Here is a 105,612-nt window from a genome sequence, read left to right as displayed (position 1 = left end):
TACATTCATATATTTTTGTATAGTATGCTTTAACTTTGTGTTATTGCATATTTTACTTTTTTGTGGATATTTTATGGAACTGTGAATATGGTTGAAGTCGGTGGCAGAGCTAGGAATTTTAATGACAAGGGGAGAAAATAAAAAACACTATATTATAAATAAAATTATTTGAAATACAATATAGACCTAATATAAAAAATTTGAAAGAAATTTATTATAGAAATTAAGACCACTTCAATTAACTCTTTCTCTACGTTTTTTCATATTGTTAAACTTATCTATAATTGAATCTGTGCTAAAACTCAAAATAATTTATTTTTCAATGTATGTAATTAAAAAATATCAAGAAATTAGTCTTCCATTCTATTTCGAAGCTTGATCTTGATTATCTTCATAGTTGGAAAAGATTTTTCTATAATTGTTGTAGAAAATGGAAGAATGAGTACAAATTTAATCACTCTATCAATAAGAGGGTAAATCATGGACTTTCCAATTCTTGCTAGCCTTTGACATAATTCAGATGTAGTTGATAAATTAATCAAATCTGGATGTTTAGGAATGTCAAGCTCAAAATGTTGTAGCTCCATCTTCAAATGCAATTTTTCCTGTTCTATGAAATCACTATAATAAAATTTATCAACAAGTTTGCAAATATCATCACTTTTAAATAACTTGTGCTTGTTTCTTGGATCTAAAGTCATGCTCAAAGCAAGTAATTCAATAGTATTATCATTGAACCTGCCATTTAATTCTTGCAATTGATAATCAATTGTAGCACAAAAGATATTACCCTATAAAAATTTTCAAAAAAAAATCACCTTGTACATTTCAAGCACGACCTGTCCTTCTAATATGTTTTGCCCTCGTATTTCGAATGTCAATTTCATGTTTTGTGCAAAATTCTTGAACATGAACAGAGAAAGCATTCCAACGTGTCTCTCTTAATTTATGAAGTAACTCTTTTGAGTTGAAACCAGATGTAAAGCATTTGAAATATCTTGAGACTCTCATGGCAAAGCTTGAAAAAGAACTTTAGTAATACCCATAATTTCCTTCTTAAGTGCAATATGATAACAAAATCAAAAGATGTCAATGATGAGTGTGTATTATCTGCATCTCCACGATATGATGTTGTCTTTCCTTCATTAGAAATATTGTCAAGAACTTCACATATGACTTTAAACATTTTAAACAAACTACATATTGAATTGTAAACAAATTGTCTTTCCTTCAAGTAAATCATGAAGATTTTCCTTTTCAATTTGAGGGGAACTATATCATGCATTTTGAGGAGCTTTTTCTAAAACAACTGCTGCAACTTCTTGATTTTTGTAAGCTAATAACTTTATCAGCTCAAGAAATTTACCCCGATTAAGTGAATTTAAGCTCTCATTATCATGACCTCTAAAAGAACATCCTTGAAGAGCTAGTCATCTTGTCACATCCACAGAAACTTGTAGTCTCAAATAATTAGTTGCAATCTCATGAGAAGTAAGTTTTTCAACCAATATCTCAATATGTTGAGATTTGTTCATAAGTTCACAATATTTTTATGCATTGAGATAACATTTTTCCCAACATGGTGTAAGAAAAGCACAATTTTCTCCATCATTAAACTTTTTACAATTTCTAAATCCCTTAACAATAACTGTATAAAGTCCAAAACGACCACTGCCACCTGGTTTACTAAATAAATAACAAGGTCAACATAATGCAGCATCTTTATTTTGAGAATACTCTAACTAAGATGGAAACAAATCAAACTAAAAATGACGTTGATTCTTCTTTGGCCCAGAAAAAGAATAATTTTGAAGCTTACACTAAAATGGACCAAGTTTAAGATAAGCACGATGAACTCCATCTTGTTGATTTATAGGATATTTCCATATTGGAAGGCGTAGTGCGAGATCTCTTTCCAACGAAGCAAGATCAACTTCTTTAACTACCTCTTTATTTTAAATTCTAGGTGACTTTGAAAAAGGAGTCTCAGTCTTTGATAATTCAATATTAGAAGTAGACGTGGGCAAAAACTCACCATTCTTACTCTTAAAATAAGAATCAATGGTAGCACTAGAAGATTAAGAATAATGCTACCATTGATGAAATAATTTATGTTCTTTGTAGGTGATTATTCTTAAAATAAGAATCAATGGTAGCACTCTTACCCATAATAATCACCTACAAAGAGCATAAATTATTTCATCAATGATAGCACTACTCTCAATGGTAGCACTTTTTTTCATAATAATCGCGTACAAAGAGCATAAATTATTTCATCAATGCTAGCATTATTCTTAATCTCCTTTCTATTTGAATTTTTTTTAATTATGTAAAATGCGATGGCGGATACAAGTTCTACACGTGTTTTTGGGCGATTACACTTTTGGTTTGGGGCTTTTGATTACATTAGCAAATTCCGGGTTTCAGAAGATTTACGGGAATGGATAAGAGCTAAAAAATGTTAGGACACCCATGTTAGAATTTGGGTTCATACTATGATAATCACTTCAGCTCCACATAGGATATCTGTATGTTCCATGCTGGAATAAACAGGGACACAAGTATTTAATGGGCCACATAAACACACAGAAAAACTAACTTGATATCATTTCTATGTTTTAGAAAACTAAATTGATGTTACCCATTGCTTAGATTTTATCTTTGAATGATCAAAATATTTGTATTTTTTTTTCTTTCCAAATACTAAATTGACATCCTTTTAAAAATTATAAGAGATAAAAAAAAAGAAAAATCTTTGAAAAAAAAACTTTCAAAAAACAAATAAAGGAAAATATATTGCTATATTAATTAGAACAATTCTCCCGTCTCACTTATTTGGGAATATCTGCAAAATAATTTGTTCTGTATCTAATATCTTGCTGTTTACACACGTCCATCCGATTAAAAATTGGGAATCAGTCAGCATAATTCAAGTTGGACAATTTTTTTTTTTTTTTTAAAAAAAAAAAACTTATCATATCTGTCTCCCACTTCTGCTTACAGAATTCCACTTCAAAAAAAAAAATTTATTTTTTCCGGCAATTACTGCAGATAAGTTATCTGCAGTAAGACTTTGTTTTGGACAGAAATCATGGTATTTTTATAATTTTTATTTATTTCAGAGTTATTATAGTCTTTATAATTATAATTTTTCAATTCCAAAATGATGTTATTTTGAAAGTAAATGCAAATAACTTATCTGCATAACTGCAAAAATATTATTCTGAAAAAAAATAAAAATCATAGTGGCAGCTATTACATACAAAACAAAGGATTAAAGGAAGATAAAAGGGTAAAACTCTCCTGAATCTCTTCTTATTCTTTATTTACAAAAATCTCTTCTTATTTTGATATACATGATATTATCTGTCTGTTTTCACTTTCATTATGCACCCAACGGTAGACACCAGACCCCATCCAAAAAGACTAAAAAGAATACAACAATAAAATAAAAAAAATACAACAAAAAAGTATAGTACTGCACCTCCTCCAATTGGAAGGTGCAGATTCCCCAATCAAAGGAAAAAGGAAAAAAAGAAAAAGCCAACTTTGAGAAAATCTTACTAAAAGTGACCGTTCCCACGGTCCCACCTGTCATCTAACCGTTGCAAAACTTGAGAGTGGGACCGGACCCAGTTGGCCCGGTTCAAGAAACGGGTTTGTGGACCGAGTCAACTCGGTGGCCTTGGTTGTCACCACCGTGAGCCACTTGCCGGCTATCTCCTCCTTCTTCATCACCCCCTTCGTCTTGATCTCTTTAACCAAATCCCAAAACCCATTGTTCTTTCTTCTGTTCACAAACAAAAGCACCAACTTTTCTTGACTCTCTTCCAATCTCTTCAAATAATCCACCAACTCGCTCAACTCTCCCACATCCATATCCTCCATTCTGTTCCCAAGTTCCTCTAACCGCAACAAAATCTCACCCTGAACGCTTCTATAATCCTCACCCACCATTCTCACCACTTCATACACCAACTCGTTCCTCTGAAGGTGCAACGACTCAGGCACACGGCTTATTTGCTCAACAAAAACCACAAGACCTTCTAGTTTATACAACAAATCAGCGTTCGAAAGCCCCAAAACCAAACACTTTCTTTCTTGCGCGTCTTTCTTGGATCTTTCGTTTAAAGAAGAGCTCATATAATAACCCAAAACTCTCGAAACCGTTAAACTCTGTTCTAGAACACTCGCGTACCATCGAACCCACGAACTCAGTTCCAACGATTCAACCTCCGAGTCATCGCGGAAGGTTGAAAGGTTAAGGAAATTGTGGCCACCATAGGAAGGGTAATGACATAGCTGGTCCTTGAGCGTGAAGGGTCCCTTGATCACAACATTGTGAAGCGTGAAAAGGCATTTTAGGGCTACGGTGGCACTTCGCGTCTGGTGAAGACGGTCCATGAGAGCGTCGATGCAGGCACGCGGTAGAACGTGTGAGCCGTGGCCGATGGCGAGCACGGCGGCGATTTTTGACTCCGACGGAGGAGCGGCGAGGCTGTGCGTTGTGGCGCGGAGGACGTTGACGCGAACGGAGGACACGTGGCGCTTCATTGATAGGGATGCTGCGATCACTGAGGCTGTGTCTTTGAGGATGTGAGCGAGATTTCTGAGCCTCTTTTGCTGGGCCATCGCAACAAGAATGTAACAATGGAAATAACGATGGAGTGTTAGGAGAATATAAAGGGTATAAATTTGGGTTCAAGAATTAGTGCTCTGTTCTGAATAATTGGCACATGAACAGAGTCAAAAGACCCTATCTCACTCGCATTTGGACACGCATACGCTTTCTATTTTATTTATTTGTGAAAATTAAAACTAGGTCCTTTTTTTCGGTAATGCCCCTAAAAGTCTCTATTATAGTTAATTTGATTGAACGAGAAAATTGAATTCAGACAGGCATTTTCGATCTTTGTGAACGCGGCCAAGGAAACTAGATTTTTTCTTTCGCGTGGATCGAAGACTATTTATTATGATGTACAAAAATAACCACTATTATTAAAATCGGATTGACCTGGTCGGGACGCTTCAGGAATTGGTAAATCGATCATATAACCGGTCTGATTTAAACAATGGATTGGTCATGCATTAGAACCAACCGGTGCGACCTAATCTGACCCAGCTGATTTTCATAAAAAACCGGTGACCCGGTCGGTGACCGGTGACTCAACCCGGTCCAAAAAAAAAAAAAATTCCAAAACTTTTTTTTTTCAAAAAAAATCACAATGGACATATTTGAATATTTTTTTTGCTTATTGACTTACATAAGTTATGTACCTACAAAACTAATATTATCTCAATTATGTACGAAAATTTGAATTAATTTATAGTTAGAGATGTCGTTTTCTGAACCTAAAGCCCCGTATCACGATCATTATATTTTTGTCTGATCTTTTGTTGGACAATAATATGTGATTTATTATTTTTTATATTAAAATATTTGAAATTTTTATCACTTTTTTTTAGATATTTGAGTATGTTTATAATTTTTAATATAAATTATAAAATTACAAATAATTACCGGGTCATGCGGTTAAACCAGTGAGCCAGTATCTCGACCGGGTCAATGACCAGACTAGTTTTGATAACATTGTAAATAACAATCTTTTTATTTAATTTGACCATTTCCATAAATAACAGCCTTATTTTTTATTTGTTTTTTGGTTTGCTTTTCTCACCTTTATTAAATCAATCATTGTTTTATTCATTTTACCGATATTTATGTAGGTTTAATTCAAAGACACATGAGTCAGTGCTATATAACCTTCGGCAATCTTGATCCTAAGGAAGGTTCGATTGATTTGCTCCTTCTTCTCAAACTAGCTGCAATCATTCATTAGAGTTAGGATGATAGATTAAGTGTACGGTGTATGATGTAAGGCTGAGTATGAGATTCAAAGGTATAAAGGCTGGAAGTGTATGATCGTAACAAGGCTCAGAGAATGTGGTTGGATACTTGGATATTATCTGAATGAATTGTCCCCATTTGATATTGCAGATGTATTTATATCAACCTTGGGATGCAATTATTGCGGTGATCGTGGATATAATCCCATGATTCGAATTTCAGATATGCCTTGTCGGGTAAAAGGGTATTCAGTCCCTCGTCAGGTGGGTTCAGTCCATTAGACCTAAATTCGGTGGGCCTCATCGGATAAATACCCGAAACAAGAATAGTAGCCAATGGGATAATATGAAAAAATCATTCAAATTATAGAGATTCAAGCATTAACGGAGTAAACAGAAATAATAATCGATAATTATAAAGGACAAAGCATTAATATTTATTATTTATATTAAATAGAGGACTATAAAATAAGCTAACAAATCATAAAATATTAGTGAATAAGAAAAATAATCTGAAATGATCTTCTAGTATTTTTGAAATTATTTCAAGATATGATCATCTTAATATTATAAAATATTTTTAAATATTTTATCAATTTCCCCCCATTTTAGCCTAATCAAAATATTCAACTATATATAGCATTCTATAATTACATCCTAATTTGTAATTGAATCCTGCAAAATTAATGTACGGTAAATAACGGTGTTATTTATATCCACTTTTTAGTATATTCTGATATGAATCTTTGGAGAGCCCAAGGTAGAATTGTAACATTCCTCGCGTTGCTCAATTGCAATCAAGAGATATAATAGAAATTATTTCTGATATCAATTGATATGAACCTTAAAAGAATCTCACCCAAAAATTAGTTATGAGATAGGAAAGCGAAAAGTTCATATAACCTCACACCAAAACCCATAATTCTGATATGGTATTCCAAGCCCCATACTTTGAAGTGGGATTGTAACGTGTTCTTTCTCTTTTATTTTTCAAGTGATAAAACAAGACAAATATCTTCCAACTCATTTTTTTACAAGGTGTAGTATAAAGAAAAGTGTGCAAAAATTGTGTACAACCATCGTTTTCTTTCTTTCTATTTTTTTTTGTTCGGGACCATATGTATGCTACTGATCTGCATTTACAAATTGATCATAAAATGGCAGTAGATAGTGAAACAACTCAAGCAAGGCATAGCAGAGGTGGCCTTCACGACCATTTGTCTTCTGATAGTCAAGAATTTGAAGGCCTGTTCATTTGATCACAAACTTGGCCTGATTTCCAATTGCATAACTGTAGATTCGGTACCAATAAATAAGAAAGAATTTATGATTAGAACTGAAATAGTACATCTCACTGAACTTTACTAGATTTTTTTTTAGATTTAAGTGTTTTAATCAAATGTACATATTAAAATTGTCAATATATATATATATATATATATATATATATATATATGTATATATATATGGCTTATCATTTCTACAACTGTCCGAGATAATTTTATCTCCGGCTACTAAATTATAACCATACAGTGATAGATCAATGGTGATAAAGGAAGAGAGAGAAAAATAGAATCATAATTATTCAAATTCAAAGGTGAATCAATTAATATAAGAAAATAAATAAACAAAACGACGTCGTTTTGGGTGGTTGGAGATAAACTTATCTCAAGTTGACAGAGAAATATTTTTCTCATATATATATATATATGGGTTTTATAAGAGGGGCTTATAATTTCTCAAGCTGCCAGAGATAACTTTATCTCCGGCTACTATATCATAACCGTACAAAGATGGATCAATGGTGATAAAGAAAGAGAGAGAAAAAGGGAATCATGATCATTCAAAGGTGAATCAATAAATATAAGAAAATAAATAATCAAAACGACGTAGTTTTGGGGGGCCGGAGATAAACTTATCTCAAGCAGCTTGAGAAATATTTTTCCCTTATAAGAGTTATGTTGTAGGAAAAGTGATTGTGTAATGTTATAGAGATTCGTTTTGCGTACCAAATTTTTTATTTTTTTTGCTTTAAAAAGTGAGGGCCCCACAAAATGTTGTGTGTAGAAAAAAATTTCTGATCATGTTAAAGGACAAACTAAAACCCCTATATATATAAAGAAAATCCCTATCACTCAATCTACATTTCATTTTTCTTTCACTTAAATAAAATGGATAGAAAGAATAGAGAGAGAAAAAGTCGGATCAGTTGAGCACTTTATTTTAGTTACTTGTATAATCAACTATCAATACAATTACTTAAGAACTAACCGGAAAAAAGTGCTTGGCTGGTTCTATTTTTACTTTTTTGGGTACACTGGCTGCCTACCTATTTTGTTGAAGTGAGAAAGAAACAAAATATGAATTGAGCTCAGAGAAAAAAAAATGTAAAAATATTTTTGACTATTTAATATATACATTTTTTCGAAATCATAGATGAAAATTATCACAAGGTGATTATTAATAAAATGTTTACAATATGTAAGATATAATTTATGGGTAATATTACTATCATGTAACATGAGAGTAATTCTCTCATGTTACAGATAGAATTCAAGTAGGACCTGCTATTTAAAAGCAAAAAAGAAAAAGAAAAAAAAGGGCACGATTTTCGAAATGAGAGAAAAGGAGATAACTACCTCATGTAAAATGAGAGTAGTATTTCCTATAATTTATCCTCACAATCTTTTAACACATTTTCTTACTCATATATTTGTTTCATAAAAAATGATAAATATATTAAATAGAGTATTTCTCATTTTAATATTTATTATTTAAAAAATGAGGGAGATTATATTTACACAATTTTCTCTTACAATATCTTACAATCAGATATTAATAATTAATTTATGCAATTTAATGATTATAATTTATTGGATTGTACTTATTAATTAATCATTGATTTCAATTTTTTATAAACACTTTTTTTTTTGTAGACACTTTTTCTAAAAACGTAGAGTGTGGTATATCTACGTACACGCAACTTAATTTCCACTTATATATATAGGCTTAACATTTCTCAAGCTGTCGGAGATAACTTTATCTCTAGCTACTAAATTATAACTGTATAAAGATGGATCAATGGTGATAAAGGAAGAGAGAGAAATGAAATCATAACCATTCAAAGGTGAATCAATAAATATAAAGAAATAAATAATCAAAACGACGTAGTTTTGGGGTGGCTGGAGATAAACATTTCTTAAGCAGCTTGAGAAATATTTTTCACATATATATATATATATATATATATATATATATATATATATATATATATATATATATATATATATATTGGGTACAATACATATTGAAGATATTATTAATGCAAAAAAAAAGTAACTTGATTGGAAGAAAACAAAAAGAACGTAAAAATTTTGATCGAATAAATGGATCGAAAGCTCAAGCAGAAGCACCGATTAGACCATGAAATTTAAATAACCATTTTTTTAAAAGGAATACCAAATAACATAATAATATATATAAGTATATAACTAGGAGGCAATAGAATATCAGAAAAATATTTCTTAATGCAAATAATTTATATGAATTTACTTTCAAAACGACGTTATTTTGGGATCGAAATATTAAAAAATTATAATTATAAAGACTATAATAATCCTGAAATAAATTAAAATTAAAAAAAACATCATAATTTTCGTCCAAAACGACGTCGTATTGGACTTACTGCAGATAACTTATCTGCAGTAAGTGTAGAAAAAACGAACCCATAGAATATTTATTTTATGACTTTGATGTTTATACAATGATTGTAGATAAGTTATCTATATTCTCTACAAAAACGACGTTGTTTTGGGTTAAAAAATTAAAAAATTATAATAAAAAAGACTATTATATTCCTGTATTAAATTATAATTACAAAAATACTTTGATTTCCGCATCAAAACGACGTCATTTTGAGCTCAATATAAAAAATTTATCTACATTGACTATAGAAAAAGAGCGAACCCTTATTTTATTAATTGCAACTTTATATTATTTTATATTAAGATTTAAATATAATGGGCAGACAATAAACATTATTAATCCAAATTGATATCAATTCAAAAAAAAAAAAAAGAGAGTAGAAATTTCATTAAAAAATAAACTTCACATAATAGAAGAGAAAAACACATCAATTGTAATATAATTCATTGTTATTTTTTTTATCCATTTAAATTTAATTGTGAACTATTCTTAATTAAGACAAGAAATTACCTTATATATTCATCTCTAGAGTTTCATAGAGTTTGGACTGAGCCGTTCAATTGACAAGCCGGTTCCTTGGTCCATCGTAGCCTCTGTTGAGATCTGATTTAGAGTTTCATATTTACAAAATCTCTTCTCTTCTGTTCCACCCAGAATGAACACTATAAAAATTTCAAATCCTAAAACCATGCAAATAAATATGTTTATATATATATTATAAAAAAAGTAATTAAGTGAAGACGAAACCTCAGTTGGTAAAAGTATAACCGGGTGTGAAACTATTCATCTTTAATCTTCATCCACCTAATCTAACCCCAAACAATCATCTAATCCTCGCGACCTGGAAATAGCCGATCCGTAGATCGTTCTTCCACGTCATCCATTGGCACCGAACCCTTCACTGATCTGGTCGAACCGGCCTTACTCATAAACGGTGGCGTCCAAGTGAACTCCCACCGGTCCGGCCGGCCGAACCGTTCGTCGGTCCTTCCAGCAACGCTGCTGCCCACGCTTCTTGTCCTGTAATCCCTCCTCCCACTGTTCTCTCGCGTAAACGTCACGCCACAACTCTTGGTCCGGCTCAGCGTCGAGTTCACCAGCTGGTTCCGCACCTCCTCCGGCAACCTCAGGGTGAACCGCTCGCAATTCTCGCCCGGTTGAATCAGCGAGTGACCGGTCGAGTGAGACCGCGGAAACCAGTTACCGATCCTAAACCCCGTTGACCTTGTCCGAGGTGAACGGTTCTGATTAACTGAATTAGTATTCACCTTTGGAGAATCAGCTACCACTCCAGTTTCGTTGCGATTGTTGTTGTCGTCCTCGACCCGTGTATCCTGTCGGGGCTGGTCATCCGAATCGGATCTGGATCCATTACCTTCATGATCCGAGATCTGAAGCGCAACGAATGACGTGTCACCGGGCCTTGGAACGAGGTTGGCCCGACAAACCGGACAGGTGGAGTGAGTGGCCAACCAAGCGTCTATGCATTCAGGATGGAACACGTGGCTGCACTTTGGGATCAAACGCAGCGTTTCGTTGTCTTCGAACTCGTTGAGGCACACGGCGCATTCTAGCGTGGCCCTCCCAATCTTGAGAGCCTTCACGGTGGAGTAGACGAAGGTGGGGAAGGTGTCGATGATCTCCTGGTCCAAACCGCGCGGTCTCCGGTGGCTTCCGGCGATCGGAAAAGCAAGGTCTAGCCTCCCTCTGATACTTTGCTCCGCACACTGGCGAGTGTAGATGGAAAGAAAGCCTAATATGAAGAACACAACGACCAGGATCACCAGGACGATCGCCATGGATTTATCGAACTTAAGCTTGTTACTAAATATGTCCGGCGGTGGAGGTGTTAAAGTATTTGGTAGTTGTGCGGTTGCCGGCGGCAGAACCTGTATGATAAAAAGAAGAAGAAGAAGAAGAAGCCATGGAAGGGGATGGTGGGAATAACAGCGTAGTTGGAGAGTGAGAGTGGTCATGAGGGTTCAGGTGGATTTCATTTGCTGCAACATTAAGCAAAGGATTTGATGGTAATAATCGCAATTAATACCCAACCCTTACTTACACACGCCCGCTAATTGCTCATTTGTTCCCTTTTCTCTCAGAATATTAATGATAATTGGTTGTTACTATAGCAGATGTGCGCTTTTGATTGGGGTGTCGAATCATAAAAGACGATGCAAACATACAAGAAGAATGAGTGTTTGATTAGTTCTGTTCTGATAGAGGGACAGAGTGTCGGGGAATCGTTTATTCAACTTATTTTGTTTTGGGTCTACAATTTTAATGTAATTTGACTATTTGTAATTTGGAGGAGCCACCTGATTCACCATGGGCTTTTGATCTCAGTGACTGCTCGAATAACTTTAGATGGAAGAGTTTCAGAAGAGGACAAATTTTTTAATGTAATAAAAGGAGAAAGTTATATTTATCATCAATTAAATTTATTATTTATTATTAAATTTTAATCATTAAGTTTTGTTAATACGATGGTTATAATTTATTTAATGATATTTATTAATAAATTATTAATTTTTAATAAATTATAATTATCAAATTAACGAAAATTAACTGTTAAGATTTGGTAATATAAAATAATAAATTTAATTGATGGTAACTATAACCTTCACTGTAAGTAAATGTTATCTTATTTTAAATTTTTTTAAATAGTAAGATATTTCTAACTTTTTAATCATTCCCTATTTAGTTTAATAAATAGTTATAACTTTTTTTAAAAATAAAAAATTATCACTCTATTCTTTTCTAGTCAAACACTTCCCACCAAACATAAGCCGATTAGTCTGCCACAGTGTCTATGTTTACAGCTACAAAGGATATATGCTACTTAAAGTCATTATTATTTATTCACGAGTTAAGGTGTTTGCCTTCAGCGCCTTGAAAATGGGGGACATTTTCAGTGTTTGGTAAACAGAATGAATTTTTCATTGTAATATGCTAAGTATGTTTAATATTTGTCTATGTCTTTGTCTCCTCTGCATCTTATATCATTTTGCTTGCTTGTTCTCGATCCCATTGCATAATGCATATCCCCTTGTGGCTTCCAGAAATCAATATTTGCATTTTCTTGTCTCACTCCTAAAAATATGACTTCTAGCTCTACACAAGAAAAATAGAAAGGCCCATACATAATCATTAAAACTAATTAATGATTTTATATTATATTTTTTTAATAAAAATAAAAATTAGCAACTAACCAACTTCTGTACTATCACCAGATTACTAGTGATTTTTCTCTTTAACAAATTTTCAAACAAAATTATCTTAGGATAGGAAACGGTGGAGGGGGAGTGGGGATTACTACTTATTATGTGTTTAAGAGTAAAGTAATTTTTGGTTACTTAATAAAAATTATGAAACCTATTTTAATCCCTTAAAAAAAATTGAATTGTAGTTCCCATGAAATTTAAAATAGACTCGATTAGTGAAAATTGTGATCCTTTTGAAATTCAAAGAAAACTCATGTTAATTCCTCAAAATAATTAATATTGATTTATTTTGAATTTTTAAAGGACTATGGGTCGATTTTTTTCTTCTTAAAGAATTAAATTGAAACATGTGATATTTGTTGAGAATCCAAAAAATATTTTAATCTAAAGTTAATATATATTTAGTGTGACGCTATCGTTGAATGATTCATCCGAAAGTAGAAAAATCGGAGAAGCATATAAATGGCTCCATTGCGCATAACGAAAGGATAATACTTCTAAGTTCTTGGGTAACTGTGTTAGTATGTAGGTCAAATTGACGCCAGCAAGTTATCGAATAAAACTAATCCAAGATTATAATTGATTAGTGAAGCTCAAGCTGCTTATTATATAATTCGCATGTCTTTTTCAGTCCCCGTCTCCTTTAAGTAATTCAGCACTTTGAATTTCGTAACAAAAACGGTGTCTTTAGCGTTGCTTCCCTTGAAAACACCATTCAAATTTGTATATAGATACAGAAAGGAACTTCCCCTACGCAAATTCCAATTAAATTAATTGGTAGAAATACGTAATGAAAGTTCATATTATCTATTGTCTTGTACGCAGCACAACTTCGATGCGTCATCCAAGCTATTTCCAACTATGAACTAACCCGACTCCATTTGGCATTAAATATAATTTGCAAGTTTCCGTTTCTCATAATCGTCCCACCAAATAAAAGTAAATATTATAGCTATATAATTAATAAATTCATTAAAATTCAAACACCTAAGTTTTATATGGTTAAACAGTAACAATGTCCTTTTTTACTTACACCCCTGTATTCAGAAGTAAATTTTTTCTCAATATTTATTTTTTCTATTTAAAAGACTTTATATTTTTTTCTCAATATTTTCCCCAATACTGGGCCACGAATATAAATCTCTGATGGAGTGCAAATCACAGAGGGAGTTTCTCTGTCTATAATTTTTTGACAGTATCGTTGTTTGTTTTTGATATAAATACAAACGGGAAAAAACTTCTGTCATTGCAGAAAATATTTCTCATATTATTCATATATCTGCGTACTTTATTTTTTATTTAATTTTTTAATAATAGGACCCACTTAAAATATATGCGTGTAAGAAAACGAAAGGAGAAAAACAAAGTCCATATACAAATGGAAGGCATTAAACAAAGACAGACAAAACGAAAAAGTTAAACAGAGAGGTCCTGAAAGTATCGTTTGTTTTTTTGTGTTAATACAATTTATCTTCGAAAAGAGGGGAATCTTTCATATAAAAAATATGGGGAATATTATGTTTATAATTTTTTTATTTATATATTTTTTTAAATTACACTATATTTTAACAATAAAATACTCTTAAATGAAGTTTTTCTGAGAAAATATAATATAATTTGTAAAAAAAAAAAATTCGTTAATATAATCATAAGTGCCAAACTGTCGGCATGGTATAGTTGACTCTCATGACATGCCAAAGATATCTATCTATCCACGGCCGCATGATTAATTCGGTCATCATACGCCATTGCTTATCCCAATTTGTAATTTTATAAAGCGACTACTTTGATTCTATCTGGACGATGGTTTTGATGGAGAATTTGAAAGCAATTTCTCATCGTTTTGAATTAGCCAAATACTTTTGTTATCATGTTATGCGCCCCTAGACGCATATCCGGGTGGTATGAACACTTTTGCACCTAACTTGGGTCTTACTGCGGGTGATGTGCGCGCCTGTCTCTTACTGCGGGTATGACTAGTTTTTAATGGTTTGTAGTATTTTTTAAGGGTTTTATAAGAGTTATGTTGTAGGAAAAGTGATTATGTAATATTATAGAGATTCGTTTTGCGTGCCTTAATTTTTTATTTATTTTTTTGTTTTAAAAAGTGTGGGTCCCACAAAATGTTGTGAGTGTAGGAAAGTTTGTTGTGTTATGTTAAAGGATAAAACGAAAACCCATTTTTTAATATGTTTTTTATGAAAAAAGTTTTTGGGTTTGAAACATAGATATTACATAAGTCTAATTTTTTGTTTATCTTGTACTTGTTTAATTCCGTTAGATAGTGAAATATGTTGAAAATCGACAATCACACAAAATCGAGAAAACATAAAAGAGAAAAGAATAGAGAGATTGACACGATGATTTATTCTGATTCACCCTAATATAGACTACATTCAGCTTGTGTACACACAAGCTGTACTATATTTACCTTACTGCTACTCGTTACAATCACTCGATTTATAAAGAAAATATAAATAAGATTAGAAAATCATAACAGCAGCTATTCATGGTGCTGTCCCCCGGATCTCCTAGGGTGACTCCTCTGGACCCCCGCCCGCTCATATAGGAGCGAGATCCCAGTTACCTTTCTGCTGACCCCGACAACAAGGACCCTCGTCAGTATGCGAAACATGAGTCATACCCAACAAGATAGTGAGGATTACGTTGAATGAAAATCTTTTTAATTATTTATATTATTCTCTTATATATGTATATGTTTATCTCTATCATTTGACCAAATATTTTTCTTTATCTGATGTTTAGGCCTGTTTTTTTGTTGAATAGTCAGGGGTCTCTGGTAAATATTATATATAAAGCAAAGTCTCTCGCAATATCAATAACAAAAGAGGTAGATTATATTTATAATTTTTTATTTACAAATTATATTATATGTTTCCGCAAATATATTTATAGCTGAGTCTATTACTAAAAATACATAATGTAATTTATAAATAAAAAATTTGTAAATATAACATTCTTATAATAAAATAAAAGAAAATAATAATAATAAAAAAACACTATCAATATATTTTTTCCTCTCTCGTGCAAGTATCTCCGGAATATAAATTTTGGTGGAAAAAAATCACTTTTACATAAAATTAATTGAATTTCACATTTTTTTAACAAAAAAACTAAAAGCACATTGAATATGAGATTTCAATCGTGTCCGGCTGTATTTCGGGAGAGAAATTATTATTATTTATTTCTGTGCTTATATAGAAGTTTTTAAGCAGAAAAAATATATTTACTAACACACATTATATGATATATGTGTTTAATAAATAGTGAGAGTTTTATTTGTTTCGATTTCAAATCTCATAATACATTTTACAATATATGTATTTTTTTTTTGGTAGCTGATGGATAAAGACCAATAGCACAAACAATGAATGTATTTAATATATAATATGTTCGAAAACAAATAAAAAAAAAAAACAATTTTTTTCATTGTTTTTTCTGAACTATAAATTTTTAACCATTTCTATTAGCACATTATTATTGTCATGTACACCCTTAAACCTCATTGGGGAGGAGGCTTTCAATTGTGCTAGGCTATATTCATACACATAGGAGATGAAAAATTTGCATTTTATTTTACTTCGCAAAATTATCTGATTGTTTTTTGATAGTACTCACGCCTGTCGATGATCTTATTTGGTCTTAAGAACATAAAATATTCTGCTTCTTACCGCTGTGTATCTTATTAACATTGTGTCTGATGTTACGTTTTTAGAAATGGAGACACGATTAAATATGGATCATGGCCCATGTACTGCTTCCTTTTCCATATCTTTTTGTTTTGTACATAAAGGGCCGGAAGCTCAATATAGACAAATCATTTTTATTTTTTTAAATATTTCAATCGATTTATCGTTTCGTAATTAATTTGTTTTGAGGCAGTTTATAACCGGCCAAATTATTATGTATTGCATGATTGCAACCAAATTTTCTATTTTAAGAATTGGACTTCAAGACTTACAAGCCCTTTCTTTGCAAGACATGTAGTTAAGATCCGTTGGTTCTTTCTTCATTCTCTATTAGTAGTCGAGCTTGCGCTGTGGTTAAAACCAGTCAAATAAGTAAGACTTTACTTACGGGGCTTATCTATATTATAGTGTCTGTTTTGGATTTTCTTTTTCTTTTTTTAAGCTATAAGTTACTTATAAGTATAAGTTAGGTCAAATAAATTTTAAGAAAAACTCTTATAATAAAAAGTTTTTTTTTTATAACGAAGAAAAAAGCTAAAATTTAAAAGTTCATATAGGATGAGCTTTTTATAAAGTTCTTATCTGCTTTTCTTGAATTTTGTATTTTTTTTAAAAAATAAATAGCTATAGAGATAGAGAGAGATATAATTTTCTTGAAATATGTACTTTTAAGTAATTTTTAAGTTAAATTTTTTATGTAATTACTAAATAGCTTTTAGCTTTTTTATGCTCATTTTTTAACTTTAATTTATAAATAGCTTCTAGTTTAAAACAAAAAGACACAAACAAACTGTTAATATAAAGAGTGAGCTTGGCTTATTTATCTAATATAGGGGTTTGTTGTTTTAAAGTCTGGCGTGACTTTTTAAAGGAGTGAATAGATTAATGGGCCTAATTATTATGTAAGCTAATGGGCCTAAATCGTTAAATAGGTAAACAAATATATAATTTAATCAAAATTCAATACAACAAGAAAACTATTATTATTATTATTATTATTATGGGATAAGATATTGTAATAAATAACAATCAATTAATGTTACTACGAATATTACTATCAATCAATTTCACCATAGATCGATTATGTTGATCCAACGGTTATATTTATTTCCATCTTTGTATAGTTATGATTCTCCATATTTAATGTTTAAGCATTAAATATGGAAAATCATAATCATACAAAGGTGAAAATAAAATATAAAGTATTAAATATGGAAAATCATAACCATACAAAGATGAAAATAAATATCACCGTTGGATCAATATAATCGATCTAACGGTAAAATTAATTGATAATAACATTAATTAGTTATTACAATATCCTTCACCTATTAGTATTTTTATTATTTAAATAGGTCGGTCATCCGGTCCAAAAGATTTTTTTTGAATGACTTAAAACTTATCTTCTCTGGCTAAAAAGACATTTAAAAAAACATTACCTAACTTATTTAAGCCCAAGCCAAATTAAACTTAATACAGAATACACCATAAATCTTCTATGATTCGCTTGACCTATTGGCACCCTCAATCGCTACTAAATTTAGTGGTGAGACCAAAACAAAATGATGGACCTGATTCTCAGAAATGCACCATCGATTATACACGTACCCCTGATATTTGAATCAGTTAGCAGATTGTTTCTCTCTCTTTCTCTGTACGATCTTTCTCAAATGACCGAGTGAGGCATTTTCTCGTTCTAACATCAAAGCCAGATCATTATTTTCGAAGCTGACTCATTGACTAATGGTTAACTTGACTTGATCAGGTCTGATTTTGATAATATTAATTTAATTAACAAATCATTAGTCAAATCATATAGTATAAAATTAATAAATATTAATATAAATAAAAACTATATAAAATAATAGAAATACATATCTATTCATATACTTAATCATATCCTTAAAATAAAAAAAAAGTGCGCGCTCACACAATAGAGAGTCCAATCGAAATCCAACCAATGGCCTGCATCTTCTTTTGATAATTGATGACCCAAGCCCAAACCCATTTTTTCTTCATGACTAGTGCTCCCAATATGGACTAACCCGCTCGGCTAAGTCAGCCCTTGCAAGTTAGGACTAAAAAGCTTCCCAACATAGAAGTTTGTCTAGGCGAAAAGTCTATCAAGTCTTATGTGCTAGAGTCGAATATGTAGGTTTTTCAAAAATTTAATATATATTTTAATTTTAAAAAGAGAAAAAATACAAGAGAAAATAATCAATTTTAACCCAACAAATCACCAATTGGTGGGCGAGGGGTGTATGACTCCCCTACTTTTCAACTTTGCAACAATATCTCCCCCTTCTCTCCAAATAATCAATTTTTTTTTATTGCAATGTGATTCCCCCATGTAAAGCACACCCACTTGCCGGCAAAATTGTAAGTGTCACTACCTTATTCCTTCTGACATATTTCAGAACTACTATATATGTCACAATATTGCCCTAAGACAAGAATCTATGGCCATTTGCATACTCTCCTATGCATTGCACTCTATAAGCACTTTATAAGTGACACACCATGCATCATTCTCTCCCCACCGTATACTTAGCAGAAACCACCACAACGCAGTGTTGCACCTCTTAGAATTCTGGTTCATCCTATACTAACTACTTTCTCCTTTGATTCATATAACAAATACATATGTTATGTAACATAATACAAAATTAATTTTCTACCCAAACAAACTTTGGTGGGACCCATCATGAAAAAAAAATAAAAAACAAAAGAAATGTTGACACAATATTCGATGTGAGAGTAGGAATGCTTTTCTATATCATGTTACATGATAGAAACATTGCCCAACAATCAATCATTCCTCTAATTTAGGATAGACACTTTTGAACCCTTATAATACATAAACTTTGATATTTCACTATTTTTAGTCGTTTCATTAGAAAACTATTATTTCACCTAAAAAAATAATTTAAAATCTATTGAAAATCTAAAAAATCAGATAAAAATCAATCTTATATATATATATATATATATATTGGTAATTAAATTAATCTTATATTTTACTAAGAAATATCCCTATTTTATGTGTCATCTTAATATATATATATATATATATATATATATATATATATATATATATAAAAGAAATATCCCTATTTTGTGTGTCATCTTAATATATATATATAATTATATATATTTATAATTATATATATATATATAATTCTTCCTAAATTTATTAGTATAAATAGATTGGAATATATAATCGATGAAACACACAAAATTCAAATTAAATAAATATTATTTTAATTAGAACTTACAATTTAAGATTGAAATGAAATAAAATTGATATATAAGTAAACTAATAGTATTTAAAGGATATTTTATTAATGTGTATTTTTGGTATTTAAGATTAGTGTATGTAATAAAATATGTTATTTTTTTATAATTTATTAAATATCAATGCACTTTGATTGTTAATTTTTTAGAAAAATAACTATAAAATATTTTAAAAATAAATGGTTAAAAATATGAATATTGTAATATATATATATATAGGGGAATGATCCGTTTATAAAAAAATTTACAAATTTTTACAAATTACACTATGTATTCCCGGAAGTACATAGTGTAGTTTGTAAACAAAAAGTTTGTAAATATAACCCTCCCCATAGATATCTCTCTCTTGTGTGTGTGTGTGTAAGAAAAGAATGAAGAATCAAAAAAAAAAAAAATAAGATAAAAAATTTATAAATAAAATAATTTAAATAATGAAAATTTAAGCAAATACCATATGATAATTTTTTGGGAATAAATTTTATAATATTTATAGATAGATTATACATTCTTAGGGTGCAATTGGTACATGTTGATGTATAGCACAAAAATAATAATTCAAAATAAGTATTTGAGTCACATGATACTGTTGTGTATTATTAATGATTTAATTACTAATGTACAAAACTACAGATTTTGTAATGTCCGCGGTTTAATATGCATAAGTACTTAATAAAATGACAATATTTATTGCAATAAACTTTGTGTTGTGCAATGTTTAATGTATTGTAGAGTTTTAAAAATAAAGATTTTTTTAATTTTTTGCAAATAAATTTTTGTAATTTAATTTAACAAATAACAAAAATGAATATTCAAGATTGTGTGCAGACTCTTAAACTATTTTTTTATCTAATATTTATATTATTTGAAAAGTTAAATAAAATATAATTTTTTTAATAATATATACTATTTCTTAAATTTTTAACAAATCATAGAAGTGCCATTATAAAGGTCGTTGTCATTATAAAGTTATTTGAATTTGTGTTGATAAAAACTGCTGCCGATGCAATTCATGATCCAAATGGCAGAAGCTAATAAATCATATTTAACATATTATTTTATAACAGAAAAATGAATTTCAGGAGCTGAGGTCATGCGCAATTTATTTTTCCTATTCAAACAGATCCTTGTAATTGTAAGCGTAGCCAGTGCATGTGATGTGTTGGGCATTTTCTATTTGTTTACGGTTCCAGAATATTTGAAGTATTTAAACCCAAGTTGGAATGATTAAGTTGCTTTCAATCTCAATCACATATGTAACTCCAAAAAGGTTCTACAAATTGATGGAACCGCGCGTTCAACCAAGTTGGAACGACCCACAGTTCGTATCATGATATATATATGCTCGGTACCTAGACTTTTCCATTTAAAGGATGCAAGTTAATATATAATTGTTTTTAACCCCTATTTAAGTTTCTTTCAATCTCAATCACAGATGAAAGTCCAAAAAGGTTCTACAAATTGATGAAACCGTTCAACCAAGTTGGAACGACCCACAGTTCATATTATAATGTATATGCTCCCCACAAACAATTTCCATTTAAAGGTTGCAGTTATTATAATTGTTTCGCCCCTATTTCTAAATGTGTCGCCTTATGGTTTCTGAACCAAATTAATTGGACTTTTATTTTAATTAATTCATAAGATTTAAAAGTTCATTGTATTTGCTCAGTGAATGTCTTGGTATATCGTAATCGCCGCGACATGAGTGACAAATGACGTTCCATTATAACATTTATACTTTATATCCTTAGACTTTCTTACAGCCATGATGCATAAAGGTTAAAGACAATTATTCTTCGCTTGCATGTCCACATATCCTACCCATCCAATGGCTGAAATTTTAAATATGACCTTTATCTGTGTGTTTCATTCGATTATTTATGTTAATCCATTGAATTAGCGGCAACAATATCGTCGGTCATATAAATGCATGACTGAATGGCGTTAACTACTATCTCTTAAATTTGTTTGGACAGTAAGAAATTGAAGGCCAAAATGGGTGGAGATTTTGGAGTTTGCTTTATATCGCTAAGAGAGTTTCTCAGCCGATTATTGTATGTTCAAAGTGATATGTGCTTGATACATTAAATTATATGCATTATATTTATATTTTAACAATTGAGCTTCAATATGATTATAGAATTTATTGCTTATTTATATGTTTATCATACTTCAGCCTTATTTAAAAAACGTAAATATGTAATTGAATAGTAAATACTATAAGAATGACTTTTTAACATCGGGGACTTGCTATTAGAAACTTATTTATAATCTTTATTTTAATTTTTACCTTACAATTAAAATTTAATCATATATGATATAATTTAAAATTCTAATGTTATCGTAAATTATTTCAACTTATAGTTAATCGTTTAAGTAGAACTACTTTTGAAAGTCGAAAATTCGGTATCCATATTTATATATTTAATATTTAAGCTAATAATTATCAAATCAATATTGCTTGTCAACTGGAAAGTGACCCTAGCTTGAAATAATTCAGCACTGCATAAAAGACTTTAAAATGTAATTAAGAATAACGAATACAACCTTAGCAGTCAGTGAATTACAAACGGGAGAAACAGCATTTTTGGCACACTTACAGTGATTGTAATTGAGCATATATATATATATATATATATTATAGTCATTTTACATGAATATTGGTCACATTTTTTTGGAGAACAATAAAGTTTAAGTGGAGTTAGTCACCCATAATATTCCCACTTTGACAATTTTTAAAAGGATTTATATATCATCTGTCAACAAAGTTTTTATATGGGCTAGGAGAGTAAAACATATAGATCAATGACTAAAAATAAATGTAAGAATAAGAATAATCTGCCGTGGTCATTATAAAATTAAAAGAATTATGCTTTGACCAATCAGTCTTCAAGCGAAGCCAAGGAAGCCAATGTGTAAATTTTGTCAGCGTCCGTGCTAATATCTGACTAATCATTTTGATCCCGAACATCCAATTGGACATAGGAGCAAAGTTTCCAGCTAATTAACTTACAGCCACATGAATAGGCTCTAATCTAAACTCTAATATAAAGCTTCTAGCGGTCTAGCTTAATACCAGTGCCTTAACGACATCAACTACTAAAAACATAAACCAAACAATAACATAATTATATGTAGGTCTAGTTATTACAAAGATTGAAATTAGGCGTAGCCTATAGCCCTATATATACTGATTATTAGCAGAGAAACTGAGAGGAAATTGTTCTCTTCTGAAGCTTTCTTTTTCTTTCCCTTGTTGCTAATATTCTCATTTGAAGCTATGGCATGTCAGGGCTCACTTGACAGCGCTATCGAACGACATGCATATATATATGAAGCATCGCGAATCTGTTTTAACTTTACAGTGCTCCAACTGATATAGTTTCAATGAATTGGGAGCGTTGATATGATTTTTGCCACACGAGTCGGGCGTTTGACAGAGGAGAAATTTTTTTTTATTCGGGAGTCTCGATTTTTAAAAATATGATAAAAATATTCAGTTTACGATAATATCTATAAATAAAAAATTTAAAAAAATTCAGTTTCTCAAAAATTCTAAAAAAAATCGCGTCCCAAACGGCCCCTTAAGTGTTTTGTTTGAATAAAGCGTGGATCATACGATTTAATTAAATATAAAAAATTCATGTGAGCATGAATTAATATTAATATTATAAAGTAAGTAACGTTAAAGATGTTTTAAGTGAATCAAAAGATTTACAATAAAATTTGATAAATAATATACCAAGCTTAAATAAGGCTTAACCCTATATTTTCCTGACCTTATGTGGCCTTCTAGCATAATGTCAATTATTGTTTCATCTAGATGTATGCTGAAAGTATCGGAATTTAAATACATTTGTGATAAATATATGGGAAAATTATTTGTTCTTTGACAAAAGTATTGTATTATTTTATTATAAAACAATTATGTTTTATGGTGATAAAGATTTTCCACACAATGAAAAAATAAAAGATTATTGTAGGTAAGTCAGAGAGGTTATTAATAAAAAATATAGAAAAATTTATTTATCCTTTTAAATGATATAATTTGTGTCATTTTACTTTCATAAAGAAGTGAGACCCATAACATTATTTTTTTTGTCTACTCTCTCTCCCTCTTGATTTATCTCTTTTTTTTACTTAAAATGACACAATTTTACAACTTTTAAAATGATACAATTTTACAGCTTTTAAAATGAGACACATTTTTCATAATACTGAAATGAAAAAAGAGCAAAATGTCATGTAACCAAATTGATCTTGTATGGACTTTTCGCAAAGGACAGAAAAAAAAAATAGAAAACAACTTGAAGCGGCAAACTTGTGGGCTTGTGGCAGTAAAACTAAAATTGGCCCAGGAGATATGTGCAGAAACACCTGCGAAGAGAAATATTAGTAATATATTATTTATATTTAAATATTATTATATATAACTTGTGCTCATTTCACTGATAAAAATACATTTAAGTTATTTAACGAGGTTTATTTAAAATTTTACATAATAATAAAAAATTATTTTAAAATTGTCAATAAATAGATTTTCGACCATCCTATGTAGAACATTACGCGGTTCCCAGAATTTGAGTTGCTTAAACGAGTCAACAAGCCTATGAGCGAACAGGGCTTTTAGCTGAATTAATAAAACCAAACCTCTGACAAAGTTCAGTTTGCTTAACACATTATTATTATACAAATTGGTATAAATTATAGGTTATCTTGTGCCCGGATGATGCGGTCGGAGTTGCTGGTAGCGTGTTTTGTGGTTAAACCACATGCAATTAAGCAACCGAGACGTGTTGAGTACTTAATTGGATACAAATCTGGATTATCTTGTTTTCATTAGCCGTGTCATCCAGAAAAGGACAAAATCGCTATATGTCTTAGAATAGCAGGAACTATCTCTCTAATTGCCAGGCGTTAATAAGTTGTGATATAATTTAACTTATATATAACTCAAATGTGGCTCATTATAGATTGAATTTCAAATGAGTTAACATGACTTAACTCACTTCAATAATGAACTAAGAAAAATAAACTGTGTTCACTCTACTTTAATAATTTAAAATGACTGTGCACGCACTTAAAAATTTTCTAATTAAAAGAAAAAAATACATTAAAAGAAGAAGAATAAAGGATGTGATAGTTTTGCAGCACCTGAGGCTAACGACATCGTGGAGGAGGATAAATCGTAAAAAACGTAGTTATAAATTGAGATTTAAATTATCATAGTCAATGCCGTCAAACTTGAATAATCAGAGAGTTAAGCAAATTAACTCGCTAATTATAACTTAATTTGGCAGATAACTCGCTCTAGTCACGCCTGATTTGAGTTAAAATACATAAATATTACTTGTCAGTGAGTGTCTGATTTAAATTTTATGCACGGAATGTTTAAAAGTCTATAATATTATTTAAAGAAAACAATGTATCATATTATTTTACTATTTGAAGTATTTTACTTTTAACAATTTTTTTATAAAAGTTTACAATATAAATCATTAATATAAACTATAAATTATAAATTGGATCAATGATTAATAATAAATGTAAGACATATTTTTTAGTACATAAATGTAAGACTTTTAAAATCTACATACAATGCCCAACTAACGCTTATCATTTGTTAAAAATGTTTGATTTCAATATTTTATTATTATTAATTAATTCCAACGGATCCTAATTCATATTTTGTTCACTTTTAATATGTTTTTTTTTTTCTATTCCTTTAATTTGAATATAAAGTATAAATTGGTACTAAACAGTAATCATTGTTAATTTGAATCTCCTCCCCCTAATTTTTTTTACAAAAAAAAAAAACACGGTAATGTTTTTTATACGCACACATGAGATCCAAGTACTGAACGAATCATTGCATGTGACTAATAACTTGATACTATACATATATTTTCACGACGATAAAATTCGTCTAATCTTTGAATAGGATTTGCAAAATATAACATTTTTTTATGGGAAATGATTTGTCATTTTAAAGAAGGTAATTTATCTCCTTTTAACAATTTATAACTATATATTAAGGGTAATATATAATTATAACATTAAAGTTATATTTTTTTTTCTCTTCAAACACTGTTTGCTATCGTGAAAAGTGAAAAAAGTATAATTAATATTATAACCATATATTACCCTTAATACATAATTATAAATTGTTAAAAGGATATAAGTTATAGGGGTTTGCATTTGTTATTTAACATGACACAATAATTTTTTTTACACACACAACATTTTGTGGGGCCCATACTTTTTGAAGAAAAAAGAAAGAAAAAATTATGGCATGCAAAACGAATCTCTATAATCACTTTTCCTACAACATAACTTTTATAAAACTCTAAGTTACATCTTTTAAAAGGATAGACTTTTAACCATTTTTTTTATCAAACGTCATATATATATATATATATATATATATATATATATATATATATATGGAAAATATTTCCTCCTTTTAAAGGAAATTTTTTTCTCCTACTAGTAACTCATAACATAAGTGGGTCCCACTTTGAATTTTTTTTCTCCATCCCACAAGAGTTCAACCCAATGCTTTATTTCTGTCCTAGTTGATTCCGATTCGACATTAGAAGCAGTGGCGGACCTGTGTATGTTTTTGTGTGTGCAAGTGCACACACAAATTTTTTGAAGAAAAAAAAGAATCAAATATATTTTGGGTCATTAACAAAAATTACAGGACCCAATTTAATCTCTTAAAAAAAAAGTCGACTCGTGATTCCTTTAAATTCCAAATTAGACCCATGTTAACCTTTGAGGAATTAATGTGGGTCATTTTGAATTTCAAAGGACCATGATTTTGATTATCTGGGTCTATTTTTGAATTCTGAGGGATCACGAGTAGACTTTTTTTTCTAAGAGATTAAATTGAGGCCCGTAATTTTTGTTGAGGACCCAAAATTTTCTATTGTAACAGTTTAGTTGACTCTTAATTACTTTTTTTATATTAAGTTAAAAATTTTTTATATATATATTCTTTTGTATTTTAATATATTTAAAAAAAAAATTAAATTTTTTTCCTTTATTCTTTTATTCTAAGTGTGCAAACATTAAAAAAAACTTCTAGGTCCGCTATTGATTCGAAGTATATTGATTTTTCACCAATAACCTAATATCTTTATCTGTGAATACTGGATATTTTATACCATTCATAAATATACAATGGATACAAAATACACACACCTTAGCGCCAGGCACAACGGCCCCTGGTGCAACAACAAGCACCAGTTTGACTTGGGGGTGGTGATTTAGTGGCAGTAGGCGGCAAAGTTGCTTTGTTATGCTATGAGTCACTAATAGGAGAAAACTTTTCTCCTTTAAAAAGAGAAATGTTTTCTCATATATATATGTGGAAATTATTCTCTTATATTGTAGGAGAAAGAATTCTCATACTACTTATCCTTCGATTTTCGTGTCATTTTTTTTTTAACAAGTCTAGGTCTCACCACACCTTGAGTTTATAAAATGTGATATCTTATCTCCAACAGTATAAGAAAATGAAAACTCGTATATATATAGGGGAAGAATATTGTAACAACCAATTAGTGTTACTACTAATGTTAATGTCAATCAATTTCACCGTTAAATCGATTATGTTGATCCAATGATTATATATTTCCATCTTTGTATGGTTGTGATTCTCCATATTTAATATTTTATATTTATTTTCATCTTTGTATGATTATGATTTCTAATATTTAATGCTTTGGAAATCATAACTCTACAAAGATGGAAATAAATATAACCGTTGGATCCACATAATCGATCTAACGGTAATGACACTAATTTGTTGTTACAATATCCTACCCCATATATATATATATATATATATATATATATATATTTATATATATATATCTGAGGTAGGATCCTTTGACACCGGTGTCAAATTTGAAATTTGACACCTCATCTGAGAGTCGTTAGATAAAAAAAGATCAACGACTCTGCTTTGCAAGCATGTAACACCATTGATCTTTTTTGATCTAACGACTATCAGATAAGGTGTCCAATTTCAAATTTGACACTATATATATATATATATATATATATATATATATATATATATATATATATATATATATATATATATATATATGGACTTATCGTTTCTCAAGCTGCTTGAGATAATCTTATCTCTGGCTACTAAATCATAACCGTACAAATATGGCTCATTGGTGATAAAGGAAGAGAGAAAAAAGAAATCATAACCATTCAAAGGTGAATCAATTAATATAAGGAAACAAATAAATAAAACGACGTAGTTTTGGAGTTGCCGAAGATAAACTTATCTCAAGCTGCTTGAGAAATGTTTTTCCCCATATATTTATAGGGGTTTGATTTTCTCATGTTGAATGAGAATTCAATTCTCATGTTGTAGAGATAAAAAGCATGTGGGACCCATGTGTTAGAAAAAATTATATGTAGGACCCATGTCAGCATAGAAATCGAAGGGTGTGTAGGAAAATTATAATTCTCATGTTGAATGAGAATTATAAAACCCATATTTATTTATATATATATATATATATATAGGGTTCGCTTTTTCTGCATTTACTGCAGATAAGTTATCTGCAGTAAGCCCAATACGACGTCGTTTTGGGACATAAATCATAGTATTTTTTTAATTATATATAATTATATAATTATATATATATATATATATATATATATATATATATATACACACACAGAGAAGACACAGTTTTCTTTTGAACTATTCTGTTGGCGTGGGACAGAGTGAACCAAAAAAATTATGAACTTATTATATTCGCAAACCTAATGAGTTTGATGAAAGTTATTATACCGCAGTTATCTAGCAAATAATTAAGATGCATATTCTTGCATAAATTAAGTATAAATATACGTACGATCAATATCATTGAAGTAAGGGGAGGTACGATTCATATTTAGAAGAGCAAGGAAATGATACGCTGGCTTTCATAAAAAGATACTCAGCACAGTTTAAGACTTAATCAGTCATCGAACCCCATAATCTACATTTTTTTCTGATACATTCAAAGGGATGCCAGTTGGGTTTGGATTTTTCTTTATTATAATAATCATTCTGTACTCGTATACCAAAGATTATAGCAGTGGAAATATAATAAACACTGATGGAATAACTCAAAATCTGATTAGAATGGTAATAAACAAGTATTATGGTGTTAGCGATATTCCGCAGAAGGGAGACCCAAGAAAAAAGGGAAGAAGACCTAGAGAATGTCTCATCGAGATGTCGTCAAATGGTTAATTAATAATGTGATTCTTTGCGTAAAACAAAAATGTCATTGGTACAAGTAAAATAAAATGGTCCGGTATCACACATTTGTATAAAAAAATGTAAAAACTGTATTATACATTTTCATTTAATTTCAATATAATATAAGAATGTTATCTTTACAAATTTTATATTTATAAACTCTTATAAATTATCAGTATTTTTTTGATAAAATACTTTTGCGTGAAATTTTGTCAAAAAATATATAGTGTTGTTTATAAAAAAAAAATTGTGGATATAATCATATGTTATAAAATATAAATAATATCATATAAAAAAATTATTTATATTTTATAACATATTATCATTGTTGTTTATAATACATTATCCTATCTTAAATTTAAATAGTATATCCAAATTAAACTCCACATTTAAACTTACATGAAACATTAAAATGTATATTATTTAATTAGTTGAAAACAATAATAGAAAAAAAAAAGATTGCAGGGTCCTCGGGAAGGGAAAAGAGACAGAGGTGCATCGTGTTTGAGGTAGATGATTACAGAGTGGCCATTTGTGTGGTCACATGGATTCCTCAAAATTCTGGAGCTTGTACGTACGACACTTGAACTGTTTCGTTGGGATAAATCTTTAGTACATGTTATTAAAAAAAACCTAATTAGATACATTTAAGGATTTTATATTTCTCGTTCAACATGAGAATTGAATTCTCATGTTGTAGAGATAAAAAGTATGTGGGACCCGTATGTTAGAAAAAATTATGTGTAAGATCTACATTAGCACAAAAATCGAAGTGTGTGTAGGAAAATTTAAAATCTCATGTTAAATGAGAATTATAAAACCCTACATTTAATGCATCAAAAATTTGTCGTTTGGTTGCTGTTTTTTTATTTTTATTTTATGTCCTCTGCATTTTTCTCTTCATTTGTTCCATGAGATGATACAATATGTATTAGGCACAATTAATTAAAAAATAATAATAAAATATGATAATACTTTTGTTGAAAATATTTTGAGTTTTTTTTTTTCATGCTAATGTAACCATTATTCTTGTTGAATTTATGGATCTTCTCAGAATGCTGAGTTATCCCAATCTTTTGGTCTCTTTCTCTTTTTCATGTCCGATTATCCGACCACATTATTGCCAAATGAAAGCATAGACCCATTAAAATTGATAAATTAATGTAATAATTGATTATAGGGTAATGTATCGAACTGCTGATTAAAGCAAGCACTCGTCCACAGTTAAAGGACCACTTTGTCCTTCAGCTTGACAAAGTGTATACATGTCGAAAGAGTGTCCTTAGTGGAACGATGCACTGTTCACGTATTAGGTATTATTCGGATGTAGTAATATATAGTATACATCGGTTTTTTTCCTATGCTTTTGGCTTGTTGCCAACCAACCATTTCTTGTTGTTTGACAATTAAAATTAGATTATTGGATTATATATGTTATTTTCAGCTATAGTTTATTTATTTTTTTTTTAATTTATTTTTGTTTTCATGTATAATTGAGTATGATCGAATCGAGGATAAGATTGCGTTATTCACGAAAGAGATTGAAGTTTGATTTTTTTATTTCATATACTAACAAATATCCATCTTATAAGTTTATTAAATCCATCATTTAAATTAGCTTCTTCTTTTTTTTAAAAAAAAAAACCATGTATCTAAATGGGGATTTTTTGGTTGGAAAACAAAAAACAAAGTGTGAACTTTTTGAGAATAATAACAAAGCTAAACACAAATTTAACTGCACTGCAACCATTTTTATGATTTCTTTTTGGGTTAATTTTTATGATGTAGTTATGTAGTACATAATAAGATGGAGTTTTAAAAACGTTATTGTTTAAAAGGATTGCAAAAAGAAAACTAATTCATCGCCAGTACTATTACAAATTAAGGAATTAACAAAGTGCCAAGAGAATCTCTCTGTATCTGTGAGTGTCTCTGTGTGTTTCCCCGTGGTTGAGTTTGTGAGTAGTAGTCTACGATGAAACCTCACGTGCAGTGAGTTGTAGCATTTTGTTTCTTTGAAACTTTGAATAATCATCTTTAAAGGCAGAGAGCTTTCTTCATAAAGCGAGAATAAAAGGGCCAGTTTGTTTGGTCTTATGGGAATGTAGTGGTTGTGCTTTTGGGTCTTAAGTTTCTTTCTTTCTTTCTCTTTGCCAAAACTGTTCCTTTCCCTCTAATAATTAACCCTTCAATTCATCCCTCTCTCTCTCTCTCTCTCTCTCTCTCTCTCTCTCTCTCTCTCTCTCTCCCTTCATTTCCTTTAACAAAAAGTAGTGTCTGTGTCTCCTTTGTAAAAACAACAGGGAGAGCTAGCTCCCTAGTAGAGTGGGGACTCTTATAATTCACAAATAATGGCACTAGATGCTGTGGTTTTCCCACAAGATCCATTTACATATGGTTACAAGGATTGTTTATACTCCTTGGAATTTCAAGCAGCAGCAGCAGCAGAAGAAGAGAAATTTCTCCTTGGAATTATCAACAATAACATTGAACAGAGTCTCAATGCAAATTGGGATTCTTCTTCTACTTCGGTGTTCAAGGACCCATGGGATTCACACTCTTCCCCTGAGCCCTGCACCGTTGATCAATCTCTCACTTTACCTTTCCCTCCTCCTCCTCCTCCTCCTCTTCCTCTTCCTCCTTCCTCCGTGGAAGCCACCACATGTCGCCGTAAACGACGTCGCAGCACCAAGAGCGCCAAGAACAAGGAGGAAATCGAGAACCAGAGGATGACACACATTGCGGTTGAACGCAATCGCCGAAAACAGATGAATGAGTACCTTGCTGTTCTCCGATCCCTGATGCCTTCTTCTTATGTTCAAAGGGTGAGTTCTTAACTAATCAAAAATATATTTTAATTAATTATTTTAATTAATTAAATATTATTAACTTAAAATTGTTTTTCCGCAGGGTGACCAAGCGTCTATAGTTGGAGGAGCCATTAACTTTGTGAAGGAGCTAGAGCAGCTTTTGCAGTCTATGGAGGGGCAAAAGAAAACAAAACAAGCACAAGAGAATAATAATAATGGCTTAAATAATGGCTCGCTCTTCGGTGAGTTCTTCACGTTTCCTCAGTACACGATGCGTGAAACTCAGAACAACACAGCCACGTCGACCATGGCTCAGAACCAGGATCAGAAACATTTGGCCGTTGCAGACATTGAAGTGACCATGGTTGATAGCCATGCCAACTTAAAGATACTCTCAAAGAAACGACCCGGCCAGCTTATGCAAATGGTTGTCGGGCTTCAAAGTCTTAGGCTCAGCATTCTCCATCTTAACGTTACCACTGTGGATGATATGGTCCTTTACTCAGTCAGTGTAAAGGTTAGTTACCTTTTTCGCAGTTTTTTTTTTTTTTTTTAATATTTCAAGTTGATCGTTTCGCAATTAGTTCAATTCGAAATGAATTCTGAAATTAAAACTTTAAACTCATTCCAAAATGATATTGATAAGGATCGAATATATACTCTCACCCACCTGTTCAGAAAATGAGCTACCATAGTTTGATTTCCCAATTTCTTGTGTCATCCTTTTTTGTTGTTTTCTTTTAATTTGAAGATTTAAAAATTAACTATTTTTCTTAATTTCTGGGTCTTTGTTTGAAATATTGATTGGAACAGATAGAGGACGGGTGTCAGCTGAATGCGGTGGATGAAATTGCTGCTGCTGTGAATCAACTATTACGTACTGTGCAATAAGAAGTGGCTTTCAATTGAGTTAAACTTTATATTAATTTTCTTTATTTAACAAAAAAAATAAAAAAAAGTGCTGTCCTTCTCTTTGTTGAGTAATTTGGGATATCTGTGATTGTGTCCATTGCGATATTAGAGGGGGTTTATATATGTCGTTCTTTATTTTGTCCTAATCCACCCTCTAATATCAGCATTTATGCTATAAAGGACTTTAATATCCTTGTTGAAATGCGTAGGGTTGTGTGTACATTCAACTGCCTAACAAGTCTCAATGAAATACAGAAGTCCATTTCAATATATAAGCTGGGAAAATGCATGCTTAGTGAGATTTAATCTCTTTCATTATTATTCTCTTGTGTTGTGATTTTCTTATCCTCTTCCTTCACAAAATCGAATATATATATATATATATATATATATATATATATATATATATATATATATTTAGATAAGTCTCATCTAAAGCTGACTTCTCCCGCTGTCTATATCGCTCTATGATTTAGACTAGAAAAAAATATGCACGCGTGATATGTTCAGATCGTACTTTGATCATAATACAACTTTTATTTTTTTTGGTGGTTGATAGGGCATAGCCCCAACCAGATCATGATATAACTTAAATCTAAATGAAAAGACCGTTAATGATAAGGTAAATCATTGCATATATAAATACCTATGTTTTGATTATGGGTTTAACATTTGTCGCACATAATTTGTATCTTTTTAATAACTTTATATTATGACTTACCAAAAGATATAATTATAATATTAAAAGTTAAAGAAAAAGTAATTTTTTAGATTATAACTATATCTCACTGATAAAATATAATATAAAGCTACTAAAAACACATAAATTATGTCCTTTAAAATATATACTTTTCTTTTGCAAAAAAAAAACACACACACACACACACACTTTTTTCCATTAGATTATGAGTTTAATGTTAGTCATTTTAAATGACATAAGTTATGTTATTTTAAAAGAGAGACACAAAAAATCAAAATTATGGGAGAAAGAAAGTGAGTAATTTTTTTAATTTAAATTTTAAATAAAAATATTATTTTATGTCTCTCTCTTAAAATGACATAATTTTATATCATTTAAAATCACAAATATTTTTTTCATAGATTGTTTTTGGGTTAATTGCACTTGGTTGACTTATATCAGTAACATTAGTCTTTTCGATCCCAAACATGTATTAGTACTCATGTGGGTAATTTCGATCCACTATCCATGCATTTCTCGAAATAACAAATTGACGACACGCAAGAATTCATGGTTCGATGCCTTTAATTTGTTTAGATTTAATGTTGTTGTATTGCCAAAAAAAAATTATTTTTTAATAAAAAAAACAGCTTTTAGGATAAAGCATCTATATGTCGGATGGGAAATTATATATATATATATATATATATATATATATATATATATATATATATATTTATTTCGTATGTAAATATTAATTCTTTGCATATAGTTCCATATACGGTGGGTTCTTTCCACAAAGATCGAATCATCAATCATTTGCACAAAAATTCAAAAGGCAAAAGTTCATCTGCAGTCCACGGAGTAAGGTCTCATACGACATACAGATATTAACTGGTGTTCGCGATCTGGATTGAATTGGTTTTGAAAGCAAAAATTATCTGATTCAATCCTTTCAGTTTGATCATATAATTATCCATTCGGTTTGGATTATTTTTCAAATCCGATCCGATCCAATCCAATTTTTTCGATTTGGATTGGATCGATTTTTGATTTTTTTAAAATGTTAATTTTTTTTTTGGTAATCTAAGGGGGTTAACAACAACATCCCAAAAAATCAATTCAATAAAATCGTTCTGAAATTACAAGATAAAGACAAATCAGCCCAATACAAAAGTCAAATATCAGATGGAGGATTTTTTTTGCAAATAACATCTTTTGTATATATTGCCTTTGTAATTTTTATTTCTTTTAAATACAAAAGCATTAGTAAACTATAACATAAATCTTATTTTTTGGGCAATGAGATATGAAGTTCTACAAAGATAAAATTTTGTTGATGAAATGTGATTAGATTTTTTCTTGGGTTTAGTTGATGGGTTAATGAGTCTTGGGTTTAGAAATTTTTAGACTATGATTAGAGAAAGACCAAGTAGGTAGAGAGAAATTAATATATTGGATCGGTTTGGATTGGATCGGTTTTCATCAACCCATCCAAAAATCGATCCAATCCAGAAAACCGATCCAATCCAATTAAAATTTACGGTTTTTTTTCGGTTTTCGATTTTTCAGTTTTCGATTTATTTGGTTATCGATTTTTCGGTTCGGTTATCGCGGTTTGAATCGGTTTGGAACGGTTGATGAACACACCTACACATCTCGACTTTAGACCATTATCTCTATTCTCCAAAGAAAAAAACACACTATCTCTTGAAAAATAGTGGATTATTTTTTGGCATATAAAAAATAGAGTAATTTTTAATCATAAAAATGATGTAAGAATGACAATATTCAATATATATTTTTTTATTCTAAGAACTCGAGCTTGCTTTCTTTATAAAACAAATTTTGCACATAGTAGCTTTAAATTGTTAATTAGGATTAAAGTTTTGTTGCTTGGCTTCTCTTTCCACTTTCCATTGCAACTAAAAGAAAGCAAGCTCATGGGCTCGTGCCCTCCATGTATACAAAAATAAATAAAATAAAAGAAAGCAAGCTCATTTTTTCAAAAAAAAAAAATTGAAAGAAAAGAAAGTAAGCTGAGCTCTTTATCGATTCTCCGGATATCTACACAAGTTTAAACTGTATTTCTCTAAAGATATATTTGGTAAGAATCGATTTATGATTCTCTTCCCACCTAATCAACATGTTTTGCCAACTAAGTTATATTTTTTGAATATAATTGTCTTCACTTATTTATAATATTACTAGAACCCTTTTATATATATATATATATATATATATATATATATATATATATATATATACTTACTAGGTAGGACTAATTAACTTCATATACACCCACCTAACATTTTGTATGGAGTGAATTTCTAATAAAATAAGCTTCGTGTGAATTTCATTATTATTAGGACTATTGATTCCTTTATAAGGTGGTTGCAAATATTAAAATGTTCACCTTTAATGTTATATTTTTAACTTGATAGATGTGACATAAATAAAAAGTATACATTTTTATTTAATATCTTATTTAAACTTTTAAGATACTAAACATTTTTGTTTCATAATCCAAGTAAAACAGTTTTTTTTTTTTTTTTTCAAAAAGAGAGTATCATTAAAACAGTGCCAGAGGAAACTACACTGGAGTATGAACAGGAATATGCAAACCGGAAGGAGAAAAATTCTGGCAGAGTTTCAGTGCAGAAAAATCGATTAAATTTCTGAAGGTGTCAGTATCTATAAATAGACACTGACTGGTCACGATTAACCGTCGCTGGCGGCGGAGAACGGTGACTGTTCCGACGAACAGGTACAACCGGTGACCGGTTCGCGAAAGAGAAGAACCGGTTTGATTCAAAATTGCTCAAAAAATCGACAGGTAGAAACGTTTGGTTTTGAATTTTGGACAAAAAATTATTTTTGTTACACACCTATGATCCGATCCGGACAGACGGCGGCGACACGTGGTGAACCAAAGCCCACCTAGCTCCTCCCCCTCCACAAAATGTATAGTGTGAGGTGAGAGCTTATAAACTCTCCTACTTTGAACTAGTTGTCCAATGTGGGACTTGTTAAAATCCATACATCCCTTCAAATTTCCTTTTCTCTTTTTTTTATTAACCCACTTCTTATTCATAACCAATAGATCATTGGTCATTAATTCCAACGACAAGAAAATTGGAAACAAAATAAGATCCAATAATACCACCAAGCAAATGCATCAACTAGCATGAAATTATTTCAGCTTAAGAAGTGATTTTGTATGCAGTTGTTTTAAAAATTTGATGAAAAAAAGCTTGTCTTCATAGTCGTACCAACTGGCTTAAACCAGATTAGTTGAGTAATTAATGAATTATTTGAGAAATCTAAAAAAGAAATCTAAATAATCAAGTACCCTGCAGAATCATTACAAATAGTTGAAACAAACTCTTAGCGATTCATTGAATGAAGTGGTAATTATATATTCACCTTCCATTTTGTCTTTCACGTGTGTGAATATTCTTTATAACACTTTTTTCCTTTTGTCCGCTTCGCAATTGAGCAATGTATCTAATGATGCCTCGGTTTGGAATTGTGAAAAACAGAATGGGAGGGTTCTGTATGCTTGGAATAATGGTACAAAATAATGATCTTTTTTCTTGATCGATCGCCCTTCATGACCAGTGAAAGTAATGGGACATACCCATCAAAGAAACAGATCTCTGCCTAAGATTCAACGGGTTATATGATCATTGTCTAGCGTTTCGTACCATCGATGTTATAACTTTCAACGGGTACTAGATGGCATGGCATATATATAATATAAACACACGATAAAAGCTGAATATAATACATAGTTCATCGCACCATACTCGCTATTTCATATGTCATTATGATTTATGAAAAACTCTATTTAAGTGTAGAAGTACTTTTGGTTGCAATTAACTTGTAATTAAGGACCAATCCAAGTCTCATTAGGTACAAGGATGTCAGATGCTATATAGCTGAGTTCATAGATTATATTTATAATATTATACACTTCATGCCAAATTTGATAGGAAATTAAATCGGCATATGAAAAATATGCCGTCAATATTCAATAGAAAGAACAAAATATTTTCCTAATTAATAGTTGAGGAATGACGACTGCTTCTGAAAGGTGCCATTGGCGGATTTGGTATTTGCATGTTTTGATAGAACATATCGGTATACGTCCATTTCAACAAATTAAGATTTTGGATCGTTTTCTTTCATTTTCAGTGTGATGAAATACGATGTGCTACTCTATGCCCATGGATATAAAAATAAAGCCATAATACAGTACATATGTAATGCTAATATGACAAGAAGAGAATGTCCTCGATTGCAGCTGCGGACAATTTGGGTATGTGTGGACAAATCACGGTCATTAAGGTTGAAGAGGATCATATACAAATTTATATTTATATTTGATAATTGTGGTAAGCCTTGCTATATATATTGTCCTTACGTTTTTTGTGTATGCTTCATCCATAAAAAACCACACAAGTGTCAAGCATGACGTTTATAGCCAAATCAATAAACTTTAACATCCAAGTCATGAAAGATCCACTATATTTTGTTGTCACTTTAGGGGAAAAGTTAAGAGCTATATAGGCGCACCTAGCTTGCCGTAAGAAGCTTTCCAAGGGGTGACTCATATCTCAGTAATTATCCATTCGAATTCAATAATATACGAAAAGAAGCTATATGAGCTAGCTTAACAAGAGTGTACTGTTTGTTAATACATTTTTTAAATGCTCTTTTTGAGGGTCCCCGAATTGATGCTTTTGATTTATTTTTTTCTTGGTATACTTGAATTCTTTGTTGAAATGAGTGACAAGATTAACCTTTGGATTGGAGGGAATAATTGCAAGACATTAGTGATTGTTGAAATAAAAGTATGGAGATTCGAGTGGAAATGGCTAAAATGTGTATAAGTCATACATATTGTTGCCTTGTGTGAAACGCTATGGTAGCTAGGACTGGGAGATTCTTCACTTTAACGATGTTGTTAGTACATCTTTGTGACTAGCATCGAAGAAGTTTCGCAAACGAAATGATGGAAAATTCAAATCATTAAGATTTTGAAAAGCAGAACAGCCTCCAGGTGACTAGTACAATATTCCTCCACTTTCATTTTGTTCCTAGCCAACTAGTGAAATGACCCAAAGTAAAACTTTTTTCGAAACAGAATGTTCTACAAAAGATTTTCGTAATAATATGCCTAGTTGCTGACATAGTTTAATTTTCCATTCTTTCAATCAAAAGTTTCTCGAAGAAATAAATATATAAAAGTTAAAAACCGAAGAAATGTTCCTACCGCTATCAAACGAAAAAAATATATAGTGATTCCTTTCTTTCTCCTCTCTCCTCTCTCCTCCTTTCCCTCTCTATCAGGCGCATTTGATCCGAGATCACAAAAGAAATGCTCCTCTCAAGCGGGTGATGCATGGAGCAACTTTTTTATTATTATTTTTTATATGAAAATTAGCAATTGTTTCATGATAAAGTTGATTTTGGAACTAACCAACTGAGAAACTTCCAAATTGCACGTCTCAACCTTTTCCTTTTTTGGTCCGATAAATGTCTCAAAGCTCGAAGCCAGTAACAGGCCCACTGATTTCATGGGCCTTGGTTCTTCAGTATCTGTTCCCATACTGAAGATTGGATTTAGTCACATCACAATATATTGGGCCTTCTTGAGAATAGCCCAGTGATTGAAGATTGGATTAAGAAACCAAATTCGAACCTAATAAAAAAACACTGTCCCAACGGTTAGCCCATTGAATTTGAATCGAGGAGACGCAGATAAATAATAATTTGATTTTTCCGACCAAAACCAGAGCCAAACCTCACAATCACAACACCACTTTGTTGTTTCCAATTTCTTGATAATTGCCAAAGAGTTCCATAGCAATTCAGCGTTTCTTTCACTTTCACTTCAACACCCTAGAATTTGGGCCTTTTCTTTTCTTTTTAATCGAAATTCGTGCTTTGAGTTTAAACAACTACAACGATGGATCTTCCTCGATACATCGACGATTACATCAAACAATCCATTGATGATTCGTTGGGGATTCCTGTGTCTTCGCAAACCCTAGAGACCAAGCTTCGCGCCTCCCAAGAGTCACAATGGCGCCTCCGCGAACAGTACCTTTCCCTACTCCCCAAATTGAAGCAGAAAGACCAACTCATCGAACGCCTCAAGGTGATTCTTCTTTTCAATCTTTCTCTAATAATTGTTCTTTTTTTGAAAAAAAATAAAATTGTAATCGAAATTTCTCTTCTTTTTTTCGAGCAGTCTGAATCGACTATGAATGCTCAAGCTTTGAAGAAGTTTGTTGAGGAAAATCAGAGACTGGCGTTGGAGTGTGAGAATCTGTTGGTCCAATGCCAGAAATGGGAAAAGGAATGCGCGCTGTATGATCTTGACAGGGAAGCGTTGATGGAATTCGGAAACGACGCTGAAGAACGGGCACGGGAGGCTCAATCACGCGTTCTCATGTTGGAACGGGATTTGCTTTTGTTGGAGAATGAGTTGAAGAAATACAAGCATTACCACGAATTGGTAATAATATTTTTCGTTTTTATTTTTGTTAGAATCTTTTTTTCCCACCCTTTTTAACAATCAAAATGCATGCCTTCCCTTCTAACGATCTGAGTTAGTTAATGGTTTATAATATGGATAATATTGTAATGCTAGTTAAGGGTGCATCAATGGGTAGTGTAAAGACTTCATTTTTATTTAGTTTTAGCAATGGTGAGAATACTCGTGGACATTGATGTGGTTCTTTCTATCATGCATTTTATTCGGGTGGACCGTGTGTGGTGGTCGTATTGATTACTAAACGGTTTCGTGGATTAGTTGGAATTTCATTTTTAGTTGTTAATGTAAACTTGAAAATGCAAGAGGGGCGCCTCCCTTTTGATTCTTTTGGAGTAAATTAATTATTGATAATGTACTCGAAAGTGCTACTAGGAAGGACCTTGGAACTTAATTCACTCGCCGTATGTTGGAGTTCCTGATGTGTTTTTGCTTCAAATAAATATAAGCATTGACATTAAGGTGAAATGTGTTTCATCCCATTGATTTATAATCAACTTTTGGTTTCCATTGGTAACATAAGTCATTGAGATTATTCGTATGCTCACTGCTTTTGGCGATAATGCATTGTGATAACCATAAGATTGACTTCTGTCAGCTGTTAAATTGACAATTTTAATGTGCTTTATTTTAATGAAGTTATACTGCTAATACGTAATGTTCTTTTTTACCCATCTGCATTACTGAACTTCTGCTACTAGCAAGTAATGTTCTTTTTCAGATTTTCATATGTTTCTTTCCTTTTCCTTTACTCATGAAATGGTAATAGCTTTTGCAAGTTCTAGTCAGGGGTTTTCAATGTTGACCCCAGAAATTTGCTTTGTTTGTGAAGGTCGATTCTTCCTCTGCATGCACACATGGGGAAAAGAATTTACTTGACTCTCTTTTGGCAACTCTTACTAGCAAAGATGATGATTCTACATATGCATTTTTGGAAGTAAATAGTGAAAATGAGTCCTGTAAGAAGTTGCTTAGTATGTGGAATTGGTGAGCCTCCAACTTCTCTTCATTCTCTTGTCCACTTTCCTTCCTTTTCCCGTTATTCTTTAGGCGTTGTACTCATTTGGCCAATTTCTGAATTATGGATTTGGTAGCTTAAAGCCATCAACTCAGAGAGTTCTGTCAGTAGTTGCCAAAGTTACGTCACTTGAAAAAGATAAGGAGCATCTAAGAACTAACCTTCACAAAGCTGAGGAGGAGGTAAAGATTGACTGATCCCCTTATTTTTGGACCATTTCATTTATTTTCGATGATTTGATTGTTGATTAATATCTAACTTAGCATGGTATGCCTAGGTCAAATTACTGTTTGATGAAAATAACATACTGGATGAGGAGAACAAAAGGTTGTTGAGGCAATACAAGGAAAATAACCATCCTGGTTCTGCGGGGAAACATACAAGCAGTGGATCTGCCAAGGCAAGAAAGATTTAAGGTTTAAAAGAAAATCATGTGATGTTTTCTTGCAGCATATGCGCGTGCCAGTGTTGCATTGCATGTTCAAATTCATTTCATTTCTCTTCCCATGCTGATGATATATAACCATCTAAGTTGCCTAGTAGTTATCATATGCATCTTCTGCAGCCATCTCTCCTTGAATGTATGCATATTTATATTCATAATTTATATTTATTTGGCTTTTGCAGTCAAACAAGAGAAAGTCTAGTCCCAGAACAAGTAGCCCAATGGAGAGGAATATTGATTTTGACGATCTAGATTCAGCAAGACAACCATTATCACCCTTGCGAAATAACTCCCTAGATTGTAGAATGCATAAAAAGTAATACGACAGACTAATGTACTAATAGACGATGAGTTTGATCACTTCTTCGGTACAAAGTTCTGACAGTGTTTCCGATTTACTGATGTGTTGATTAATCACAGTTTGCATATCTGTTGCTTCCAAGAATCAGTATTGGTCATGCTTTTATGGAATGCGAGCAACTCTTTCCTACAAATAACATGTCTATTTTAACTCAATTTGTGGTTTTGTATTGACCAAGAAACTCAGCAGTACTTTTTTCAGCCCTATAATGGCATTTGGCATTACCTTTGCTATTGCATAAACTAATTACTTGGAATAAAAAGACGGAGAAGTGGGAAAAAATTCTTGTTAAGCTTATACTGGTCTTAAAACCTGACTAGACTGGCCAATTCAACCAGGTGCAAATGAGTTTATAGAAGCTTGTGTCAAACCTGTGTGTTCTATGTCATTCATCCTACCATGCATGAGAATCATTAAAAATTGGAAGTAACTTGATTTGATTTATAAATTAATTTTTATTTAAACGAGTTATTACAAATAAAACTTGAACTGAACTATAAATTTAATTTTATTCCCAACACATTAACATGAATTATTTTTTTTAGTAATAATTTACTTTAGGGGTTTATATATCTTATGTCACTGCACCAAAAAAGTTTCTGCAGCATAGACAATAAAGTTGTGGGATTCACAATTTTTTTTCTTCTCTTTTCTCATCTCACTTTCTCTCTCTCTCTCTCTTTTATTGTGTCTGCTACAAAAATTTTCATTGTGTAATGACATAAGATATATAAATCCCTTTATCTTTTAGTTAGAACAAGGTGAATGGCTTAACTAAAATGGATAAATATGTTAATTTAAAAAACCATTTAAACTAAAATACAATGAAGTACAATTATCTTTAAGTAGATTTTTTTTCTATACAATTAAATATTAAATAATCTCCATATCAAACCAATTTAAAATTTTTAATTTTTTAAATAAATATTTCATCTATAAATAAAATTATTTTTTAAAATATTTCACATAAAGCAGGTTTTTGTTACATTTTTTTTTTTTGGATTTTCATTTATATATATATATATAAGAAAAGTGTTTGTCATTTTAAATAACATAAAATTATGTCATTTTAAAAGAGAGATAGACACAAGAAAATATGTTTTTATTTAAAATTTAAATTAAAAAAAACCACCCACTTTCTCTCTCATGATTTTAATTTCTTGTGTCTCTCTCTCTTAAAATGACATAACTTATGTCATTTAAAATGACAAACACCAAACTCATATATATATATGGAAAAAGTGTTTGTCATTTTAAATGACATAAATATATGTCATTTTAAGAGTGAGATAGACACAAAATAAATTTTTATTTAAATTTTAAATTAAAAAAAATACCCATTTTCTCTCTTCCATGATTTTCGTTTTTTGTGTCTATCTCTCTCCTAAAATGACATAACTTATGTCATTTAAAATAACAAACATCAAGTCATATATATATATATATATTGAGATTGGAATCGAAATAACAGTGGGATTGAGAAAATTGCCTCAACCTAAAATATTTAGTCAAGTATTTTGTGACTATCATATGTAGGGAAAAGTGTTTGGCATTTTAAATGACTTTTTGACCCTTTTGCCCCTCATTAATTAATTAATAACCAATTTGCCCCTGATCAAGAACTATCCACCAACCTGCCCCCTTTTAGTCGACTACCTTGCTGTTTTAGTCGAGCAAATGGTCAATCTTCAAAAAGTGGACTACCGCAAATTTAGTCGACTAAAAAATTATCTTAATCGACTACATTTTTGGGATATTTAGTCGACTAAGTAACGATATTTAGTCGACTAAGTAACGATATTTAGTCGACTAAATGTCGACGGATTTGTTTTTTAAAAAACCCCCCATTCGGCAGAGGGGGAGTATGATGACCTAATCGACTAAGGAGGCGACCCAAACCCCAAATCCGCAGAAGCAGCTGAAGAACGCCCCAAACCCTTCCCTTAGGCGTGTGGATTGCCCCCAAATTTGGTCCAAATCGTGAAATCTGAAGGATAGGTAAGGTTTCTTAACTTGCATTGTGTTTTAGGTTTAGGAATTTTTTTTATTTGTTTGCTGTCCGAATTTGTGAACTCTAATCAAAGCGTTTGTTGTAGGTTTTGTAACCCTAATCTACTAAGGTTTATTTTTTTGCATTGTGTGAATTTTTTTGTTTGAAAAGTTTGTATGTGGCAAAAGTTTGCTTTTGGTTTACAGCCCTTATGTTGCAAGTTTTCATTACCATCATGACATGTTTCATATAGTTAAATGCTGACATGTTTCATTGTAGGTACCCTAAACAAATGACGAGCCGCAGAAGACCAAGCGATGAGGGCAATGAGTCACTTGAGAGACGCACCAAGCATAGGCAAGAGCGGCCTTCTTCGTCAAGGCGACAAGACGAAGAGCCTGATACTGTTGACCTCCCGTATGGGTATCTGTTTGAGGACGACCCTGCCGTCCACGCTTCATTCGTACGTGACCATTTGAACCGGCCGTTATGTGCTCCAAAATCTTTGGATACATCCTTTTTTGATAAGGAGGGATTTGAAATTGTGGGGGTGTTGGAGGCGGCACATCTGAGGGTGTTGGCCGAGACCCTATGTCCGTATTCAGAGCTTATGGTGCAGGCCTTCTACCATAACCTCAGCTACGTACAGGGCGAGCTGAGGTCGAGGGTCTGAGGAATAGAGATCATCATGACGGCACCTGCATGGTTGGAGATACTCGGCTATGGTTTTGACTCTTCTCAGACTGTGGTGTATGACGCTGATAGTGGTGTAGTACTTCCAGGATATGTACGAGAGGATGCCGTGCAGGAGCAGAGAAGAGTCCGTGGGGAACACTTGCACTATACAGTGGGGTTGCTTTCTGTGGAGTCCCGTATACTACACTATGTCCTCACCCACGTTCTGTTTCCGCGATCTTTTAATCATTCCAGGGTGTTGGAACATGACATTCCCATTATGTGGGCTATCCGACATGCTCAGATGGTGAACTGGAGGCACTATATCTGTTGGTTTATGTTTAAGGCCAAACATAAGGGTCATCTTCCATACGCCTGTCTGGTACAGAGGATATTGGTTCACTTTGGTGTTCCCATGGAGACTGAGCTGTTGAAGAAGACCACGGGCTATAATTGCAAGTTCGGAAAGCGTCTATTGGAGCAATGCAAGATTACTAAGAACACGAGATCGGGTGTGTGGGAGTTTAGTGGTATGCCCCAGGTTGAGGTTCCTTATGTTGCCCCAGATGACCATATTGTTGAGCCAGAGGTGGAGGAGGAGGAGGAGGATGTGGCTGAGGTTGAGGAGATAGCTGAACCTGAAGGTGGATTTTCACTGCGTGATGTCATGAAGGGCATAAATGCAATGACAAAGAAGATAGGAAAGATGGCGCTGGCACATAAAAAATGGAGAAAGAAAGGGAATGAAAGGTTTAGACACATACAGGGAAGGTTTAAGGGTGTGGAAGACAGGCTTGCTCGTCTGGAGCTTGCAAGAGGTGGTCAGGTAGCTGAGGCAGCAGGGGATGGAGGTCATGTGTCAGATGAGGACGACTCGGAGACGGACACAGACGGGGATGACAAGTAGATTTAGGGTGTACATCATGTTATTATGTTTTGTTCATGTATTTCCTTTAAGTCGTTGATGTAATGTAACTTTTTTTAATGAATGCAGAATTGTTATGTTTTTTGGATCTATGTTATGTTGTGTAATGAATTTAATTCCATTTCAATATTGTATAACTTATGAATGGAACCTTTTTAGCAATTTGATCATCACGGCACAAAACAATATTGAACAGGTCACATTCGTCCATAACACATCACAACAAATCAGTACATGTGTTTAAAAAGGCTACATCTTGTATTGTTAACCGTAAACAAACGTTATCTCAAAGATGAGCCTTCATACAATATAATTTGACTGCATGTTGCATTTCAGATTTGCTACGAAACTCCTGATACAAATATAAATGATCCCCTAATTGCCAGCCACCGTGATCATCATCGTCACCATACAATATCTATGTCTCATCATTAGGGTGGGCCCAATTAATGAAGGTATAATGTGAGCTTTCATTCCAAAATGGCTCGACCTCAGAACCTACGGATGCATTATAATGCCACCGTCAATACCATTCATAACAAAAAAAATAATTGCTAAATTAAATCTTTAAAAAACAAATCTTACCACTGCTAACAGGGTCAACACGAAGTGGTCTCGTAACCTGCGAACCCGGGGATGGTGAGCTTGTGTCAGCGTTGAAATCACCCTCTACGTTAGTATCTGACGTGTCACCTAGCGGAATAACACTCTCAGGTTCACCGTCCTCATCGCTGTCCATATCGGCATCCTGTTCATCCTCATCTATTTCCCGCAGTGTTATCTGACTTATGACATGTGCAGGTGCAGATAAATCGACTACTCTTTCTTCATGACCAAAATACGGTTCACTTCTTGTATGCATGGGTGCAGATGAAGATTGACCACAATCTAATTCAACATATATCTCAATAAAATTTTGAAATTTTCGGTCAACAATTGCATCTATGACACATTCGACATCTTCATCATCACATATATCGTTACCAATGTAGTAAATAGCATCCTTACCAACTGTTGTCTCTACCCTGGCAATCATCCGTTGAACGCATTGGCTGCCTTGCAGACCCAATTTTTGCTGAATTCTCTCCTTTAACTTATTGTATGTAGTGCCCCGTTTGATTTTCAACATTTTCGTTTTTCCTTCAAATTGAACACCATTGGGGCCTTCATAATGCTTTCCATCATAGTAGATCATTGTCACATACATGTTTGGACTTGTGCTCATCTTCCTCACGAAATTGGGACTTGGGTTCTGAAATTGGGGGTTTGGGTTCGGATTTTGGGGTTTGGAATTGGGCAATGACAATGATTTCACAATATTAGGTCTGTAGAGATGGTGGGATGAAATACAATCGGATTGAGAGGATTACACATGAACAAAGGGAGCTATTTAGGTTTACACAACAACAACAATCGAAATGAGACCGAAAACATGGAAAATATAGGGTTTCAGTCGACATTTAGTCGACTAAATATCGTTACTTAGTCGACTAAATATCCCAAAAATGTAGTCGATTAAGATGATTTTTTAGTCGACTAAATTTGCGGTAGTCCACTTTCTGAAGATTGACCATTTGCTCGACTAAAACAGCAGGGTAGTCGACTAAAAGGGGGCAGGTTGGTGGATAGTTCTTGATCAGGGGCAAATTGGTTATTAATTAATTAATGAGGGGCAAAAGGGTCAAAAAGCCCATTTTAAATGACACAAAATTATGTCATTTTAAGAAAGAGATAGACACAAAATAATATTTTTTATTTAAAATTTAAATTAAAAAAAATCATTCACTTTCTCTCTCATAATTTTCATTTTTTGTATCTATCTCTTTCCTAAAACGACGTAACGTATGTCATTTAAAATGACAAACATCAAACCCATCATACATAAAATATGCTTCAACTCTTTAAATTTAATTTAAATTGATTTATCATTTTATTTTTTTGTGGGGGGTTAATTCTAGAATAGGACAACGATGTCGTTTTACCACCTATATGCCCTTATGTTATGGCCTTATCCATTTCAGTTGGCACTTGGCAGTGGCACTTCCCTTTCCCTCGGCAACCCAAAAACCTGTGCGTAATGGCGCTACAACGTCTTCTCTGCTTAACTTCAACAACTCAGTTATCCACTCAACACAATCTAAACTCTTTCTCTTCATCTTCCCAATCCATCAACTCAGTCACCAAAATCTCTTTTTGTCAACCACCCTCTTCGTTTCACCTTCTGCGTCTATCCCTCGCCCAAACCCCAAACCTTATTAGAACCAAACTCGCCTCTACTTCCTCAGAACAAACCCAAGAAACCGAGGAAGACAGTGAAGAATTTTCTCGGACCAGATTGCTCGCTCTGAACGTGCCTTGGACGAGTACCCCTGAAGATATTCGTTCTTTGTTCGAGAGACATGGGAAAGTCCTCCAAGTTGAGGTTTCTTTTCTTTTCTTTTCTTTTTCGGTTAATTTAAGGTTTTTTCGTTTTTTTTTTTTTTTTGGTCTGACAAGGGTTTATGTTTGTTTTTGGGCTTAAGCTTTCTATGTATAACAAATCCAGAAACAGGGGTTTGGCGTTTGTCGAAATGGGTTCCCCTGAAGAGGCTCTTGCGGCTCTCAATAGTCTTGAATCGTATGTAAGGTCTTATCTTTTTGTTTGCTATTGTCTTTCATCTTCTGTGGACTTGTTAACACTCACACACTGTTTGGTATCCCTAAAATTGGGATGAGATGAAAAAATTCACAGCTTCCATTTTCATTTTCATTTTTCTGTGTGATTAAGCATTGGTCTTTGTATGTATCTATAGTTATGGATTACACTTTGGCAACCTCATTTACTGATTTTACTCACAAGTATATTTCGTAAGGGACCTTGATGTTATTTTGATTTTCATTTCTTTGAATGCTGCGTAGGAGTTTGAGGGTCGCATTATAAAACTCAATTATGCTCATATAAAAAAGAAGAAAACTCCACCCCCTGTGCAACGAAAGCCAGTAACATTTAACTTGTTTGTAGCAAACTTTTCCTATGAAGTGCGGTCTAACGATCTCAAGGAGTTTTTTGACTCGGGAAGTGGTAGAGTTGTTTCTGCAGAGGTTATATTTCATGAAAACCCTAGAAGATCATCTGGTTATGGATTTGTGTCCTTCAAGTCCAAGAAAGAAGCTGATGCAGCTCTTTCTGAGTTTGAAGGAAAGGTAACTTGGGGTTTCTTTCATCAGTTTCTTTATTTTAAATCCGATTATGAGTATGGGTAATGTCATTCTTGCAATTCTTCTCTGTACATTCTTAGCATTTGTAACACCATTTTTAGTCGGAGTGACACATGGGAAAAATCGTTCTGCTGCAGATTTTTATGGGGAGGCCAATCAGGGTGGCACGTAGTACGCGATTCGTTCAACAACCAGTAGAGGAGAGTGCAAGGTCTGAAGATAAATCTTCTGAGTTGAGTGTGAATGGGGAAGAAGCTGACAAAGCTGATTGATATCATTACTTCCTTGCTGCATATCAATATTATCGATGTTGTATGTTCTTGCTTCAGACGTTTTGGTTGTTTTTCATTCTTACTGATGATGTAAAGCCTTCGATTGACTTAAATATACGTGTTTTGCAGGTGGTTTGCACCTTTATAAACCAGAGGTTCAAGAGATACAAGAAATGAATGTGTAAGCAAGAGCATTTCTGTGATTCCAGAAATGAAAATGAATAGCCATTGTAAATGAATGAGCACATCTCAATGGAATCGAGATATTTTCTTTGCATAATGTAACATTTGTTGCCATGCTAGTTTATCTTAAGAAAGCGAGAAATATATCTATATTAGTGATGTTGTTTGCAGCTTTACTGGTTACTTCGAAATGACATGTTGATGTGGTCTATCTAATACTTTTTTATTTAATATATGGGGGACATTAAGATTATTTGTTCGAAATCTACCAGAAGGAAACAAAACAAAACAAAACCATTCAAAGAGGGGGAGAGACAAGCTTGAACATAAAACGTGTGTGATGTTACAAACCATTTCTATTAATACTTGAGGCTTGTTTTGTGGATTTGTCTTTCAATGTAGCTCTAAGACTTTTTTCTTTCTTTCTTTGGCTGTGAAAGATAGTAATTGCTGTAAAGACAAAAGACCTGTCTTACGGCATTAACTCTAGTTCTATATCTTAATCTATGATTGTGGCTTGAAGGGTTGGCCTGAATGCACTCCCTTCTAACATTAAGACTTACGTATGATTGCTTGTTCATAGCCCCATGTCAGATTCTTGCATAATGAGTTCCCTATACATGTTATATTTTGTCAACAAATGGGGAAGTCTGCCAATGCATGTAAATCTCTACTGTAGTAACTCATAAATAGTAATGTTTCTTCTGAATGGATTTTTAGTGTTATAATAGACACGGTAGCATTATAGTATGACATTTATTTGAGCCTTGGAGGAAATATATGCTGCTGAGCGCTGACAGTTTTAATAAACAGTCACGGAAGCAGCTGCTTATTTTCGTGTCTAATCTGTTCTGCATTATTTCCGCTCTAAAGTAGTTACATAAGCGCTTATTATTGTGCTTGTTGCTTTGACTTTTGAGCTCCTTCAAACGTTTTATGGTTGCAAGTGTGGTAACTTTTATTACGATTGCTCCTATACTATTCATCATTAGGTTTTGCATTGAGATATCCACAACAATTTTTAACAAGATCAACTTTACAAAAGTAAATCAAGGTTTTGCATTGATGAATAGTTGTGGGAAAGGGTTATTGAGCATCGCTTGAGGAGAGATACCAAAGTTTCTGTAAATCAATTTGGATTTATGCCAGGAAGATGTACCATGGAAGCTATTTTCTTGATGCGACAACTAATGAAAAAATATCGAGAAAAGAAAAAGGACTTACATATGGTGTTCATAAACCTTGAGAAAGCATATGATAGGGTTCCAAGGAAATTTTTATGGTGGGTTCTGGAGAAGAAAAAGGTATTGTCAAAGTATGTAAAGGCAATCAAGGATATGTATGATGGGGCTACTACATGTGTGAAAGCTTGTAACGGAACAACAAGTTATTTTCCTATCATGGTAGGTGTACACCAAGGGTCGGCTCTAAGTCCTTATCTCTTCGCCTTAGTTATGGATGAACTAACAAAAGATATTCAAGAGGAAGTGCCATGGTGTATGCTTTTTGCAGACGATATTGTGCTTATTGATGAGAGCAAGGATGATGTTAATAGAAAACTTGAATTGTGGAGAAGCACATTGGAATCTAAAGGATTCACATTAAGTCGAAGCAAGACTGAGTATCTGAAGTGTGAGTTTTCTCTAGTAAGAGATGTAGACCAAGATCCCGTGCATCTAAGTGGTCAAGAGGTACCCAAGAAAGACGCTTTTAAATACCTGGGCTCCATTTTGCAAAAAGGTGAAGAGATTGATGAGGATGTAAATCATAGAATCAGAGTAGGGTGGATGAAATGACGCAGTGCATCGGGGTTTTTGTGTGACCACAAAATCTCCCTTAAGTTAAAAAGAAAATTCTATAAAACAGCAGTAAGACCTGCAATGCTATATGGAGCTGAATGTTAGCCAGCACATAGGCAACATGAGCATAAAATGGGAGTAGCAGAGATGAGGATGTTAAGGTGGATGTGTGGTTATGCGAGGATAAATAAGATAAGAAATGAAGATATTCGACGAAAGGTAGTAGTACTACCGGTGGTTGAGAAGATGAGAGAACATAGATTGAGGTGTTTTGGGCACGTAATGAGAAGGCCCCTGGATGCTCCCGTAAGAACATAAGTTTGTTACCAAGAGCTCAACACAAAAAGAGGTAGAGGTAGAGGTAGACCGAAACTTACTTGGGGGAATGTAGTAAAACAAGATTTAATGGAGTGAGATATAGATTGGCAGATGGTATGCCTTAGAACGGAATGGAGAAAAGCTATAAGCATGGTGGATGGTTAGACTCGTTGTTATTCCTATGTTCCAGATGGTCCCTTTTTAGTCCTTTTTCCCTTCATTTCTCCCTCTTCTTCTTTTCCCTTTCTTTTTTACTTTTATATATATATATATTATTACTATTCTATTTATTTATTTTTATTTTTACTTGTATGTTTTTTTTTTCCAACCTTTTTGTATCTTTTATTTGGATTCATCTACCACCGACTCCAATTAATTTAGGATAAAGACGTTGTTGATGTTGATGTTGATGTTGTTCAACTTTACAAAAGTATCTAGCCTAGTGGTTTGTGGGACTTCTGATGGTTGGTAGGGTCTTTTTGTTGTGATTAGGGCTATCTCTAAGGCATTGCTTGCTAGCAACTTGTGTTGTGGGTATAGATTAGACTAGATATAATATGCTATTTGAATCGAGTGTTTACTCTTAATTCATCCACTGATGATAATATTACGCCTAAATATTACGTTGGGCTTAACGAAATGACATTTACATGAATGTTTTGTGTATTTTGATGAGCAATTTTTATGAGGTGCTAAAGTTAAAATGTTTCACCCATAAGAATCTGTTTTTCCCACTACGACCGAGAGAAGAACGTAGCCAATGATACCAAAGATGCTACTCTCTTCTAGATCTTAAATCAAATATCAAATCCACCTTACGAAGGTTACTTGAAATAGAACGCGGTAGTTAACATAAGGTTCCTGACCTGATGGATGTCATAAGAAGAGATACATAATTGGATCAAACCAACAGATAAAGGACTTTCACACCCTAAGGGATGCGACCAATCTGCCCGGTCAAAAAAAAAGAAAAAGCATTTAACTTTAATCATTCAAGACGCTCGGACATCTTGTAAAGTCATGAGCTTTTCAATAATAAATTTCATTCCCTACCACCTTTTTTTAAACATTAAAAGGGTTGTCAATCCAAATTTTTATTTTACAAAATGTATGGCCTAGTAAATTTATACGAATATTACTTCCAATGACATAGGAAATTCAAACATAAGAATACAAGGTGAAGAACAAACTTATGTGGCAACTCAACCAACATCTGTTGGTGATGCTACTGTTTCACTCACATGGTGACATTTTTTGTTCCTGCCTTTTTCATTTTTTATGGTCTTATCAGCTTCTATCTCATGCTGTTAAGATCTGATAAACCAAATTGCTTTTATCTTATCACTAATTACAGTGTGAATGCTATACGTCTGCATAATTATTGTTTCCTTTGCCAATAAAAATCAGCTGAATAGCTGGAAACCTTTCAACGGTGATGATTGTTTTCTTGACTCTAAAAGCATAGTAGTAGTTGGGCTGAAAGCAAGGGACCCAACTGCTCCAACCATTCCATCTTTATGAATCTGTACACACATTCACAAATCGAATGAGTTGAGTTGCTTTTTGCTAATCCAAATTTAATGACTAACCCATAATGGGTTCATCGCCAAGGCTTCAAACTTTCAATCGTTCTCATGTTTGGTAAGCAGTTAGGATCAAGATTTAGTATGTCACATTCTTTCCCAAACCCCATTTTTTGTCGCCACAAAGATTTTCTTCTCTCCGTTGCCACGTTCACCACATTTTTCTCTGCTGACTTGCTCTTTTTTGCTTCCCTCCTAAGGAATCTCTAGGAACCAAACTCTAATCTTTTGCGTGATAAAACAATTTTTTTTGTAAAGAGCCTTGTGTGGTTGAGTAGGTCCAATTTTATAGAGAGAAAATTATATTCCATTACTCGTATGTTAATTACTCACTCGTTTGAGAGTTCTTTTCAATGTCAAAAGGTATTTATGGGAAGAGCCTCAATCTTTTTAAGTAGAGATTAATCTCATACTTAAAAGAGGGGGGGAAAAAAAAATCTAAAAACAAAAAAGAAAATGTGAATTATTGGTCATGAATTATACCTTTTTGGCATACCAATATTATTTGGAAACTCTTTGGTTCATGGTAAAGGGTTCGGATATATGACGCGTTAGGAATTGCGTTGTTGTGTGCACCACAAAGAGTAGGTTCTAAGCAAGCATTCATTTTCAAACCATGATCTTGCATATGTAATTATGACGACATGTAGTGGGGTCATATAGTTACAATATTAGAATCATGCATTTCCATAAAACAAAAAGATAACACTAAAGATAACAGAGTTTAAATATTGGGCAGGCAAAGGAGATAGGTATATGAACCTAATCTCCCCTTCATGTTTCTTCATTAGCAATACATCTTAGACTACTACAGGTGAAATCTTATTGGCAGGTCTTGTCAACGGCATTGTAATTGCAACAGAATAATTCCACTCAACCACTATTTCACATCTCATAATGGGAGTTAGAAAGAACACAAAAGACCATCTTTTCTAACCATTAGGTATGAAGTGTAACACAAGTCATCCACATGCAAAATGAGACAAACTGGGCCTAATCTAACAACTCCCATGCCCTTCTTATAATAATATAAAGCAAAACCATTCTCCAACATCATAGCCAGAGCCTCCTCTGTAGTCTCTTTCCCCCCCTCACTATCTCATCAAATGGCATTCTCTAATGCGTTGGTTTTGGGCTTATTTCTAGCAATTAACATGGCCCTGCCAACCCTGGCAACTGTCTACACAGTGGGAGATACTTCAGGTTGGGCAATTGGTGCTGATTATAGCACATGGACTAGTGCCAAGACCTTTGCAGTTGGTGATAGTCTTGGTAAGAACTAGTTAACCTTTTTATTTATTTATTTATTTCAAACACAATGTTATGCTATTAGTCTCCAAACTCATGTACCTTTTTTTTATGTGAAAGTGTTCAACTATGGAGCTGGGCACACAGTGGATGAAGTTAAAGAGAGTGATTACAAATCCTGCACTACAGGGAATTCAATTAATACAGACAGTAGTGGAGCCACCACCATTGCCCTCAAAACTGCTGGCACTCATTACTTCATATGTGCAGTTCCTGGACATTGTGCTGGTGGCATGAAACTTGCTGTTACTGTTAAGGCTGGAAAAGCCACTGCTCCTTCAGCAACACCATCATCAGGGAACGGTTCACCTTCTGATAGCAACACACCTACCACCACCACCACTAGACCAAATTCATCTTCAGCGAGTAGTCTCTCACCAATTGTTGCCATGGTGATTGTTTCATGCATCTCCTACTATGTTCTGCGTCTTGTATGAGTTTCTCCTCATATAGCCAGGACAGAGGCAGTGCTTCCATGGTTTCTTTGGTTCTTATATTATTATTAGTATTAGTACTCTGCTTTCTTGTTTGATCTATTCAGATTCTTGTACGAGTATTGATCGAGGTTCTTGTAGTAATAATTATCTAGGAAATCTCGCATGTTTTTCTTTTTTTTCTTTTTGATAAATAGAGTGATTACTGCTTATTAAGATTGTTTTCATTTTTTTTTTGTTTAATATATATACTGCTTACTAATATTATATATGCTTTTTATCAGGGGGGGAAAAAACATTATACATGCTCTCTTTTTTTATACATAAAAGCTTAGCGTAAAGGGAAACACTTTTCATTTTAAGATGGATAAACCACCAACCTGAGTGATTTGAGTCAATACCAAATAAAAGAAATTTATTTAAGAGCAAATTAAAAAAGTACTCCTTCAATTTCATCCCCGTAAATTTCTCTTTTATAGTATTTTAATAGATAGATCTATGCCAAATTGCCCATCCAAATAGATTACAGGTGTAAACTACATGAGCTGAACCGTTTGATAGAGGGGAAAAAATTTATGTCTGTAAATCATGATTCTCAAGGAGAATGAATTTTTTGATAATATTATCAAAATGTTGTTTGGTAGGTCAAAATATTATCGTGAATGCTACCAAAAAGCTGTGTGAAATTTTCTCATTCTTAGATAGCATTTTGGTTCAAAAAGCTTTAAAAAAAACTTCTTAGAGAAGTATATAAATCATTGATGAACGTTCACTTAACAACTTAAACTTTTGGTTAAATTGATTTTTTTATATGGTATCAGAGCGTTTGATCCTCACCGCCCCCACTTTAATAAACAACTAATCAAGTCTTTGTGGAGTTTCTTAGTATAGATAAGATGAGTCTATGTAATATCCACCATTTAAGTCCAATAGGCTTTTGTATGAGGGGACATGTTAGAGAAGTATATAAATCATTGATGGATCTTCATTTAACAATTTAAACTTTTAGATTGAATTGATTCTTTACACATGAGAATATGATTTTTTCGAAAAAAATTGTAACAATCCTTATACCAAAGATAGATAAATATGATTACCAATTTCAATTTCCCGAAAATCCAAATTTTTTCCTTGTATCAAATGGCCAAGTTTTGGAAATACTATGCTCATGAAGAAATTTTGGAACGGTTTTTGTTGAAAAATTTACCATGTTTGGAATGGAAATCACTTAATACTTCTCCATACAACCAAAAATTAAAATAGACAAAATTACTTTATAAGTCCTTATATTTGCATTGAATTTACAAAAAAAATATTGTAATTTAAATTTTTACGAGAAGGCCTGTGTATTTTAACTAAATTTTTAAATAAATTCTCATTAGTAATGAAAACTTTAATTGAGTTTCTAAATCTTGTAAAGTAACATAGCCGCAGCATAACAATCCATTAAGGGCATGTTTGGAGCACCTAATAAGGAAGATAGGATAGGATAACTTATCATATCCTACTCTTATCTCTTGTTTGGTGGGTCAATAGGATATGATTAATTTATCTATTGTCTCATTTTATCAATGCATGATTTCTTATCTTATAGGGGGAGCTGGGTTAAGATTTAATAGGATAGGATATCAATATTAAATACCCAGTAAATTCCCACCTACCCAATATATTCTCACACTTCCCAATTTATTTGTATTTATTGCATTATATTTTCTTTTCTTTTTTTCCTTTCTCCTTCTACATAATCTTATCATATTGCTAATCAGGTGCTCATCAAACACAAAATATGATATAGGCTTATCAGCCCCATATCATATCCTATCCTTATCAGCTCCATATCATATCTTATTTTTATCCTATCATGTCCAACAAACGAGCTCTAAGAGTCTAACAATTATAAGCCAATAAGGGCCTAACTAAAATTATTAAAAATACAAAAATCTTGGTAAAAATGTCAAACTAAAATAGCCTAATGATTTAGAGAATACATTTTTCAGGCGACAATTTTATTTTATGCACATACAAAAAAGTGAATAAAATTCATTATCTAAAAGAGAGAAAAACGAAAAAGTGATCGTACCCACTTTTTTATATGTACATAAAACAATTGTATTTCCCAATAATTTAACCATGATAACGTTTAAAAGCCGGATAAAATTTACTCTCAATTCTCATAAATTTGGACTACTACATTATGAAAGACTTTTTATTTGCTAACTAACCCTAACCGAAAACCATACTTTATTTTTAATCTTTGTATTTTGTGCCTGGTTAAATAACAATAGTGTTAATGTCCAATGTATTATTTTGGAAGAATAGTGGAACAAAGATGAAGAAGGAAGAAGAGGATGCTGATGCAAACTCCTTATCCCTTTTGAAAGACCTAAAGAAGTGTTGACCCGTGACTAGAACTAGGCTTAGTCGACTAAGTGATATTATCATGGTTGGTCAAATTTATAATAAAGACCATATCGATTAAGTTACAATTGTGGAATTTAAATCCCCTGCCCTTTCAATAAAATACCATCAAGAAAAATAAAAAATAAAATTCAACTCTCTTTTAGTTGGAAGTAGTTCGAAGACAAGACAATTTTCTCTTGTTAAAAATCCAATGTTGAGAGACACAGTAAATGAGACTCGAATTAAAAATCTGCTATCACCATTTCGAATTTTTAGGAAAACATTTTGTATTCATTTTGTTGGGGATGAGAGGGAGGAGACATCATAGAATGACAAAGCAAAGAAACTGCAGAAGATCCAAATACAAGACAAACAAGGAAGTTCCTAGTTCTCATGCCATACTTCGGGTTCCGTTCCATTCTCAGTCCATCATCGTGTACTTTTCACTTGTTGCTACAGAATGAATAGTTACTCAGGTAGAAATTTAAGCCCAAAGACCATCTTTCTGAAAATCAAGGCAAAATTAACGAAGGGTCTTTTTTTCTTATCTTGCTGAATTTTTTTTATTTTATATCACTTATTATAATTATAATTATGTATTACAAAAATTATTTAATTATAATATTAAAATTATTTTTTTATCTCTTTCCACATCAGCCAATAATTTCTGAATAGAAAAAAAAAGAACAATGATCAAAGTGTCACATTTTTTACAAAAAATTATCTGAATGCCACACTTTACAAAAAAAAAAATTCAAAATGTCACATCACCTAACTCGCTATAACACCTGGCGAGTTAGGTGTTAACACGTGGCAGAAGGTATGGTCACGTAAGTTACTAAGCAGCATAGCATGTTTAGTCGGCTTCTCTGACACATTGCACTATGCAACATAGCATGCTTAGTCATCTTTCTGACACTTGGCAAACGTGTTATGCTATGCTACATAGCATGTTATGGGTGTGTCATGAAATTAATTAATGCTTCTAAAATAAATAAAGTTAATTATTTTAGTTTAATTCAATCTATATTAGTTTAAATTTTTTTTAGGAATGTTAATTAATTTCATTTAATTCAGCTTAAGTTATGTTACATTTTTTTGAACTATTTTATTTAATTATTGATGAATTAAATGTAATTTATATTTGTTAACTATTTCAGTTTAATTTCGTCTATATTAATTTAAATTATTTTATAACTATTAATTAATTATTTTTAGGAATGTTAATTAATTTCATTTGATTTAGTTTAAGTTAAGTTAATTTTTTTTGAACCGTTAGGTAATGTAATTTAATTTAAGAGTGTTAATGAATTTAATGAAATTTATGTTTGTTAATTATTTTAATTTAATTTTATATTAATTTAAATTATTTTATGACACACACATAACTTGACGTTTGCCACGTGTCAGAAACTGACTAAACATGCTATGCTGCATAGCATATTTGATGTCACTTAATCTTGTTGCACTGTACATCGGTCACATTATCTTGTTGCACTGTACATCGGTTTACATGGCCATGCACCTTCTAACACGTGTCAACATCTACCTTGCCAGATGTTGTAGCGAATTAGATAACGTGACATTTTGAAAAAAAAGTTTACAAAACATGACATTCAGATAATTTTTTACAAAAAAATATAGCACTTTGGTCGTTGTCTAAAAAAAAAAATTAACTTTAATATTATAAGTTATAATTATAACTATGTACTTAGAACGCAAACCACTAACAATGATAATTATGAAAACACAACCACTACCATCCCCACAATCCCTAGTTCACGGGATACTACAATTTCATGTTGGATACTACAGGCATCAACCATAGAAGGCCAATTACTCCAGTCACCACCAGGAATGCATCGCATAACGCAGACATAAGTTGCGTAAAAAACATTACTGCACCCTACTATATTAATCAAATATCTAGGCTTGAGAAGAAATAGACGAGTAAAAAATTTTATTAAAGAAATGACTTTCATGCTAAATTCAACATTAAAAAGTTAAGTGGTTCGAATTCAAACCACATTAATACATTATAATCTCTTACAAATCCCCCGCATAGAGTTTGTTCAAATTCTCTAAATTCAAGAGGATGCCACTTCTATAAGACTATAACCAAGAGAGAAATCAATCAGACGCAGTAAATTTCATTTTCTATCATCAAATAAGAACAGAGAGGAAACTTTTGTTTTCCTCCCTGCCATGATCATGCGCACTTAGCAAAATAAAAACCTTTGAGAATAAACAAGTGTTATGTTTTTAGCCTTTATAACAAAATATCGACAGGTAGACCATCTTTTCCTTGTATGTGTCGCGAAGCACATGCATCCGTGACACATGAAATGCCGCTAGTAGGTGTTGACATGTGACACTTGTTAAAGCACAAGTCCACCTTTTTTCCCATTCACCAACATCAAAACGTACTTTTTGTCCATGAATTCTATCTTACGCTTTCAAACCAACAAAATAATCATAAATAATTAAAGCAAAAAGGAAACCAAACAAAAAAAACACAAAAGTAGAACACTCCACTACAGCTGTCACAGGCTCATGTTTACAGACACCAAAACACGACAAAAACCTGTTTCTTCAACGAGTTCACTCCCTCCCTCTCTTCCTCGCTCAGATCCCGCGTCTCACGCACGCAACAAAATCAATCTATAGTCATCAAATTATAGCATAATCCCTTCACATAACAAGGGGATAAGCTCTATCTCACTCGTTATTTATGATTCTCAAATTTGAATCCAAGAAGCAACCAACAATTTAGTTAAGCAAATACGAAGAATAAAAAACTATTAAACAAATGCAAATAAATGATCCATAATCAAAGCGATAATAATAATAATAAATAATAATGATAATAGTAGTCTGAGAGAGTCAAGCTATCCGAATCAAACCCTAACAGAAAACAAAAGACCTCCTAGCAATCACTATCAAAATCATCATCATCGTCCACCACTAAATAATCGTAATCACAATCTGAAAATATTAAAATCGAAATAAACAAATAATACTAATGTTCATTGTCTCTTAACTCCAACCGAACATAACCTCGTACTCATAATAATACTAATAAAATTATAAAACCCTAACTACCGACAACGCCACGCATCAGATCTACATCAGCAACGCCACGGCGGCGACGGCGGCTACAGATCCACCGACGGCGACTCTGAGGAAGGCGGCGCCGCTATTAGCCGGTGGAGAAGAGGGAGACTCCGCTGGACCTTCGCTGGCGGCGGGTCCGGAAACAGGGGAGAGAGTGGGAGAGCCGGTGGGAACGGCAGGAGCCGGAGGAGATTCGGTGGGAGAAGCAACCGGAGAGGCGGTGGTTGGGGCTGAGGAAGGAGTTGGGGAAGGTGGAGACGATATCTGAGGAGGAGGAGTAGAGTGAGATACGGGAGAGGGAGCGGGTACGGTGGCGGTGGCGGTAGGAGGTGCAGCTTTGGAGGTGGGAGGAGTGGCTTTAGGGGATGAAGGTGGCGTCGGAGAGTTCCTGGGGGTGGCGCCGGGAGAGTGAGCCGGTGGCTGAGAAGGAGATTGACCGAGAGCGGAGGTAGCCAGTAAAGTAAGGAAAAGGAGAAACGCAAACTTGGCCATAGCTTTAAGGCAAAAAGAGAAAGGGTAAGTAAATGTCTAAATGAGAAGAGAAGAGAGAAACAAAAGTAAAAGAGAGGGCAAGAGTGTGTATATATATAGGAAAAGGGGACTGTTCGTGTCAATCAGCGACGAATATAATATGATAACAAGAGGAGGGGAAAATAAAATAATAATAATAATATGGACTTGATTTATCACATTTTAAAATACAATCTTCAATATTTTGTTTCCTTTCATATACTTATATTCTATCAAATACTAATTGCTAATGGTTGTCATTTGTGTAGCTTGATAATCGGATGAATGAGTGAATGTTATAAGGGGTTTGATTTTTTTATGTTAAATAAGAATTCAATTCTTATGTTGTAGAGATAAAAAACATGTGGGGCCCATGTGTTAGAAAAAATTATATGTAGGATCCATGTCAGCACAGAAATCGAAAGGTGTGGAGGAAAATTTGAATTCTCATGTCAAATGAGAATTATAAAACCCATGTTATAATATATGTATTCTATCAAATATCCTTATATTCTCTCAAATATATGTATAAAACATAACTTTAATAATGGAAATGATTTATATTCGACAATAAAATGTTATGAATAGTTTTGTAATTATGATTTTTTTTTGTGATAATTATGACAGATTTTTTTTTTTCTTTTACTAGATGAATCATGATAAAATAAATTATAACTGTTATGGATCTGCCATAAAAATCCATATTCTAAAGGGCTCAAAAGTCAAAAAAATAAGATTTTTTTTTTAATTATACTAATCCTAATCGAATAGCTATAGATCAAGCATTGGACCCTCAAAAATTCATCAAAGGTTCAAAAATTTTCTACCCACAAATAATCTCTTATTTGTTTTATAAATAAGAGATAAAATCTATATGACACACTCTCTCGTTGCCCCACATCTTGCCTATGCTATTTTCTTATTGTGTACGATAATTCATTAGTCTCTAAAGTATCTTTCACATAGATACAGAGCACACAAATCCAATAAAAAGATATCAATAATGAGATTGGACATAGCTAATCCTTCAAGAATGAAACAATAAGAAAAATATGTGACATATTATAGATCTGATTTGGTTTAGATTTGTTTTTAAGAAAGATATGTAATAGATTATAAGTCTGATTTGCTTCTAAAATTGGCTAATGCGTATACTGTCAACATCTGTACATAAAATGATAATATTCATTATTTTAGATTTCAACTTAATATATTATAGACTAGTTTTAAACTTAAGAGGTGAAATATAAAAAAATATATATATATATATATATATAAATAATCTGATGTAATTTTCCTTAGTGTAGTATAACGATCCTAAAATGGTGTGTGTATATACATAGAAAAATATTTCTGCAGTTACTGCAGATAAGTTATCTGCATTTATTTCCAAAACAACGTTGTTTTGAAATTGAAAGATTAAAAAATTATAATTATAAAGACTATAATAATCATAAAATAAATTAAAATTATAAAAATACCATGATTTTCGTCCTAAAACGACGTCGTATTGGACTTACTGCAAATAACTTATCTGCAATGACTGCATAAAAAGCGAACTCATATATATATATATATATATATATATATATATATATATATATATATATATATATAACATTTATCCTGAGATAAACTTATTTCAAGCTATCATTTTTAATTATGTATTATAGGTAGTACATAGTTGTAATGTTAAGTTTTTTTCTCTCTCCACATTAGCAAACAAGTTTTGAAAAGTGACTGGGGATAGAGAGAAAAAATAATTTTAATGTTATAAGTTATAACTATCTACTACCTGTAATACATAGTTAAAAAGTATATCTTGAGATAATTTATCTCAAGTGACAGGAGAAATGTTTTATATATATATAGGGTTTAGCAGATATACAGTGACTGCACCTAAGGATTGGTGCAGTGATATAAAACTACATCATTTTATAGTGTGAAAGCATTAAATATGGGGAATCATAACCATACAAAGATAGAAATAAATATAAAACATTAAATATAAGGAATCATAACCATACAAAGGTGGAAATAAATATAATATTCTATTTTCTACAATTAATTCTAAACGCAAACTTTCTTTATTCCACACAAAATGACATAGTTTCTATGTGACTGCACCAATACTTATATACAGTCACATTACAAATCATTTTGTTATATATATATATATATATATATATATATATATATATATATATATGAAAAAGTATTTCTACAGACTACAGTCATTTTAGATAACATTATCTATAACTATCTTTTTTTAATTAAGTCTGACCAGTAAGACATAGTTATAACAATAAAGTTATTCTTTTTTCTCTCTCCTAAGACATTGTCGGCTGACATGGCAAAGAGAGAAAATGCAATTTTTTTGTCTTACTGGTCAAACTTAGTTAAAAAATGTAGTTGTAGACAAATTTATCTAAAGTGGCTGTAGAAATATTTAACCCCCCCTCCCCACACACACATATATATATATGGGTTCGTTTTTTTTTTTGCAGATAAGTTGTCTGCAGTAAATCCAATACGACGTCATTTTGGGACGAAAATCATGATATTTTTATAATTTTAATTTATTTAAGGGTTATTACAGTCTTTTTAATTATAATTACTTAATTTTTCAATCTCAAAACGACGTCATTTTAGGAGTAAATGCAGATAACGTATCTACAGTAATTGCAGAAATATTTTTTTGTATTCATATATATATATATATATATAGGATTCATTTTTTCTGCAGTCAATGTAGATAACTTACCTACATTGATCCCAAAATGACGTCGTTTTGGGGTAGAAATCAAGGTATTTTTATAATTATAATTTATTTAAGTGTTATAATAGTTTTTCTCATTTAATTTTTTAACTCAAAATGACGTCATTTTAGGAGTGCATGTAAGTAAGTTATCTACATTCACTGTAGAAATATTAAAGTCATATATATAAGTATTGTATCGATTAAAAATGATAATATTATATAGTATTCAATAAATTGGGAAAAGTTTAGGCTAGTAGTATGGGTTTAGGGAGTTTCCACTTAGTTACGTTGGCCTAGCAATAGTGAAAGAGAGGAGGATGTTGCAAATAAGAGTGGTGTGAAGAGTGTCTTACATCCGGAAGACAAGGCATCAAGAGCACAGACCATTATTTAAATTAAAAAATTAGAAGAATAAAAATTAGTTTTTAAAATTTAAGATCAGGTAATTATATATGCACAAGGAATTGTGATTAAGAAAAACACGACACATTATTATATTGAAGAAAAACAGAATGAAAATGAAAAAAGATCAAAACAATTAACAACATGAATAAAATGAAAGATAGGAAAACAAATATGATATTCACATGATATATATATATATATATATATATATATATATATATATATATATATATATATATATATATGAATAATTTTCTCATTTTATATGAAAATATTTTTTCATATTACACACAATTAAAAGAAGGATCTCACCTTATTTTTTTGTCTATTCACTTTTTTGTGGATCTTACTCATGTATATGTATTGTGTATGTAGCATGAGAAAATTTTCTCATGTAAAATAAGAAAATTAATCCTATATATATATATATATAGAGAGAGAGAGAGAGAGAGAGAGAGAGAGGGAAAGGTAGGTTCCTTTGACACCAGTGTCAAATTTGAAATTTGACACTTCATCTGATAGTCGTTAGATAAAAAATGATCAATGGTGTCATATGCTTACAAATCAGAGTTGTTGATCTTTTTTGATCTAACGGCTCTCAGATAAGGTGTCAAATTTCAAATTTGACACTGGCGTCAAAGGATCATACCTCATGCATATATGTATATATATGGCTTATATATTCTCATATAACATGAGAAGGGGAATCTAATCTATAGACTAATGTTGTGACAATCGGACCGAACCGGCTGGGTCGACCCGAAATCATGTGAATCGATCATCTGACCAGTCCGATTATCATATTGGATCGGTCCAGTACCAGACCCGGTTGATTTTGGTGAAAATCGGTGACCCATGCCGGGTTTTAAAAAAAAAATATTTCCAAAAAAAAAATCATAATTGACATATTTGAGTGATCTGTTACTTATTGTCTTACATAAGTTATGTACCTACAAACTTATATTATCTCAATTATGCACTATGTAGAAAATTTTGATTTGCTTTATAGTTAAAGATGTCATTTACTGAACCTGAAACGCCAAAATCACAAGCATTATATGTTTATTTGATCCTTTACTCGACAATAATGTATAATTTATTATTTTTTATATTAAAATATGTAGAATTTATATTATTTTTTTTGCTATTTGAGTAATTTGTAATTTTTTTAATATAAATTATAGATTTATATATAATCACCGGGTCATGCGGTTCAACCAGTGACCCGGTACCTCAACCAGGTCATTAACCGGACCGATTTTAATAACATTGCTATATACATATGATGGTGGGGTTCATCACCTAAAAAAGTAAAAAGGTTGCACAATTAACGAAGGATGTGTAGGAGGAAAAACTAATCTCATGGAACATGAGAATAATTCCCCCCTACACATATATATCTATATGATAGGATCCTTTGACACCGGTGTCAAACTTTAAAATTTGATATCAAATCCTAATCGTTGATTTCCGTCAATCAACGGTTATCATTTATTGAGAATCAAACTTATTAATTAATTATTAATTTTCAATGAATAATAATCGTTGATTGGCGGAAATCAACAGTTAGGATTTGATGTCAAATTTAAAGTTTGACACTTTATCTGAGAGCCATTAGATCAAAAAAGATCAACGACTCTGATTTGTAAGTATGTGACACCATGGATTTTTATATTTAACGACTTTCAGATGAGGTGTCAAACTTTAAATTTGACACTGGTGTCAAAGGATCCTACCTCTCTTTCTTTCTCTCTCTCTCTCTCTCTCTCTATATATATATATATATATATATATATATATATATATATATATATATATATATATATATATATGGAAAGAGATCATTTGACTCTGGTATAAGAGTTAGAAGGCTTATTTTCAATCTTGACCATTGTTTTTCGTTCATCTAACAGTTGTAATTTATTGAGTTATACCAATTAATTATTATTAATTTCAAATAAATGACAACCGTTAGATGGACGGAAATCAACGATCAAGATAGAAAGTAAGACTTCTAACTCTTATATCGGAATTAAAAGATGTCTATTATATATATAAATATATATATAAGGGTTTGCATTTGTCATTTAATATGACACAACAAACTTTCCTACACACACAATATTTTGTGGGGCCCACACTTTTTGAAAAAAAAACTACGGCATGCAAAACGAATCTCTATAACATTACACAATCACTTTTCCTACAACATAACTATTATAAAATCCATATATATATATATATATATATATATATATATATATATATATATATATATATATATATATATATATAGGGGAAGGTTATAGTTACTACCCCTTATTGTTACAACTAAATCGTAACCGTTGATTTCTGTCAATCTAACAATTATAATATATTAAAAATTAATAATTAATTAATAAGTATGACCCAATAAATTATAACCGTTAGATTGACGAAAATCAACGGTTACGATTTATTAGTAACAAATAGTAACAATAAGAGGTAGTAACTATAACCTCTCCTATATATATATATATATATATATTATATATATATATATATATATATATATATATATATATATATATATATATAATTCAATCGGATATTATGCGCAGCAACAAGGATGCTATCATTGTGGAAATAAGGTAGGTAACATTTTGCTTAGGGATCACATTGCTAGAGGGGACAATATGGTGGGGAATGGTTGGAACTCCAAGTGGAGAGGGAAGATGTATGATTGTTGAATGATGAACAACTAGGGTTGTTTTAAGTATGATATAGTCTGCCATATGGGAAGAGAGGAATGTTCATAAGCGGAATAAGGATGTTGTTGGGCTTCCTCCTTCAATGCTAAGCCCAAACCCATTTGAGGGGTTTCCTAAAAACCTTAACCCTAATTTCCACCTCCTCTATATATACTCATTAGTTGTGGGTGGAGGCTAGGTCAGATATTGAGAGAACAAATTTGAGAGAAAAATTATTTGATTGTTTGAGCAAAGCTTTATGCTTTGCATTTGAGAGATCTCTAGAGAGAGTTTGAGTGAAACATCTCTAGGGTAGTTTGATTATCACCATTGTTGGAGAGGTTGAGTTAACTACCACATTGGTGTATTTGATTCTTTGTAACCATTATTTTCATAGTGGATTTTTGATCTGAACTAGGTCCCGTGGGTTTTTACTTCTTCATTGAAGAAGGTTTTCCCACGTTAAATCTGGTTGTGTTCTTCTTCTCTCTCTCTCCTGTTTTGTGATTTTTCGTTTTGATATTTCCGCTTCGCTGCCTGACCTGGTTAAGTTCAGGCCGAGGTATTGCTGAGATCCAAGATCAGGATCTTGTTGATTGACTTCCGCACAAAGGCCCCTGAGCCGAGCTTGAGGGAACCGAGTTCCCAACAGTGGTATCAGAGCCTGAGTTCGACGGGTTCTGAGGGAGACGAGATGGAGACCAGTGGCATAACTCATGATGGAGATATGTTCAAGTTGACTGCATACAACTTCACTTATTGGAGACCAATGATGGAAGATCATCTCTATTGCAAAGATCTACATGAGCCCATTATCCTTGATGAGAGACCGGCAGGCAAAACTGATAAGGAGTGGGAGATCCTGAGTCGGAAGGCGGTAGCCACGATCAGAAAATATATTGATAAAAGTCTCTTTGAGCACGTGTCCGAATTCACAAACGCGTATGAGTTGTGGACGAAGCTAGAGTCCATGATTCAGAAGAAGACTCCCAAGAACAAAGCACACCTGGTTCGCCGACTTGTTAAGCTTGGATACAAGGACGACATGAGCATGATTGAACACCTGAACACCTACAAAGGTATTGTGAATCAGCTGTCAAAGGCTGATATGAAAATTGATGAAGAATTACAGGCATTGCTGTTGTTGAGCTCGCTGCCAGAAAGCTGGGATACTCTGGTGGTGACCCTGAATAACTCGACTCCAGATGGAAAATTGAAGATGGATGTCGTGACAGACAGCCTCCTGGGCGAAGAATCCAGAAGAAGAGAACGAGTTACTTCGAGTACGTCTGAGGCTAACGTTGCTGAGAATAAAGGGAAATCTGACTCCCGTGGTAGAAGTAAGAGCCGCAAAGGTCGTGACAGACGAGACAAGTCCAGAGGTCGGTCAAAGCCGAAATATGAGTTGAAGTGCTTTTACTGTGGAAAGACAGGCCACAAGAAGTCAGACTGCTGGACCCTGTAGAATGATGAGAAGAACGGCTCTGTGAAGCCGGATCAGATTATTCCCAAGAAGAGGGAAGACAAGAGCACCACTGCGGTGGCTGCAAACCCTGATGCCGATATATTCCTCCTAGGTGAGGATAATTATTTGAATGTTGCATATGATGACTGCACCTAGATTGTTGACTCTGGTGCCTCCTTCCACGTTACTCCACACAAAGGTTTTTTCTCCTCTTATCGAGGTGGTGATTTTGGAGTCGTGAAGATGGAAAATCAAGTGACCAGCAAGATTGTTGGTGTCGGTGATGTAACTCTGACCACGGATGTCGGATGCCAACTTGTGTTGAAAGATGTGAGGCATGTTCATGACATGCGTTTGAACCTAATCTCTGTAGGCAAACTTGATGATGCCGGGTTAGTGAACTACTTCGGTAGTGTGAGATGGAAGTTGGCCAAGGGAAACTTGGTTGTGGCCCGAGGTAAGAAGGAAGGCTCCTTGTACGTGATGCAAGGAAAGATCAATGGCGGAGAAGCCAATTCTATCCGAGATGAACCTAGCTTGGAGCTATGGCACAAGCGTCTCGGCTACATGAGCGAGAAAGGGCTCCAGATCCTGAACAAGAAAGGATTACTGATCTGGTTGAAAGGCCAAGCGTTGGAGAGTTGCACGCATTGCCTAGTTGGAAAACAACACCGGGTTTCTTTTGTGAGACCGGATCAACCTAGACGACGCTGGTATATTCTTGACCTCGTCCATATTGATGTTTGCTCCATGTCGGAAAGATCCCTTGGAGGAGCTCAGTACTTTGTTTCATTTATTGATGACCACTCCCGCAAAGTGTGGGTATATTTGTTGAAGTCTAAAGACCAGGTACTCTAATCATTTAAAGAATTCCATGCTATGGTTGAAAGGGAGACTGGCAAGAAATTGAAGGTGGTCTGATCTGATAATGGTGGTGAGTATTGCGGCCCATTTGATGCATACTGCAGAGCGGCCGGGATTCGACTAGAGAAGACGCCCCCCAAGACACCTCACCTGAATGGACTGGCTGAGCGGATGAAAAAGAACTATTGAAGAGAAGGTCCGAAGCATGTTATCCAATGCCGGGTTACCGAAATCATTCTGGGGAGAAGCCGTCAAAACAGCTGTTGACTTGATCAACCTCTCACCATCACAGTCACTTGAAGGAGAAATTTCAGAAAAAGTCTGGACAGGTCGGAAAGCGGCCTACAATCAATTGAAGGTGTTTGGATGCCGAGCTTTCGTGCATATCCCTAAAGATGAAAGGGCTAAACTTGATGCAAAGACCAAAGAATGCATTTATCTTGGTTCGCCGAGATGTGAGTTCGGGTTTCGACTTTGGGATCCAATCAATAAGAAGATCGTGAGAAGCCGAGATGTGATCTTTCATGAGCATGAGAACATTCATGACATCTCGAAGCCCAAAGTCCGAGTTACTGTCAGACGTGAAGAACCCATCCCTCCTGTCTGAGCTGAAGTAGGAGGAGAAAATCAAGAAATTGAAGAAAATGATGATCAGCAACAAGCTGAAGATGACCAAGACATTGAGGTCCGAGTTGATGATGAGATCCGGGATGAGAATGATGAACCGGGTTCTCAAGCTGAAGAACAGTGAGATATCCAACTCGAGAAAGAAGACCCTCTACAAGATACCCATCTGATGAATACACCGTTGTTGCTGAAGACGGTGAGCCTCAGAGTTATAATGAGGCTATGACGAGCTCAGAGAAAGAAGAATGGAAAAAAGCAATGCAAGACGAGATGAAGTCTCTGCACGAGAATTAGACTTATGAGCTGACTGAGTTGCCTAAAGGAATACGAGCTCTGAAAAATAAATGGGTCTACAAGATTAAGAATGAAGAGAACGGGCAAAAGCCGAGATACAAAGCCCGTGAAAGGCTGCAATCAGAAGAAAGGAGTTGATTTTGAGGAGATTTTTTCTCCTGTGGTGAAAATGACCTCGGTCCGAACCGTGCTAGCCATGGCGGCTTCGATGGACCTCGAGGTAGAACAAATGGACGTGAAAACGACATTTCTTCACGATGACTTAGAAGAAGAAATATATATGGAGCAACCTGAAGGATTCCAAGCTCCAGACCAAGAAGACTTGGTATGTCGGTTGAAGAAAAGCCTCTATGGCCTGAAGCAAGCACCTCGGCAGTGGTACAAAAAATTTGAATCATTATGTTTGATCATAAGTTTGAGAAGACTGAAGCCGATCACTGCGTATTTGTGAAGAGGTATGAGGCATGAGACTTTCTGATCTTGTTGTTATATGTTGACGACATGCTTATTGTAAGGAAAGACAAATCGAGGATAGCCGCCCTGAAAAAGGCGTTGAGCTCGTCCTTTGCAATGAAGGACCTCGGCCCTGCAAAGCAGATTCTCGGAATCAAGATCATCCGAGATAGAAAGAAGAAGCTACTGTGGCTGAGTCAAGAGAAATATATTGAGAAGATTTTGAAGAGATTTAGCATGGACAAAGCCAAAACAGTGAGCACCCCCCTAGCCGGACACATAAAGCTGAACCAGAAGCAATGTCCGAGATCTGATGAAGATAAAGATGAGATGATGAAGGTCCCTTACCAATCCGCCGTTGGAAGCTTGATGTATGCAATGGTTTGCACTAGACCCGACTTGGCGTGTGCTGTTGGAATGGTAAGCCGGTATTTGTCAAACCCCGGCAAAGAGCACTGGGAAGCAGTGAAGTGGATCTTCAAGTACCTCCGAGGTACGACAGACTTTTGTCTCCGATTTGGAGAAGGTAAAGCCGAGTTGCAAGGCTACTCGGATTCTGATTTAGGGGGAGATGCCGACTCGAGGAAATCGACGACAGGATATTTGATGAGATTTGCCGGAGGAGCTGTCTCTTGGCATTCAAGACTTCAGAAATGTGTTGCACTATCGACAACTGAGGCTGAGTACATTGCCGCTACTGAGGCAAGCAAAGAGATGCTGTGGATGAAGAAGTTCCTCATGGAACTCGGCCATGATCAAGACAAGTACGAGCTGGGTTGTGACAATCAAAGCGCAATCCATCTTGCGAAGAATTCAACCTATCACTCCCGCACTAAGCATATTGATGTGAGGTATCACTGGATCCGGGATGTGGTGGAAGGTGGTGAGCTCGAACTCGTCAAGGTGCACACTGACCAAAATTGGTCCGATATGATGACAAAGCCGGTTCCAGCAAGAAAATTTGAAGACTGCTGTGAAAGAGCCGGGTTGATGCTGAAGCCGACGCATTGAAGTTGGAGGGGAAGATTTGTTGGGCTTCCTCCTTCAATGCTAAGCCCAAGCCCATTTGAGGGGTTTCCTAAAAACCCTAACCCTAATTTCCACCTCCTCTATATATACTCATTAGTTGTGGGTGGAGGCTAGGTCAGATATTGAAAGAACAAATTTGAGAGAAAAATTATTTGATTGTTTGAGCAAAGCTTTATGCTTTGCATTTGAGAGATCTCTAGAGAGAGTTTGAGTGAAACATCTCTAGGGTAATTTGATTATCACCATTGTTGGAGAGGTTGAGTTAACTACCACATTGGTGTATTTGATTCTTTGTAACCATTATTTTCATAGTAGATTTTTGATCTGGACTAGGTCCCGTGGGTTTTTACTTCTTCATTGAAGAAGGTTTTCCCACATTAAATCTGGTTGTGTTCTTCTTCTCTCTCTCTCTCTCATGTTTTGTGATTTTTCGTTTTGATATTTCCGTTGCGCTGCCTGACCTGGTGAAGTTCTGGCCGAGGTATTGCTGAGATCCGAGATCAGGATCTTGTTGATTGACTTCCGCACAAAGGCCCCTGAGCCGAGCTTGAGGGAACCGAGTTCCCAACAGATGTGGATATCTTCTACTGCGAATATGAAATTGCAAAACAATTATGAAGGCTAAGAAGCTACCCTTTGGACATTCGGAACAGGAATTCTGCCAAACAGTGGGCAATGCCATCTGAAATGTTGCTGCTACGGTTTTGCTGAGAACTATTCATGCAGAGTTGGTATTTGAATAGTTTGTGTGGTAGATTTAGTGTGATGAAATTTCATATTCATACTGATTGGTAATTGTCTAAGTTGGAAATTTATGTGAGAGATAAAGTTATGCAAGAAATGAGTTAAGTGAAGAATTTATAAATGAAAGAATTTATAAATTTAAGATCATAAGGTCTTGAGTTGAGATGTAAAATAAGATTTAGTTTTCTTCTGAAAAATTATAGTAGAATCTATGTACAGAAGGTAAGGCCTAATATTAGAGAGCTCCATAAAATGAAAAGAAATTAAATTAAATCAAATTAATTATATTTTTAATGAATTTTAAGATAAAAATTATTTTCAAATTAATTCTAATCTCATTGTTTTATAAGTTTAAATATAAGATTTAATTTATAAATCAAATCATATTAAGTTATTTTAGTTGATTTTAAACACAATTTCAACTTTAGTACTTGTAGAGAAGAATTACCTCAATTTATTGTTGTATTTTTTGGATTTTTATTTTTATTTGAAACTAGCAACAGCAAGTACGTAGAAATATTATACCGGTAAATTAAGTCTTCAAATGAAAAATATATTATTACGAGTTACGCTAACCATTCACGTATACATATCAATTTTTATTTTTTTGTCTAAAACTATCTATAGGCGGTATAGGCGGTAAAGGACGAATTATTGATGTGAGAAGACTAGCGGGGAAAGTGGGCTGGGCTGGGTCAAGCTTTGCCCCTAAAAGTCCTAGCTTATGTTAAAAAAATTTAATTTGGCCTTGTCCAAGTCTAGTACGAGTCTAACTGTTAGCCTGTCTTGACCCGTTTATAAAAAAACAAATGGTCTGGCCCAGCCCGTTAGCCTGTTAATTTTTAACTTCCAAGCAGAACCATGAATCAACTTTACACAATACTCAAATTATGTTGCTAAACCAAAAATCATAATTTGAACGTCCAAACAGAATCATGAATCACAACAAAACTCATACAATCTACATTTAAGTCACTCTCAAAAGCAAAATGCTCAAACTAAATAACAAATATTTCATCAGATCCAACAAACAAATCCATACTATGTAAATTAAAATAACTACATGAATCCAACAAACACATCATAATGCTTGTAGTAAGTATAACCTCTCCCAAAAACCTTTTAATAATATATTCATATACACAATCTAATATACTGAGATGTTGATTCTTCCTATATAAGAAATAAAGTCAAATTTCTATTAAAATATAATCGAATATAATTAAGTTATAAATAATTGCAATTGATTAAATTTATATCTTTTGTTTTTTCTTCAAGGCATACTTATTATATTTTATTTTATTTGAAATAAATAGTACAATATAGGTCAGCCTGTAAGCTTATAGGCCAGACCTTGTGAAAGTGAGCCAACGGCCTTTTTATTAAACAAGCTTTTTCAAAGCCCAAGTTCAGCCTGTTTTACGAAATGTACTAGGTCAGGTCTGGCCTGACGTAGGCCGAGCCGTAGGCCCCTATAGGCCGGCCCGGCCCAGTTTCACCCCTAGAGAAGACCCTAAGGGGTTTCCAATTATTACACACATACATATATATTGCCAATTATTTTCAAATTGGTGTAAAATTTTCAAAATTAAATTAACAGAATATTTAAAATTATAAAATATAATTATATATTAAGACTAATTCAGTTATAATCTTGAAAATATATATAAACGGATAAAACTATTTAAATTTATAAAAAAATAAATAAACATAATTAATTTAAGATATTTTAAAATTTATTTATTTATTTATTTTAAAAATAATGTGTGTCACTCTCTAAAAAGTGAACTAAGAGCTCATTTGTATTAGCTTTTTAAGAAAGTCTTTTTTATCACTTCCTTATTTTAAAAGTATTTTCTATAAAAGTTATAGCTATTTAGATTTTTAAAAAAATATTTGGCTTTTAACTTCTGTTTTTTTAAAAGTTAAATTTTTAACTTCCGAAAAAAATAGATTTTTGACTTTTTTATGACTTCTGCTTTTTTTAAAAGCAGACATCCAAACAGACTTTTTTCGAGAAGTGCTTTTTTTTCTTAAAAAAAGTAACTTTTGAAGAAAAAAAGCTCATCCAAACGAGCTCTAAGACTAAACCATTTTCTAGAAAATATGCTTTATTTAATATATAAAACTAAATAAAATTAACTTTCATCTTAGAAAAAAAGGGCACATATTAGTGGGAGGAATATACCATAAACATAATAATAAAAAACATGCGGGTTTATTCCTTCAACATAGTCTCCATCGGATTAGAGAAGTTGGATATTCTACAAATCTATTCAGAACAGTCATCTCTAACCTCACCACAAATATTAAAAAAATTGTATTTAAAATGACACCTCAGACAAAATTACGACGGGGAAACATTATAATATAATGAGTAATATTTAAACATTATAATAATTGTTTTAAAATACAAATATGATATATAATTTATGGGTTCGCTTTTTTTGCCGTTACTGCAGATAAGTTATCTGTCCAATACGATGTTGTTTTGGGGCGAAAATCATGGTGTTTTTGTAATTTTAATTTATTTCAGGATTATTATAGTCTTTATAATTATAATTTTTTAATTTTTCAATCTCAAAACGATGTTGTTTTAGGAGTAAATACAGATAACTTATCTGCAGTAAGTGCAGAAATATTTTTCTGATAATTTCTTTATTTTTTGGTGACTGGACAAAAATCCCAGAAAGAAAAACAAAAAAAAAATTACATAAAGAATGTCTAGCTCTATGAATAGAGCAGAAACCAGAAAAATGCAACATATATAATTTAATAACAAAGATAATTGGCAAAAATTTCATGCTTTTTTTCTAATTGTTTTAATTCATTTCTTCTAATCTTTGGCACGGAGATAGCAGGACTAATCCATCATTATCTCCCACGTTGCTTTCCATCCATTCTACTATTATGTAGATTTGGACTGTGGAAACAAATTTATTTTTATTTTTTAAACAAATTTACTTTAACTACAAACGATCATTGGTAAAAATTAAAGAAAAGCTATGTTTAGAGAGTGCCAATTTTATTCATAACTCGAAATCATAAAAAAAAAAAAAAAATCTGAACTGCTCAAAGAATTTTTCGAGATTTAACTACTTAGAGAATTATTAAGAATAACTTCAATTTTATTCATAAAAAAAAGAAGTTGAGTTCGGAACATACTTTAAAACCATGGAAGGGAATTTAGGCTACTAATGAAATAAATTAATGACATTTATTCCATTCAAGTCAAATCTACAATATAACAATACCTAGCATATAGATAGATAGACAATGACATTTATTAAATTCAATTCAATTTTACAATATATGCATATATGAAGTAGTAATTGATTATCCATATACTTGGTAAGACCAGCCTCAATTAACTTGTAACCTGACTCTGCCCTGCTCCATTCTGGAAATGATATGATTTCAAATTTTCCTCTTCGGCTTTTGTTCCCCTTGCCCCGTAGCTCTTCTGTTTTGTATATATGCGACTGCTAGTGCTAAGCTACAACTTCACACCATACTGAGCCAAGGACCCATTGCAGCATATATTTCCTCCTGCTACCTTGTAAAAACTAAATAATAAACATTGCATCTGAGATACGTGTATGTAACAGCCTTTTTTCTTTTCTTTTCTTTGGATACGTGTATACAACAGTTTCTGCAATCAGAACTTCGCCTCAAGGAGAATGGAGGCGTATGGAGCTATATTGTACATGTTATCTATGCTAGGGACACCATCAAGGACAAAGTCATCGGGAGATTTCAGATTAGTGTCGACCTGCATATGCATCCAGAATTCAAATTAGACTGAATAGAGAAAATTTTAAGGAACATTTTGTAACAAATGGCACTCCTTAAAAAGTTGATGGAAGTGCCAAATGTACTTCCTCCTAAAATCTTATTTCTCACCAGAAGAATATATAAAATGACAGCCGTGGAATCCAATCAGAGCAAGCTTTGAGAAAAAGACGATCACAAACTTCTCATTAAGTCAAAATCATAGACTTCCAACAAGATGCTCTGATCATAACACAGCATATAAATTTTAAATTCTTTCTTTTTATTTTTTGTTTGGTTTCTCAAGGTATCCCCACACCCTTTGAGTGTTAAGACAAATCCTCTTTGGACATGGAGCGGTATGGTTAGACCATACTCACAAATGGCATCTCCAGGGCCCAAACCTTTATCCTCTTCTCGGAGAACAGTTCGCTTACCAGTTACCATTGTCTTCACTCTTCAACCCCCTGTGGGTATAATCTTGTAAATTCTTATTGGTCTTATCCAGTGACTAAATGTCACAGATTTGAGGCACTTATCTTCTGATTTCTTATAAATGGATATTAAATCAACAAGCAATAACATGACCCTTTAAATTGGTAATAACGAGAAAACACTTAATCTCATTTCCTTAAATTTTAATTTCTACCATGAAGCTAAACCCTGCCATAATAGTGCTCCATGAATTGTAATTATGCATGCAACAGTGAAAAGAAGGTGTTTTTGGATATGTCCCAAAATAAGCAAAACTTACCACTCGAAGCCACCTCTTCTTTGTTGGAGGCGTGGGCAGCCGAACTTTAACAAAGTAGTCATGAGCATTAAATGCCAAATAGATATCTCCTCCACTTTTGTCATGAAGCCTGCATGCACATGCGCAAACACAAGCACCAAGAGGAAAGCAAGTGCTGTCAAGTCAGTCTCAGTTAACTGTGATAGTGAGCAATATACATTCCACTAAAATGATTCAAAGAAGCAAAAAAAAATAAAAATTAAACCTGCATTATATATATATATATAAAGTATAAAGTACATTCCAAGACCAAGATGATGTCTTTAGGTGCTCCATTGTGTGAAAGCACTACTAAAAATGCAATATGAGTTTTCTATCTCAATTCCCAATTAAAGATATGCCCTTATTCTTACGTAAATGCAAGAAATTTGCTGTCATAATTGTCCCAATTGTCTTCATGCCATGTTATGTCAGTCTGCAAGAAAAAAAAAAAGGTTCTATAAGCAAATATGGCAGTTTTTTTTTAAAAAAAGAAAAAGAAAAATGGCAGTGTATTTGCAATATAGTTTAGTAGAACGTGAAGCAAAGGATATTACCTTGCTGAGAAAACTTTCATGACTGAATACTTTATGTACATGCCGGTATTTTATCACCTCCGAGAAAAACCTGAACTGACCACTTTTCCGAGCATCCAACTATTGAACAAAAAGATTATAACGTTAGGAAATAGTATCTAGGAACCTGTCAAAAGGATGTTATAAACTTGCCTGATCCCACAGGAAATTATTAATAGCAGAATCATGCCCATAACTATTGTTATTTCCATAGCGAGTATGGCCATACTCATCCCCCATTAGCATCATTGGTGTGCCCTGGTCATTCATTACAAAATTTTAAATCACTATTCTGTTTTCAGTGGTAGCATATTAGCAAACAAAATCAAAACATGCAGCTGCATCTTCTAGTTTTCTTTAAAAAGGAAAATTAATTGAAAAGGCTGTACAGTATAAACATCTAAATTGCATATACAGTTATATAAAAAATAGGTCATAATGCAAATAATCGCCCTTCAACTTTGACCCTTAGTATATAGCCTCTTGTGGTTTCAAATTTGTCAATTAACCTGCTTAAACTTTCAACATATGGCCAATAGCCACTTCCATCCATTAAGAAGTGAAAGAAAGTGTGGAAATTGGATCAATTAAGTATTTTGGTTGAACTTGATTGAACAAGTTGCGTTCCTCGATCACTGTTGTAATTTTGTGAAACTGTATTTCAATTTAAGTTTCTATACTAGTGCATTTTTATTTTTAAAGAAGCTATTTGCCATATGTTGAAATGTGGAAGTTTAAGCGCGTTTATTGCCAATATTGAAACCACACGGGGTTATTTGCCAAAGGGTCAAATTTTAAGGGGGTTATTTGCATTTTAACCCAAAAAAAAAATGCTACAAAGACAAATTAGCCAAAATTTGATAAATGCAACATGGAAAAGACACAGTTGAGCTTGTGATTCCGAAAACAATTTTATGCTAACAACCAATTAAAGCAAGGCAAAATGCATTTCAAATATGTACCTGAGATATCATTAATGCCAAATGAAAGTTTTTCATTTGTCGTGACCGTAAAGCTTTTATACTAGCATCATCAGTTTCCCCTGTCAAACAAATATGGATAATTAGCAGTTTTCAGCAGAAGGATAATAAATTTCAATCTTTGACAGACAATTAAACAACCATTGATGAAAGCATCCTAGTTGAATTTGTAGCTCGTTACTATCCTCGAAGTTAAAGACTTAAACTCAAACAGCTAGAGGTTGTAGATCCGCATTCCCAAACAGCAAAACCCAAACATATCTCATTTCCATTCTTAAAAATATCTCCACCAATAGAGGGGCGAAAATAGGGAGGAAAAACAGAAAAAGCCTCATGGACATAAGTTTTACACAGTTCATGATCCATGTTATTTTTCAAACTATTATATTCATTAGCTTCAAATTAAATAAAATCATTTGAAAAATAATATATATATATATATATATATATATATATATATATATATATATATATATTGGTGAGTATAGGTATACTATCGTCACAATAAATGAGATAATTGGTTGCGCAATCTCAAAACTTAAAACCGTATGAACAAAATAGTGTTAGGATATATAAAAAAAATCTTATAATATCTTGATTGTAACCCAGAATAATTTAGAATATACCATGCGCTCTAGAGCATGTTCCTGTTTTTTGCGCATCAAATTCATGCGCCACCATTGCCACTAGGTGTGGATGCTCATCTAGACATCCCTACCGTTGTCACCACTCCTAGACAGCAAGTTGTGACCTCCTCTTTCCTCCACAACCTAGTTGTATAGTCTTTCCTAGGTGCCACTACTAGTGAAGATTTGTTGTTGTCTAAGCTTTAACTCCACCAAGTAAACCATCATCTTCAATGACCTCTACTCATCCAACCAACTGCTGTCACAGGAACTTCCATTTCCAACATGCCACCATAGCCCGTCAGAAAGTTGTTCCATTTTCCGGCAAGTGAGGGTGCATCCAGCTATCATTTTGGTTACAACCAGCGTCAGTAGACTGATCTCAATGTTCTATTGCTAGATTTGCCCTCTTCTCCTCCAATAAGAACTGTTTGTTTCTATCCTCCTTTTAACTAGTACTATTCAAGCCTTTCCTACATTCACCTGTCTCCTTATATTCTTCTTGCTGACCAACAATTATTACTATATCAGGTAACCCCATCATATATTTAATACCGCCCAGATATGTTTCCAAGTGTGATAATTGTCTCTTCAACATAGCAGCATCTCTTTTCGGAAGGCGGTTGATCCTGTAGTAGTTTCCTAGACATAGAAATTATAAGAATATATAAATATAATTAATTTCTTTTTATTTCACGAAGAAGATTCTTTGATGAACGCCTACGGTGTCAATATCTTCGTTGACACCTCATTCTATTCTGGTTCTTGCAGTATCATTCTCGTCTTTGGTCTTCTGATTTACCTAACCTTTGTTTTAAGCCAATAGTGGCTTCAAGCATAACAAATCCATCTAAAACAACACTCCACATCTTGTGCACAAAATTCATCCAGAAGTGTTATCAGCCTAATTAGCTCTTTTCCAATGCCAAAATAACATTGATTGGGAGAAATATGGAAGATGACTAATCTCTGTCTTTGTCACAAATGCAGTTCGGCATTGCAAGTTTTTGTTCCAGACATGTTTTAGCCCCGACCTTAATTCCATACTTGTTTTTTCCCCTGGTCTTTGTCACAAATGCTTTGGCCTTGTTTGCTTGGCACCCTACTCATGTTCTTTTCTCACCGACAATCATTCTGGTGACTTTTCTCTTACCTATGAGTCATACAATGATGGATTACTAAAGTAGTTATGATTTATACTAGTCTACCATTGTGAATCATATTGATCATAATTTCTCCTATCTCACTGTTGGACCATTGAAGTTGGTCTATGAATGTAAAAAAGAGAGGAAGAAACAAAATAAGGCCTAAAGTGACAGGCCCATAGTGAATCAGGTAGAGGCTGATAAAGGGTATGTTGAAAGGGAGTTTGTTATGATAAGTGACTCGTGGAAGGCTCTCAATGGAGAGGAATTTGTGCATGGAAAAGTGGGAGTGGAGTGTGTTATAATCAAAGGGGCTAGGAGTGAGGAGGGCAGTTAGACAATAAGCATATTGGTGAGGTAGGGAAGCTTGATGAGGAGTTGGATTCTCTTCTTCATTAAGGGAGGTCATAGCTTTATCTTCTGGTCTTAGTATAGCTGGGTTTATTGTTTAGTCTCTTTCCATTAAAGTGTCTCATCGAGTCTGTTTGGAGCTTATGTAAATTATGTGTTACTGTTTCATTTACCTTGTGACTTGTGAGTAGCATTGGTATAAGCAAGGGCTTGTCCCAATATCGAAATATAATTGCAATGTTTTCTGATTTACTAGTACCATCAATTGGTATCAAAGCACTTGATCCTGAGGGAAATTTCTTGGGTGCTACGGATGCACCGTAAACTCGGTGCATCTTCCACTCATATTGTGACACGTGTCTTACTTTTGTCAAATCAATAATAAATAATTTATTTTAAAATTAGGAGGGAGAGTGATTTGATATAAAAATAGGACACATGTCACAATATGAGTGGAAGATACACCGAGTTTTCGGTGCATCTGTACTACCAAAGATATTCTCTATCCTGAGGGTGCTCTGAATGGTTTGATCAAGAATGGAGGCTAGAGTTGATGAAATTGAACAAAGGCTGGTAGTGATGGAGAGGTTGAATGAAGGAGTGTTGGGGAGGATAGGGGGATTGGAAACATCAATGAATCGAGTGAATACGGTGCTCACAAAGATTCTGGGAAGGATGACCCATCAGGGTGAAGGAACTCCTCAAAGAAATGGTGGAAGGAATACAGGGGACGATGAAAACAATGGTGTGGCAGTCAATAATGGGCACGGAAGAGAAGACGAACGAAGGCGAAGGGTGGAGGTCCCTTACTTTTCTGGTGAGGACCCTTACGGGTGGCTTTACTGCGCGGAACGATACATTCATATCAACCAGATTCCTGTCGGCGAACAAGTAGAAACAGCGTAGGTGTGTTTGCAGGGAAGGGCGCTCAATTGGTTCCAATGGTGGGAACAGGACTCCTACCATCAACTGGGGAGATTTTCGCTCGACAATTCTGGAACGATCACATCCCTCATCTTCCGGCAATCCATACGAAGCGTTGATGTTCCTCCATCAACAAGGGTCGATTGTAGAATACAGGGAGAACTTTGAACTTTTGTCCGCTCCTCTCATGCATGCAGAAGAGGACGTGTTGCAAGCGGCATTTCTGACTGGCTTGCGTGAGGAAATTTGTGCAGAGATTAGACTCCACGATATGAGAGATCTTGGAAGGATGTTGATAATGGACCAATGCATAGAGAAAAATAAGATGATCCGCAGCAAGAGTGGGGCTCCAAACGGGTGGGCGGGTAATGGGTCCACGAATGGGCTTCATTATTAGCGAATAGCCCTTCCCAACCGTGGAGGGATTTTGGACAACAGGCCCAATTCCTCTACTACAGAAACACGAAGTGGGCCAACAAGGCTGGGCCCAAACAATCAAAATATTGCCCAACAAAGTGAGGCTGGGTCTGTGTCCTCAACGAAACGACACAACTTCCTTGAGTGGAGGGAACGCGATTGGAATTGCAAGGAACCCTAATGGTGTTGGCGGAAACAGAAGGACCCGATTCCGTCGACTATCGCCGAAATTTATGTTTTCGGTGTGATGGCCCTTATTCACCGGACCATGTGTTCCCGCAAGCACAACTGTATGTCATGATGGCTGGTACGGGAGACGTTGAAGAGGGAGAGATGATTATGCCCAGTGCGAACGACATTGAAGCAGGAGAGACTTTTCAGCTAAGCTTCCACAGTATCACTGGCTTCACCTCCAACTGTTCTCTAAAATTGTGGGGCGAGATTAAAGGGAGAAAGGTTGCGGTTCTAATCGACACGGGAGCCTCGCACAATTTCTTGGCTACTCAAATAGTAGTTGAACTCAATCTTCAAGTAAATGCTGATGAGAATCCTTCTGTTACGACAGGGATGGGAATCAGGTTCGCTGTCAAGGAACATGCAAAAGGGTGCAATTGAACCTCCTAGGTATGTCTGTATCTCAGGATTTTTTCTTGTTTAAAATGGAGGGAGTGGACGTGATTCTGCGATTTGTTTGGTTGGAAGGCCTGGGGAAGTAAGACCCAATTTCCGTGATTTAATTTTGCGGGTACCCCAAGGAGAAGGAATGGACGAAATCCATGGAGATCCTACTCTGTCCAGGGGGCTCATTTCCTATAAGAGGTTGAATAAAACCTTTAAAAAGGGAGTTGAGAATTACTACGTGGAGTTGGGGTATGTTGGGTTGAATGAGGTGTCCTCCATGGAACCTGAAAGCATGGCTTTGGAAGTCATAAAGCAGTTTCCAGAGGTGTTGGTCTCCTAAGGTTTCTTGTGGTTTCGATTTTCCAAATATTGTCCATGGCTATGATGCACATCATCCTCAATTTCAATTTCCATTCTTTTGGTCCCCTAAGGTTTCTTGTGGTTTGGATTTTCCAAATATTGTTCTTGATGAAATTGGAGAATAAGTTTTAGTTCTTACTTTGTATAATAACTTGCAAGAACATTTTCGCTAATGATCATTTTCCTCGAGGCTACAACATTTCAACCAGCTCTTCGGGCTGATGATCATTCCAGCCATCTTATTGAGTTGCCTTTCTAGCAATGCTAATCCTTCCAACATCTCCAGCATCCATAAGTTTCCTTTCCAACCATATTTTATGGAGGCTAGATTATATTGTTTTATTTATTTTTATTTTTATTTTTTAAAGGGTCACTTGTAACATGTTTAAAGCTTAGTAAGCTTTACCTTGAGAGAAAGTGTTAGAATATATTAAAATATCTTAGAATATCTTGATTGTATCTCAGAAAGTTTAGAGTATCGTATGATCTCTTAGAAATAGTTTCCTTATTTCTTTATATTTCATGATTTATTTCCTTATTTAATTAGGATTTGGAGTCAAATCCTTAAACACATCCTTCACAACAAGACCACTCTCCATGAAAACCCAACTTGAGAAGGTAAGGGTGATGGAAATCCTTGTACATAACCTTACCTTTACATTTTTTACAAAGTGGTTGTTTCTTAGATTCGAATTTGTGACCTCTTGGTCACAAAGAAACAGCTTGACCAATACTCTAAGCTCGCCCTCTTATATCCTTCACAACAATATGAATATAATTTTATCAATTTAAGTATTCGTTTTTCTCCCTTTGTACCTAAATCCCTATAATTTCAACATACATGAAACAAGAATATCAGCTCCAAAAGTTGCTGCCAATGGCTGTAACACGGTTGCTTCAAAGTACATCAATGGATGGTGCTGAGAAAAATTAAAATCAACCTATAGTGTTACAAACTGAGGTTCACTTTATCAGTTCTTTTTTAAGGGAAGAAAGGGGAGGGGGGAATATGATATTAATGTTGCAAATTAGTTTTGTACTGAAATCTTGGTAGAACAAGTATGAATTGAGTATATTCAGAGTCATCATGAATAGCATTCTCAGATAATGTTGAGTGATGCTGACATTTGAAGCCCCTAGCATCATAGTTGGAATAGAGTGAATGTCACTCATATTTAATACCTGTGCCTGTTCTTCAGATATCCGTATTGCAGTACTATTAGACTCGTGGTTTTTACATAATATATTAATGTGTTCATGAGTATATTGGAATGAATTAATTTAAAAGAGAACATTTATTGCTAAACAAATACTAAGCATAGCTAAACAGTAGATACCAAATAAAGCATTGCAATTTGGAGACTACCTTCAAAACCACAATTCCAACTAAAATTATCATTGCTTCCGTCATTTCCACCTTCCCCATTAGCTTCATTGTGCTACAAAACCAAGAATCAAGAAGATACTAGGTTTTGATAAACAATGAAAATTGAAGAACAGAATTAAGAGGTACCTTGAAATTGTATGAAACAAGATCATGTAAGGTGAATCCGTCATGTGCAATAACAAAGTTAATACTATGGTATGGCCTACGCTTGTTCACCTGCACGATAAACAAAAGAAGGCAGGAAACCATTATGATAAAATTATTTACATGGCAGAATATAGCAATGAAATTTTTTAAAGTGAAAATCAGCTTGATTGAAGGCCCGTTTGTTTTTGCTTTTTGTAAGAAAAAAGTGTTTTTCTAATTAAAGAACCATATTTAAATTTGTTTATGATAATTAGATAACTTTTTCAAAAAGAAAATGCAAAAACCCCAAAAAAACAAATTCTGCTGCTTTTCTCATAAACTAGAAAGAGTAGCTTATGAAAAAATCTCTTAAAAAAAGCTACATTATGCAATAAGTTATTTTAAACCTTATCCAAACACACCAAATCTCCATTACTTTTGAGTTTAACCTACGTTTTAAAAGCAGTATGTAATTTCTATCCAATTCAATTAATGAATTAAAATTATGGGTCACAGAAATTGAATCCATCATGTGCAATAACAAAGTTAATACTATGATATGGCCTATGCTCGTTCACCTTTAAGATAAACAAATGAAGGTGGGAAGCCATTTGTATAAAATTATTCATATAGCAGCTCCTGGAATTTGTATAGCAAAAATCAGCTAACCGGATAGAAATAACCTACCGACTACTTTGAAAAAGTGGGTTAATCTCAAGGTAATGGAGAGTAACCAAGGGAGGAACAAAATTAGAAAGTTCTACTTTGCCATAAAACAGAACAAACATATCATATATTATAGCCATATTGAACTAGTTTTCTCAATATCACCCGAGAAGGCAACCAAAAAAGAACCCTCAAGATCAACCACAAATCTTTAGCAGCTGGAATACTGGACACATTGTATTTCGCCAGCATCTTAATAATAAACTGTCTTTGACATGGTATCAAACCCATAAAGAAACAACCATGAAGTGCTATAAGTACTAATGCTTACTCTGTAAAGATCAGAAGACCCAGAAACACGAGTTGCAAAGCTCCCCTTCGTACCAGAATCGCCCTGTGGAGACAATAAAGTAGGAATAAATCAAACATGTCATAAGTCAAACCATAGCACATTGCAAAGGCAGCCAGTTTTCCCATCTATATTTCTTACTCCCCATACAACATATTGATAAGAGAGACAGTTGATTTCTATTTGCCTTTTACTAGCCATGCCAGCTACCTTATGCCTATTCAAACAGTCCAAAGAAAGGTCCGACAATCCAGATCAATTTAAATAGATATGTTCTTATTCTTAGAATTACCTTGATAAATTTCCGTACATCATCGCGATATTTCCCATTCCATTCAGCCCACCTACATCAAAGACAAATCATTAATGGGAGGAACATGTTTTCTATTTTAATAATAAATTAATTTCTCCAGAGGAGAACTAATTTCCAGGAAATATGCAGAGATGATGTCCTCAAAATCATCTATTCTGCATTGTAAATAAAATTATATTGATGCAGTTCAGAAGAGGTTGACCGATAGCACAATTAAAAAAATTAAAAAATCATGTTCCTCAACCTCAATTAATTCAATGGCAGAATTAGAATGATTGAGTGACATTCATGTTGATTTTTATGTCATAAACTTGTGCACTTTCATTCTTAATCAGTGGCAAAGTTGTCAGAAATGAAAGTCACAATTAGACACAAAAAAAGAAGGATTTAAACTATTTAAGATAGCCAGCCACTGAAATCAAGAATTAAACTATTAACCTATACACAATATCAAGATCACAAAGATCACGAAGCCAGCATGGGTTAAATTGTTTGCTTTTGACCAGGCATCAAGTTCTTCAACTTTCATGATGTGTGGGATTGTAACAAAGATTATTCATAAAATAATCATATTTACTCAAAATAATAAACATTAATAACAAAAAAATAAATTACCGATCCCAATTTGGAAAACTTCCAACAAGATAGAGACCTCCACAGTCCCAAGGCTCTGCAATAATTTTACATCTCGATAAGACTGCATCTTTAGTAATTGCCTGCAAAAGTAAATAAAGATAGGATTAGTTAGTTAACTAAAAATCAAATAAATTCCCAATTTTCTAGCTGAGGGAGAGGACAACTGCTACTCAACGATTGTTTTGAATATATAAATTGTAGGGGTGCTTAAAACCAATCTGGTTAGATGAAACCAAGTCAACCAAAACTGATCAAAAACCAAATAAACTTACTCAAATTCAGGTTTTGATTGGCTCTCATTTTTTATTGAATAGCTCAGCTCCTTTTGGTTTTCGATTTCTAATCAATTCATCTAATTAGGATAACATCTGATTTCCACCTAATGCAGAGTTCTTCTTTCCTACCCATTTGTAACGTTTGGAAGGTTAAAAGGAGAATAAGATGCCAAGGAATTGTGTTCTTTGGGCCGGATTTTGGTCATGTGGATGGGGTAAAAAGCCAAAAAATTTATTCCGCACTTTTTTCCTTCATCTCTTTTGTAGGACAGGCTTGTTTCCTAATCTTTTATTGGTTTCAACTCATGGGTATTTTAAATCAGTTCCTTTCTCTATTTGGCAAAGGGACTAATTTGTTCTTCTGTGTGCCACTTTGGCCAAAGAATTAATTACACAACTTTGTCTAGTTTTACTTGTTTACTGATTGATCAAATGGGCTCTGTTGATATTTTACATTTTTATGTCAGAAAACTACCCCCTGACTTTCTGTTAACCCCTTTCTCTGTCTTATCACCACTGTCAATCAATCTATCTATCTAATGCTCTGCATGGCCCCACCCCAATCCAGTAGCAGATCATGAATAGGTAAAGCTACAAATTTGCAGATACTGAATTAAGTTGCTCAAGTCCTCCCTTCTATGATTTGCTTGGAATGTTATTAACATCTTGTGATAGAATCTGAACTCTCATTTATAAGTTAATAGCCAAGGAGGTTATTTCTTTAGACTTCTGAAAGCTATAGGAACTCTTTTTTTGTATAAAAATCATTAAACCTGACTGATTTAAATTGACTGTTTTCAGTTTGGATTTGTTTAGTTTGACACAATACATCGGTCTAGTTTTATTGGCCCGATACCTAAACAAATTACACCAGTTTAGAGCTAAGAACAGACACAAATTGAAACACTGCAACATAGGAAAATCTAAAATTTCATGAATTTTTGAAGTGTTGTATTATGTCTGACATGAATGCCCAACATGTATCCAGGATCTTTTTCAGATGATCTGTGATCCCAAATGACTGAACCAAACTGATAAACACCATACCACAGTATTCCAGAAAACGACATATGAGCTCATTAACTATAGCTATAATGTGCAAATTAATTTTTACCCTAATAACTGGTGGAGCATTAAGGGGGGAACCATCGATTCCTCGACACAGGACACTCGCAAGATCAAATCGAAATCCATCCACATGATATTCAGTGACCCTACAATAAAGTGAACCAAAAAAAAAAGCCACGCACACAAAAAAATAGTGCTTGAAAAATTAGAAACTTAAAATAGAATTATGACAAGTTAGTTTAGAAATGTTAGTACTTCCAGTGGCATCACAAAAGATGATTCATTTCACATTTTTGAAAAAAAGCACAAAAGATAGCCAAACAATACTAGAGCCTCGTGGAAACAAACCAGCCTTTACTGATTACTAACTGAGTAGTAAAGAATCACTGGAAAAAGGGGAGGACAGATACAGAAATCTTAACAATATACAGAGCTTCATGAACATCTATAAGTATAAGAAACCAGAAAACTAAAAATTCTAAAGTATCAGGTCTATGTAATACAAATGAACAAGGAAAAGCCAGTATTAGATGAATTTCAGGAAACAAATCAAGATATATACAATTAGCAATCATATGAATAACAAATAATCATATGAATAACAAATTTTGTACAAGTAGTACTTACCAGTGTCTTAGGCTGTCAAGAATTAGCTCCATGACGACTGGATGGTTACAATTCAATGTATTTCCTGGTCCAAATTAGAGGACTTTAATATTGATATCAAATATCAATACATAGTTATCAATCCCAAATAACAGTCTTGAGTAACCGACCCCAAAACCACTATAGTGGGATAGTGGATGGCAGGATGGACACTATTCTAACGATTATACATTTAAGATTACACATTCTAAAGATTGCCCTCACCCCTACCCTTGTTCGAGGTTGAATGGAGAGTGGTTTTTATACATTTAAGATAAATAATTTATATTACACATGTATAAATGCTCAAAAATTAAAAACATGCTTCAGGACCCCTTCTGTTCTGTTCTTTTTTCTTCTTCTTTTTTGTGTCGTGTAATTTGCAATTCCCAGCCCTATATAATTGACTTCTTAATTATGCCTTAACTTTATGGTGATTGAGTATCTAGACTGTGTCACCGTGACTTTTAAACTATTAATGACGAACATGTTTTTTATTTTGGGTAATTTTTTTATTTTTGAGTACTTATGCGTGTAATATAAATTAGAGTAAATACCTTTTTTGGTCCTCAACAAATTTCACAATGTCCGCTTTAGTCCCTAGCAAATAAAAAGGCCCATAGTGATCCCTAAGAAATTCAAAATGGACCCATTTTAGTCCTTTTAGGGACTAATATGGGTCTTTTTTAAATTTGTGAAGGACAACAATTTCAACTAAATGGGTCCATTTTGAATTTCTTAGGGACCATGATGGGCCTTTTTATTTGCTAGGGACTAAAATGGGCATCATGAAATTTTCTGAGGACCAAAAAGGATATTTACTCTATAAATTACTTATCTTGTATACATAACTTTCGGTATATTGGCCATGCTGCTATCTGCTATAGTATTTTTGGGATCAGCCGCTCTGCGCCACTGGGCAGGAATGACACCTAAGAATTTATATGAACAAAGCTGTAACATTACCACAGCCAGAGAAGTTCAGCAATTGTCCCTTATTGTCCAGCATGTAATAAACCTGTAGAAATGAAGAAAGTTTTACTCGAGAAAAAGCAAATCATTTTTCAACATTCTATATAACTAGACAAGCATGACAAATAAATTTGTTACTGAATAGAGATGATAGCAAAGTGAAGTATATCACCATGAACTGTTTTTAATTTTTGTAGAATTATAAATCGACAATCAAGGAAGTAAATTTTACTATATTTCAGAGGAGACTGAATTCATCAATTAATTTAAGGTCAAGAGGTCGAAGCTATGACATTCCTTACCTCCTACCTTTGGTGTGGATACTGCCAAAGACATTTCTGATCTTTGATGTTGAAGTCATAAGTTCGCGGGGGAGGGGGGTATTTTGGCCATTTGGAACTCAGTTCCAGTGCACTCTGATGCAATTTTATGATGAAGAGACCACTCCTGATAATATTATTTACTTGGAGACTGTTAGAATAGATATGATTGGATATGATTAGATATGATTAGATTACTTCCTATCTGTAAATATTATTCCTTTGGATTAGTTCTGGGCTTCTCACTTAAGCCCATTAGGTCTCTATATATTGTAACTCTTTGTATCAGATTAATACACAATATATTATTGTATATTCAAGTTGGTACCAGAGCTCTTTTGTTCTGGGGACCCTCGCTTCCGCTCAAAACCTTGTTTTCGCTTTAAAACCTAAGCCCACTGCTTAGGAGTCATCTTTTCTTTGTCGTGCGTCCTTCCGGCAAGCCATCAAGGGCTGTAAGCCCTTTCTGAGTAATTTTCGAACGCGTCAGCACCTCCGACGGTCACCGGAACCACCGTCTGTCACAGTTCAAGCCGCCGGAGAAGTTTTCCGGCGAGTTTTCAGCCGAGACCGCACGCGATCAGGACCGTCTCCTCCCGGCGACCAAGTCTGTGGAAGTCCAGCCACCAACGCATCCGTCACGCGCCGCCCATCTCCTCTGCGCGTGGTCCTCACGCGCCACCTTCTGCTGGTGCGTGTGCACTGTTCCGGCAGCTTTTTCCGGTCGGTCTTGGACAGAGAAGCTCGCCTCCTCCTCCTCTTTCCAGATCTGTGGTTGGTTCTTTGTGGGTCTGACTTTTGTGCGCGCCTCTTCTTGATCAGTGATCAGGTTCGTTCCTATTTACTCGGTTTATATCTTTGTGATTTAATATAATGGCAGCAACTTCTCCTGTTCATTCGGAGGTCAGTTCTCCACCTCCTCCTTTCAAAAGTTCTCCCAATATCATCTCCACCAATGTTGGATCCATTACCTCTTCAAAGTTGAAGGGTTATGTTAATTACAAGAACTGGGACACCTCTGTTCGAGTTTGGTTCTTTGGACAGGGACATGGGAACCATCTCACGACTAAGTCTACTAATGTTCCTAAGGAGGAAAAATCTGATTGGGAAAAGATTGACAACCAGCTTCTGAGTATCCTTTGGTAGTCTATTCAAATATCGTCTTGGACATCTTCCATTCTTTTCAAATTTGCACTGAAGTGTGGGAGGAAGCAAAAAACCTCTACACTAATAATGTTCAGCAGCTCTATTTCATCATTTCTCAGTTTATGGAATTGAGCAAATCATCCGACATTAAGATGGAGACATATGTTGGCAAAAGTCGATCTTTGATGCAGGCATATTTGGATATGTTGCCTTACCCTACTGATACTTCTGCATATCGGAAACAGGTGGAACGTCTCTTTATGGTTGCCACACTGTCTGGTCTCCCCGAAGAATATGATAATGTTCGGGATACTATCTTGACTAGTGGGGATCCTGATCTATCAATGACGTATCAGCGTCTTCTGAATCTTAATAAGAAATCTGCTCCTGCATCGTCTGCTGTTGTTGATTCCACTGCTCTAGTTTCCCGTACTGACTTTCGCGGGAACATTGGAGGTGGACGTGGTAGAGGCCAGGGAGGACGTAACCCAGGATGACGTGATCAGCGACCTCGTTGTCATTATTGTCAGCAACTTGGTTATTATGAGGAACGTTGCTACACAAAGTATCCTCACCTGCGACCTTCTCATGCTGCTAATATAGCTCAATCGGATACTGCTTCAAATAGTACAGTCTCTCTCTCCTCTGAAGACTATGCAGCACTCCAGACCCTTCTCAGGAAGGCCTCTCCTCAGTCTCAGGCCTCAGCTTCAGAAACTGGTAATCCCGTTGCATGTGTTTCTCATTCTGCATCACTTGGTCCTTGGATATTTGACTCAGGTGCTACTGATCACCTCTGTGGTAATAAGGAACTCTTTTCATCCCTTACATATTCTGATAATTTACCCTCTTTTACTCTTGCTGATGGCACTATTGTCACCTTCTCAAACCATTACAGGACCCGAGTACGGGAAGACGATTGGAGTGGGCCGTGACTCACGGGGACTGTTCTACCTGGTTGTGCCGAGTCCTTCCGTTGCTTGTTCTCTCACAGAATCTCCACAACTCATCCACAGTCGCCCCGGGCATACTAGTCTTTCAAAATTACAGAAGATTGTTCCTCTTTTATCCGGTCTTCAGACTTTAGATTGTCAGTCATGTCAGCAAGGAAAGCACATACGCTCCTCCTTTGCTAATCGAGTCAATAAACGAGCTGATGCTCCTTTTTCAATTATTCATTCAGATATTTGGGGTCCTAGTCGTAGTGTGTTTGTTTTAGGTTTTCGGTATTTTGTGACCTTTATTGATGATTTTTCCCATTGTACTTAGATTTATTTAATGAAAAACCGTTGAGTTATTTTCTATTTATCAAAAATTCTCTACTGAAATTCATACTTAATTTGGTGCTTCTATTCGTATTTTACGTAGTGATAATGCTAAGGAATATGTTTCTGTTGACTTTTCTAATTTCTTAGCCACACAGGATACTTTACACCAAACTACTTGTCCTCACACTCCACAACAAAATGGAGTAGCTGAACGTAAGAATAGACATCTCATTGAGACTGCACGGACTCTTCTTATTCACATGCATGTTCCTCTTCACTTCTGGGCCGATGCAGTCCTTGCTTCTTGTTTTCTCATCAACCGTATGCCTTAATTTGTGCTTAATAATGACATTCCTTATAAGTTATAACTTATTGCTTCCAGATGTTCCTCTCTATCCTCTATCCCCACATGTCTTTGGTTGTACCTGTTTTGTTCATGATCTCACTCCTGGTAAGGACAAGTTAACATCCAAAGCCTTTAAATGCATTTTTCTTGGTTATTCTCTTCTTCAAAAGGGTTATCGTTGTTACTCTCCCGATCTTAAGCGTTACTTAGTTTCCGCTGATGTCACCTTTCTTGATCAACAACCATTTAATTCTATCCCATCTCAATTGTCACAGGTAGATCATGTTCTTCCTGTTCCTTTTCTTGACTTGTCTTTGCCAACTGCAGGTGCTTCTATTCCAGATGAGCAACCTATTGCTTCTATACCTGAGGACCGTCCACTTCTCACCTATCAGCGTCGCAAAACTGTGCCTCCTGTCGACTCGACTCTTGCTGACTCATCGCCCACTGCTGTTGATTCTTCCCCTCCGGCTCCTTCACCAGAGGCTCTTCCCATTGCTCAAAGAAAAGGTACACGTACTACTCGTAACCCTTATCCTCTTTATACCTTTTTGAGCTATGACCGTCTTTCTCCACCTCATTTCACCTTTGTTTCTAGTCTTTCTTCTGTTTCTATTCCTAAGACCACAGGTGAAGCACTTTCCCATCCAGGGTGGCGCCAAGCGATGCTTGATGAGATGACTACACTTCATTCCAATGGCACTTGGGACCTTGTTTCTGCTCCTCCAGAGAAGTCTATCGTTGGTTGTCGCTGGATTTTTACTGTGAAAGTTGGACCTGATGGCCATGTTGATCGACTCAAGGCACGCCTAGTTGCAAAGGGTTTTACTCAAATCTTCGGCCTTGATTATAGCGATACATTCTCTCTAGTCGCTAAGATGGCGTCAGTTCGCCTATTTCTTGCTCTTGCTTCTATTCGTCACTGGCCACTCCTTCAACTTGACATCAAAAATGCCTTTCTTCATGGTGATTTACAAGAAGAAGTTTATATGGAGCAACCACCTGGTTTTGTTGCTCAGGGGGAGTCTGGGAAGGTGTGTCGTCTTCGAAAATCCTTATATGGTCTCAAGAAGTCTCCTCGGGCATGGTTCAGTCGCTTCAGTTCTGCTGTTCAGGCGTTTGGCTTAATTCGCAGTAAAGTTGACCATCCTGTATTTTATAGGATCACATCTCCTGGTAAGTGCATCTATTTGTTAGTCTATGTTGATGACATCATCCTCACCGGGAGTCATCAAGCTGGAATTCGTCAGTTAAAACAGTATTTATTCAATCAATTTCAAACAAAGGACCTCGGAAAGCTGCGTTATTTCTTGGGAATTGAGGTAACACAATCTAGACAGGGCATTTCTATCTGTCAAAGGAAGTATGCCTTGGATATCCTAGAAGAGACTGGTATGTTGGGTGTAAACCAATTGATACACCCATGGATTCCAATGTCAAGTTATTGCCCGGACATGGGAGCTGTTATCTGATCCTGGTCGTTATCGGAGGCTAATTGGGAAGCTCAATTATCTTACAGTGACTAGGCCAGACATTTCTTTCGCTGTTAGTACGGCTAGTCAGTTCCTTGATTCCCCTTGTGATTCTCATTGGGATGCTGCTGTGAGGATCATCTGATACATCAAAGGAGCACCAGGAAAAGGTTTGTTGTATTCAGATCAGGAAAATACAGAAATTTGTGGTTATTCAGATGCTGATTGGGCAGGATCACCCTCAGACAGGCGCTCTACTTCTGGCTATTGTGTTTTCTTCGGAGGAAACTTAATTTCTTGGAAGAGCAAGAAACAACCTGTTGTTGCTCGATCTAATGCAGAAGCTGAATATCGTGCAATGGGAATTACTACATGTGAGTTAATCTGGTTAAAGCAGTTGATTCAGGAGCTTCGTCTTTGTGAACAGAAACAACCCATGACACTCATTTGTGATAATCAAGCTGCGCTACATATATCCTCTAATCCTGTATTTCAGGAGAGAACCAAACATAGAGATTGATTGTCACTTCATTCGAGAAAGGATTCAGTCAGGAGAAATCAAGACAACTTTTGTCAACTCTAATGATCAACTAGCAGATGTCTTCACTAAAGCCTCTTAGAGGTCCTCGGGTTGAATTCATTTGTAGCAAGTTTGATGCTCACAATATATACGCACCAGCTTGAGGGGGAGTGTTAGAATAGATATGATTGGATATGATTAGATATGATTAGATTACTTCCTATCTGTAAATATTATTCCTTTGGAAAGGTCTCTATATATTGTAACTCTTTGTATCAGATTAATACACAACATATTATTTTATATTCAAGTGAGACCTAAATGTCAACTCAAGTTGTTCATCAATATATATAAACCTTTCTTTTTAGATGATTTCTTTTCTTTTTTACCTCATTTTGTATTTAACCTGCATACATAGTATATGTTATGCTATTGTGGAGTCTTATCAATTAAATTTCATTAACCACAAAAAAAGAATAAGTATCTGAAGTCTTTTCCACACACAAGGTAAAGTAAACTATACATACATTATAGGACTAACCAATTTATAACAACATTAAAATCATATAGAAAGAAATAAATATATTGCAAGTATTCCACGGTATGAATAACAGTCTGCAAAAATAGAATTACAAATCTGAAATTACCTTATTATCTATGCCACGAAACGAAGTAGTGTAAGGATTGGCATCATCAGCCTCATTAGTATGATTATAGACAACATCCAAAATAACCTGTGTATGGATAGGATTTATAGTAAGAGGTACATAAGATTTTAGATGATATAAAATAAGACAGAAACCAGGCGATCAAAATATACAACATGTTACCACTCCAAAGTTGTGAGGGTGAAAAATGAACGTTACTACCTCTATGCCAGCAGAATGTAAGGCTTTAACCATTTGCTTAAATTCTTGGGAAGCATTAACTGATCCTCCACCAGCACTAGCATAGCGACTCATAGGAGCAAAGAAATTTATTGTAGAATAACCCCATGTGTTAATCTTCAAAAGCAAAAACACAACTGTTAGTATCATATATTGCTACTTAGTAAGTCAAACTTACATAGGATGTGCATGACGACCTTCCCAAAATCAGTTTTTTTTTCAATTTTTGTTCCCGAGAACAAAAATGAATAGAAATAATGTTTGACAAAACCGGTTTATTTTTTCGTTCCCGAGAATGAACCAGTTAAATTTCTGTCCTGGGAAATAGAAAAAAGAATCAAAAATTTTGCAATTTTGTTCCCGGGCACAAAATGAGAAACATTTGTCTCTTTCAATCACTCTCCACCACTACCATCATCACCACCACCACCACCATCGCCGTCAACACCACCACCTTCAAGCCACCATCACCACCCACCGTCACCAACCACAATCACCATTGCAGCAGCCATTACCGTCACCACCATCACAATCACCATCATCGCAGCCACTGCCGTTACCACCACCATGCCATCACTAACCATCACCACCATCGCCGTAGCCACTAACGTCACCACCATCGCTATCACTACCACCGCCGCCTCCACAACCACCACCACCACACCATATGAAAAGAAAAGTGATGGTCCGATAAAAATTTATGCTTAATAAGAATGATTTTTTATTCTATTATTTGTTGTGTTATCAAATGCAATTCTCATTCTCGGAATAAAAATAGAACAGTTATCAAACAATTTTATTTTTTTTCAGAAACTGTTCCAAGGCACAGAAATAGAAAAGAATTGTTTCTTTTCAGAAAGAGTGCCAGGGAACAAAATGGTTGCCATGCACACCCATAGTCTGATCACTTCAATCATCAAAGAAAAATGCATGTAACAAAACCGCAATTAGTGTTTTCAGATTTGCACATTAAATCTGTGAAAACGAAAAATAATTATAGTTGTGCCACCTATATATGTGTTCAGTTATCGTCCATTACTTAAGAATTCATGTGTAAACAGCCAGGGAGAAGACTTTTATTTTGATTTATTTATTGGGAATACACAGTACAAAATGAAGAGCTCCCATACGAAACTTTGACACAAAAAATAGAGCATAATATATTTTCAAAATTACCATGTGATCTCTGGGATTTGGATGCCTTTGGAGTTCCAACTCATCAAACTCAAAGACAGGCAGCAACTCCACTGCATTGATACCAAGCTCCAGAAGGTGTGGGATCTTATAGGCAAACAACAAAATAAGTTTAAATATGGAAAGACAATAAATAGCAAGTAAAAGCATATAATAATGAACAAACAACTATATTTCCTAAAATTGAAGATGGTGTATAACCACTAAAGCATTGTATACACCCTCCTATTCTGTGATACCTAATGATCACAAAACATTGTGTGCAACAGTATCATGAAAAGTAAGGCTTTCTTTCTTCTTGTTTTATCTGACAAGATAACTGCAAGACTGCCGTCTCCGATAACTAGCATGAACATATAAAGCTTGTTTAAATAAGTCGCATTAATATAGTATCTAAGAAGTACTAGGTTTATGAATCTTGCATATACTTTATCATAGAACAGATTGAACACAAGAATACTTCATTGTACCACTTGACAGAATGAAATTTGCTAGCTATGAGTTTCATCACAATTCTGTGCACAACAGTAAGACAATAACTTTTTCTCACCTTCTGTAGAGGGTTTAACATATCTCTAGGTTCTCAATCATTTTTTAAAACACATAAATTTTGCAAACGTTCTGTATAAAGATTAGTTGTGCCATGTACCATTATAACGTGTCAAGGAAATGTTCTATAAGCCCGTTATAGCTCTCCATGGAAAGAGCATCCCATCCTTGGATTTGAGAGAGCTAAGCCAAAGTTTCGAGATATTGAAAATTTCCTACGTATTGTCTTTAGACTCTTCTAAAAGAAACACATCAAAATCAGTTACCTTCTGGCGGTGGGGGAAGAGATGCCTTTTATTACCTTTGGAAATAAGACAATATATATTCCACCAAGGGTTTGAAACTGCTACAGAACATCAACATTCCATTACAAAATCACCATCATCCCAATATTCAAATCCCCATGTTTGTCAGCATAACATTTTTTCTTAACTGTTTATATTTTAATGGTTGAACTTCTGTTGACCTCAAAGGAAAACTTGCTACAATCCATTTGATAATATTATAACACATTTCATTTGATCTGTCATAAACCAACTATCCCAAAAGTTTAAATTGTTAGGTGAAGACACATAAATGATTTCATACTAAACCTCTAACATGCTCCCTCCCGTAAGAGTCCTTTGCGCTTGAAGCATGGACAATACACAGGCCCTCTTACCTTGTGATGAAATTTAATTAATTATTAGAAAAATGGAGACAGTAAGGATCGAACTCTAAACTACTTGGTCATAGAGAGTTTGATACTATTATGAGCCAACTATAATAAAAGCTCAAGTTGTAAGATGAAAACACATGAATAATTTTATATTACATCTCTAACATAGTCAACCCTACAGCAGTTTGACACTAGGCTTCGTTTAATATATTTTGGACAATCACTTCACAAGGAAATGAAACTTTTAAAATTTTATACCCATGCATATAGTGTTACATCATATTTATATTAATTATATTGCAAATATTACCTTCTCAATAACACCAAGATAGCTGCCACGAATGTTGCTATCCAACCCACTAGATTCATCAATTGTAAATGCGCGGACATTCATCTCATATATAACAAGATCTTTCTGCATTTGCAGCAAGGGAGCATAATGAATATGGAACTACATTCAACCAGACACATACAATATGCAGTCATATTCTTAGTCAAATTAAAACTACTAGACATAAGCTGTAACAGCATGCAAAGCAAAGGTAGAATATAAGCCAAAGATATAGATACAAACATGATTCAACTTGGATGAAACCTTGAGGAAAAATACCTCTGGAATATTTGGAAGCTTGTAATTTTCTCCCCAGTCAAAAGGCAAGCTGTCAAAATCATAGGTGCCAAGAAACTTGGACAACTTCATGCTAATATCCCCAAAATATCGTCGACCTTCCATTAGTTTTGCATAAGGATCAACAAGCACAATGCTGCTGTCAAATCGATGCCCTTCACCCATGTCTTGAGGTCCATCTATGCGATATCCATACAGAACATTGCTCCGAGGAAGATCCTTCACATTGAAAGGTGAAAATATATTAAAATGCTACAAACTCTGTGCAATCTGAGCAATATTGGACTTGGATATAACGGAAGAAATAAAAATGCAGAGCCAAGAGCTTGTCGCTAAAACACAGCACTAGTCTCAAAAAAATAATGGCATTATCTACAATTAGCACAAGGTAAATTAACAACAGTTTGATGTACATTTATCCCAGAGAACTTCATTATCTAACCATATAAGCACAAGCAACCATAAATCATTTAAAAACACCAGTCTACCATGGATCAGTTTGATGTTATTATAGCAAGGTGATTCTCATAAAAATCAAGTCAAGCAGCAAGTGCGCATGATTGCATGAAGAAATACCAATTAACATTTCATAATCACCCAACAAGAGTCCATATGTTCACGATCAACCAAGTTAACAGACACAAAAACAAATCAATCCAGTTCCCTATGAGAGTATTGACAGATTTTTTTAATAGAAACAGAAACTTTATTAGACAGATAAGAGGGAAATTGTAACTGGGGACAGAAAAGATATCCTCCACAGCAGAAGACACTATTGACAGATGTTTTCCTCTTACAACGAGCAATTTCTTCTTTAATGAAATTTCATCCATCTGTACAATGTCTACAAGTTTCCATTTAAAATGAAAAGGGGCGAATAAAAGTTTTTCAAATTTAAAATGGAAGTTTTCATCTACATAGTCATAATATCATAACTGCATCCGAATTGATACATTCGGTCCAATTACATTTAAATCTTTTAACAAAGTGCATCAACATTCAACACCAAAGTAAATCAAGCAGGACACCAATCCAATGTGAACATTCAAATAGACATGCCATATACTTTCCTCCATCATTGCCAATACTTCTACACATAAAAGTGTAGGAAAAGTCGGAGTAGTCAATCACGCCCAATAGAAGCATTATAGCGTCATTGCGGTACGTGGTTGTAACATGCATTCCTTCACATCGCGTTTTGGAGTCATGGCCATCATGCCCAAAATCAGGGCTGTCAGCCTGCTATCGTGACAAGACATGGCTGTCACGGCTGCTATGGTGAACAGGTTTGCTCCATTTTCTGAATTTTTTAGCCCTTCTTTTTGGGTATTCTAATGATTTATCCTCTGTTTTGGGAATTAGAAACATTATAGGATTTGAAACCCTTCTTCATTGATGATTCTTGCAAAAAACACTTAAACCTGACCTCTGTCTCAAACTCTGACCCCTAACCCACTACTTGTTGTCATTATTTCAGACCAAGCCTGACACTTTCCAGCACACCCACTGCTCGCCCATGTCTTCTGCTGGTCTGCTCAACCACGCACATCCTTTACGCCCCTTCATAGAGGTCCCTGTTTAGTTTCTTCACGCAGATCTCTGTTCATACCTTCGTGGTTCACACCCTCTGTCTCCGTCAAAGCTCAGTTCTTTTTTCTTTTTTTTGGTACTGTGTAGCGTGTACAGAGCCCTTCACAGTTCACAGCACTCTGTCCCTACGTTTTTTTTTCTGTTCTTATGTTTTTCCTCAGTTGCTATGTTTTCACAGTTCACAGCCGTCTTTTTTTTTTCTATTAATTCCGTCAACCTATTTAAGATTTGATGCTTTACTTTCTTTTCCCCTTATGCTCTTTGACTTCAATTGTTATAGCCTTGTTAATTATGCCTTAAATTGATGGTGATTATGTGTTTAATCCATGACTTTGATTATTAATTATGAATACATCTGTAATTTTAGGTAATGCTTTTTTTGAAAATTTATGTGTATAGTATATGTAAAGTGTTAATTCAACCCAAAAGTTTAAGTTGTCAAGTAAAGGACATGTAATGGTTTTATTTTATATTTTTATAACAAGCCCTCTCACACGAAAGCCCAATGGGCTGAACACTTGATCACAGAGACTCTGATACCATGTAAAATATCATTTCAACCCAAAAGCTTAAACTGTTGGGTGAAGGCCACATTAATGATTTATATTATATTTTTTTAACAGTATAAATTATTTGTCTTGTATGTACAATTTTCGGTATAGTGGCCATTCTGCTGTAGTAGTTTTAGGGTTGGCATATAGTCCCACATTGGTTGTATGAGCAACTAATGTGGCCTTTATAAGGCTTTGGGCAATCTCACCCTTAGAGCTAGCTTTTGGGGTGGTGTATTCCAAGGTTCTTAACATGGTATCAGAGCCTCACTGTCCCCCACTTTAAAGTGGAATTAAAAACAAAAAGCACAAAAGGTAAACCAAAAATTGGGCCTGTGCATAATCCACGCTTCAAGCCCAAAGGGCTCTTGTGTGAGGGGGCGTGTTGAGATATATAGTCCCACATTGGTTGGGGGCAACTAATGTGGCCTTTATAAGGCTTTGGGCAATCCCACCCTTAGAGCTAGCTTTTGGGGTGGTGTATTCCAAGGTTCTTAACATGGTATCAGAGCATGTAAAGAACCTTGGGATACACCACCCCAAAAGCTAGCTCAAAGGGTGAGAGTGCCCGAGGCCTTATAAAGGCCACATTAGTTACCCACACAATCAATGTGGGACTATATATCTCAACACGTCCCCCTCACGCAAGAGCCCTTTGGGCTAGAAGCGTGGAATTGCACAGGCCCAATTTTTGGTTTTACCTTTTTGTGCTTTTTATTTTTAATTCCACTTTAAAGTGGGGGGCCGTGAGGATCGAACTCGTGACCTTATAGTCACTCAAGCTCTGATACCATGTAAAGAACCTTGGGATACACCACCCAAAAGCTAGCTCAAAGGGTGGGAGTGCCCAAGGCCTTATAAAGGCCACATTAGTTACCCACACAATCAATGTGGGACTATATATCTCAACAATTTCTAACACAATTTGGATACATAGGAAGATATTGCATAGAAATATACAAAATTTATATTCGAATACACAGAAAAATGTTATTTATTTATGAAAATAGGAAAGCTACTTGATAATTACACAAGTGTCGTGCTTTTACAGCTTTTACAGAACCTATAACGACAATTTCAACTGAAGACCAAGGTAAGGCCGAATTTTAGGCAATCTAACAGAAGTGATACCTCAATACATATGTGCCAAATGTCCCCTGTTTTGTTCAAATGAGGATCCAAAGCCAGTTCTATCATGCCACCATCCAATGTGCCAATGCCTCCCCTAAAAAACATTATAAAAACATGAGAATAAGTGTGTGAAACAAAAGGAAACTGATAATTTTTATGGATATATTAACCTGGGGAAAAAACCTAGAATCAAAACATAAAGTTTTGTAGTAGGACAATTCAGGCAATATTACTGTCAAGAAAGTATATCTTATCACAACAAAGTACATTCATGTTGCAAAATCACTTTGCACCCCATCGACAAACCGCAGCACATAGTCATGACTCATGCCACAGAAGAGAACTCCAATTAATTGAAGCAATGTTGCATGTAAAAACTATACTGGTGTTAAAAATGACCAGAGGGTATGAAGTATGTAATATCAGAAAGGTGCAGCAGTCTGCATCATCCTTGAAATTGTATCAGGACCTTGAATGACAGAGAAAATCTTCAAAAATTGACTCATAACACATGAGGCTAAAACTTTAATTTGACCGAGACCAATAAAGACTGAACTGTAGACCATTTTGTCAACTAGACTCTCATACCACGTGAATAACAACTTGACCCAAAAGAATAAGTTGTCTAGTAAGGGCCCAAAAATGGTTCTTATAAATATGTAACCCTAGCATCCATAAAACAAAGCTACAATAAAAGCTGATATGGTACTTACACTCAACATATATCAAAATTTTGAGTTCAAATGCTTGAAGTGAAGTCTCTCAATTGATCTAAAAAATAAATGCAAGTATTGAATCCTTACTAATAAAGCTCTCTCTTAATGGGATTACAGTTTTGAACAAATATTTAGAAAGTGACAAATCATTATATAAAATTGCAGCGTTAGAAACTAAAGACTCATGATAAAAATGCATACATGAGGCTAAAATCAAATTAGACAAAGCACATCTTTCAAATGTATATATATATATATATATATATATATATATATATATATATCAATGAAATATTTTTAAAATTTGAACTAATCATACAAAAAGAATATCTAAATTTACCTCTCAGGAAGGACTAAACAAAGTGTGACAGCAGTTGCATACTGTGAAAAAATAGCAAAATTGATCCCATTGTCAACTTCTGACACACCCAATGGGAATGCCTGGCCTGGGAAAATTTCCCATGAAGGTCTGCTCCTTAGCACTTTTGAGGCTTCTTCCTGGAATTGCAAAAGGTAAGACATTACAACATGGATTACACTCATCACATTTGACTTGAAGATTAACGTATTTGACACATTCATGCACTTTGATAACAGATATGCAATGTGCCAAAGAGCAACAGATATAAGCAAGAATATTGCAGCATGGAGCTATGTTTGAAATCTCAAATATAAATTGCAGCATAATGGTATGGCATTTATTTTTTTGGGAGGGGGTTTCAAAGGAGGTTTATGACATAGTATTGGTTGGGCCAAAAGGGAATGATAGGCCAAAGTGCAGACAAAGTGACCTAGCTGGGATTTACTCCTTGTGGAGCAAACAATACCCAAAGAGACTAAGGTATAGCTTGGTAGACGTATTAGAATGGGACATAACATAATATAAGAGTTCTGTTTTATGTTTACTGCATTTTTTAAATAGAATAGAACTAGGCATGAGATTAAAAAGAGGTACATTTTGGTTCTACTAAAGAAGATGAAACCCAGGAGAACAAAACTGAAATCAACTGTTACATTACGTTCCATTCCATTTTGTCCACAAGCAAATGCTACCTAAGTGTCACTTGAGTTGAGGCTCTTGAACTGAAATGCCAGGACAGCTTTTGAAAATGAGGTAATAATATCTTTCTCAATCAGTTAAAAGGGACACAAAAAATAACAGCCTGGTGTTCTTAGTTCTTACAAGGTTGGAGCAAGTGTTCGTTGAATTTCTCATTTTTAGCAAGGGATTTAACAACAAACTACTTTAATACCAAAGCTCTTAGCACTCTGATTCTTAGATAGCAAACAATTGCATATAAAAAAACCACTATCATTGCATTCTATAAACATGACTATAAATTGCAACTATGCAACTAATAGCTGCCCCACTAGACTAATAGGCACGAAAGTGCCATAATTGGCAATAATTATTTAACCTCATGAGCAACAAAATTATCAGCAATCCAAATTTTATTCCCTCCGAAGTCCGAAGTTGGAAAAGAGTTCTTTCTTTGATTTGATGACTATAACATGTACCTTCTGAGTAAATTTCATTAACATACATAGTGAACGCAACAACCTTCTGCATTTAGTTATCATGAAAAAAATTTCTAGGTTTATCTCTGAAGAATCCAAATAATAGGGAGGGGGAGGGGAGAGAAAGAGAGAAAAAAATGATGCATGCATCAGGTAATGTAATAGACTTGACCAGCAAGCCTTCATTACATCTAGATGAATTAATGAATTTTAGCAAATTAAGATTTAACATCACAGGAAAAATTATTTGCTGTAAGATACATATACTGTAACCAAGTGCTCTATCAGGCTGGCGATTAAACCTATGAAAAAAAACAGTATACTGTATGGCTCTTAAAATATAGTAACATTTGATTGCATCGTTTTCATCCCTCTTTATTTGCTTTTACAGTTTAAAACTTAAACTTTCAAGGTCATCTTGGAAACAATCAGACTAACTTCAAAATTGCCAACCTTGTTCTTTTGCTTTCATGTGGACAGATGTACATTCAATATTGAGTTGCATAATCTATTCCAGTTGGTCTACGATCATGCTCTCTGTTATCCTAAGAACAAGAGTTTTTTTTTTTTTTTTTTAAGGCCAGTGGCACGAAGACACACATAAATGACATAAATACCTCAAGTAACCCTTCTTGAGCACGACCACCATAAACACTAGTTGTCCTATGCTTGGCACGGTCCATTGCCTAACCTATGCCAAAATTTTCAATCAAAATTTACAATAGCGATGAGAAGTCACACTCAATTATACTTGAGCGCATTAATGATTACATACCTCACTAAAAACTCCATGCATGTTATTATTAGATTTGCTTCCAGTTGCTTGCTTACTAAACTTCAACCTAATAATAAGATCAAATGTCAACTCTAGAAACCACTAGCGCTTACTAATAAGCTAATATTCTTACAATTAATGGATGCAAAATCTAAAGTGAAGTACCCGACGTCACGGCCAGACAAATTTCCGGCAAATGAACTACGCCCGACGTAGTTGCCGCCGGAAAAAACAGAGGCGAAGAGTGTAGAATGAGTAGTGGATCTTGAACCGTAGAGTAATGGATGGTGAAGCATATTGGATCCTTACAAAGAACCGAGTTCGAGAAAATCCGATTGTTGGGACTTGGGAGATGAGTGAAAGCAAAGAGGTAGAGGATTGGGTTGTTATTTATATATGGAGAATACAAAATTGGAAATGGAAAGTTGAGGTGCTTGGAATGCGAGCGAGCTTTCTTATCTGTAGAGAAGCATCGAAGCGAGCAATGCGATTTTCATGCCTGCCACGTGAATCCGAGTTTGGGAACAGAGAAGAGAACGTGACAGTGGAGTCGAGTCCAGTAGCATCCACACGTGTCCGAATCCTTTTCCCAAAAATATCTCTCTCTTCAGATCTTACGGATTTTAAGTAATGTGCATGTAAGTAAAATTCTTTTCATATATATAAAGTGCATACTAAAAAAATTTATACTTAATAGTCGTAGTGTAATTGGACATAAATGATGAGTAGTTGGGAAGAAAATTTAATTTGACTTCCATATTAAATATATTTTTGGAAAAGAATGAAGAATTTTAGTTCTCCCTAAATTTTAACTCGGAATTATTTCATAATCGACTCAAAAAATTGAAATTTGTGAAAATATCCAAAATTGACTCATCTCAAAAAAATAATTAGATTCAGTATAAAAATATTAAGACTCTGTTTGGGAGATGGTTTTTGGAGGGGAAGGGAAGGGAAGAGAGAGTTTTAGGAAGTTCTTCCCTTGTTTATGATTTAAAAAGAATGAGGGGAAGGAATTGAGGATTTTTACTAAACCCTCCAAAATCTTCATTCTTCTTAAAATTTAAGTTCCCTCTAATTTTGTCACGTTCTCTTCTCTATTCCCAAAATCTACCCTTAACATTAAAATGTAAAAATTACATAATGTGAATCATTTTTAAATGTGACATTATTAGAAAAATCTCAAATACCGACAGAATTTATCGACGAAAAATATTTCTTCAAAAATAGTGATGAAATTTTTAATGAAAATCATATACGTCAAAAAACTTCCCTAAAAACTAAAGACAAAATTAGATACGGAACAAATTTTGCCATAATTACTAACATAAAATTTTTACAGAAAAAAAATTCAACCAAAATTATAGATAGAATCTAAATTCCGTCAAATCTTTCCACGAAAATATTTTTGTCCAAAATTTTGAAGTAACACAT

At 33.9% G+C, this 105,612-nt stretch overlaps 8 protein-coding genes across 8 annotated transcripts; 4 read left to right on the top strand and 4 right to left on the bottom strand.

Moving 5' to 3' along the window:
• Positions 1 to 3,441: 3,441 nt before the first annotated feature.
• Positions 3,442 to 4,632, bottom strand: LOC133314328 (putative clathrin assembly protein At4g40080). Its single transcript, XM_061515798.1, has one exon. The coding sequence runs from the start codon at positions 4,630 to 4,632 to the stop codon at positions 3,595 to 3,597; it is 1,038 nt and encodes a 345-aa protein (XP_061371782.1). The 3' UTR covers positions 3,442 to 3,594.
• Positions 4,633 to 6,867: 2,235 nt separating this feature from the next.
• On the bottom strand, positions 6,868 to 11,960 carry LOC133314316 (RING-H2 finger protein ATL11-like). Its single transcript, XM_061515784.1, has 3 exons — positions 10,300 to 11,960; positions 10,063 to 10,193; positions 6,868 to 7,138 (listed from the first exon to the last, which is right to left on the bottom strand). The coding sequence occupies exon 1, from the start codon at positions 11,526 to 11,528 to the stop codon at positions 10,380 to 10,382; it is 1,149 nt and encodes a 382-aa protein (XP_061371768.1). The 5' UTR covers positions 11,529 to 11,960; the 3' UTR covers positions 6,868 to 7,138; positions 10,063 to 10,193; positions 10,300 to 10,379.
• Positions 11,961 to 31,398: 19,438 nt separating this feature from the next.
• Positions 31,399 to 32,764, top strand: LOC133314325 (transcription factor bHLH96-like). Its single transcript, XM_061515793.1, has 3 exons — positions 31,399 to 31,888; positions 31,974 to 32,390; positions 32,687 to 32,764. Exons 1-3 carry the CDS (start codon positions 31,415 to 31,417, stop codon positions 32,762 to 32,764), a joined length of 969 nt encoding a protein of 322 aa, XP_061371777.1. The 5' UTR covers positions 31,399 to 31,414.
• Positions 32,765 to 39,431: 6,667 nt separating this feature from the next.
• On the top strand, positions 39,432 to 41,834 carry LOC133314329 (uncharacterized). Its single transcript, XM_061515799.1, has 6 exons — positions 39,432 to 39,630; positions 39,724 to 39,990; positions 40,859 to 41,013; positions 41,121 to 41,226; positions 41,322 to 41,444; positions 41,672 to 41,834. Exons 1-6 carry the CDS (start codon positions 39,439 to 39,441, stop codon positions 41,807 to 41,809), a joined length of 981 nt encoding a protein of 326 aa, XP_061371783.1. The 5' UTR covers positions 39,432 to 39,438; the 3' UTR covers positions 41,810 to 41,834.
• A 5,642-nt stretch (positions 41,835 to 47,476) lies between these two features.
• On the top strand, positions 47,477 to 49,340 carry LOC133314304 (RNA-binding protein CP31B, chloroplastic). Its single transcript, XM_061515767.1, has 5 exons — positions 47,477 to 47,862; positions 47,963 to 48,061; positions 48,339 to 48,623; positions 48,776 to 48,950; positions 49,040 to 49,340. The coding sequence occupies exons 1-4, from the start codon at positions 47,518 to 47,520 to the stop codon at positions 48,908 to 48,910; spliced, it is 864 nt and encodes a 287-aa protein (XP_061371751.1). The 5' UTR covers positions 47,477 to 47,517; the 3' UTR covers positions 48,911 to 48,950; positions 49,040 to 49,340.
• A 4,524-nt stretch (positions 49,341 to 53,864) lies between these two features.
• LOC133314305 (blue copper protein-like) lies at positions 53,865 to 54,685 on the top strand. The gene is made up of 2 exons (XM_061515768.1): positions 53,865 to 54,065; positions 54,162 to 54,685. Exons 1-2 carry the CDS (start codon positions 53,900 to 53,902, stop codon positions 54,536 to 54,538), a joined length of 543 nt encoding a protein of 180 aa, XP_061371752.1. The 5' UTR covers positions 53,865 to 53,899; the 3' UTR covers positions 54,539 to 54,685.
• Positions 54,686 to 60,058: 5,373 nt separating this feature from the next.
• LOC133314290 (classical arabinogalactan protein 5-like) lies at positions 60,059 to 60,541 on the bottom strand. Its single transcript, XM_061515738.1, has one exon. It carries the CDS (start codon positions 60,539 to 60,541, stop codon positions 60,059 to 60,061), a length of 483 nt encoding a protein of 160 aa, XP_061371722.1.
• Positions 60,542 to 75,160: 14,619 nt separating this feature from the next.
• On the bottom strand, positions 75,161 to 104,743 carry LOC133314288 (isoamylase 3, chloroplastic). Its single transcript, XM_061515737.1, has 24 exons — positions 104,344 to 104,743; positions 104,179 to 104,245; positions 104,021 to 104,089; positions 102,226 to 102,383; positions 101,170 to 101,263; positions 97,880 to 98,116; positions 97,580 to 97,684; positions 96,045 to 96,149; positions 94,851 to 94,985; positions 94,629 to 94,715; positions 88,904 to 88,955; positions 87,920 to 87,983; positions 87,339 to 87,438; positions 85,929 to 86,029; positions 85,293 to 85,344; positions 84,983 to 85,045; positions 83,986 to 84,075; positions 83,839 to 83,911; positions 78,011 to 78,090; positions 77,202 to 77,306; positions 77,031 to 77,129; positions 76,848 to 76,909; positions 76,456 to 76,564; positions 75,161 to 75,702 (listed from the first exon to the last, which is right to left on the bottom strand). The coding sequence occupies exons 1-24, from the start codon at positions 104,472 to 104,474 to the stop codon at positions 75,589 to 75,591; spliced, it is 2,352 nt and encodes a 783-aa protein (XP_061371721.1). The 5' UTR covers positions 104,475 to 104,743; the 3' UTR covers positions 75,161 to 75,588.
• Positions 104,744 to 105,612: the final 869 nt, after the last annotated feature.

This window comes from Gastrolobium bilobum, unplaced genomic scaffold, assembly GCF_033153095.1.
Source record: "Gastrolobium bilobum isolate Gb01-03AN ecotype WA unplaced genomic scaffold, APGP_CSIRO_Gbil_v1 utg12160, whole genome shotgun sequence".
Taxonomy (NCBI): Eukaryota; Viridiplantae; Streptophyta; class Magnoliopsida; order Fabales; family Fabaceae; genus Gastrolobium; species Gastrolobium bilobum.
Note: the sequence above shows the minus strand (reverse complement) of the source record. Positions and strands in the feature narration are given on the sequence as shown.

What these genes read in the sequence shown, in the direction of transcription:
- LOC133314325 (XM_061515793.1), top strand. Translation starts at nt 31,415, where the DNA reads ATGGCACTAGATGCTGTGGTTTTCCCACAAGATCCATTTACATATGGT. An exon ending in CTTCTTCTTATGTTCAAAGG is followed by an intron (nt 31,889 to 31,973) that starts GTGAGTTCTTAA and finishes GTTTTTCCGCAG; the next exon opens with GGTGACCAAGCGTCTATAGT. An exon ending in TTTACTCAGTCAGTGTAAAG is followed by an intron (nt 32,391 to 32,686) that starts GTTAGTTACCTT and finishes TGATTGGAACAG; the next exon opens with ATAGAGGACGGGTGTCAGCT.
- LOC133314290 (XM_061515738.1), bottom strand. Translation starts at nt 60,541, where the DNA reads ATGGCCAAGTTTGCGTTTCTCCTTTTCCTTACTTTACTGGCTACCTCC.
- LOC133314329 (XM_061515799.1), top strand. Translation starts at nt 39,439, where the DNA reads ATGGATCTTCCTCGATACATCGACGATTACATCAAACAATCCATTGAT. An exon ending in TTGCTTAGTATGTGGAATTG is followed by an intron (nt 41,014 to 41,120) that starts GTGAGCCTCCAA and finishes TGGATTTGGTAG; the next exon opens with CTTAAAGCCATCAACTCAGA. An exon ending in CAAGCAGTGGATCTGCCAAG is followed by an intron (nt 41,445 to 41,671) that starts GCAAGAAAGATT and finishes TGGCTTTTGCAG; the next exon opens with TCAAACAAGAGAAAGTCTAG.
- LOC133314316 (XM_061515784.1), bottom strand. Translation starts at nt 11,528, where the DNA reads ATGACCACTCTCACTCTCCAACTACGCTGTTATTCCCACCATCCCCTT.
- LOC133314305 (XM_061515768.1), top strand. Translation starts at nt 53,900, where the DNA reads ATGGCATTCTCTAATGCGTTGGTTTTGGGCTTATTTCTAGCAATTAAC. An exon ending in TGCAGTTGGTGATAGTCTTG is followed by an intron (nt 54,066 to 54,161) that starts GTAAGAACTAGT and finishes TTTATGTGAAAG; the next exon opens with TGTTCAACTATGGAGCTGGG.
- LOC133314304 (XM_061515767.1), top strand. Translation starts at nt 47,518, where the DNA reads ATGGCGCTACAACGTCTTCTCTGCTTAACTTCAACAACTCAGTTATCC. An exon ending in GGAAAGTCCTCCAAGTTGAG is followed by an intron (nt 47,863 to 47,962) that starts GTTTCTTTTCTT and finishes TTTGGGCTTAAG; the next exon opens with CTTTCTATGTATAACAAATC. An exon ending in TTTCTGAGTTTGAAGGAAAG is followed by an intron (nt 48,624 to 48,775) that starts GTAACTTGGGGT and finishes GTTCTGCTGCAG; the next exon opens with ATTTTTATGGGGAGGCCAAT.
- LOC133314288 (XM_061515737.1), bottom strand. Translation starts at nt 104,474, where the DNA reads ATGCTTCACCATCCATTACTCTACGGTTCAAGATCCACTACTCATTCT. An exon ending in CTCAAGAAGGGTTACTTGAG is followed by an intron (nt 102,384 to 104,020) that starts GTATTTATGTCA and finishes TTGCAATTCCAG; the next exon opens with GAAGAAGCCTCAAAAGTGCT. An exon ending in ATCTTGGTGTTATTGAGAAG is followed by an intron (nt 96,150 to 97,579) that starts GTAATATTTGCA and finishes TTTGCCTATAAG; the next exon opens with ATCCCACACCTTCTGGAGCT.
- LOC133314328 (XM_061515798.1), bottom strand. Translation starts at nt 4,632, where the DNA reads ATGGCCCAGCAAAAGAGGCTCAGAAATCTCGCTCACATCCTCAAAGAC.